Source organism: Capra hircus, chromosome 13 (genome assembly GCF_001704415.2).
Source record: "Capra hircus breed San Clemente chromosome 13, ASM170441v1, whole genome shotgun sequence".
In the NCBI taxonomy this organism is placed as follows: domain Eukaryota; kingdom Metazoa; phylum Chordata; class Mammalia; order Artiodactyla; family Bovidae; genus Capra; species Capra hircus.
In genome coordinates this window covers 59,089,659-59,219,141 of record NC_030820.1, presented here as the reverse complement: position 1 = coordinate 59,219,141, position 129,483 = coordinate 59,089,659, and the positions used below count along the sequence as shown (strand labels likewise).

The 129,483-nt window shown below is 44.4% G+C and overlaps 3 protein-coding genes and 1 long non-coding RNA gene across 10 annotated transcripts; 3 read left to right on the top strand and 1 right to left on the bottom strand.

The window, feature by feature from the left end:
* On the top strand, positions 5,791-14,995 carry LOC102173205. The gene is made up of 3 exons (XR_310488.3): positions 5,791-6,051; positions 12,291-12,572; positions 14,169-14,995. It is a non-coding gene; the product is annotated as an uncharacterized LOC102173205 (long non-coding RNA).
* Positions 17,877-53,471, top strand: RAD21L1 (RAD21 cohesin complex component like 1). Its single transcript, XM_005688329.2, has 13 exons — positions 17,877-18,384; positions 19,574-19,703; positions 21,257-21,350; positions 24,050-24,156; positions 31,151-31,321; positions 32,487-32,582; positions 33,538-33,648; positions 34,975-35,201; positions 35,434-35,533; positions 36,364-36,488; positions 41,197-41,292; positions 45,366-45,443; positions 53,238-53,471. Exons 1-13 carry the CDS (start codon positions 18,241-18,243, stop codon positions 53,424-53,426), a joined length of 1,668 nt encoding a protein of 555 aa, XP_005688386.1. The 5' UTR covers positions 17,877-18,240; the 3' UTR covers positions 53,427-53,471.
* On the top strand, positions 65,530-109,480 carry SNPH (syntaphilin). Of its 5 annotated transcripts, none has more exons than XM_018057646.1 (7): positions 65,530-65,651; positions 65,889-65,998; positions 97,341-97,411; positions 98,239-98,888; positions 99,557-99,664; positions 101,840-101,989; positions 105,082-109,480. In XM_018057646.1, the coding sequence occupies exons 4-7, from the start codon at positions 98,707-98,709 to the stop codon at positions 106,271-106,273; spliced, it is 1,632 nt and encodes a 543-aa protein (XP_017913135.1). In that variant the 5' UTR covers positions 65,530-65,651; positions 65,889-65,998; positions 97,341-97,411; positions 98,239-98,706; the 3' UTR covers positions 106,274-109,480. The 5 variants fall into 5 exon arrangements, with proteins under 5 accessions (XP_017913135.1, XP_017913136.1, XP_017913139.1 ...); XM_018057650.1 differs by having other exon boundaries at positions 65,531-65,651; positions 97,341-97,406; positions 98,792-98,888; XM_018057647.1 differs by lacking the exon at positions 97,341-97,411.
* SDCBP2 (syndecan binding protein 2) lies at positions 110,032-129,049 on the bottom strand. 3 transcript variants are annotated; one of them, XM_018057645.1, is made up of 10 exons: positions 128,947-129,013; positions 123,354-123,529; positions 119,181-119,253; positions 118,458-118,527; positions 117,732-117,832; positions 113,596-113,754; positions 112,638-112,813; positions 112,387-112,558; positions 110,755-110,846; positions 110,032-110,575 (listed from the first exon to the last, which is right to left on the bottom strand). In XM_018057645.1, exons 3-10 carry the CDS (start codon positions 119,232-119,234, stop codon positions 110,521-110,523), a joined length of 879 nt encoding a protein of 292 aa, XP_017913134.1. In that variant the 5' UTR covers positions 119,235-119,253; positions 123,354-123,529; positions 128,947-129,013; the 3' UTR covers positions 110,032-110,520. The 3 variants fall into 3 exon arrangements, with proteins under 3 accessions (XP_017913134.1, XP_017913132.1, XP_017913133.1); XM_018057643.1 differs by lacking the exon at positions 123,354-123,529 and having other exon boundaries at positions 128,947-129,049; XM_018057644.1 differs by lacking the exon at positions 123,354-123,529 and having other exon boundaries at positions 119,181-119,275; positions 128,947-129,045.

The following is a 129,483-nucleotide window of genomic DNA, read 5'->3' as shown; positions in this document are numbered from 1 at the left end:
TCAGGATAAATCAACTCATAGAACATGAAGCTAGAATAATAAGTAAGGGGGAAGCTATGCAGGACCCTGTAGTTGTCAGGAAGGTGTTTGGTTTTATTCTAAGAGCAACAGGAAGACTTAAAGAGCTTTAAAAGGGGAGACTGCTCTGGCTGCAGTGTGGGCAATGGGCTCAAAGGAGGCAAGTGACATGAGGGAGACTGCAGAGGAAGCTGTTACAGCTTCTCTAGTAGGGAAGTGGTAGAGAGGGTAGAGACAGTGAGGAATGAATAACATCCTATTTGAAGGTAAAGTGATGGGCTTGATTGCTGCTGCTGCTGCTAAGTCACTTCAGTCGTGTCCGACTCTGTGCGACCCCAGAGATGGCAGCCCACCAGGCTTCCCCATCCCTGGGATTCTCCAGGCAAGAACACTGGCATGGGTTGCCATTTCCTTCTCCAATGCATGAAAGTGAAAAGTGAAAGTGAAGTTGCTCAGTCATGTCCGAACTTAGCGACCCCAGAGATAGCAGCCCACCAGGCTCCTCCATCCATGGGATTTTCCAGGCAAGAGTAGTGGAGTGAGTTGCCATTGCCTTCTCCAGATGGGCTTGATTTTGGATTGATATTAAGAAGTTAGCCTCAAGGACATCTCCCAGAGGTCTACCTGAGTGGTCACTGTGACGCGGTTCCCTGAGGTGGGAAAAAGGGAGTGAAACCATTCCCAACTATGTGATCCTATACCCGTGGCTTCTCCTCTCCGGGCCACTTCCTCATCACAAAAGGAGGGGAATTATTAACTACCTTGTGATACCCTACATTCAAGAGCAAAGGAGATACCCCACGTTCAAGGGCAAAGGAGAAGCCCCAGCAAGATGGTAGGAGGGGCAAAATCACATTTAAAATCAAACTCCATACCCGCCAGAGACACTCAGAGGGCTCAAACATACCTTGTGCACACCAGGACCCAGAGACCCCACAGACTTTGAGACAGAACTGTGAGTGTTTCTTGAAGAGGTACGGGTCAGCAGTGGCCTGCTGCAGGGTTGGGGGCACTGAGTGTAGCAGTGCTTGCATGGGACCTTTAGAAGGAGGTCACTGATTATCTTCATTACCTCCACCATAGTTTGAGCTCAGGGCTCAGGTCAAATAACAGGGAGGGAACACAGCTCCACCCTTCAACAGATAATTGGATTAAAGATTTACCTAGCATGGCCTCGCCCATCAGAATAGGACCCAGTTTCCCCCTCAGTCAGTCTCTCCCATCAGGAAGCTTCCATAAGCCTCTTATCCTTCTCCATCAGAGGACAGACAGATGAAAACCACAAACACAGAAAACTAACCAATCTGATCACATGGACCACACCTTTGTCTAACTCAATGAAACTATGAGCCATGCTGTGTAGGGCCACTCAAGATGGACAGGTCATGGTGGAGAGTTCTGACAAAACTTGGTCTACTGGAGAAGGGAATGGCAAACCACTTCCAGTATTCTTGCCTTGAGAACCCCATGACTGTATGAAAAAGCAAAAAGATAAGTCACTGAAAGATGAACTCCCTAGGTCGGTAGGTGCCCAATATGCTACTGGAGAACAGTGGAGAAATAACTCAGGAAGAATGAAGAGATGAAGCCAAAGCAAAAATAAGACCCAGTTGTGGATGTGACTGGTGATGGAAGTAAAGTCCGATGCTGTAAAGAACAATATTGCATAGGAACCTGGAATGTTAGGCCCATGAATCAAGGCAAATAGGAAGTGGTCAAACAGGAGATGGCCAGAGTCAGCGAACTAAAATGGAATAGAATGAGTGAATTTAACTCAGATGACCATTATATCTACTACTGTGGGTAAGAATCCCTTAAAAGAAATGGAGTAGCCCTCATAGTCAACAAAAGAATCCGAAATGCAGTACTTGGGTGCAATCTCAAAAATGACGGAATGATCTCTCTTCGTTTTCAAGGCAAACCATTCAATATCACAGTAATCCAAATCTATGCCCCTACCAGTAATGCCAAATAAGCTGAAGTTGAACAGTTCTATGAAGATCTACAAGATCTTCTAGAACTAACACCCCCCAAAAATGTCCTTTTCATCATAGGAGACTGGAATGCAAAAGTAGGAAGTCAAAAAATACCTGGAGTAACAGGCGAATTTGGCCTTGTAGTACAAAATGAAGCAAGGCAAAGGCTAATAGACTTTTGCCAAGAGAATGCACTGTCATAGTTAACACCCTCTTCCAGCAACACAAGAGAAGACTCTACACATGGACATCACCAGATGGTCAACACTGAAATCAGATTGATTATATTCTTTGCAACCAAAGATGGAGAAGCTCTATACAGTCAGCAAAAACAAGACCAGGAGCTGACTGTGGCTCAGATCATGAACTCCTTATTGTCAAATTCAGACTGAAATGAAGAAAGTAGGGAAAACCACTAGACTATTCAGGTATGACCTAAATCAAATCCCTTACAATTATACAGTGGAAGTGACAAATAAATTCAAGGGATTAGATCTGATAGAGTGCCTGAAGAACTATGGATGGAGGTTCATGACATTATACAAGAGGCAGTGATCAAGACCATCCCCAAGAAAAAGAAATGCAAAAAGGCAAAATGGTTGTCTGAGGAAGACTTACAAATAGCTATGGAAAGAAGAGAAGGGAAAGGCAAAGGAGAAAAGGAAAGATATACCCATTTGAAGGCAGAGCTCCAAAGAATAGCAAGGAGAGATAAGAAAGCCTTCCTCAGTGATCAATGCAAAGAAATAGAGGAAAACAATAGAATGGGAAAGACTAGAGATCTCTTCCAGAAAGTTAGAGACACCAAGGGAAATTTTCATGCAAAGATGGGCACAATAAAGGACAGAAATGGTATGGACCTAACAGAAGCAGAAGATATTAAGAAGAGGTGGCAAGAATACACAGAAGAATTATACAAAAAAGATCTTCCTGACCCAGATAATCACGATGGTGTGATCACTCACCTAGAGCCAGACATCCTGGAATGTGAAGTCAACTAGGCCTTAGGAAGCATCACTATGAGCAAAGCTAGTGGAGGTGATGGAATTCCAATTGAGCTATTTCAAATCCTAAAAGATGATGCTATGAAAGTGCTGCACTCAGTATGCCAGCAAATTTGGAAAACTTACCAGTGGCCACAGGAATAGAGTCAGTTTTCATTCCAATACCACAGAAAGGCAATGCCAAAGAATGCTCAAACTACCGCACAATTGCACTCATCTCACATGCTAACTTGCCTTGTGGCTCAGCTGGTCGAGAATCTACCTGCAATGCGGGAGACCTGGGTTCGATCCCTGGGTTGAGAAGATACCTTACAGAAGGGAAAGGCTATCTACTCCAGTTATCTGGCCTGGAGAATTCCATGGACTATATAGTCCATGGGGTTGCGAAGAGTCGGACATGACTGAGCAACTTTCACTTTCACACGCTAGCAAAGTAATGCTCAAAATTCTCCAAGCAAGGCTTCAACAGTATGTGAACCGTGAACTTCCAGATGTTCAAGCTGGATTTAGAAAAGGCAGAGGAACCAGAGATCAAATTGCCAACATCTGTTGGATCATCGAAAAAGCAAGAGAGTTCCAGAAAAACATCTACTTCTGCTTTATTGACCATACCAAAACCTTTGACTGTGTGGATCCCAACAAACTGGAAAATTCTTCAAGAGATGGGAATACCAGACCACCTGACCTGCCTCCTGAGAAATCTGTATGCAGGTCAAGAAGCAACAGTTAGAACTGGACATGGGACAACAAACGGGTTTCAAATCAGGAAAGGAGTATGTCAAGGCTGTATATTGTCACTCTGCTTATTTAACTTATATGCAGAGTACATCATGAGAAATGCTGGACTGGATAAAGCACTAGCTGGAATCAAGATTGCCAGGAGAAATATCAATAACCTCAGATATGCAGATGACACTACCCTTATGGCAGAAAGCGAAGAAGAACTAAAGAGTCTTTTGATGAACGTGAAAGAGAAGAGTGAAAAAGTTGGCTCAAAACTTAACATTCAGAAAACGAAGATCATGGCATCTGGTCTCATCACTTTGTGGCAAATAGATGGGGAAACAATAGAAACAGTGACAGACTTTATTTTGGGGGCCTCCAACATCACTGCAGATGGTGATTACAGCCATGAAATTAAAAGACGCTTGCTCCTTGGAAGAAAAGTTATGACCAACCTAGATGGCACATTAAAAAGCAAAGACATTACTTTGCCGGCAAAGGTCCGTTTAGTAAAATCTATGGTTTTTCCAGTAGTCATGTATGGATGTGGGAGTTGGACTATAAAGAAAGCTGAGAGCCGAAGAATTGATGCTTCTGAACTGTTGTGTTGGAGAAGACTCTTGAGAGTCCCTTGGACTGCAAGGAGATCCAACCAGTCCATCCTAAAGGAAATCAGTTCTGAATGTTCATTGGAAGGACTGATGCTGAAGCTGAAACTCCAATACTTCGGCCACCTGATGTGAAGAGCTGACTCATTTGAAAAGACCCTGATGCTGGGGAAGATTGAAGGTGGGAGGAGAAGGGGACGACAGAAGATGAGATGGCATCACCGACTCAATGGCCAGGAGTTTGAGTAAACTCCGGGAGTTGGTGATGGACACGGAGGCCTGGCATGCTGCAGTCCATGGGGTCACAAAGAGTCAGACATGACTGAGCAACTGAACTGAACTGAGGTTGTTTGAAGAGTAAATGAGACAACCCATCAGCAAGGAACCTGGGACCTTAGATAACCTATATACTGAATGCTATTGTTATTCCAAGATTTATCAGTATTTCCTATGGAAATTCAAAGGAGGAAACCAGCCTTGGATCCTTACGCTCTTTTGTTTTTCTTACGTTGTAGCAGCTGGCTTTAGTTATTGAAAGCTGTAATATTCCAGGTAGGAAAATGTTTGCTGTCCCTAAAGCACAGGTCAGTGGGAATGATCTCTTTAGCAATAATAATGATGTCTAATATTCATGAGAAATGCTGGACTGGAAGAAGCATAAGCTGGAATCAAGATTGCCGGAAGAAATATCAATAACCTCAGATATGCAGATGACACCACCTTTATGGCAAAAAGCAAAGAAGAACTAAAGAACCTCTTGATGAAAGTGAAAGAAGAGAGTGAAAAAGCTGGCTTAAAACTCAACATTCAGAAAACTAAGATCATGACATATGGTCTCATCACTTCATGACAAATAGATGGGGAAACAGGGGAAATAGTGGCAGACTTTATTTTGGGGGGCTCCAAAATCACTGCAGATGGTGACTGCAGCCATGAAATTAAAAGACGCTTGCTTCTTGGAAGAAAAGTTATGACCAACCTAGACAGCATATTCAAAAGCAGAGACATTACTTTGCCAACAAAGGTCGGTGTAGTCAAAGCTATGGTTTTTCCAGTGGTCATGTGTGGATGTGAGAGTTGGACTATTGTAGGAGACAGGAAGAATAGAAGAAAAGCAGGCCCAGGCCAGGGCCACAGAAAGAATTTATAATTATTGATAAATTGGATGCTTTAAGCCATGGGACTCTTGGAACAAGTCCAGAGGGAACAGTTCATAATCTTGAAAACAAGATATGATCCTGGGGGTGGAAAACCAACCACAGACTGTTTCCCAAATGGCCTCTCAGAGTAACGTGTTTTTCCGGATCTGGAGGAAATCTATAAATAAGAATATTAGTCTTAGTTACTAATTTGTTATTGATTACTGTTTCTTGTTTACCCAAAGGTTAATGATCACTTTGTTCTTTGGCCCTGAAGGCCACATGAGTTACTGCTTAACCCCCTGCACCATTCCTTCCTTCACGGCTGAGAGTGTAACAAAGCTGGCAGGGATTCCTTTTCGGCACCTTCATCTTGGAACTGTGTTGGTCCCCTGATCCTCGCCTTTCACTGAACTCTTGTGTCTCGTTTCTGATTCTCCCGCCGCATCACGCTTTCAGAAACCCTGCTTGTCGAGCTGGACTGAACAGGGGCCTGAAAGTGGAACTAGCCTCGAGGCTAGGCTCCTAGCGGCGGAGAACGCAGGGAAATCCGGCCCGCTCTGGCGGAAGAGAAACAACCTTGGTAAGCACACCCCTCCGGATTTGTCAATCAGGGTAACAATGGGGCAAAATCCTTCTAAGCATAGTGACTGTATGCAAGTGTTAAAAACTTTGTTAAAAAGTTCGGAGGTTGAGATTAGCTCAATCCTCTTTTAAAGAATTGTTTTCTGCCACTGAAAAATATTGCTGTTGGCTAGCTTCAGACAGAGGGACTTTGAGGTAGGAGTGGCAAGAAGTTACGCGTTGCCTGCGCTGTGCCTTCCCACGCGGGGAAAAGATTCCTTTGTCTGCACGGCTTTAGGACCACTGCAGTCCGAAGACTCGGATTCAGGGGATTCTACAGAACAATTACAAGAACAAATGGAGGAAATGAATTTATATGATAATATTGGTGATGAGGAAGAGAAGCAGTCAATAAAACCGAAAAATAAGAGCCGAAAGAATGACAGAAGTCAAGAACAGTTCTTGCTCTCTAGTCCGACTGCACCTCTGGTTGAGCCTCCTCCGTTCAATCCTGAAACCCCTTGGGATGATGGATTTGCTTTTAAACCACAGATAACTGTGCCTAGTAAAATGACGCCTTTACAAAAGGGGTTCCTATGGCACAATTGCAGGGGTATGAAGACGCGTTAGTTCTCCCTGTGGCTGTAACTCAGATCCCACCAGATCCTCAGTTCCAACAAGGAGGAACGCATTATGATTACAGCGCCAAACCATTTAAGACTATGTGGGAGATAAAACAGGCATGTACCCAATATGGAACTAATTCTCCTTATACCATGGGACTAATTCAGGGACTTTCACAAGCTGACCGGTTAATTCCTTATGATTGGGAAATGATAGCCAGAACTTGCCTATCCACCTCAGAATTTTTATAATTTAGGACCGGGTGGCAAGATGAGGCAAATCAACAAGCTCACAGAAATGCAACAGCCAACCAGCCAGTTAATATAACGCTTGATCAATTAATGGGTACCAGAGGCTATGGTTTTTCCTGTGGTCATGTATGGATGTGAGAGTTGGACTGTGAAGAAAGCTGAGCGCCAAAGAATTGATGCTTTTGAACTGTGGTGTTGGAGAAGACTCTTGAGAGTCCCTTGGACTGCAAGGAGATTCAACCAGTCCATTCTGAAAGAGATCAGCCCTGGGATTTCTTTGGAAGGAATGATGCTAAAGCTGAAACTCCAGTACTTTGGCCACCTCATGAGAAGAGTTGACTCATTGGAAAAGACTCTGATGCTGGGAGGGATTGGGGGCAGGAGGAGAAGGGGATGACAGAGGATGAGACAGCTGGATGGCATCACTGACTTGATGGACGTGAGTCTGAGTGAACTCCGGGAGTTGTTGATGGACAAGGAGGCCTGGCGTGCTGTGATTCATGGGGTCGCAAAGAGTTGGACACGACTGAGTGACTGAACTGAACTGAACTAAGGAAATTTTGGCGATGGCACCCAACTCCAGTACTCTTGCCTGGAAAATCCCATGGACAGAGGAGCCTGGTGGGCTGCAGTCCATGGGGTCGCTAAGAGTCAGACACGACTGAAGGGACTTAGCAGCAGCAGCAGCAGCAGCAGCAGCAGAGGAAATTTTGGCACCCAAGCTCGGTTATAATTTGATGATCAATTACTTACTCAAGTGAGAATGATATGTTTCAAAGCCTGGGAGAGAATAAATCCACCCTGACAAGCCTTGGTTTCATTTACCCAAATTAAACAATCAAATGGGGAAACTTTTGTAGATTTTATCACCAGGCTACATCAAAATTTGAACAAAACAGTGTCACGGCCTGGTTTGAGAGATTTGCTGATGCAAGTTCTTGCTTATGACAATGCTAACTCAGAATGAAAAAAGGTGATTCAGCCTCACAAAGCACAGGGTGCCCCCCCTAGAAGAATATCTTAAAAGTTTGCCAGGATATTGGGTCAGAACCATATAAAATGCAACTTCTGGCTCAAGCGTTGTCTAAGGCTAATAAAAAGACAGATAAGAGATGTCACCAATGTGGAAAATTAGGACACATTAAAAAAGACTGTAAAGGAGGAAATTAAAAAAAGACGAAAAATGATATCAAGACTCCAGGATTATGCCAAAAATGCCATAAGGGAAATCACTGGGCAAATCAATGTAGGTCAAAATTTCATAAAGACGGGACTCCCTTGTCAGGAAACGGGAATCGGCGCCTGGCTCCGGGCCCCAAAAACAATGCAGGCACTTGGAACGCAGTTCCCTTTGCCTACCCAGCTCAACCTCAAGAAAACAATCAGTTCATGACTTACTCCCCGCAACATCAGGGAGTGCAGCATTAGACATACCAGGCTTAGAAAATTTAGTAGTAATGCCCTCTATGGGAATATATAAAATACCAACTGACATCTGGGGACCCCAACCTAAAAATACTGTAGGTTTAATAATAATAAGAAGCAATCTCACTTTAAAGGGGGTCGAAGTTCAAATAGGAATAATAGATGAAGATTTTGAAGGAGAAATACTTATAATGCTAATAAAACCCAATGTTCCCTATCAAATATCGAAGGGAGGTCAAATTGCTCAATTGTTATTATTACCTTGTATAAAATTAAATTCTCCTAAAAAGAGAATAGAGGAACTTGGAAGTACAGGAAAACAAGTATTTTGGCAAACTTTTGTTACAGACGAAAGACCAAAATTAGAAATAATAATTATGGGAAGGCAATTCCCTGGACTTGAGGACACAGGGGCAGATGTTTCTATCATTGCCTCTAAACACTGGCCTCGATCCTGGCAGTTACAACAAGTTCTTACAATTATTACTGGAATAAGAACAATGAGCAATATAGCTCAGAGTGCATGCCCTGTGTGTTGCCAGAGGCCCGATCAACAAACTGTTATGCTTTGACCATTGGTCGCTGATATTCCTATTAACTTATGGGCCGTGATTTACTTATGCAATGGGGAGCTTATGTTACAATACCTCCCATACTGTCTCAGACAAAACAAATTATGACTAATATGGGACTTCACCCTAGTACTCCTCAAAATTTAGCCTAGGGGCCACTGTTCCAAAGACTGCATTAAAAATAAAACAGCTTTCAGATAAACCTATATGGGTGGAACAGTGGCCTTTATCAAAAGAAAAAATCGAAGCCTTACAAACGCTAGTAGAAGAACAATTAAAATTAGGACATATAGTAGAAACGACTGGCCCTTGGAATTCACCGGTCTCTGATTAAAAAGAAATCAGGTAAATGGAGAATGCTTACAGATTTAAGAAAAATCAATGGCTGTTATGGAACCCATAAGAGTATCACAACTTGGACTCCCTTCTCCCACTATGATTCCAAAGTGATGGAAAATTATTATCACTGATTTAAAAGATTGTTTTTTCACTATTCCATTAAATCCTAATGATGCTCCAAAATTTTGCTTTTACTATTCCATATTAATAATAAAGGCCCTGGTCAGAGATATCACTGGACTGTTTTGCCACAAGGAATGATGAACAGCGCCACCTTGTGTCAACACTTTGTAAATCAGCCTTTATGTTTAATTAGAGAAAAATATCCACAAGCCTATATTATTCATTATATGAATGATATTTTATTAGCATATTTTGATAAGAAAATTCTTCAACAAATATTTTTAGAAACCCAAAAGATTTTATAATTGTATGGATTAATAATTACAGCAGATAAAGTTCAAATTGAAGCTCCTTATCAATATTTGGGTTATATATTAAATAGAAACACTATCTCCACAAAAAACACAGATTCGAATTGATCAATTAAAACCTTTAAATAATTTTAAAAAATTATTAAGTGATATTAACTGGCTTCATCCAACCTTAGGGATTCCTAATTATGCCTTTAAAAATCTATTTAATATATTACAAGGAAATAATGAATTAAAAAGTCCTCGGTCTCTAACCCATGAAGCCAAAATAGAAATACAACAAATTAATCAGGCAATTCAAAAGCAACAATTGACCAGGGTAGAATTAAATCAGCCTATAACAGCCTTAATTATGGCCACTCCATATTCTCCCACAGGAATAATCTGGCAAACAGAAGCTATAATTGAATGGGTCTTTTTGCATCATAAACAAACTAAGTTACTGACTACTTATGTTGATGTGGTTAACAAGTTAATATTGAACAGGAGAACTCGTATTCAACAATTGTTGGGTTACGATCCAAAGACTATAATACTACCATTTTCTAAAATACAAATCGAACATTTATATATTCAAAATATTGAATGGCAAATTGCTCTTTCTGATTTTATTGGTGACATTGATTGCCACTACCCTTCTAAGTTAATCAATTTTCTTAAAATACATGCTTTGATTCTCTCTAAAATAAAAAAAAAAATACAGCCTATTCACAATGCTGTCACCTATTTTATTGACGCAAATAAGGACCTCAAAACAGGTTCTTTTGGTCCTACTGAAGATTTGGCAATCTAACTATCCTTCTGTACAACAGGCTGAGTTAGAAGTTGTATTATTGTATATTAAAGAACCTGTTAACATTGTTTCTGATTCACAGTATGCTGTCAAGGTTACTTCTTTAACCGAGACTGTAACAATATCCAACTCTAATCTGCCTATTAAACTGTTTAATCAATTACAAAATGCTATTTTTTATAGAAACAATCCTTTTTATATTACTCATATTCGATCCCATTCACAACTTCCAGGAGCTTTAGCAGAGGGAAACAATACTACTGACACTAAACTCATTTCATTTCTTTCTCATCACAATTTCATGAACTAACACACTTAAAAGTTAAAGGACTATAACAAATTTCAATTGACTTGTCAACAAGCTAAAGATATTGTATCTCATTGTCCTTCCTGTCAACAAGTTAATTCTACTCCGACGTTGCCTGAAGGTGTTAACCCACAGGGATTATTTCCCAACGATATTTGGCAAACTGATGTAGCACACATTCCAACATTTGGCAATGCTGGACTAGTCCATGGGTCTATTGACACTTATTTTGGAATATTTGCATCACATCATACAGGAGAAACTGCAAATCAGTTGGTCTCTCACTTCAAACAAGCTTTGCTTACATGAGACTCCCTAAACATAAAAAAACCTGATAATGGACCAGCTTGTACAAGTGAAAGTGAAGTCGCTCAGTCATGTCTGACTCTTTGCGACACCATGGACTGTAGCCCACCAGGCTGTGGGGCCCTAAATGGGAAACCTTGAAAAAGAAAGGCTAGCTTTGCGGTTTAGAGCTAAGATGGCGCCTGGTGGAAGTGATGAAGGCACAGCCTATGTCATTTGTTAAAACTTTTGATTGGCTCTCTTGATTTCCCTGCATGTGGACAGCGCGTGATCACCATAGACTCTTGTTACAACGAAGCGCATGGCGACTTGACCTTTAATGTGATTGGTGCAACTATGGTATATTGAGATTTGACTTTTAACGTGATTGGTGCAACTATGGCATATTACAATTTGACCTTTAACGTGATTGGTCCAACCCTCGCAAAACCCCCTTGCTTGCCTATATAAACCAAGAGTTTGTGGCAATAAAGCGGAACTGCTTAGACGGAACCCCTGTTGCATCTGATTGTCTCTCGCTGGAGGAGGGGCTGGGTTGGTGGACAGCAGGCTCACCTCTCCTCGGGACCCCTTGGCTTTGCTGAGGGAAGTTCCACTGCCTCTGTCTTTCAGCGGAGCGCGCCCCCCGCCCCCCCCCCCCCCCCCCGGCCCCGCACCAGGCTACATGGGATTCTTCAGGCAAGAATACTGGAGTGGGTTGCCATTTTCCTTCTCCAGGGGATCTTCCCAACCCAGGGATCAAACCCAGATCTCCCACATTATGGGCAGATGCTTTAACCTCTGAGCCACCAGGGAAGCTCTAGCTTGTACAAGTCACACGTTAAAATTATTTTTTGAAGACCGGTCTATTAAACACATCACTGGAATTCCATATAAGCCACCAGGACAAGCTATAGTTGAATGAGTCCACTGAACATTAAAAAACACTTTACAAAAACTAAAAGGGAGAGAAAGGTATGGAATAGGACCTAATTCCTCAAAAGATAAATTAGCAATAGCTCTGTTTATTTTAAATTTTTTGGATATTAGAGGGGACAATACAGAACCAGCAGCTACAATATATTGGACAAATAATCAAACTGCTAATGATTTGCTTTCTAAAAAAGAAACCTTACAACAAACTCAACAAGTCTTATGGAAAAAAAATAAGAGTTGGAAAAGGGAATTTTACTTCAACAAGGACGAGGTTATGCTCTTATTTTAACAGAAGAAGTTGAACATCGGTGGATCCCAAAATGAAAAATCTGGCCCTGGAAGGAAAAGGACCTACTTCAATATAGACCCACTGTTTGAACCCCCGCTTGGAGCCATGTCACTGCTGATCCTTAATCCTGCACTATCTCTATCAAAAATAACCCAAGAAGCATCTTTGCCAACTTGGGGACAGATAGAGAAACTATCTCTGGAGGCAGAGAAGATGGTACACAGAAGACTGCCAGAAACACCAGACAACCTGTTCTTGGCTATGGTCACTTTGCTGACCATGGTGGTAAGTACACAAACTATAGATAGTCATCACTATTGGACTTACATACCTAATCCTCCCCTGATGAGACCTGTGACTCTGGAAGATTCGCCAGTCCCATTATTCGTAAATGATTCTGCCTGGCTCCCCGGACCATATGATCAAAATCTTCCTATTAAAAAGGAAGAAGAAGGTTGTCAGTTGGTAAATTATACTGTTGGCTCTGACACCACTCCTATTTGTATTGGTTTTGGAAGTATATACCTTAAAACAGGATATCAAAAATGGCTGTCAGTTGTCAAAAAATCAAATGATAATAAGACTTCCTTCTTTCTCTTAACTGCTCTTACTTTTTTAGAAAAGGAGGAAACTTCCAGCATGATGAATCCACCTGATTTTCCTGATTGTATTGCTGAAATTAGCCATGGTACTGAAAATTAGATACAATGCAAGGGATCAGAAGGTCACTTATTATTAAATGTTACAGAAGGCTCCATTATCAACTGGGGACCCCGAGGAACCTCTAAACTTAAAGAATCTAAAGTATCTTCCCCATGGGTATGTAAAAATAAGGCCCTTATTACTTATGGTAGTCAATCCCTCATATGGCATCGGGCAGGATTTGCCCCTCCATGCCTCGTTTACATCATTACCCTATTCATAATGAAATATGGAACATACCCATGGCTTAGAAAAAAACTAATCACTTGGAATGGAGGATATACTGAATATATTTTAAATGATCCAAAAGCTACCTTTTAACTTTACAAAAAAACTCTACCCACACTATTCAAACTTGTGTAAGAATTCCTTTTGTTTTTATGACTGGACCAGCAAAATATGATCCCAATTTGGGATTAATAATATGTCTTAATTGTTCATTTTATACATGTATAAATAACACCATTCTTTTTAATGAAAGTTGGCAAAGTATGTATATTCTTAAAACCAGAACTGGCATATGGGTTCCAGTTGATTTACAATGACCTTGGCACGAAAGCCCTACATTATATGCTATTGAAGGAATATTGTAAAATCTTAAACATATTAAACGTTTTCTGGGATTGCTAATTGCTGCCATCTTAGGCACTATAGATAGCTATTACCGCTTCGGCAGCCATAACCAGAGTGGCTCTTCATCAGTCTATAGAAACAGTTCATTTTATACAAGAATGGCGTAGAGATGCAGACATCCTTTGGACCGCTCAACAAAAAATTGATGGAGAGTTGGCCTCCCAAGTGGCCAACCTTCAACAATCTGTTATTTTATTAGGAGATCAACCGGTCAGTTTACAAAAACAGATGAGACTAAAATGTGATTGGAACTACACTTCCTTTTGTGTAACGGCTTACAAATATTATAAGACACAATTCAATTGGGGTAAAGTTAAACAACACCTATTGAACCATGGTAATATTTCTGTCGATATTCAAGACTTACAACAAGATATATTAAAATCTTTTAATAAGCATCTCGATGTAATTACTGGATCAGATTATCTTAATAAGTTGCTGATAATCTTTCTTCTCTTAATCCCTTAAAACAGATCAAAACATTTGGATATGAAATTGCTCTGGTTATGGGAATGCTATTAATTATATGTTTGTGTTTCTGCATAGTCTGGAGAAGAACAATCAAGAGACAATGAAACCAACAACAGCAACTAGTGTTTCTCACCATTTCTCATCTTGTAGAAAATCAAAAAGGGGGAGATGTAGGAGACAGGAAGAATAGAAGAAAAGCAGACCCCGGAGAGGGCCACAGAAGGAATTTATAATTATTGATAAACTGGATGCTTTAAGGCATGGGACTCTTGGAACAAGTCCAGACGAAACAGTTCATAATCTTGAAAACAAGATATGATCCTGGGGGCGGGAAACCAACCCCAGACTGTTTCCCAAATGGCCTCTCAGAGCAACGTGTTTTTCATATCTGGAGGAAATCTATAGATAAGAATATTATTCTTAGTTACTGATTTGTTATTGATTACTGTTTCTTGTTTACCCAAAGGTTAATGATCACTTGGGCCCTGAAGGCCACATGAATTATTGCTTAACTCCCTGCACCATTCCTTCCTTCATGGCTGAGAGTATAATAAAGCTGGCATGGATTCAGTTTCAGCACCTTCACCTTGGAGCGGTGTTGGTCCCCTGATCCTCACCTTTCACTGAACTGTTGTGTCGTTTCTCATTCTCCCGCCTGCATCACGCTTTCGGAAACCCTGCTTGTAGAGCCGGACTCAACAGAGTATAAAGAAAGCTGAGCACTGAAGACTTGATTCTTTTGAACTGTGGTGTTGGAGTAGACTCTTGAGAGTCCCTTGGACTGCAAGGAGATCCAACCAGTCCATCCTAAAAGAAATCAGTTCTGAATGTTCATTGGAAGGACTGATGCTGAAGTTTAAACTCCAATACTTTGGCCACCTGATGCAAAGAACTGACTCGTTGGAAAAGACCCTGATGCTGGGAAAGATTGAAGGCGGGAGGAGAAGGGGAGGACAGAGGATGAGATGGTTGGATGGCATCACCAACTCAATGGGTAGGAGTCCGAGTAAACTCCGAGAGTTGGTGATGGACACGGAGGCCTGGCGTGCTGCAGTCCATGGGTCGCAAAGAGTCGGACACGACTGAGCAACTGAACTGAATATTTACTGAGCATTTATGATTGCTAGGCTCTTTACATGCTTCATCTCACTCATCCCTTACAATATCCCATGGCACAGGTACTTCATTATCATTTCCAATTTACAGGTGAGAGAAACTGAAGTTAAAGAGATTAAATAACTTCTCCAGGGAGCTCCTCGCTCATAAGTGGAAAACTCCATTCTAGTGACATTCAGAGGCCAGGCAGAGGAGTTAGACATTACCACCTAACACAATTATTCTGTAGGGAACAGGTCCCTGAACAGTGAGCTCCACGAGCAAGCCCCAGGTGGAAAACTTCACGCCCGGCCGCTACCTCCCCACCCCGGTCCCGGGTTCCCTCCCTTACCCAGTCCTTTGCCGCATCCACTCCCTGCGGCCCGAGCATTAACCCCGCCCACAACTGCCGCCCCGCCCCCAGGTCTGCTCCTGCCCACTGCCCCGCCTGGTTCCCAGATGCCTCTCCCCACTCCCCGCCCCAGTTTGGGGCCTTGTCACTCAGTGGCCCCGCCCCTTTCCCCGCCCCAACCCGCTGCCCTGCCCCGCCCATCGCCTTGCCGCGCCCTCCCTGAAGCCTACCGGATCTGGGAGCTGAGCGTCTAGGACCCACCTCGTAGACCCGGCGACTCCTGCCTCAGGCCCTGCTTCGGCTCTTCTCGCCTGAGACCCGGCGCTGGAAGTAGGGCGCTGGGTGTGATCCGAGGACTGGAGGCTGGCTGGGTCACGGCCACCTTCATCCCCACAAGTGGCCTTGCCAGGCTCCTCACTGGCGCGAGTCCTGAGGGACCCTCTGAGGAGAGGAAACCGGCGCTTGCGGTCACCCTCAGCCTCAGTGTCTCCCTCTGAGCCTCGGGCCTTCAACTCTGAGGAATCGTGTGTGGAGGAAGCCCTAGACGTCCGTGTCCTTGATGCTCGTTGTCTTTTCCTCACACCCCTAATCCCCACCCAACCCCAGCGCCTTCCATTCCTCTCCCTTCCTTCCTTCTCTCTCCCACCCCCTCCCCCGTGGCTCTTCCCCCACCTCCCCCGAGCGTCCACTTTCTGCCCCTTCATCCTGCCCTAAAGCTCCCCTTCACCCACCGCCCTCACTCCTCACCAGGGACCCCTTCCCACGAATTAAGCCCACGCCCTGGCTTCTACTACCATGTTTTAATACTATCCTTCGCTTTACGTTGGGCTTTCCTGGTTGCTGAGACTGAACAATCTGCCTGCAATGCGGGAGACCCGGGTTCGATCCCTGCGTCGGGAAGATCCCCTGGAGAAGGAAATGACAACCCATGCCAGTGTTCTTGCCTGGAACATTCCTTGGGCAGAGGAGCCTGGCGGGCTACAGTCCATGGAGTCGTAGAGTCGGACACGACTGAGTGACTAACACTTTTCTTTCCTAGCTATAGGTTGCATGAACTCAATTCAACCTACAAATAACTCTCAGGACATTGGGACTTTTGTGAGGGATTTGGGCCGGGGCGAGGGAGGGGGGGGCAGGGGGGAGGGGGGGATTTTGTGGGGGATGGGGGATTGGAGGCTCGAGAAAATCAATATCTCAGGAATACTAAATGACAGGTTGATTTTTTTCTTAAAGTTTACAAATAATCATACATGTGGGAGCAATTGAAAAGGACAAACTGGAATTTGTTCCAAGATACCAAACACACAGATTAAAAAGGAAGACAGTGGAGCCAAGGCAGACAGAGGCCATACACATTAAAAGCTTTACCCCACCCATTGAGAAATGTGGTTTGGTAGATTGCATAATCACATTTATTTTGGTCCAGTGATTTGATTCGTGCGGTGAAAATGGCATTGTTCACCTAAGGTTTTGATTCTGGGGCTGATTTTGTTTTCGTATTTATTTTGGTTCAGTTTTCCCGTTTATTGGAACTTTAAGAAGCAAAAGGGTGCTTTTCTAGTGGCAGGTTAAGATTACTTATACGTAAGCAATAACTTGATTCTTCGTAAGTCATTCAAGGTGTCCTGACATTCCTTTGATAATAATGGAGCCTTATGATGTTACTGAGACTAGTACAGTGTGTAGAAATGTGCATAAATTTTTTACCTTTAAGTGAAGGTTTTCTTTTACCATTCTTCTTTCAAAACATTCAAATCCGATTCTTTTTTGTTCTTCTGATTCTTTTTCTATAGTCTCGTTTTCCTAATTTTTCTACTTTATGGTCCTTTGGATTTCCATTATTTTAACTTCATAAATTAATACATCATTGAGTAAACCATAGTATCTTAAAGAAAACAAAGGAATTCAATACCTGGATATAAATCAATGATCTGACACTTCCCAAACTCAAGTTTTAGAAAAGTGGTTACCTGTGTTTGCTTTTCTTAATTTTTTCCACCTTGTGTTATTCTGTTTTTTTCCCCCATTTCCATTTCCTGTTTTTTCCCCCCAGTCCTCCTTCTCTATTTATTTGACCACGTGTGTGTGTGCTAAGTTGCTTGTCCAACTCTTTGTGACCCCATGGACTATAGCCTGCCAGGCTCCTCTGTCTGTGGGATTCTCCAGGCAAGAATACTGGACTGGGTTGCCATGCTCTCCTCCAGGGTATCTTCCTGACCCAGGGATTGAACCTACATCTCTTATGCCTCCTGCATTGCAGGCGGGTTCTTTATCACTTGAGCCACCTCGGAAGCCTGTTATTTGATTATGCTGCTGCTGCTGCTAAGCTGCTTCAGTCCTGTTTGACTCTTTGCAACCCTATGGACTGTAGCCTGCCAAGCTCTTAGAATTCAAATCCTTTATATAGTATATGTAAAATGTAAGAAATGCTCAGTGATCAGAATACATTTAAACCAGGTGCTATACACAGTTTATTAATAGAGTTCTGTCATTAGTTTATAGTTTTGTATTTTAAAGCAGTTTCTTTTTACAAGAAAGTAATTTGAATTGAGTAATCTATTAGAAGTTAATATGTTATAGAATTAATGAGAAATGGTTTTGCTTACTGTAAAACAGCACTAAAAGTGTTTTATATTCAAATTTAAATATCTTTTCATATTCTCTCTAGTTCATTAAATATTACTAAGGAATACAGGCAACATGTTCTACACACATGTGCTTATGAGTAAGCGAGGGCCATTGGCCAAAATCTGGCTTGCAGCTCACTGGGAGAAGAAACTCACAAAGGCCCATGTATTTGAATGTAATCTAGAGATAACCATTGAAAAAATTCTTTCTCCTAAGGTATGTTATTGATTAAAATTATAGGATGTATTTACTTTGACTTGTGGAGAGGAAAGGAATTAAAAGACATTATACCATGCAATGTATTTCCTAGGAAGTTTTACTACTCAAATGGTCTTCTTTTTTTTTAATTCCTAAGCATTTATCATCTGAAAATAAACATATATTGATTTCTGTTGGTAATTAACTTTTTAATATGTTTATCATAAATAGATTGGATCCTGAAGGATAAAGGCCATGCTTTATAACTATTTGTGATTGTTTCTTATTCGCTAACAAAATATTGTATACATAGTAGGTACCAAGTGAATATTTCTTAGAAAAATACTGAGTGAATGAATAGGGAGAGTAGAAGGAAAGGAGGATTGAGTATAAATAAAAATATATGTGAAAACGTCATTAAACAAAGCACTATATTCATTATAAAACAGTTACAAGTTAGTAGAATTTGCATTAAAATATTATTTTAATATTTGTATTCATTAGGTATTTTTCTTCTTAAGAGGATGAATTATGGATTATATATTCAATATATCCAATATATAATATTCAATATATAATATACTCAATCATATATTGAAAACTTACCATGTGCCAGGCACTGGGCTAGACTTTAATTTTTTTTAGTTTGCTTAACCTCAGTGAATGTGGTATTTAAGAGCATGAACTTCTGAGTTGGTCAAATTTAATTCCTGCTCCATCGCTTAATAGTTTTGTTACTTAGGCATGCTGTTTATCACATCAGAGTCTCAGTTTTTTCTTCTGTAAATAGAGGTTGTTGTCAAATAAACTGATGTATGAAAAGCTCTTAGGATAATTCCTGGCACAAAACAAGTGTATAATAAATTGTAGTCATTATTAGTAAATTGAAGTTCAGGAAGGTTAAATGACTTAGCCTCAGCAATTGAGCCAAGGCTTGAACCCAAGTCTGCCTGACTGCAAAGTTTATGTTGTTTTCATAAAATCAACAATAGCATATTTCATTTAAATGCCGCATTAGATTATCTTCACTGAATAAAAATGTTAATCATTTTACAAGGTGAGGTAAAAGTTAAATGATTTACTTTAAATAAGAATACAAAATATCTGCTTTTTAAAGAGAAGGAATTCTTATGATTTTATAATTTTCAAAGAACAGAGTTTATAAATCTAATTTTTAATATTCTAATACTTTAAAAATTATTGAAAGGTGAAAATTGCACTGCGAACTTCAGGACACCTTCTTTTGGGAGTTGTTCGAATCTATAATAGGAAGGCAAAATATCTTTTGGCAGATTGCAGTGAAGCCTTGCTTAAAATGAAGATGACATTTCGCCCAGGTATAAGTGAGATATTGATTTGTCTCACTTGTTTTTTTTCCCTTTTGCATTTTTAGTTTGGGTGGGCTCTATTAATTGTTGATACTCTATAATTCCAGGGTGGGTATAATGAATGGAAAACTTCCTTTTGACTGAAACTTAGTTTCCATGGTTAAGAACAAATTATATTATTTTCCTTGCTCTTTTACTGTGTTTGCGGCAAGAGGTTATACTTTCAAAAACTTGAAATGTTCTTGCATATTTACATAAGAAATATATTTAAAGCTACCACAGTTGTATAAGAAATATATTAAAGCTACCACAGTTGTATAAGAAATATATTAAAGCTACCACAGTTGTATAAGAAACTCTGATATTCTGTTTTAATGGGTTTCTTTGTTTGCCATATGTGTTTTTGCCTTTATGAGATAAATTAGAAATACTGTATTGATAGAACCTAGGTATCAATAATTGTCATTGTTTTCAGAATTCTGAAGACTCTTAAATAGCACACTATCTATTAAATATTATAGACAATCTTTAGGCATTCCAAAGTGCTCGAGATTTATATGTGTCATACATAGAATGTCTTCAACTTTTAATTTAATTTTAATTTTATGACTTTCATCATTTTCCATCTTGTATTATGTTTATTTAAGTACAGAACTTGCCTCACCCCAGTCTGCAAGCTCCTTGAAGACAATATCTTTGTGATATTTATTTTCTGAATCACTTATAGTACTTGTCTCAGTCCCATGCAAATAGTGGTCCCTCAATTAGTATTAGTGAATCAAGATTGACAAGGTTTGTTTTTTTTCTTTATTTAAAATATTTGTAGAACCTCTAGATAGAGTTATAATCATATCAAACGTGGTTCACTTATATATTCCATAAATATTTATTGAGCTCATACTTTGTGTGAAACACTATGTTAGGTTCTGGTGTACAAAGACAAGACAGTGTCCCTTTTGGCATAGTGAGGAAATCAGATAATGAAAAACATTTTTTTAATTATTATAATAATTATAGATTGTGCTATGAAGGAATATAAAGAGTACTACCACAGAAAATAACAGACATGTATTTTAGTTAGGCAAGTTGGGAAAAGCATTTCTGAGTAGATAGAATTTAACCTTAGACTTGAAGAATGAGAAGTATCCAGCCATATAAGACATCCCTAAAGGAATAGCATTCTGGGCAGAGGGAACTGCAAGAACAAAGCTCTTGTAGTAAAGTGCTTGACTCATTCAGAGAGCAAAAAGACCAGTACGTTTGGAGTGGAGTAACGCAAAGTGTTATTAGATCATGCCTATAGGGGTGCAGGGCCCTGTTTAGAAATTTAAATTTTATTTAAGTGCACTAGGGAAGTCACTGAGTCATTTTGAGGGTGATCTGACCTAATTACATATTTAATATATCACTCTGGCCGTTTTGTAGAGAATGAACTGAAGAGGGGTAGGAGCAGATACAGGGAAATGAGTTAGGAGACTAAACAGTCCAGTGAGAGAAAGTAGAGATTTAGTTTATTGAATGTGGGGTTTTTTTGGTTTCATTTTTTTTTAAATCGTTTTCAGGATTGGTTGACCTTCCAAAGGAGAGTTTTGAAGCGGCATACAGTTCTATCACATTGCCCGAAGAATTTCATGATTTTGACACCCAGACTATGAAGTAAATTATTTTATTTCTTTTCCTTCAGTTTGATTTTCCTGGTTATTATTTACATTTTCAGATTTCACTAACACAAATGGAACATAGTTAATAGCTGAATTACTCATGTAGTTGACAAAGACTTAAATTTAGTGTGAAATTTCAAAGTAGAACACCAAAAATGTATCATGTTTGCTGAATATAGTTTGCAATATTAACAGTACAGTCATTCATTCAATATTTGTTAAGTGCCTTCCATATGCCAAGCACTGTTATAGGCACTGAGGAGGTAACAATGAATAAAACACTGTTCCTGGTTACATGAATCTCATGTTTTAGCTGGGGAGAGACAGATAATAAAACAAACAAGTAAATACACAATATACTAGGAGACGATCAACGTTATGGAGAAAAATAGAAAATAAAGTATCAGAAAGGTCAAGAAAGGCTTTACTGATAAGCTCTGAACAGAAAGCTGAAAGAAATGAAGGAACAAATTATTCAGTAATGTGGGGAAGAAAGTTCCACATGAATCAAATGAAAAAACTCTAAGGCGGAGCGTGTTGGATCTGTTCAAAGAACAGCAAGGAGGCAAGTGAGTCTGGAGTGGAGTAAATGAAAGGCCCAAGTGGTAGGATATGAGGTCAGAGAATTAGCTGGGGTGCAGATGACAGACGGTGTTGTAGGCTATAATAAGGACTTTTACTCAGATGGGGAGCACAGGAGGGTTTTGAACAGATTAAGTGACTGGATCTGACTTGACTTCAACATGCTTCCCTCTGGCTACTTACTATAAGGGGGAAAGGGAGGAAGCAGAGAGCGTGTGAAAAAATTATTGCAGTAAGAGATTAGATGAGAGATGGCAGTCTCTGTGATCAGCTTTTAGTCTTCATTTTACCCAGATGGTGTTTGCTAAAGATTGGATATGGCTTTAAGAGAAAGAGAGAAGTGAGGTTGACTATATGATTTCTGGCATAAGAATGGAGTTATCCGTTTAATAAAATTAGGATAACTAGAGAATGGCAAGCTTAAAGGGGCAAGGAAAAGGAAAGTAAATTAGGTTTTGGACATAAGTTTTGAGAGGACTGTTACACATCCAAGAGAGCAGGTAGGTAGTTGAATATGCAGGTCTGAAATTCAGGAAGGATGTTTGATGGGATATATAAATTTGATGGGATATATAAATTTGAGAGTTATGAGTATTGATAGCTTACAGTGAACAGTGTCAGATTTGTGATCTCCGAAGAAGAAGATTTAACTTCCGGGATCAGGGACCAGGCTTGATCACTCAAGAGCTTTTGTATAGCAGAGTTTTATTAAAGTGAAAAGGAACAGAGAAACTTTCTGACATAGACATCAGAAGGGGGCCGAGAATGCCCCACTCACTAGTCTTCAGCAAGGGAATTATATACTTTTTAATTAGTTATTACAGTAGATCCTAAGAATGTCTCAAGTTTGTGAAAATTTTACCAGACCCACTCCCACAATTTACACTTTAGGATAACGGGATTAGAATTTAACAATAGAAAGATCCTACTAGACCCACTTCCATAATTTACAATTTAAGATATCAGGATTAGTCAGAAGGTTTTCAGGAAGGAAAAACTGTCCTCAAGCAGGATGCATTGTTGTTATATAATCCCTGCTGCTGCTGCTAAGTCGCTTCAGTTGTGTCCAACTCTGTGCGACCCCATAGACGGCAGCCTGCCAGGCTCCCCTGTCCCTGGGATTCTCCAGGCAAGAACACTGGAGTGGGTTGCCATTTCCTTCTCCAATGCATGAAAGTGAAAAGTGAAAGGGAAATCGCTCAGTCATGTCCAACTCTTAGCGACCCCATGGACTGTAGCCTACCAGGCTCCTCCATCCATGGGATTTTCCAGGCGAGTGTACAGGAGTGGGGTGCCATTGCCTTCTCCGATATAATTCCTAGTACAGAGTTTAAACTGAGTTGATGTGTAATCATCAGTTCCCTGCTTAAAGAAAAAAACATTTTATGTGACTAAGACTAAGGAATGTAGAGAAAAAAAGTTTGTCCTTTCCTCCTCCTTGAGAGTTCCAAACCCCTATCTACTCCTTGAGAGCCTCAGACCCCTTCCTCCCCCTCCTCCTCCTCCTCCTCCTCCTCCTCCTCCTCCTCCAGGAACCCGGACTTCTTATCAACCTGCCTAGGATGACTCTCTCAATATGTGGATGGAACTTTAACCATAAGTCATAAGAGATCCCTAAAGGAATTAGGGTAGATTTTAAAGAGAGGGGAAGGAAGGAGAGAAAGTGGGGGGATGAGAGCGATTTGAAGACTGAACATTGAGTCATTCCTATTAGTTAATAGCCTGGGAGATGAGGAAGAACTAATAAAGGAAATGGAAAAGGAGCAACTAATGAGGCAGGAAGAAAATCAAGATACGCTAGTGTAGCAGAGGTCAGTAGTTATTGCAGAGGTCAAGAGGAGAACGTGTTCCATGAGGAAGGGAGTGAACATCTATTTCAAATGCTGTTGATTATGGTGAGCAAAATAAGGATTGAGAATTGCTGGTTGGATTTGACAACCTGAAGATGATATGCATGTATAATAAACTAATGTTTATAAGTAATACTATTGAGCAAATTCTCCTTTACTTTTGTAATAAAACCTGTTTTTTAATGGATTTTGTTTGTTTTTCAGTATATGCAGAATCACTGTGTTCTGTTCACGTTTCCCTCAATCTTGTATTTCTCCATAGTGCTATTGATGTTTCAGAATACTCTATTCAGAACCAAAGCAAACCAGAAGAAATCACACTTAGAGAAGATTATGGCAATGATCTACTTTTCCATGCTGGAAGCTTTGGTGAGAATATTTGAGAAATTAAAACTACAAGTCATAATCAGTTATATTTTCATCTTTGTTGTATACATAAAACACTGCCAAAGCTATTTCTATGCCAGTAGAACTATCTGTAGAATGAATTTTTTATATATAGATTTAATCCCTGCAATGAGTTTATCTTTGCCTTTTTCTACTATAGGTGTCAAATGCCAAGACTCAGACTCAACCTATATTTCCCTTCTCAGTGTACAACCATTTATTGAATATCTACTATATGTCAGATACTGTCACAGGCTGGGCAATACAGAGTTTAAAGAAATACTTCCTGCCTTCAAGGAACTTCAGGCTGGGAGAGAGACATACAAATAAACAGTTGTTACAGTTAACATGTACACAAGGCTTTACATGTGTGCTGCATACAGAGTCTTTTAAATATATTTCTTTTAAATATGATATCAATAACAAGGTTTTAAAATAGCTTGGGAATGAGGAGGAAATACACACTATACATTGATTGGGAAATAGAAACTATTTAATGTATTTCAAATTGAAGTTATATGGTGTAATTTAACTTTATAGTATTTGTTCTTTTTTGTGGCATTTACCACTCTCTGACTTATATCATGACATTTATTATATTGGTTTGTATTATTCTGAAAACTCCATGAGGGTAAGGTCTGTGTCATAGTCATCTTTGATTTTCTTAATGCACAAAGCAGTGAACATAGGAGAAGGAAGGCCTAAACCTGTCTTAGATGGAGGAGGGTGGTCAGGGTAGTAATGCTTGAGCTACATCATAACCTCCACTTTTCATCCTGACTCTTCTTCCATAACTCTTATGATCTATGGCTGTGTTTCTCAAATGAGCTACGGCAAAGGACCTTTATATTTTGTCAATTTCTGATCTGTCATGGAGTGATACTTTTTAAAAATATAATAAAATGAATTACTAGAAAAATTAAAAAAATTTTAAATCAACATATAAGCCTCACATTTTTGTTATTAGATCCAGCATATATAAAATTACTCTATGATGTTATATTAAAACTTTGTAAACATCTATCTCTAATTTATATATTTACTCTGTGGTGGCTCATCACTGTCCACAGACCCTACTTTGAGTAGCACACATCTCTTACTGGCTGTTACCCCAAACCTTGAAATCTAACACACTGGTGGAGTTAATCATAGTTCTTACTGCCTAAGACAGTCTATGTACATTTCCCTGTAAATGCTCTTCAGCCCTGAAACTTTAGGATCACTTTTAACTATGCTTTCTATAAGCTTCATTCCAGTGTCAATTTTTTTTTAGAAAGTTGAACATGTTTCTCAGTCTCTTCCCACATTTTATACATCTGTGCAAGAGCAATTGTCCTTAAATTCCACTTTTTTTTCACTTCACATTCCTCTTAAGTGCCTTGGGTCCCTATAACTAACTGATAGACACTTCTGCCTATCCTCAAGGCGCTCTACCAGTTTATCATCATCTTTATTCTATTAACTTTATTTTACCTTACTACAGACTTTTTGCTCCAGTCAAGCAAATGTCTTATCAGTCACCCAGTAAAATTTAATTGTTCTCAGTTCTGTCTTCCTATACAGTTCAAGAAGGTGGGAAGAGTATCTTCAGAGTAGACTGACAGACCTGGGTTTGAATCTGAGCTTCCTCTGTTGATTTGCTGTGTGATATTGGGCAGATCACCTAGCTCATCTGAGCCTTACTGCCCTATTCATAAAATTTGGATATTACTAGCAACATCATAGAGTTATTTCCCTTATTTTCTCCTTCAGTACTTTCTGCCAATAAGGAACTTTTCTCTCCTTCAAACACTAGCTCAAACCTAATGTCCTCTAAGAAATGGTTAATATTATTTCATCCTATTCTGAATTATAAAATAAGAGTGAAACCAAGATTGTTTCCTTAATTTTTTGGTGTAATCTCAGGTTCTCATGATGCTCAGTGCTCAGAATATAGTCCTGTTATTGTTGTATTGACCAAGACCAATTTTTCTTTTGGAGGCTATCAAGGTGTACCTGGAAGATGAGAACAATATTTTTAGTTTGGAGGCTATCAAGGTGTACCTGGAAGATGAGAACAATATTTTTAGTTTGGAGGCTATCAAGGTGTACCTGGAAGATGAGAACAATATTTTTAGTTCTTTGGAAAAGTTAATCTCTTTTATTGAGCAAATCTTTAGTTCAGTGCAGTGAAAGTTGCCTTTTTTAGCTCTTTCTTTCGAGAAGAGATGTAGGTCTTCCAGTGATATTTCATGATTTTCTTTATCAATTAGTTTTAACGTGGGTTGTTAGATGAAGGGAAGAGAGGACCAACCTCTAACCTCTAGGATTTCAGACTGCTAGACTCTCATCTCTGAGCTTCAGACTTCTGGACCAAGAGACTCAAACCCAAGAAAGGGAAAGTATATACATGTACTGATAGTCAATCTGGAAGCAGGTCTGTTTGAAGCAGGGAGTTCATTTTATCTGCTGCCGTCAGCGTCTTAGGAATTTTCTGTCATAAGTCTCCATTTTGGCAGAATTCTAACACTGATACGAAGACTATCTTTGCTGGGTTCAGATCCTGGCTCTATCACTTATTAGGATATGGCTGTGGGCAAGTTATAAAACCTTTCTGTGGATGTTTCCGTGTCTGTACAATGAGGACTGTAATAGTATCCTCTACTGCATAATATAATGCACATAATAAGCACTCAGTTTATGTTAGCTTACCAGGTGTTCTTTTTAAAGATTTAGTTACTTATTTGGGCTTCCCCAGTATTTCAGCGGTAAAGAATCCAGCTGCAATGCAGAAGACGCAGGAGAATCGGGTTTATTCCCTGGGTTGGGAAGATCCCCGGGAGGAGGGCATGGCAACCCCCTCCAGTATTCTTGTCATGAAAATCCCATGGACAAAGGAACCTGGAGGGCTGCAGATTCATGGGAGAGAGCTGGACGTGCACACATTTACTCATTTATTTATTTTTGGCTGCACTGGGTCTTTGTTGCCATGCACGCTTTCTCTAGTTATAGCAAGCGGGGGCTACTCTTCGTTGAGGTGAACAGGCTTCTCATTGTGATGGCTTCTCTTGTTGTGGAGCACGGGCTCTAAGGAGTGCAGGCTTCAGTAGTTGTGGTGCTTGGCTTAGTTGCTGCACAGCATGTGGGATCTTCCTGTACCAGGGACTGAACCCATGTCCCCAGCATTGGCAGGAAAATTCTTAACCACTGGACCACCAGGGAAGTCCCAGCTGACCATGTTTTGTCTTTCTTACGGCTGTATCTCCAACCCCTAGCATATTGCCTAATACCTAGTCGTTCAATAAATACTAAACAATATTGTAAGCCCATTCTTTAATGTTCTACCTACTTTTCCATTATACAGAAGGCAGACATACTCCTTATTTTCCAAACCCTCATTTTGGACTACAGAGAAGGCAATGGCACCCCACTCCAGTACTTTTGCCTGGAAAATCCTATGGATGGAGGAGCCTGGTGGGCTGCAGTCCCTGGGGTCGCACAGAGTCGGACACGACTAAAGTGACTTAGCAACAGCAGCAGCATTTTGGACTAACAAGCAACTGAAGCTCCAATGTCCTTGAAATAATATGAAATAATACTTGATCTAGCAGGATATGACCCCTCTAAAGTAGAATAAATAATTCTACTGCCAATAATAATTTTCTGGGAAGTTATTAAACTATACCACCACTAAAAACTCAATCCTAGTATTTTGGCAATTTTTCCTCATTGTATTGGGAAAAGCATTAGACTAGAAATCCGGTCTTTGCTGATTAGCAGAATGAAATTACTTGAATAATTCAAATAAGTTTTTCTTTTTTATTGAAGTATAGTTGATTTACAGTGTTGTGCCAATCTCTGCTGTGGAGCAAAGTGACTCAGTTTTCCACATACAGACTTTTGTTGTTTAATCGCTAAGTCGTGTCTGACTCTTTTGCCACCCCACATGGACTGTAGCCTGCCAGGCTCCTCTGTCTGTGGGATTTCTCAGGCAAGAATGCTGGAGTGGGTTGCCATTTCCTTCTCCAGGGGATCTTCCTGACCCATGGATCAAACCTACATCTCCTGCATTGCAGGTGGATTCTTTACCACTGAGCCACCTGGAAGCCCGCGTATATATACCTTCTTTTTTTTTTTTTTTAATTATTTTCCATTATGGTTTAACCCCAGGAGATTGGATGTAGTTCCCTGTGCTGTACAGTAGGACTTTGTTGTTTATCCATTCTAAATGTAATAGTTTGCATCTACCAACCCCAAATTCCCAGTCTGTCCCCCTCCTGCTCTCTTTCCTTGGCAACCACAAGTCTGATCTCTGTATCTGTGAGTCTATTTTTGTGTTGTAGGTAGGTTCATTTGAGCCATATTTTAGATTCCACATACAAATGATATCATATGGCGTATGTCTTTCTTTTTCTGATTTACTTCACTTAGTATGATAATCTCTAGTTTCATTCATGTTGCTGCAAATGGCATAATTTTGTTCTTTTTTAATGGCTAAGTATTAGGTTGGTGTGAAAGTAATTGCAGTTTTGTGTTGTTGAATTTTGCTTTTTGACATTGGCATACATTCTTAAATAAATGTGGTTATGTTATATATCATTTTAATGCTCATTTCTTGCTTTGTGTTTTTTTTTTTGCTAATGACTTATTACTTGATGTTTATTTTATATTTATTTTAGACTAGGGAAATGATGTTAGACAGAAAAAGCAAATTGGAGCAATTTTCTTATTTGAGTTCAAAATGGGTTGTAAATCGGTGGAGACAACTCACAACGTCAACAACATGTTTGGCCTATAAACTGCTAATGAATGTACAGTGCAGTGATGTTCAAGAAGTTTTGCAGAGGAGACGAGATGAGGTGAAGATGGGGAGCATAGAAGCTGGCCATTGGAAGTTGACAGTGACCAATTGAGAGGATGCTGAAGCTGAAGCTCCAATACTTTGGCCACTTGATGCAAAGAGCTGACTCATTGGAAAAGACCCTGATGCGGGGAAAGATTGAGGGAAGGAGAAGAAGGGGACAACAGAGGATGAGATGGTTGGATGGCTTCATTGACTCAATGGACATGAGTTTGAGCAAACTCTGGGAGATAGTGAAGGACAGGGGAGCCTGGCCGTGCTGCAGTCCATGGGGTCACAAAGAGTTGGACACAACTAAGCAACTTGAACAACAACAATTGAGAGAATCATTGAAGCCGATCCTCATACAGCTATGTGAAAAGTTGCCAAAGAACTCAACATTGACCGTTCTATGGTCACTCAGCATTTGGAGCAAATTGGAAAGGTGAAAACCTCAGTAAGTGGGTACCTCATGAACTTGGTACTTCATGAGCTGACTGAAAGTTAAAAAAAAATAATCATTTTGAAGTGTCATCTTCTCTTAGTCTGTGCAACAAGGAACCATTTCTCGATCAGATTGTGACATGTGATGAAAAGTGGATTTTATATGACAACCAACAATGACTAGCTCAGTGGTTGGACCAAGAAGAAGCTCCAAAGCACTTCCCAAAGTCAAACTTGCACCATAAAAAGGTCATGGTCACTGTTTGGTGGCCTGCTGCCACAGCTTTCTGTATCCTGGTGAAACCATTACATCTGAGAAGTATGCTCAGTAAAAAGACAAGATGTACCAAAAACTTCAACACATACAGCCGGCATTGGTCAACAGAAAGGACCCAGTTATTCTCCACAACAATGCCCGACCACATATCACACAACCAACACTTCAAAAGTTGAACAAAAACTTTATTAAGTTTTGCCTCATCCTCCATATTCACCTGAACTCTCACCAACCAACCACCACTTCTTCAAGCATCTTAACAACTTTTTGCAGAGAAAATGCATCCACAACCAGCAGGAGGCAGAAAATGCTTCCCAAGAGTTTGTCAAATCTCAAAGCACAGATTTTTATGCACAGTGAGGTTTAAGTGATTTTTCCCCAACATCATGGTGCTAGTAAGTGGCTGAACCAGGGTTCCAAGGAGCATTTTGTAAATATTTATTTGGCCCCTCTGGGTCTTAGTTGCAGCATGCAGTATTTAGTTCCCCAATTAGGGATGGCCCAACCAGGCCCCTTGCATTGTGTCCGTGGAGTTCTAGCTACTGGATCACCAGGGAAGTTCCAGGGAGCCTTTTGGAAGGGTGCTGACAGTGTGTGGGCACTGCCCTGAACCTCCACAATAGCTGTCTGCTTTCATCCCCACAGCACCTCTAGGAAGTTGATATGGTTGTTGAAGCACTTGTCCAAGGTAGGGCAGCTGGAAATGAAAATCTGATTATCTGAGCTCTGAGTCTCAGGCCACTAAACACCTGCTTACAGATGAGGACACCAGGGCTGCAAGGGGTGGTGGCGATGTGAAGTGAAGTGAAAGTTCCTCAGTCATGTCTGACTCTTTGTGACCCCATGGACTATAGAGTCCATGGAATTCTCCAGGCCAGAACACTAGAGTGGGTAGCCATTCCCCTCTCCAGAGGATCTTTCCGACCCAGGGATCGAACCCAGGTGTCCTGCATTGCAAGCAGAGTCTTTACCATCTGAGCCACCAGGGAAGTCCCCGTACAACAACACAAATCAGGCAAAATATACATATATCCCCTCCATCTTGAGCCTCCCTCCCCACCCTCATCCCACTCCTATAGGTCATCACAGAGTGCCAGGCTGGATTCCCTGTGTTATACAACACCTTCTCATTAACTATCCATTTTACAAATGAAAGTATTTGTTGACTTTTTAATGACAGCCATTCTGACAATGTGAGGTGGTACCTCATTGTAGTTTTGATTTGTATTTCTCTAATAATTAGTGATGTTGAGAATCTTTTTGTGTGCCTACTGGCCATCTATTTGTCTTTGAATAATTTAAGTAAATTTTTAGATCTGATTTTTCTCATCTATAAAATGAGAGCAGCTATACAAGATGATATCTAAATTCTAGCTTCTAACCCTAAAATTTTGTTTCTATGACTAACTCAGTATTAATGATATATATTTATTTAGGGGAGGAATCTGAAATTCTCAGAAGACATAGCTTATTTGATGACAGCATATTGCTGAGTTCCAGTGGTCTTTTACTTGAGCATAGTTCTGGGAGCCCCATTGGAGAAAAATCTCTGTTCTGTGGCAGTGGAGATGGATTTGGAGATGAAGGAGCTGCAGGAGAAATGATTGGTATGCTCTCTGGTCATAAAGAAACTGGATATTTGTTTCAGTCAAATTACTATAACAAACTAGAAGATTTATTCCAATAAAGAGAAATTTCAGATATGCTTCTGTGTCATATAGATTAAAATATTTTTTACCTAAGTTTTCAAAGTCTATAGTATATTTAAACATTTAGGCTAGATCTAAGTAAATAGCCATCTTTGACACATTTATTATATAGGTTGTAAAATACATTTATCATATAGATTCTTATTTTTCTTTTTACAAATTTCTAGTTTCTAGAGAGAAAGAAGTGAGGTTAGTGTACTCCTCACAAAATATACTAGATTATATACTAGAAACATTTTCTTTAGCAGAAATTGTGGGACAGCTATTCTAAAGGGTCTGTCTAGCATTTTATATTATTGTTTTATTATGATATTACTGTAAAGTAATCATAGAAATAGGATAGACAAAACTGGGAAGTCTAAATGTACCTAATTATAATGATATTGACCTTTATATATCAAATATTTTTTAAATTATCTAATCTACAATAAAAGGCTGGTTATGACAAACTTGAAATTTGAAATATGAAATTTGAAAACTATGAATAACAGTGGCTCTACCTTAGATCTCTACTAAAGGAGTTTGAAAACTTTTATTTCTTGATTTGAAGTCTAAACATGGCTTTGTAACAAGGTTACTATCTTGATAGTTTAGTAAATATTTTCTGATATTAAACACTTAAAAATACATTTTAATAAAGGAAAGGAAATTAAATATATAAAATTTTATGTCCTATTGCATGAAATGTTGTAGTCTGGTTGTTGTTTAGTCGCTCAGTCATGTCTGACTCTTTTGTGACCCCATGGACTATAGCCCACCAGGCTCCTCTGTCCATAGGATTTCCCGAGCAAGAATACTGGAGTTTGTTAACATTTCCTTCTCCAAGGGAGCTTCCCAATCCAGGGATCAAACCCACATCTCCTGTACTGGCAGGTGGATTCTTTACCATTTGAGCCATCAGGGAAGCCCCATGGTAATCCATATAACCAATCAAATATAATTAAGTAGGGTTCACTCTTTTTTATATTCCTTGACAACTCGTTGCATACTAAGTTATCAAGTGTTTAGTGAACAAATGACAGATTCAGCTCTGTATAAGAAAAGTGTTTATTTTGTTTTCAAGACAATCTACTGCAAGATGATCAGAATATCCTGTTAGAAGAAATGCATTTAAATACAGAAATTTCCCTGCTTCCTGACTCTCCTAATACTGTAGTGGGTATGTAGGAATTTTCTTTTGTGTAGAAAGTGAATAGATATTAATATTCAAATTAAGCCTCAAAACTTCTAGGTTTAAGGAGCAGTATAGTTTAGTGAAAGATATTAAAGAGAATTGTCCCTGAAACTCTTAGCATGACTTAGATAAAAGAGCATAGAAAATTAAGTTTTGAGAAAAGTACAATGATGATTGTTTAATCAGGATTGGGTTTATTTTTTATGAGAGCATATTTAAATACTCTGGCAAAATATCCTGCTTTTGAATCATTAAAATAATATGTTACATAGTAAAAGCATCATTAATGTTTGACATTAACATTATTATTAACATTAATACCACATTAATATTAACATGGCTTGATGATCTACATACAGTTTTATAGAATTCACAAATATGGGGATATTTTCTATTTGAAACTGATTGTGAAAGTACTTCAGATGATTTGAAGTCTTTGTAGTCTGATTTTTCTTAAGAAGTAAAAAATGATTAGCCCCATTTTGATTTTTCACTTTTGGATGTTGCATTTGCTTTCTAACACAGTAGTATAAGTTTAAAATATAAAAAGAGATGGGCAATAAAAATTTAGTTGTGTACAATTCTCTATGGGTCAACTAATCATTAACAGAATACAATTTTTAATAGACATATTGTTAAATTTATGTCAGTCCTTTATTTTGGTTCCTACCACTGTTTTTACTTCTGCCATGACTGTAGCCTAGCCTTAGATGTCACAGGAGCAAAAGTGGGTGATTAATATCACACTGTGGGTCCCAGACGATATAATCTCTGAACCTCTTCAACTCTATTAAATACATGATTCTAAAACTTCATTTGTGGCTCCAGTTAGCAATATAAATCTACAGTTAATCTTTCACTTTAATTCTCATATATTCTTCTAGTTTGCAATATAATCATTATTTTTTTTAATAAACCCTTTTATGGCAATGTTGATGAGTAGAACCAGATAATCCAGAGTGTGTATGTTCACCTGAAAATGAAAAAAAGGATGAAACTACAGTATCAAAAGAAGAGGAAGAATTTACCCTTGACCCAATTGATACTTCAGGTCAGAATCATTCATGTTTTTATTTTTAGCTTTGAGGCACACTATCTTATTTACCCTGAGATATTTTGATAATTCTTAAAATGTTGTAGGAGGTAGTCAATCTAGTAATAACATTTATAAATGCAATAAGGGAAGAATGTGAAGAAAGTTTGTGATGATACTTTTATTATATCCAGTCCCGGTCAAACCGTCTATCCAGTTTGGGAAACTGGAAAATTTTAAACTGAGTTCAGTTCCAGTAGTTATTGAGCCATTTATTCTGAGCACAGAAATGAAGACAACATAGTTCCTGCTTTTAAGAAGCTTAAAATCTGACTGGGAAGATAAACATGCAAATGAATTTAAAATAAGACAGAGTAAGAGGATCCAAATAGAGGCACTGGATATGAATCAAATATATCCCTAGATCTTTTAAGCATATCCTAGTTTTAAGTATTATCTTTGATATGAATTTCAGTTTATAAATTCAGGCATGCAAAGAATAGCATTTAACTTTTTCTTTACAGAATTCAATTCTAAGCCTCTATCCCTGTTGGTTTGGCAAGAAATTAAATCTGCATGGCTCCCCTATCTGCCCTGAACCATGTAGTATCAAGTTCTGGGGAGGGGCGCAGTAGGTGGAAGGGAACCTCTGGTCATCAGCCACTCCACCTTGTGATACCCAGTGTCCCAGCCTGCATAGTCTCTGTGGTCATCACACAGCCAGCCTCTTTGAAATCTTGTCATATTCCTAGGATTTTACTGAGACACATCAGCAAGCACGTTCCTTCTGGCTCCATCTGATCTCAGAATTCCACCCTTTCCAAGAAATCTAACCATCCCCCAATTGTTGCATCTTCACTAAGGAAAAGCTTGACTTCTGCTTTTTACCTGGCAAAATTAGTTAAAGGAGTAAATCCCATGACCCTAGCTATCTACTTGGAATTTACATATGAATTTCAGTGGGAGAGGATAAAATGCACTGGACAGATACAAATTAATGTTTCAAAAAGTTATCCTGAAAAATAAATAAATAAGTAAATATTTAATCTATCGGTAATTTTTTTAAAGTTAACCTGTTAGATATTTTAAGAAACTTCAAAACTGATTGACTTCCCTCTCAATGTGCTCCCTGCTCCACAGTTTTCAGTTGTCCACTTACACACTAGCTGTGCAAAAACCTTAAAAGGATAATTTTCAGTAGAAAGAATTTTCTACTGGGATTTTCTTACCAAGGCAACTCTGTAGGGTGTATTGTGTTAGACATTTCTTAGATATGCAGTGCCTAGAATATCATTTTACAGAGCTATATAACCTATCGCATTTGTACATATTTCTTATATTTAGATATTGCTGAAAAAAGAAAAGGCAAAAACAGGAAATTGCTCATAGATCCAGTCAAGGAGATCAGTAGCAAAATTATGCACAAACAGCTTACTTCCTTTACGGACACACTCATGGTTTTGGAACTTGCACCTCCTACCCAAAGATTGATGATGTGGAAGCAAAAGGGAGGAGCAGATATACTTCTGTCAACTGCTGCCCAGGATTTGACTCATGCTGAACTGAAAATGGTAACAGTTTCCATACTTCTACATGGGTGCAATGTTTGGTGATAAATAAATACATATTTATATTCATATATGCAACAATTTAAACCTGTGAAAAAAATGTCCCCTTACTTTTGAATTAATTTGCTTGATGTATGTACATGAATTATAGTTTTTACTTTTTAGGATATGTACTTGTATTTTGTTGAATTGCTTTACTTGTACAAAAAATGAGAAAAAGTGTATATTTTTACAGTTGTTTACAAAATGCTTTGTGTCCTCTGGCTTTAAACTTGGAAGAAAATTGATACAGAAGGAGTCAGTAAGGGAAGAAATGGGAAGTGAAAACATATTAGGTGAGACATCCTAATTCTGTTGGTGTTGAAGGGAATGTTGTAGAAACAAAAATGTGATTTTACATTTCAAAATAAAGATGGGACCTAATTCCATATTCCCAAATGTAAATGCTCTTAGAAGAATACTTGAACTTAAAAGAAATTGTTAAATCAGCATTGTATTTTTCTATGTGCAGATTAATTTTTGTCCAACAAACCACCTTAAAAAGATGAAGTATATATACTATGTGGGCTATTCTTAATCTCACTCTTTCCCACCTCCCCTACCCTCATAGGCAGTACTCACAAGCCTTTGATAAAGAAAATTTTTATATCTAGTAGGATAATATATCACTTTAAGACAATTAACCTGAGAAATCACTTGATAAGAATAGCATTTAAACAATACAGTTAACCTGAGACATAGACATTTCTATCCCCCAGAAAAGACATGAAATATTAATAATTATTGTTGTGACTATTATAAAGGAATAATAAAACCAACTTATTATTGTGGTGAGTGAACTTCTGCTTTCTGGAGGCATTAAAATCTGCTGAACAATATACCAAGATGGGCTTGAACTATCCATGTTGTCTTGCGAGTTGAATGCGTGGGAGCGAGCGTGGAGGAGATAGTTGGTGGAACATGGCAGTAGAGGTGATAAAGAGGCAAATGAGGGGAAAGGGAAAATAAATATGTGAGACTTGGGGTGCTACAAGAAAGCTTGTGCATCCTTAAATTCATGGATTCTAAGTTGTCTGTCAAAACTTTTGTTTTGTAAAAGCCGTATTCCTGTTTTAAGTTTGAAAGATACTTTGGTGAAATCTTTTTTACTTCCTTAACAATTCAGAGACCTCTGTGATGAAAGAGCCAAATTTCCTGCAAGAGTTGAGTCAACCTAGAACTTGGAAGGAAGTGACTGATGGATCAAAATGTAGTTCTCATGAGGATAGCATTAAAAACATTAACTCTGATGTAAGTTAATCAAAGAGAATCATAAAAATATTATCTTCCTGACTTATATAGTGAAAGAAAATTGAAACTCTGGTATATCTTCTTACATTTATAGTTTATATTTCATCTTATGTTATTCTCTATCTTCCTTAGTATGCAGCAGTACTACAGGGTAATATGTAATTTCCATCCAAAACAGTTTTTCTAGAAGTTTAAGATATTATAGTAAATCACAAGATAAGTAGTTTCATACTGAAATAGTATTTTGCATGGTACACTGAATAAATTATTATACCTGAACCTGGTCATATGCTGAGGCCTCACATTCAATATATCAAGGAATCCTTAAAAACTCTAGACAATACACCTATTACAAAGAAATATGCCCATGTTTTCCTTCTATTCATAAATTCACCCTCTTACCTCCTTGAATAATATGTGTTAGATCCACCAGTTACCATGGTCTTGAATCTGAAGTGAAAGTGAAAGTCACTCATTCATGTCCAACTCTTTGAGACCCCATTGACTATACAGTCCATGGAATTCTCCAGGTCAGAATACTAGAGTGGGTAGCCATTCTCTTCTCCAGGGGATCTTCCCAACCTAGGGATCAAACCCAGATCTCTCACATTGCAGGCAGCTTCTTTACCAGCTGAGCCATCAGGGAAGCCCAAGAAGACTGGAATGGGTAGTCTATCTCTTCTCCATGGGATCTTCCTGACCCAAGAATCGAACTGGGATCTCCTGCATTGCAGGTGGATTCTTAACCAGCTGAGCTACCAGGGAAGCCCAGTCTTGAATCTGAAAGAATATCTAAAGATCCATTACCAATAAAATTATTTAATTTCTATTTGAAAAACATAGTTATTAAAAATATAGTTTTAAAAAATTTGCTTTCCATTATTTTCCCAATGTCACTTTCAGTTCAGTTCAGTCATTCAGTCATGTCCAGCTCTTTGCCACCCCATGGACTGCAGCATGCCAGGCTTCCCTGTCCATCACCAACTCCCAGAGTTTGCTCAAACTCATGTCCATTGAGTTGGTGATGTCATCCAACCATCTCATCCTCTGTCGTCCCCTTCTCCTCCGGCCTTCAGTCTTTCCAAGCATCAGGGTCTTTTCCAACAAGTCAGTTCTTCACATCAGGTGGCCAAAGTAATGGAGTTTCAGCTTCAGCATCAGTCCTTCCAATGAATATTCAGGACTGATTTCCTTTAGGATTGACTGGTTGGATCTCCTTACAGTCCAAGGGACCCTCAAGAGTTTTTTCCCAACACCACAGTTAAAAAGCATCAATTCTTCAGTGCTCAGCTTTCTTTATAGTCCAACTCTCACATCTATACACGACTACTGGAAAAACCATAGCTTTAACAACAAAGACAGACCTTTGTTGGCAAAGTAATATCTCTGCTTGTTAATATGCTATCTAAGTTGGTCATAGCTTTTCTTCCAAGGAGCAAGCATCTTTTAATTTCATGGCTGCAGTCACCATCGGCAGTGATTTTGGAGCCCAAGAAAATAAAGTCTGTCACTGTTTCCATTGTTTCCCCATCTATTTGCCATGAAGTGATGGGACCAGATGTCATGATCTTCGTTTCTGAGTATTGAGTTTTAAGCGAGCTTTTTCACTCTCCTCTTTCATCAAGAGTCTCTTTAGGTCTTTGCTTTCTGCCATAAGGGTGGAGTCATCTGCATATCTGAGGTTATTGATACTTCTCCCAGCAATCTTGATATCAGCTTGTGCTTTATCCAGCCCAGCATTTCACATGATGCATAGAAGTTAAATAAGCAGAGTGACAATATACAGCCTTGATATACACTTTTCTGAGTTTGGAACCAGTCTGCTGTTCCATGTCCAGTTCTAACTGTTGCTTCTTGACCTGCGTACAGATTTTTCAGGAGGCAGGTAAGATGGTCTGGTATTCCCATCTCTTGAAGAATTTTCCACAGTTTGTTGTGATCTACACAATCAAAGGCTTTGGCATAGTCAATAAAGCAGAAGTAGATGTTTTTCTGATATTTTCCTGCTTTATCGATGATCCATCGGATGCTGGCAATTTGATATCTGGTTCCTCTGCCTCTTCTAAATCCAGCTTTACCACCTGGAAGTTCTCAGTTCACATACTGTTGAGGCCTGGCTTGGAGAATTTTGAGCATTACTTTGCTAGCATGTGAGATGAGTGCAATTGCATGGTAGATTGAATATTCTTTAGCATTGCCTTTCTTTGGGATTGGAATGAAAACTGACCTTTTTCCAGTCCTGTGGCCACTGCCGGGTTTTCCAAATTTGCTGGCCTATTGAGTACAACACTTTCACAGCATCTTCTTTTAGAATTTGAAATAGCTCAACTGGAATTCCATCACCTCCACTAGCTTTGTTCTTAGTGATGCTTCCTAAGACCCACTTGACTTTGCATTCCAGGGTGTCTGGCCCTAGGTGAGTGATCACACCATTGTGGTTATCTTGGTCATGAACATCTTTTTGGTATAGTTCTTCTGTGTATTCTTGCCACCTCTTCTTAATATCTTCTTCTGTTAGGTCCATACCATTTCTGTCCTTTATTGTGCCCATCTTTGCATGATACGTTCCCTTGGTGTCTCTAATTTTCTGGAAGAGACCTTTAGTCTTTCCCATTCTATTGTTTTCCTCTATTTCTTTGCATTGATCACTGAGGAAGGCTTTCTTATATCTCCTTGCTATTCTTTGGAACTCTGCATTTAGATGGGTGTATCTTTCCTTTTCTCCTTTGCCTTTCATTTCTCTTCTTTTCACAGCTATTTGTAAGGCCTCCTCAGACAACCATTTTGCCTTTTTGCATTTCTTTTTCTTGGGGATGGTCTTGATCCCTGACTCCTGTACAATGTCACAAACCTCTGTCCATAGTTCTTCAGGCAGTCTGTCTATCAGATCTAATCCCTTGAATCTCTTTGTCACTTCCACTGTATAATTGTAAGGGATTTGATTTATGTCATACCTGAATGGTCTAGTGGTTTTCCCTACTTTCTTCAATATAAGTCTGAATTTGACAGTAAGGAATTTTTTTTCCTTTTTACAAAATGTCACTTTACTGACTGTACAAATGTAAATATTATATCACACTAGATAAAAGTAAACCAGTACTTTTCTGGTTTGTTCCATCATCACTGTATTTTGATAACCACTCAGGGGATTCAGAGTCAATCCATGTTGAAACTGAATGCCCTTAGAAAGAAAGACAATTTCGCAGTGTATTAAAACAGAATATGTTTTACTAAATATTTGATCATATACTAGGTATTGAGATCCGGGGTTGTGAGTACTACTATTTTCCTTATTTGGGCTTGGACATTTCTTAGAATGCATGTACTGAAAATTATGATTAGGCAAGCTTGTTTAGTTTATTAATTTTTTAACAGATTAACAAAATTGGTTTTTCCCAATTTTGGTGCTTGGAGTGAAGGAAAGAGATTGTTGCACTAGTTCTTTTGAACCTTTTGCTCCTTTCAGTTCAGTTCAGTTCAGTTGCTAAGTCATGTCCGACTCTGCGGCCCCCCGGACTGCAGCATTCCAGGCTTCCCTGTCCATCACCAACTCCCAGAGATTGCTCAAACTCATGTCCATTGAGATTTCAAAATAATTTGAAAATTAATAAATAATTTGAAAATTCAGTTTGAATATTCTTTCTTCCTTTACCTGAATTTATGCTTTAACCTTCAATTCCATTCTTATTCTACTTTCAGAAATGGTGAACAGATAAGAAATAGAGTCAGGAATGGGATCACAGTTAATTTGAACACAGAAAACTGTTGATTCTGATTATTCATTTTCAAATCTTTCAAAAATTCAAACAATTTTTGTGTAAATTAACTGCATAATTGAAGCTGTCTAAAATGTGGAATATTCACAGAAATCAAAATGGAAAACATGATAGGGCTCCTCAAGCATGTATATTAAAGAATCAGATGCAACCCATTATACTCATGCAAATTTTTTAAAGCTAAAGTGAAACGTCAAGTAAGCTCTATTGTAAGAAGCTTCTAGCTTAGTCACAATCATAGATCCCGGTTGGGGAATGAAGCTTGGAGACAGGTTGAAGATGAAAAGGGGGCCAGCAGCTTCTATAGTGATGAGAAAAGAGAAATGGGAATGGAGAATTTCTCTTCTTCTTCCACTTCCCTTCCAGTGGACACAGTTTCTCTTTTCTCTTGCCGTTGGCAGCTCCAGCAGCAGTGACAAGAATCCTGTCATAGCCCTAGGAAGGGATATTAATATCACTTGTCCCATTCTCATTACCTCTGCTTACAGTTCTTCCTCTGCCACCTGGTTCTGGCATGAAAATAAAGGTAGGGGACTAGGGCAAAGACAGACTGCTTCAAAAGAAATGGTCTCAGATGCACAGCAGCAGAGATTTTTGATATGAGGTCTGTGGTAGTGACAGAAATAGGAGGGGAAAAGATATTGGAAAAATAAGAATGTAAAATATAATACAGAATATAGGAATAAGATATAGGAGGAAAAAAGCAATGAGGGCAGAACATGCAAGTTCTTCATGTGTGGGAGGCAAAAAGAAAACAGGAATATTTAAGTCTGGGATATTTCAGAAATGATATTTTGAGAATGCAGATAGTATTTTAAATTAGTTTTAGAAATGCGCATCCATGTGATTAAATCATTTAACAAAATGAGATTGTTTCTGTGATGACTGCTACTACTGTGATGACTTACCTATATTTCTCTAATTTGCTTTAGCAGGATATTGTTGAAATGGTATCTTCAGCTGCTGAGGAATCATCTTTAACGAATGCCATCTTGGTACAGGAAATTGAAAATTGTCCAATAGAATTGGTAAATAGATGTATAGTCTTGAGAATGTTCTTTAAAACTTTGTTCCTAAATAGTTAACACCTTATTTACCTTAAAATTATTTTTAGCTGTCATGTTACTTTCTAAAATTACAGTTTAAATTTGTGATCTTAACAAAGATGTGTATGATTAGCTTGACAGAGCATATGTAGAATTGCTTTGATCTTTTATTCTTTCTTTGATTTATTTTGAAATTTCAAGTAATGTTTTTAAAGATATGAGATTTTTATGCTTATCGAATGTAGTCCTGGTTAAAATGTTGACAGTCATTTTTTTAAGTTATTAAAACCTCTCTAAAGAAACAGAGGTATATCATGGGGTATGCCTTCAGACATTTGAAATTTTATTTTTCAAATGAAAAAATGTTCTGACTTCTAGACATCAGAAAAAAGGAATGGTCTTTACTGACCATTTCCCATTCCTGACTGTATTTCTTAACTGTTCATCATTTGTGGAAACAAAATAAGAATGAAATTGAAGGTTAAAGCATAAACTTTGGTTAAAGGAATACAAGGTTCAAGGGGAATGGTCTGCACAGAGGACCACAAGTCAATAGCAAAGCCTGAGCTAATATCTGACTCACCTGACTCCACAGAGATTGCTGTCACCTTTCTATAATCCCTGTCCCACAGTGCTGAAGGCATTTTTAAGATTGTAATAAATTTTGACAAAAAGTTTCTTAGTAAATAATATCGAAGCACCTAGCAATGCCTAATATTAGTTTGTTTTTAGATAAATTATCTGTATAATGAGTTCCAAGACTATTAAATTGGTTTTTTTCATATGACTGAATTCTCTGGATAATCTAGGACAGAATAAATACCTGAAAATTTTACCTGAAGCATCCAAACAGCTGAGCCAGAAGACAGCTGAGTCACTTTCACCTTTCTCTTTGCTTCTCAGTTCAGTTCAGGTCAGTCACTCAGTCATGTCCGACTCTTTGCAACCCCGTGAATCACAGCATGCCAGGCCTCCCTGTCCATCACCAACACCTGGAGTCTACCCAAACCCATGTACATCCAGTCAGTGATGCCATCCAGCCATCTCATTCTTTGTCATCCCCTTCTCCTCCTGCCCCTAATCCTTCCCAGCACTAGGGTCTTTTCTAATGAGTCAACTCTTCGCATGAGGCGGCCAAAGTACTGGAGTTTCAACTTCAACATCAGTCCTTCCAGTGAACACCCAGGACTGATCTCCTTTAGGATGGACTGGTTGGATCTTCTTGCAGTCCAAGGGACTCTCAAGAGTCTTCTCCAACAACACAGTTCAAAAGCATCAATTCTTCAGCACTCAGCTTTCTTCACTGTCCAACTCTCACATCAATACATGACTACTGGAAAAACCATGGCCTTGGCTAGACAGACCTTTGTTGGCAAAGTAATGTCTCTGCTTTTAAATATGCTGTCTAGGGTGGTCATCACTTTCCTTCCAAGGAGTAAGTGTCTTTTAATTTCATGGCTGCAGTCACCATTTGCAGTGATTTTGGAGCCCCAAAGAATAAAGTCTGACACTGTTTCCACTGTTTCCCCATCTATTTGCCATGAAGTGATGGGACCAGATGCCATGATCTTAGTTTTCTGAATGTTGAGCTTTAAGCCAACTTTTTCACTCTCCTCCTTCACTTTCATCAAGAGGCTTTTTAGTTCCTCTTCACTTTCTGCCATAAGGGTGTTGTCATCTGCATATCTGAGGTTATTGATATTTCTCCCAGAAATCTTGATTCCAGCTTGTGCTTCTTCCAGCCCAGAGTTTCTCATGATGTACTCTGCATATAAGTTAAATAAGCAGGGTGATAATATACAGCCTTGACGTACTCCTTTTCCTATTTGGAACCGGTCTGTTGTTCCATGTCCAGTTCTAACTGTTGCTTCCTGACCTGCATACAGGTTTCTCAAGAGACAGGTCAGATGGTCTGATATTCCCATCTCTTTCAGAATTTTCCAGTTTATTGTGATCCACACAGTCAAGGCTTTGGCATAGTCAATAAAGCAGAAATAGATGTTTTTCTGGAACTCTCTTGCTTTTTTGATGATCCAGCAAATGTTGGCAGTTTGATCTCTTGTTCCTCTGCCTTTTTTGAAACCAGCTTGAACATCTGGAAGTTCATGGTTCACGTATTGCTGAAGACTGGCTTGGAAAATTTTGAGCATTACTTTACTAGCATGTGAGATGAGCGCAATTGTGCAATAGTTTGAACATTCCTTGGCATTGCCTTTCTTTGGGATTGGAATGAAAACTGACCTTTTCCAGTCCTGTGGCCACTGCTGAGTTTTCCAAATTTGCTGGCATATTGACTGCAGCACTTTCACAGCATCATCTTTCAAGATCTGAAATAGCTCAACTGAAATTCCATCACCTCCACTAGCTTTGTTCATAGTGATGCTTTCTAAGGCCCACTTGACTTCACATTCCAGGATGTCTGGTTCTAGGTGAGTGATCACAGCATCGTGATTATCTGGGTCTGAAAGATCTTTTTTTGTACAGTTCTTCTTTTTTTTAAATTTGTTTGTTTGTTTGTTTTTGTACAGTTCTTCTTTGCTTCTAGACACAGGTTATTTTCACATATGGTCAAGAAAACCATAACACAGCACAGGTTCAACTGTTTTAATAATCAACTAGGCTTTCCACACAGTGGACTCAGCTGTAGGGTATCCAGACAGATCAAGTAGACAGGCTTCAGCAAAGTGCACAGACTGTTTTTCTGAGGCTTTTCCTGGTTAGTTGAGTTGTACAATATAGGTGAAGCTGCCTTCTCATGGATCTGTAACAAGGAGTTGGGCCATTACTTTTCACATTTGAAAAATAGCTTTTGTGTATTTAACAATAAAATAAAACATTGGTAATTGGGTGAGCTAATTTATCCCAGAATCAACTAGTAAGGAATAAACATAAATTTTACCTAGAAGAATTTAGAAAACTCTTCAGAATAATATTGACCATATTTTCAGATCAGTGTCTTTGGAATGTACGAAAGGATGCTGTATAGGCAGAGCCAGGAAGCCAGTGCAGCTGGCAGGAATGGGGACTTGGCAGTCCCTTTAGCCTTAGATGATTTAAAATATCATATAGAATATTCTGAAGCTTTCTGAAGTCATCTTGGAGTCGATGAAATTGAAAGCACTGTTAGGAAGTGTCTGGGCTCCAGAGGTATACGTGAAAGCTTGACAAACAGTGGAGGTGTGATAAGGGTAACACAGAAGCTGTTAGGTTGCATGATAACAAAGATAACATAGGAAAAATTATGAAGTATTAATAGGTCAGATCTGTGCCGCTCGCCCACCCCCACCCCAAACCCTTTGTAGACTTATCAGCACCTTTTTTTATTAGACTTTTTTTATTAGACTTATCAGCACCATTCCTATGCTCAGTTCTGTTCTCAGTTTATAAGTTGTTAGTTGGTAAGGAGACTTAGAGTGAGTTCCTGTGAAGGGATTTCAAGTTTACAAGTTTTAAATATTATGGTGTTTCTGCAAGTGACTTAAAACTGAAAAGAAGATTGAAAAGTTGGATCTATTCACATAACATGAAAGGCAGTGTGTTGATCTTTTTTTGGACAAGGCACCCTTGAAATTTGAAAGCTTCCTAACCCAATTGGATACAACTCACTAAACATCAGATATTGTTAGAACCTTTATATCACCAGATAAATTCAAATAAAGATCTTTATAATGCATTTCTTCTCTAGCTTTATGTTTACTCCTGTTATCTGAGTTCAGATTGACCAGAGCTGGGACAGTCCTAGCCAAAAGTGGCCATCTTTACCTTTAAAAGTAAGGGCACAATGCCTGGGATGCATCACCAATACAGATGCAGAATCTCCTACTCTAGAGCCCCTTGTCAGAACATAGCCTGGGAGCATAGATATCAGCCTATAAAAACTGAGCTGTATCCGTTTGTTGGTCTTATTCTCTCAACTGCAGATGATAACCTCCTTATTTGGCAGGACCCCATGTTACGGTTGTGTGTCTTGTGTTTCTTTCTACACTATGGCTGGCAGATAGTAAACAGTCCATAAATTTTGATTAAAGGAAATATTTTATCAATTATTCAAACAGGAGTTATGGGGGAATGAACAAAATATTGAGGCAGAAAGATGGAATTCAAGAATACTTCAGATGTTACATAGTTTGCAGGTAAGACTTGGTAGGGTTTATCAACACTGTTTTTAGTTTTAAAAATAAATAAAAAGTTGAGTTCAATCCTCTAGATATTAATAAAAATGAAACCATTTTCACTGCGATCTTGTTGAAGCCAAATTACTCTATAGTGAAATTTATTGTAAGCTGTATACCCAGGGCTAAGTATGAGTTTGTTTTTGGTGCCCATATGCTGTAATCAATTCTTACCCATATGCATGTCCTTAGACATCTATGCTATGTCTCATTCTTGTATTTAGCAGGCTGTCAACTAATTCTCAATATGTAATTAAATTTATAACAATTTAAGAACAAAACAGATAATTTCAAATTTTAACATATTTTTATCAAAATAATTCATGCTTAGTCACCCAGTCATGTCTGACTCTTTGCAACCCCATGGACTGTAGCCTGCCAGGCTCCTCTGTCCACAGGATTTTTTTCCAGGTAAGAATATTGGAGTAGGTTGCCATTTCCACCTCCAGGGAATCTTCTTGGTCCAGGAATCAAACCACTGCAGGCGAATTTTTTACCACTGAACCATTAGGGAAGCCCCATCCATGCATATAATTTTGAAAGTTCAGTAGTACTATGCTGTAAGGCTGAAAGGGAAGCACAGAAGTCTTTGTCCTATCCCTTCCTTATCCCTAAGTTCTGCTTTCCAGAGGAAACTGAACTATTTCTTTTAGATTTATATCTATACTTCTAATTACAAGTTCTTACTCCTCTTTCCTAATATTTCAGCTTTACATTTTATCTGTTGACTTCTTTCAACAGAAAATGAAAATTTAACTTAGTTATATCTCCCCAACCCCAGTCTATCTTCAGCACAGTATTCAGCCATTATAGTGTTATAATTGCAATCATCATGATGCAGGTTTGATTGTCGCAGAACCAAAGCAACGATGTTCACAAAGTTGTCAGCACCAGGTGCCCTTTATCTCATTTTCTTTGTTCTCAGGATCCCAAATGGCTAACTATCCACCATGTCTGCATTCTAGTCAGCAGCAAAGTTTCCTTTAAGGATATATCCCAGAAATTATATGCATCACATTTCACATTTAACTGACCAGCACTTAATAATTTCACTACATCTAGCTGGGAAATGTAGTCTTTATCTGGTAACCATGAGTGAGTGAGTGAAGTCACTCAGTCGTGTCCGACTCTTTGAGACCCGTGGACTGTAGCCCACTAAGCTCCTCTGTCCATGAGATTCTCCAGGCAAGAATACTGGAGTGGTTTGCCATTTCCTTCTCCAGGGGATCTTCCCAACCCAGGGATCGAACCCAGGTCTCCCACATTTCAGGCAGACACTTTAACCTCTGCACCACCAGGGAAGCCTTTTATCTGGTAACCATGGACCCAGCTAATAATTCTATTGCTATGGAAGAAGAAGAGAATAGATATTAAGGGACAACCATCAATTGCCACCACTATGTAAAAATTACTTTAAATTGAACCTTCATAGCATAATCACATTCCTTGTCAACTTTATAGGTTTTTCTTTTAGTTAATCATGACCTCATTTTCCCCATTTGCTTAGTGTTTATATACACATCCTTAATTCTTTTTCTAAACTCTCTGATAATAAAATAAAACAGCTTTTAGTATGATCAGCTACATCAGTTGGTTCATCAGCTCCTTTTTTTCTTTTGAAGATATCCTTCCCAGAGTTCATCCTACTCTTGTTCCAATTTGGACTAGTTACTCCACAGTTTTTGTCTTGGGACATTCTTTTACCATAACATGGGAATTCCTATGTCTCTTTCTTATGTTCCTCTGTTTCTTGGTGCTTTGATCTTTATCTTGATTTTTTTTTTGATGGTCAACATGCTGTCATAATTTCTTGAAATAAAGAGTGCATAGGTGATAGAGACCCTACATACAAGTCTGAAAATGTCTCTATTTTACCATAAACTTTATTGGATGTATCTGAACGTAGTTTAAAAATAATACCTCTCAGATATTGAAGGCTTTGTAACTTTTCTAGGCATCTGTGTTGTTAAGGAAAAGTCAGATGCTGCTTGGTTGGTGGTCCTTTGTAGGTGATCTTTATTTTCTCTCTGGAAGCTTTTAGATCTTTCCTTTATCCCTAGAACCTTGAAATTTCATTATGATGTGCTCTGGTATAGGTCGTTTTCATTTATTGTTCTAAGCATATAGTAGATTCTTTACTCTGAGAGTTCATGTCCTTGAATTGGATTATTATTTTTTTATTTCTTGAATTTTCGCCTTGTTGGACTGCCTATGGGTCAGATGTTGGATATTCTGAATTGCACTTTTACTTTTTAAAAAATCTTTTTCCCCCTATCTTGGTTTTGTCTTTTTATTCTTTTCAGTCAGTTTAGTCGCTCAGTTGTGTCCGACTGTTTGCGACCCCAAGGACTGCAGCACGCCAGGCTTCCCTGTCCATCACAAACTCCCAGAGTTTACTCAAACTCATGTCCGTTGACTTGGTGATGCTATTCAACCTTCTCATCCTCTGTTGTCTCCTTCTCCTGCCCTCAATCTTTCCCAACATCAGGGTCTTTTCCAATGAGTCAGTTCTTCGTATCAGGTGGCCAAAGTATTGGAGTTTCAGCTTCAACATCACTCTTTCCAATGAATATTCAGGACTGATTTCCTTTAGGATTGACTGGTTGAATCTCCTTGCAGTCCAAGGGACTCTCAAGAGTCTTCTCCAACAACACAGTTCAAAAGTATCAGTTCCTCAGTGCTCAGCTTTGTTTATAGTATAACTCTCACATCCATACATGACTACTGGAAAAACCATACATAGTTTTGACTAGACGGACCTTTATTGGCAAAGTAATGTCTCTGCTTTTTAATACGATGTCTAGGTTGGTCATAACTTTTCTTCCAAGGAGCAAGCGTCTTTTAATTTCATGGCTGCAGTCACCATGGCAGTGATTTTGGAGCCCAAGAAAATAAAGTCTTTCATTGTTTCCCTGTCTATTTGCCATGAAGTGATGGGACCAGGTGCCATGATCTTAGTTTTCTGAATGTTGAGCTTTAAGCCAACTTTTTGTCTCTCCGCTTTCACTTTCATCAAGAGGCTCTTGAGTTCTTTGCTTTCTGCCATAAGGGTAGTCACCTGCATATCTGAGGTTATTGATATTCCTCCCAGAAATCTTGATTCCAGCTGGTGCTTCACCCATGGTGCTTTCTCATGATGTACTCTGCATATAAATTAAATAAGCAGAGTGACAATATACAGCCTTGACATACTCCTTTCCTGATTTGGAACCAGTCTGTTGTTCCATGTTCAGTTCTAACTGTTGCTTCCTGACCTGCATACAGATTTCTCAGGAGGCAGGGCAGGTGGACTGGTATTCCCATCTCTTGAAGAATTTTTCAGTTTGTTGTGATCCACACAGTCAAGGGCTTTGGCATAGCCAATAAAGCAGAAGTAGAGGTTTTTCTGGAACTCTCTTGCTTTTTTGATGATCCAACGGATGCTGGCAATTTGATCTCTGGTTCCTCTGCCTTTTCTAAATCCAGCTTGAACATCTGGAAGTTCATGGTTCACATACTGTTGAAGCCTCACTTGGAGAATTTTGAGCATTACTTTGCTAGCGTGTGAGATGAGTGCAATTGTGCAGTAGTTTAAGCATTCTTTGGCATTGCCTTTCTTTGGGATTGGAATGAAAACTGACTTTTTCCAGTCCTTTGGCCACTGCTGAGTTTTCCAACTTTGCTGGCGTATTGAATGCAGCACTTTCACAGCATCATCTTTTAGGATTTGAAATAGCTCCACTGGAATTCCATCACCTCCACTAGCTTTGCTCATAGTGATGCTTCCTAAGGCCCTCTTGACTTTGCATTCCAGGATGTCTGGCTCTAGGTGAGTGATCATACCATCGTGATTATCTGGGTCGTGAAGATCTTTTTTGTACAGTTCTTCTGTGTATTCTTGCCACCTCTTCTTAATATCTTCTGCTTCTGTTAGATCCATACCATTTCTGTCCATTGTTGAGCCCATCTTTGCATGAAATGTTCCCTTGGTGTCTCTAATTTTCTTGAAGAGATCTCTAGTCTTTCCCATTCTATTGTTTTCCTCTATTTCCTCTATTGATTACTGAGGAAGCTTTCTTACCTCTCCTTGCTGTTCTTTGAAACTCTGCATTCAAATGGGTGTATACTTCCTTTTCTCCTTTGCCTTTCACTTCTCTTCTTTCACAGCTATTTGTAAGGCCTCCTCAGAAAACCATTTTGCCTTTTTGCATTTCTTTTTCTTGGGGATGGTCTTGATCCCTGACCCCTGTACAATGTCATGAATGTCTGTCCATAGCTCTTTATTGCTCTAGAAGATTTCTTCAGCTTTATCCTCATTTTTATTGATTTTTTTTTGTTTTCCAGGAGTTTTTTCTCATTATTAATTATTTTTTATTAATAATTTTATTATTAAATTATTTTATTTTATAGCATCTGAACAGCTACCCACTCTAGTATTCTAGCTTCGAGAATTCCATGGACTGTATAGTCCCTGAGGTCACAAAGAGTTGGATACTACTGAGTTTCACAATCTATTTATTTATATTTAAGTTTTATTGAAGTATGATTAACATAACAATAAACCATACCTATTTAAAAATATATAGTTAGATAAATTTTGATATATTTATGGAAACTCACCACAGTCAAGATAGTGAACATATCTATAATCTCCAGAAGTTTCCTTGTGTGTCTTGATAATCCCTTGTCTCATCTCCCCTACTGGTCCCCCTCCCCCAGCCCCCAGCAACCACTGATCTGTTTTCTCTCAATAGCATCCTAATCATTTTTTGTGGATGGTATCTTCTCTTAATTTTCAGAGATTATAGCTTTCTCCTACTGCCCTCATTGTCTGTTTCCTTAGTGATTCTCTTGGATATTAGAAATTTTATCCAAGTGTTTAATAGATCTTTGGTTTTTATTTAAGAATGAGACATCAAAAAGCTGATTGGAGGTTAGATATGCATGGGTGGGGCTTATAGACTTGTTATCTTCATAGCAAGATAATTTTGAGTGTCCCCACCCCCGCCAATACATAGGCACACAGATGTCATTATCTATAGAATTTTTTTCCTTGGAATGGTCTATTTTTGCATGGTCAGATCTACTGTCTAGAAGATATAAGCATGACGTCCATGGTTGAGGAACCAAAAGGGAGTGAGGGAGAAGCTGGCAGTCTCACTGTTTAGACATTAGAATTTCCCTTGACCCCCCCAGTTTGTAACACTTCTCTTCCACAGTGCCTCCTATACCTCATAGTTGGTATCTCCTGAAAGACAACTTTCTGCCTCCTGCTAGGGTTCAGGACTAAAGGTCTCCTGGTTCTGTGAGGTGGTGGAGCAAACCTGAGGATCTAATTGTTTCCAAGTAACCTTTTAAGGAATTCTCATGTTTTTAACTTCACACTTCATTTCCAGCTTATGACATACTGCTGCCTATAATCACTGATCTTTTCCTAGGTTTTCTTTCATTTAGGGGTTTTGTTGCTGTTTGGTTCAAATGTGTTTCTTGGGATGGTTTCCCACTCATCTTGATTTTGGATTCTTTGGTGCTACTTCTGTCTGAAGCAGCATCCTTCAGTAAGCCTTGCTTTTATTCCTGTAGGGTGGCAACAACAAGGAGCAGCCGACACACAAAACTACTAGTGTTTGTGCATGGCTAGAGCTGGTGGTGATTTTATAGTATCCTGGGCATTTCACATCCATAGAGTAGGAATTGGGCTCTGGACCACGTCCTTCTTCTCGTGTTTCCTCTTCTCCTCTTTTGGAGAAGGATCAAGGAGATCCTTTGCAAGAGGCATGTTCTCATAGGGAGGTTTTCACTGCTGGAAATGCTCCTTTTATCCACATTTTTCATGTTTTATTGTACTTACACTCAAATTTTACCATTAAATACTGAGCATAAGTATATGCTGGCCTTATGTCCAGATTTTTGAAATGCAAAGATAAATTGATGAATGGCTTTAACAATGTGATATAGTAGACACTGTAAAATACATTAAATAATTAGAGAACCTAGAAGGAAAGTAAAATTCTGTCTATATACATTTACCCATTTAGTGGCACAAATAAACTCTGTAGGGACAGGAAGACAGATATGAAGCTTTGGGTTGCAGTTGGAGGAAAAACCCATTTGGGACTGAACTGAGAGGTCCTTGGTTGCTGGCAGAATCTCCCCTGACTTCAGACTTTAAACAAACTAGAGTTGTTTAAAGTGAGTTTTTTGATTGGTATACAAAAACCACTGAATTGTGTAAAATCCCTATTAGTCATGAGAAATAGAAGGAACAAGATTGATTAAGGAATTGGCACATGCCAATTTGAGTCATAGGGTCTGGCCAGTCAAAAGTGAGCAGGGCTGGCTAGAGGCTAAAAATCCATTGGATGGTGCAGTTCACTAATCTCAGTCTAGAGGTTACTACATTCCTCAGAAATTCTTGTTCTCCTAATAAGTTCCTAAAATGCTTTCCATAAGCAGGGTCTAGGTTCTGTATCTCAAATTGTCTTGCCTTTTGCTGATTCTCCTCTCTGCTGGCATGTAGGTTTCAGCTTTCTCTAAGTCTGATAATTCTTCCACTTTGTATTTCTCTTCTTCCTTTATTTCTTTACCTTCGTTTTAGAGGAGCTCCTGGAGGAAACAGAATAATCCTCGCAGGGTGTTTTTCAAAAGGGTTCTTGAAATTTATGAGGCTGTCCCTGCTCTCTCCCTGGGGAAAACCACCCAAACCACATCTTGTCTCCTCAAGACAGGGAATAAATGAAGGCTTGGCATGCCATCTCAAAGGTTGCTGACACTGTGCTATGCTACTCCTTTGGTTGAGATTAAAGTGTGATAAAATATTTAACTTGTCAATTTGTTAAAAGTTAGTGTTGGTTGCTCAGTTGCGTCCGACTTTTTGTGACCCCATAGACTGTAGCCCACCAGGCTCATCTCTCCATTAAATTCTCCAGGCAAGAATACTGGAGTAGGTAGTCATTCCTTTCTCCAGGGGATCTTCCAGAGCCAGGGACTGAATCTTTGTCTCATGCATTACAGGCAGATTCTTTACCATCTGAGCCATCAGTCAAATGTTATGGACTGGCGAAAAAAAAAAAAAAGACCCTTGTATATGGTCTTTTTAAAAAATTGCTTCACAGCTACCAAATTAGTACAATATTCTCCGGGATACTGGCCAGTATTCACCATAGTATTTCTAACTAAAACACAATACTCATTCTCTAGAAATCTGATTCCAAGTGCAGTCTAATTAAATACTTTATTGTATGTCAGTTTTTCAAGTAGATTCACAGGTGTCCTATAGTGAACCAATGTCTTTTTAATCTGTGCAAAGAAACTGGAAGATATTTATTTAGTCATATTCCCCTGCCATTACATTTACCACTAGAGTTGTTTAGTTAACTCCACCCTGCGGTACCTATAAAACAAGCCTGACAGGCTGGTAATCATTGTTTTTGAAGATTCCCAAGGTCCTGTGGACTTTTTTCTGCCTGCAAGTCTCAATTAATTGCACTTTTCCCAGGAGCCATTTATGTTAACATCAATAGACCTAACATTTGTATAACGCACTGAAATTTGTATAACACTTTAGAGTTCTTTTGCGTGTATTTTCTCAATGAACCAAGCTGTGCTCAATGACCTTTTTTTTTTATGTTTCCTAATGAATCATTTGCATTTCTCCATTTAAGAATTTCAGTCACTTATCAAAAATGCCAATATTTATTGTTCATTATACATCCACAGCCTGCTTTGTTTCTAATGATCTTATTTCTCTTTCCTCTTTTATAATTGTTTTCCCAGGAATCCAACAAGATGGGAATGCAATACTTTAGTCTGATGAAGCTCTGCAGAAATAGTGACCGAAAACAAACTGCTGCCAAATTTTATAGCTTTCTTATCCTAAAAAAACATCAGGCTATTGAGCTGAGCCAGAGTGCTCCCTATGCAGATATTATAGCTACAGTGGGACCAATGTTCCATAAAATGTGAAGGAAATCCAGAACATGCAGATTTATGTCATCATTGGAACTTCTGTATAGATTGTTCAGTTTAATGCAGAAGCCGTCTGGAAGCAGCTGAAGGTCTGATCCATTTCATAGATAGGTTGAGCTCACATTCCATAGATAGATAGGTTGAGCCCATATTTCCTCTTTGTAAGTTCAGAATAATCATAGGCATAATTAGAAACCTATATGCTTCCAGAAATAATTGTAGCTAAGTAATATTTTTAACTTGGTTGACTTGAATGCATATCATTTACCATTTCCTTGATTTGAATGTTGCATTTAGGATACATTTTAAAAATACTTTGTGTATTCAAGGATTTTTATAAAGTGGATTATTTACTTAAATTTTATAACTTAATAATTATTAATTATTAATAAATAGTAGTAATTAATAATTAACACTTTCTTATTTCTCCACAACAATAATGTATTTGATTATAATGCATATCGCTCTTGGTTTGATATAATGCCTTGGCTTTTAATCTAATATCTTAATCGAAGAGTTATAAAATTTTTCTTAGTCTCAAATTATTTGAGTCTAATATAATATGGCTTTAGTCTAATTATAGTCCATGCAACCTGTTTATTTACTATTAACGATTATTATGGCTATCATTTATGTATCAGCAAAACTAACATTAGAAAAAATTAACGGGTGCTTATTCAACATGTTGTTTTCAGCTATAATTCAAGTAAAGATAACTAAAATAAATGTTCTTTATATGGTGTATACTGAGCATTTTTGACATTAAAACCAAAGCTTTTCTTTCTTAGTTGAAGTTTGAGTTAAGAGATTTTCATGTAATGCTCTGTGAGCTCCATACTATTGTATCTGGAATTATGCTACAGACTAAATTCTAAATGGCCCCTGTGAATGTATTAACTGTAAGTTTTAGATGTCAAAATTGCCTTTTAAAAAATTTCCTTTAATTTTTAATTAACACACGAAAGATCGACTTTTTTATTTTAGTGCACAGTTAATGAATTTTACAGGTATAGATTCCTGTGAGTACCATCAGAACCAGGGTACCAAAAAAATCCCTTGTACTAACCCTTCGTAGTCACACCCTTCCCCCATTCTAACTCCTGGTAACTACTCTTCTACATGACTATAGTTTTACTTTTTAAGAATGTCATACAAATGGAATTATATAATAAGTAACCTTTTTTCAGACTGACTTCTTGCATTCTGTCTTTGAGATTAGTACAAATTATAGCATGTATCAGGGGTTCAATCCTACGTATTGTTAAGTAGTAGTCTGTTGTCAGGATATACCACAGTTTATGTATCCATTTACCCACTGAAGGACACTTATATTGTTTAACAATTAAAAATAGAGCTGCTGCATATACCTGTGTACAGTTTTTGTGTGAATATAAGTTTCTAATTTTCTAAGGTAAATATCTAGGCCTGGGTCGTATGGCCAGTGCATGTTTAACTTTATAAGAAACTAACAAATTATTTTCCAGATGTACCTTTTTGCATTCCTATTAGCAATGTATGTGAGTTCCAGTTGACTTTTTGTTTACTTTTTTATTTTGAGATAACTATAGGTTCACATGAACTTGTGAAAAACAATACGGATCCTGTATACCCTTCATCTAGTTTCCCCAATGATAACATCTTACATATTTATAGTACAGTATCAGGGAAACTGACATTGATACAGTCTACTCACCTTATTCATATCTCACCAGTTTTACGTGCACTCGTTTGTGTGTGTTTAGAATGAATGTGTTCGTTCAGTCGTGTCCGACTCTTTGCGACCCCGTGGACTCCTGGTGGACTCCCCACCAGACTTCTCAGTCCATGGAATTTTCCAGGCAAGAGTACTGGAGTGGGTTGCCATTTCCTTCTCTAGGGGATCTTCCCAACCCAGGGATCAAACCCGGGTCTCCCACACTGCAGGCAGACGCTTTAGCATCTGAGCCCCCTGTGTGTATTTAGTTCTATGCAACTGTATTACATAGGTGGCTTCATGTGACCACCACCACAGTCAAGAAATAGAACAGTTCTTTCACAGGAATCACCTGTGTTACTTTTTTGTAGCTACTGCCACTTCCTTCCATACTTTCCTCCCTAGCCCCTGAAGACATTTAGCCTGTTCTCCATCTTTATAATTTTGTCATTAATATAGTTGACTTTTGCAGGTTAATTTTATACCCTGTTACAGTTACAGTTCAGTCACTCAGTCATGTCCGACTCTTTGTGACCCCATGAACCACAGCACGCCAGGCCTCCCTGTCCATCACCAACTCCCGGAGTTCACTCAAACTCATGTCCATTGAGTCAGTAATGCTATCCAACCATCTCATCCTCTGTCGTCCCCTTCTCCTCATGCCCTCAATCTTTCCCAATATTAGGGTCTTTTCAAATGAGTCAGCTTGTTGCATTAGGTGGCCAAAATATTGGAGTTTCAGCTTCAAACATCAGTCCTTCCAATGAATACCCAGGACTGATCTCTTTTAGGATGGACTGGCTGGATCTCCTTGCAGTCCAAGGGACTCTCAAGAGTCTTTTCCAACACCACAGTTCGAAAGCATCAATTCTTCAGCACTCAGCTTTCTTTATAGTACAACTCTCACATCCATACCTGACCACTGGAAAAACCATAGCCTTGACTAGACGGATCTTTGTTGACAAGGTAATGTCTCTGCTTTTTAATATGCTGTCTAGGTTGGTCATAATTTTCCTTCCAAGGAGTAAGCGTCTTTTAATTTCATGGCTGCAATCACCATCTGCAGTGATTTTGGAGCCCCCCAAAATTAAGTCAGCCACTGTTTCCACTGTTTCCCCATCTATTTGCCATGAAGTGATGGGACCGGATGCCATGATCTTAGTTTTCTGAATGTTGAGCTTTAAGGCAACTTTTTCAGTCTCCTCTTTCACTTTCATCAAGAGGCTCTTTAGTTCTTTGCTTTCTGCCATAAGGGTGATGTCATTTGCATATCTGAGGTTATTGATATTTCTCCCAGAAATCTTGATTCCAGCTTGTACTTCTTCTAGCCCAGCGTTTCTCATGATGATCAGTGTGACAATATACAGCCTTGACATACTCCTTTTCCTGTTTGAAACCGGTCTGTTGTTCCATGTCCAGTTCTAACTGTTGCTTCCTGACCTGCATACAGGTTTCTCAAGAGGCAGGTCAGGTGGTCTAGTATTCCCATCTCTTGAAGAATTTTCCACAGTTAATTGTGATCTACACAGTCAAAGGCTTTGGCACAGTCAATAAAGCAGAAATAGATGCTTTTCTGGAACTCTCTTGCTTTTTCAATGATCCAGCGAATGTTGGCAATTTGGTCTCTGGTTCCTCTGCCTTTTCTAAAACCAGCTTGAACATCTGGAAGTTCACGGTTCACATATTGCTGAAGGCTGGCTTGAAGAATTTTGAGCATTACTTTACTAGCGTGTGAGATGAGCGCAATTGTGTAGTAGTTTGAGCATTCTTTGGCATTGCCTTTCTTGGGGATTGAAATGAAAACTGACCTTTTCCAGTCCTGTGGCCACTGCTGAGTTTTCCAGATTTGCTAACATATTGAGTGCATCACTTTCACAGCATCATCTTTTAGGATTTGAAATAGCTCAACTGGAATTCCATTACCTCCACTAGTTTTGTTTGCAGTGATACTTCCCAAGGCCCACTTGACTTCACATTCTATGATGTCTGGCTTTAGGTGAGTGATCACACCATCATGATTATCTGGGTCGTGAAAATCTTTTTTGTACAGTTCTTCTGTGTATTCTTGCCATCTTGTGACCTTGCTAAACTCACAAACTACTTTTAGAACTTTGTTTTTTGTAGATTCCTTGGGATTTTTTACAGACTATCATGACTGCAAATAGGGACAGTTTCATCTCCTTCTTTCTAATCTATTCCCAGTGCAAGAAGGAACTCATTCCTTCTTGCACATTCACCATTAAATATGATGTTAGGTATAGTTTGTTTTGTATGTTGTGTGGGTAAGGGTGGGGTAGTGGTGGGTTTGGGCATGTGTCAGTAATTTTTTCAGGTTGAGGATATTCCTTTTTATTCCTAATTTGCTGAGAGGTGTTTGTTTGTTTTTATCATAAGTAGGTATTGAATTTTTGTATATTCACAGTATTATGGAACCAATACCATTATCTAATTTTAGAACAGTTTCATCATCCAAAAAGCAATCCTGTACTCATTATAAGCAATGACTCCTCATCCCTCCTACCCCTCAACTCTTGGCAACAACGAATCCACTTTTTGTTAGTCATATAATATATGGCCTTTTTCACTTAGCATAATGTTTATCTATGTTGTAGAATATATCTGTACTTCATTCCTTTTAATGGCTAAATTAATATTCCATTATATGGATATGCATTTTGTTTATCCATTCATCAGTTGGTAGACGTGGCTTGTTTCCATTTTGTTGTTGTTGTTTCCATTTTTTACTACTATGAGTAATGTTGCTCTGAACAAGAGTTTGTAAGTTATAATTTTTTTTGTATACATGTTTTCTCTTTCTTGGATATATACGTAGGAGTAGAATTTCCAGGTCAAATGATAATTTTATGCTTAACTATTAAAGGAATTTGGAGAAGGAATTGGCAACCCACTCCAATATTCTTGCCTAGAGAATCCCGTGGACAGAGGAGCCTGGTGGGCCGCTGTCCATAGGGACGCACAGAGTCAGACACGACTGGAGCGACTTAGCATGCATGCATGCATTGGAGAAGGAAATGGCAACCCACTCCAGTATTCTTGCCTGGAGAATCTCAGGGACAGAGGAGCCTGGTGGGCTGCCGTCTATGGGGTCTCACAGAGTCAGACACAACTGAAGCAACTTAGCAGCAGCAGCAGTGTTAAAGGAATTATCAAACTGTTTTACGAAATATCTGTGCCTTTTTACATTTCTACCAACAATGTATGAGTTCCAATTTCTCTATATTTTCACCAGTACTTGTTATTGCCCCCCTTTTTTTTATTACAGCTCTCCTAGTGAGTTTTAAGTAATATCTCATGGTTTTGATTTCCATTTTCCTAATAACTAATGATGTTGAGCATCTTTCCATATGGGTTTGCTAGCATTTTGTTTAGGATGTTTGCATCTGTGTTCATGAGGGATATTTGTCTGTATTTGTCTTTTCTTGTAGTGTCTTTTTCTGATCTTGGGATCAGTATGGTACTGACCTCATAAAAATTACTTGGAAATTGTTTCTTCCTATTTTATTTTTCTGTGAAAAGACTATGTAGAATTTTTACTATTTCCTCTTTAAGTGTTTGGTAGAATTAACCCATGAAACCATCTGGATCTGGAGATTTATATTTTAGAAGGTTTTAAACTATGAGTTCAATTTTTTAAATAATTGTAAGGCTATGCAGTTGTCTATTTCATTTTGGGTGAGTTTTCCTGGTTTGTGGTTTCCAAAGAATTGTTCCATTTCATCTAAATTGTGTACAGTTTTTTGGAGTGTTCCCTGATTATCCTTTTAATATCTGCAGGGTCCATAGTAATAACCCCTCTTTCATTCTAGATACTGTTAATTTCTGTCTTCTTTTTTCTTTTCAGTCATATTAGGGACATATTAATTTTATTGGTCTTTTCAAAGCTTTTGCTTTCGTTAACTTTCTCCTTTGCTTTTCTTTTTTCAATTTCATTGATTTCTACTGTGATATTTATTATTTCCTTCCTGAAGCTTGGTTTGAGTTTATTTTTCTCTTGTTTTTTAGTTTTATTAAGGTAGAAGCTTAATTGATTTGGGACCTTCCTTCTTTAAACATTTAATGCTATTTGTTTCCATCCAAGCACTGCTTTAAGTTGCATTGCACTAATTTTGATAAGTTCCTTTTTTTTCAGTTTTATTCAGTTCAAAATATATTCTAATTTTCCTTGAAACTTCCCCTTTAACCTGTGGATTATTTAGAAGTATGTTGTTTAATTTTCAAGGGAGAATTTCCTGTTACCTTTATGTGATTATTCTATTCATTATGGTCTGAGAACATGCTTTAAATGATTTTGATTCTTTTAAATTTATCTATGTTTGTTTTATGGTCTAGTATGGGGTCTGTCTTGAAAACAATATGTTCTGTAGTTGATAGGTGGAGTGTTCTATAAATGTCAGTTGAACCTAGTTGTAATAGTACTTTTCAGTTCTTCCGTATCCTAGCTTATTTTCTGTCTACTAGTTCTACTGAGTACAGAAAAAGGAGTGTTTGTGTCTGCAGCTATGATTGTGAATCTGTTTCTCCATGCAGTTCTTTTTTTCTTTTTTTTTTCTTTTTACTTTATTTTGCTTTACAATACTGTATTAGTTTTTCCATACATTGACATGAATCAGTCATGGGTGTACATGAGTTCCCAATCCTGAACCCCCCTCCCGCCTCCCACCCCATATCATCTCTCTGGATCTTCCCCGTGCACCAGCCCCAAGCATCCTGTATCCTGTATCGAACATAGACTGGCAATTCGTTTCTTCCATGATAGCATACATGTTTCAATGCCATTCTCCCAAATCATCCCACCCTCTCCCTCTCCCACAGAGTCCAAAAGTCCATTCTATACGTCTGTGTCTCTTTTGCTGTCTCACATACAGGGTATCATTACCATCTTTCTAAATTCCATATATATGTGTTAGTATATTATATTGGTGTTTTTCTTTCTGGCTTACTTCACTCTGTATAATAGGCTCCAGTTTCATCCACCTCATTAGAACTGATTCAAATGTATTCTTTTTAATGGCTGAGTAATACTCCATTGTGTACATGTACCACAGCTTTTTTATCCATTCATCTGCTGATGGACATCTAGGTTGTTTCCATGTCCTGGCTACTATAAACAGTGCTGCGATGAACACTGGGGTACTTGTGTCTCTTTCAATTCTGGTATCCTTGGTGTGTATGCCCAACAGTGGGATTCCTGGCTCATAAGGCAGTTCTATTTGCAATTTTTTAAGGAATCTCCACACTGTTCTCCATAGTGGCTGTACTAGTTTGCATTCCCACCAACACTGTAAGAGGGTTCCCTTTTCTCCACACCCTCTCCAGCATTTATTGCTTGTAGACTTTTGGATTGCAGCCATTCTGACTGGTGTGAAATGGTACCTCATTGTGGTTTTGATTTGCATTTCTCTGATAATGAGTGATGTTGAGCATCTTTTCATGTGTTTGTTAGCCATCCGTATGCAGTTCTGACAGGTTTTGCTTCATATATTTTGAAGCTCTTCTACAATTATTTACAATTATTATATCTTCCTGGTGAAGTAACCCTTTTATTTTTGTATAATGAGTCCTTTGTCTCTGGTAATTTTATTTTCTTTGAAGTCTACAGTTTCTTATATTAAGCCATTCCAGCTCTCCTTTGATTTAGTATTACAGTGTATCTTTCCCCATATTTTACTTTTAGCCTACCTATATCATTCTTTAAAGTGAGTTTCTTGTGGAAAGCATCTAATTAAGTCACTTTTCAAGTCCATCCTGATAATCTCTGTTTAGTTACATTTAATGTAACTATTGACATGTTTGGATTTAGATCTACCATCATATTATTTGTTTACTATTTGTTTCTTCTATTTCTCACTTCTGTTTCCTCCTTTCTTGCCTTCTTTTGGAATATCTGAACTTTGTTTTAGAATTCCATTATAATTTATCTGTTGTTTTTTTTTTACTATATCTTTTGTTGTAGATATTTTTAAATGGTAACTCTAAGGATTCAAAATTAAATTCTTAAATTTTCACACTACTTAGAATCAATGTTTTACCACCTTGAGTGAAGTATAGAAACTTTGTATCATTTAAGTTCCTTTAGACTTCCTACTTTATATTGTAATCATAATTGTTTTATATATTACATCTATCTACATTGAAAACCCACTAGACAGTGTTATGATTTTTGCTTTCAACTGTCAAACATATTTTAAAGAATTCAAGAGGAGAATAGTCTATTAAATTTACCCAAATATTTATCATTCTTATTGTCCTTTTCTTCCTGATGTTCTAACTTTCCTTCTAATATAATTTCCCTTCTGTTTGAAGAATTTTCTTTCACAGTTCTTTTAGAGCAGGTCTGCTGAAGACAAATTTTTTATCTTACCTTTATCTTAGAATGTTTTTTACTTTTATTCCTGATGGATATTTTTGCTGTGTGTAGAATCCTGGTTGACTGCTCTTTTCTCTCAGCAATATAAAATTCTTGTTCCATTTTTCTCCTGCTCTTCATGGTTTCAGTTGAGAAATTCACAGTTATTCAAATCATTATTCCTGTGTAAATAACACATCATTTTTCTCTGATTGCTTGCAAGATTTTTATTTATTCTTAGTTTTCAGTAGTAACCAGAATTATCATTTTTTTAATTATTATCCTTATAATGATTTAGTTCATCCTCTTTGGGGTTCACCAGAAGGCTGGAGACTGTAGCTTTATTTACTCCGCTCTGTTTTCCTGCCTTCTTCCCACAGCTGCACCTGCATCTGGACCCAAACGGTGGGAGGAGCAGAAAGAGACACAACACAAATACCAGCAGAGGCTCACACTCTCAGGCCCACAGCTACTCTGACTGGAGAAGTTCTTCCTCCCTCAGGGTTTTAGAGACCTATGGGTCCCAGATGTCACAGCCGCCACTGCAGGATTCTCTAGGACTGGGTCATGAGATTATGAAGAAAAGATTATAAAATAAAAGTAAAATTATTCCCCTCACTCACCTTGAGCACTAGGGGTCTCTTTTCCTAACCCTCAAGCCAGAACTAGGCATTTTCCCTGTGTTGATTCCCCAATTCCAGATTTGGGGCTACCTTGAGACCAGGCTGGAAGAAGCACAAGCTGGAATCAAGATTACTGGGAGAAATACCAATAACCTCAGATATGCAGATGACACCACCCTTATGGGAGAAAGTGAAGAGGAACTAAAAAGCCTCTTGATGAAAGTGAAAGAGGAGAGTGAAAAAGTTGTCTTAAAGCTCAACATTCAGAAAACGAAGATCATGGCATCCGGTCCCATCACTTTGTGGGAAATAGATGGGGAAACAGTGGAAACAGTGTCAGACTTTATTTTGGGGGGCTCCAAAATCACTGCAGATGGTGATTGCAGAGATGAAATTAAAGACAGTTACTCCTTGGAAGGAAAGTTATGACCAACCTAGATAGCATATTCAAAAGCAGAGAGATAACTTTGCCAACAAAGGTCCGTTTAGTCAAGGCCATGGTTTTTCCAGTGGTCATGTATGGATGTGAGAGTTGGACTGTGAAGAAGGCTGAGCGCCGAAGAATTGATGCTTTTGAACTGTGGTGTTGGAGAAGACTCTTGACAGTCCCTTGGACTGCAATGAGATCCAACCAGTCCATTCTAAAGGAGATCAGTCCTGGGTGTTCTTTGGAAGGAATGATGCTAAAGCTGAAACTCCAGTACTTTGGCCACCTCATGCGAAGAGTTGACTCATTGGAAAAGACTCTGATGCTGGGAGGGATTGGGGGCGGGAGAAAAAGGGGATGACAGAGGATGAGATGGCTAGATGGCATCACCGACTCGATGGGCATGAGTTTGAGTGAACTCTGGGAGTTGGTGGTGGACAGGAAGGCCTGGCGTGCTGTGATTCGTGAGGTCACAAAGAGTCGGACACGACTGAGCAACTGGACTGAACTGAACTGAGACCAGGCTAGGGGATACCGGAGGAAGCAAAATTGGTAAACTAGTCAGTGGTGTGTCAAATTCTATCCTTCTACCCCATTTTGCCTGCTAGTATTTTCAGAGTCCTCGAAAATGCTGCTACATGCATTTTCTTCAGGTTTATTGTGGCATTCAGTGGGAGGAATGTGCTTACCAAGAACTGGAACCAGAAATGCTTTTGAAAGTAAACAAATTTGAGTATTTCTCAATTTGTACAAAACAAAAAGCAAAACTACTAGTTTCTTTTGAATAATTCATTTTGTGTTTAAAATCCTCATTGCTTACAATTTCTATTGTAACTAAACATTGGCTATCTTCTTCTCAATCACATGCTTTATGTTGCTGAGGAGTCTTTGCTAGCTAACACCATCCCAGAGAACAGTAACGTGCATAGAGATCCTCTCCCTTTTGGGGGGTGAAGTTCCTTGTGAATATTTCTGGAAAATGTAGTCTTCTAAGTATCAAGGAAGACAGACAAAAAATATTTTTAAATGAGGATTTCAGAAATTATCTCCTGATAAACAAACAGTAATTACATGGCTTCCTTTGGTTTTGCTTTAAGTGTAAGTAAGTCACTTATATTATTTAGGTGGGCTTTAGAGCAGATAAAATGTTTCATCAGTTAACTTGCTAATTTAGCATTAGGTTTTTGTTTTTTAGACAGCAGGCCTTAATTCACATGGCTTTTTCGACTATAATTTCCTATTCTTACTACAATTGCTCTGTCATATTTTTCCACGAAGCATAATATAATACGGCCATCTGATAGAAGAATTCAGTTTAAATGAATGAGAGGAAAATATAACCAATGCCAAAAAATTTATAGGTATTTTTGCAAAATTATATGTATTGTTACAGAATAATGGATTTACCACAAATCAGAGCTACAAAAAAAGATTTAACTGAAAAGTAACAGTTCACTTAAAATAATTATTTCTTATTATATATAGTATATTGTAAATATTAACTATTTCTTACCAGGCCAGTATTGCAGAGTCATGATATGAAGTCAGAGAATTCACTTTACAAATACTTCTCTGGAAAAGTCAGCTTAGGGTGAAGCGTACCAAGTTAAGCCTTGCCAAGAGTAGACAGAGACTTAAGGACTTAGGAATTTTAGAGACTAGGATAACATCTGACTTCATGTTCTATAGAAACTAGGGCTTGGCACAATGCGTGCCTACTCTTTCATTTACCTAGTCAATATTTATTGAGCATGTGATATGTGTCAGGCATCATCTAAGCAATGGGAATATGGCAAGAGATAAAACAAAGTCCCCAGCTTCATGGAGTGTACATTCTGGTGGGGGTAATAATGAAAGACTACAAATAGTAAAAATTTAATATGGTGGTGAAATACAGCAAAACTAGGGCAGAGGAAGTAAAGGAGGAGGGAGTCACTATTTTATTTAGGGTGGTCAAGAAAGGCCCTGCTTTCCTGGTGGCTCACTGGTAAAGAATCCACCTGCCAGTGTAGGAGACAGGTCTGGGTCAGGAAGATCCCCTGAAGAAGGAAATGGCAACCTGCACCAGTATTCTTGCCAGGAAAATCCCATGGACAGAGGATCCTGGCAGTCTATAGTCCATGGGATCGCAAAAGAGTTGGACACGATTTAGCAACTAAACAACTGGAAGAACTGAGGGATGGTTTGAGTAAAGGAGTTACTGATCAGATAGTTAGGGCTGGTTCTGAAGGAGGGAGCACCTACCCACTGCACCCAGCTTCCCACACATAGAGCAGATAAGAATCCAGGCCCAGAGAGTGAGTAACTTTATCTAAAGTTACAGGACTAGAAGTGGAAGGGCTAGGCAGAGTCCCGTTTTCTAGACTTTTCCCACTTGTTTTTTCTCTTCTTCCCTATGACAGTAGATGGAAGACAGACACAGAGGGGAAAGGTGTATAATGAACACTTATTTTAGGTTGTGATTGTTTTTATCTTTCCATCTTTCTGATGATTCACCATCTTAATACCTCAAAGAAAAACATTTTATGTTTTCAGATATTTGAGATTCTTACTATCATTTTCCTAAGTAGTCTGAGTACTGTTTGCATTAAATACTCAGGGGTACTTGAGTGAAAATATTCTTCAACGAATTAGGATCAAATGACTATTTAAGACAACCATGTGACAAGAAGTGAGTTTGGTATCAACATCCCATGTCACAGATGAGAAAACTGAGCCCCAGAGAGGTGACAGGACTCGTCCAGGGTCACACGACCTGTCAGTGAGCCAACATGCTCTGGCCAGGTGCCACCACCGGCTCCAAGTACAGGCCGGTGTGGAAGTGGGAGAGGCCACCCCTATTCGGCGCATGCTGGCATCGCCGCTCCCGAAATCTCTTGGAGCAAGATGCTAACTATCTCTTTAAGAAGGAAAGTGAAGACTGGGCGCTTACGCAGCTGCCGGCGAGCCGCCGACTGGCTGGTCCCCTGCATCCACCTCACCCTCCCTGTCCCTCCCTCCCTCCCAGCAGCCCCAGCCCCGGCGAACACCCAGCTAGCCGCCTCCAGCAGGGGCTCCGGAGAGCAGTTCGGCGGCCTGGGCAGGGCAGCCGAAGCCATGGAAGCCTCCGCAGGTGATGACAGGGACCTCCGGGGACCACCGCCCCAACGCTGCCGCCGCGCCCAAAGTGCCAAGTGAGGGTGGGGGAAGGGGAGGCGCGGGGGAGCGGCCAGAGTGCCCAGCGGTCAGCCAGCCCTCCCGGCTTTTCGGGCTGCGGCGGCCCAGCTGTCAGCGGCGGGGGGACTCGACCGCCCCAGGTCCCCGCCCACGCTCACCCGCCCCTGTCTGTCTGTTTTCCCCACCGCCGCAGGTTGCTGATTTGGGCCAGGCAGCTGCAGCAGCGACTGCAGAGGCGCTGCGCCAAGCCGGGCCGGAGCGGTGAGAGCCGCCGGCGGGGCTGCGGAAGGCGAGTGGACTCAGGTGAGGAGGCCTCGGCGGAGCCAGGAGGGGGGCCGCGTGTGCTGCACCGCTGCGGGCTGCGGGCGGGGGCCGCTCGCTGCGGTAGAATCCCTCAGAGGGCACCAGCCGCGGAGGGGTTAACAGTGACTCATTCTTACCCTCCCTTCATTTCCCTACACCCTTCTAAGCGCCCCACCACCGCCACCACCTTGAAATTCACCAGTTAGAGGATGCTGGTAGCAGCAGAAAAGATGCCTGAAGTGGACGATTTTAGGGGATTTTAGGGACCACCCCGTTTCTATTTGTCTTCCTGTTCCAGCATTTGGCAAACATTTAAGCCTTTTTCCTTTTTGGAGGAGGAAGGAGCAAGGGTACCTGAGGGTGGGGGGAGGATGGAACCTCAAACCCAGCCCAAGGTCAAGTGCCAATGACTGCTTCCTTTCCTTATTCCCCCCCTGAGAAGAATCAAGGCCCTGCGGTAGATTTGGGAAAAATGCCCCTGACCCCTAGAGTAGGAGCTCTGAGCCTCAGTCTCCCTGGAGCTTCCTTGAGATGTGATAATTTCTCCTTTTGCTCCTCAGCCCGGAGCTGGGCTGTTGGAACACCAACTAGCCAGGGGAGTCCCACATTCCCTCCCTCACCCCTGCAGTCTGATTAAGAGGCCTGTTTCCTCCACCCTCTCTGTCCATCTGGAGGTGGGATAGGCTAGAGTTGTTTCCCCAAGGAAGGTGATCTCTGCAGGCAGGGAAAGGGAGGGAAGGTGCCAGAGATTGGGGTTCTTGATGTCCCTTAGCCTGCTCAGAGGCCCCAAGTAGCCATCTTAAAATCCTTTAGGCGTGGGTGTCTGTCTGCTTGTCTGTTAAATGCAGGAGTTGGATTAGATGGTCTGTACGATTTTAATATGCCATTCAAGCAGCTCTTACATGTCAGGGGGACATCTCTATTCAAAGCAATCTAGAATTTAAACTTGGGTCTATGAAATAATTGGGGTTTCCTCAGTTGATCTCTTTAAACTCAGGACTTCTCTAGGAAAGCATTGACTGTTGGGCCTTGTAGAACTGGAGGCGTCAGACAGTCCTGTATTGTCATCTTCATGCCATCACTGGAATGACCTTTGTCAAGCTACTTCCCTCTACCAAGCTTCAGTTTTTTCATCTGTAAATCTGGGAAGAATTTCTCAGAGGGTTGATGTGAAGACTGAATGAGACCTATATGAAAGAACTGAAAATACTGCCTGTACCTGGCACATAGTAGGTTCTCAGGGATGTGGAACTTGGGAGGTAGACTGGAGGAAGAGGGGAGGGGTGGCTCCTCTTAGCTCTGTGCTTTCTCACCTCCCCTCCAGTCTCTTCCACATCCTTATAGATGGTTCCCTGCCAGGGGATAATGTGTGCTGGAGTGGGCTGGGCTGCCAGGCTGAGGGGCCTAGGAAACAAGCAGGAGGTACAAACATTTCCGCTGCAAGGATGCTGACATCATTCCAGCAAACGGTGGTCCCAAGGAGGCACATGTAGCCCAGCCCTGGGTTTGGAAAATGTTGGCATCAAAGAGCAGAGTCCCTTAGGGAACAGAAGCATCAAAATCTTATGTGCTGACAGGGAGGCAGAGACCAAACCTTCCTGTTTTCACCTGGATCCCACTCCTGCTCCCCTGTGCTCCAAGAGTCTCTCACTAGAATCTCCATTAGATAAGGAGGTCAAGACTTTGGTGTCTGTATTTCCTATTCTTTACCGTCCCTCCTGCTGTCCTGTTCAGCCTTACATTCACCCTTTCTTATTGCAGTTTATTCCACAGATACTGTCTGCCTCTTGACAGCATGATGAAGAAGGCTCCCCATAAGGGTAGTGCAGGGCATTTTGCTGCTGCGCCATTTGGGCCATAAGAAATTATTTCCCCAACTCCACTACGTCCCCATTAGTTTGTGAGCTCCTCCCGGCAGAGGCCTGGACTTTTTTCTCTCTCTGTCTTCAACCTCTAGCCCATGGCTAGGCATAAAGGAGGTCCTCAGTAAGTGTTGGGTCAAATAACACTTTGAGGAAATTATGTCCCTAAACCAACTAGGTCAGAGAAAAACTGTGGGAGTGTGTTGACAGTGTAGGGAAAAGCATTGTTAAGTATAGTACTGTGCCAATTGTTGGTTGTCATTATTATTGCTCTTACTATTGCTATTGCCAGTGGCCAACAGTTGTTTCACCTTCTCCCTGAGTCAGGCTTGCAGGAACTAGATGTGCCTTGGGGAGTGATGATGTTGACAAACAGGTGGTTCTGGCTGGTGAAAGATGAGCATAAAGAGAAAAAAAAATGGGAGGAGAGTGATTCCAGCCTCTTCTTGTATTTTGGGGAAGGAGCAGATAAGGAGAATCAAACAAGTCAAAATGGACAAGTAGCAAAAAATCAGGAGACCCAGGTCCCAGGTCTTGTTCTACTACCACTGCACTGAGTGGCCTTGGGCCAATGATAGCTCCTCTCAGGACCTCTAGTTCCCCAGGTATAACATGAGAAGACATGATCCTGAAGCTTGCTTCTGCTTATGACATTTTGTCAAGTGGATTTTGTTAAATAAAATTTAGACAACTGGTATTACTCTGAATATTATTTATGGAATAGCAGACCATTACCTATTTCAGGTAATCCTTGTAACAGATTATATTGATGTGAAAGTAGAAGAGTCTGAGGCTTAGAGAGAGTGACTTTCCTAAGGCTACAGAGCTCGAAGTGGCAGAACTGTTATCCGACACCTGGTCTATCTGAGTCGAAAGGGTGAGCTCTTGCAAAGGTTTTGCTACCTCCGCTTCTAGTCACTGTCAGATGTGTGTACACTTGTAACTGTGCCTAGGGCTTTGGAGAAGGGAAAGTTGTGAAGGATTCGTGACAAAATATCAAGCATTTCCCCAAAGGGACTGTTGCGGGGGAACTTGCTGGGTTGACGAGTGTGTAAGTTAGTGCTGTAAAGTCATCCTTGCAGTGCAAGCTCGGCTTTGCTGATGAGCGGCCAGTGCCCGTTTAGCAAGGAGAATGGCTGGGAGTGAATGACAGTCATGACAGGCACACGTTTTGAGCTCCTCCTAGGTCCTGTGCTCTGTTTTACGCAGGTTCACTTACTCTTCAAATAATCCTCTTATTTAGGCTTAGACTTTAATCTTACCCATTTTACAAGTGAGGAAGCCAGGGCAGTGAGACAAAGGATCTTGCCCAGAGTTAGTTACACAGCTAAGTTGTGGTAGAACCAGAAACAGTTTATCTGAGAGTTGAAAGAACTGCTTTTAGTCGGAGCCTTCTCACTGACAGCGTGACTTCGGGTTAGCCAGTTTCTCTCTGCATGTCCTAAGTGCACTGGATGCCTCTATGACTCTAAAGGGCCTAAATGCTGCCTTGTCCCAGAACAAGAGTGGAGGGGTTTCCTTATCTGGCTAAACATGGATCAGCCTTTGCTTATTATTTATTTATCAGGCCCTAGACCAAGCACATAGGATACAGAAAAGAGTAAGAGGCGATCCCTAATTTCAAGAAGCTCACAGTTAATAGAGGGAGACAAATATCTAAGCCTGTGGGTATGGTTGGACCATCTAGGAGCTGTGATAACACTGATGTGAATGTAATGGGACAGGGAGAAAAGCATGGCCTCTTCCTCTTCTCAAGAAGACTTTAGAGAAATGATGCCATTTTCTGCATTAAATTTGTGTGTAATAGTAATAATAATAAATGTTCTACCCAGATTAGGATGTTTCCAAGGAGTTTTTGACTCTTGACTGCAGCAACCCAAAAAGTGGCCACAATCTGAGGGACCATCCCAACTCACTCTGTGGCTCAGTTCCAAAGGAACCATCCATTTGTCTCAGGAAGCCTGGAACCCTCCCTGTCAGCAGAGGCCTCTAGAAGCAGGACTCTGAGGCGCCTCTTGGAAAGCCTGTCTAGTGCCTATAACCATCCAGTAGGCTCGGGGACTTCTTCCTCACGTCATTATTCCACCTGTTCAGAGCACCTGACACCTGGAGAGGTGAAGGCATTTACCCAAGATTACTCAGCAAGGCTGGGGTCAGGACTCTGGCCTTATGGGGACTGCATTTCTGAGCCATAAGGGTATCTTTCTACATCTAGGTCACTAGGGACCTAAGGGGCCGTTTCTTCATTTGATGAGCAGCTCGCACCGAGTAGAGGTTTGATGCAGATGATGTGAAGCAAAGGGCCCTTAGAGAGAGGAGGCCTGTGTTCCCAGGCTGCTTTGTACTGCTTGATGAACAGGTATTTATGAAGTGTTTGTCATATGCTAGCACCTCTGAACTGAGGTGCTGAGCCAACCAAAAGGGAACATCTGGGAAACAGCCTGGTACAGTGGAAAGAGCAAGCGCCGAGGGGCCAGGGGACTGACCTCAGCTCTGCTAGGACTCCCTGGGTGGCCTGAGGCAAGGCTCTTTGTTTTTCCACACCTGCAAAATGATAGGCAGAGGTGATCTCTTCAAGCACTGACTGGTTAACAATTCCGCAACACTTTCTTCTGTTCTAGAACCACTTTAAGGGGTACAAGAGTGGATAGAATACAGATAACTGTAAACTGAGGAAGTATGAGATAAATATAACTAGAGGTATGAACACATGCTCTGTGGATTTGCTGGAGGGAAAGAGTTTGGGAAAGGCTCAGTTCAAAAGCTACCTCTTCACAGATAGGATGAGATGTGGATCAAAGTGGGGGGTTTTTGAACCATGAGAAGTAACAGAAACATGCTTTCATTCTGGACAGGAAGGCTGTATAGCAGAGCAATGGTCCTCAGACAGATTTCAAAGATCAGTACATTTGAGAATCTATCCTAGGTTGGCCAACTTTTTACTCTGCCGAATAAGGACAAATAACACTCGCTCTATTTATTATTACAGTCATATAGAGAGAAAAAGAACATTTTAATACCTTTATTCCCAAAGTAAGAAGGCTATATAAAATCATTAAGAAAAAATGATTCCTTCAAATCAAATTCATTTTGCTTTATTTAAAAACTCACTGCAGGGATTTCCCTAGTGGTCCAGTGATGAAGACTCCAAACTCCCAATGCAAGGGGCCTGGGTTCAATCCCTGGTCAGGGAATAGGATCTCACATGCCACAACTAAGACCCAGTACAGCCAAATAAATAAATATAAATATTTTTTTAAAAAGTCTCATTGCATTGTCCATATTTTGCAGTGACCAAGGAGCTTCCCAGGTGGTGCTAGTAGTGAAGAACCCGCCTGCCAGTGCAGGAGAGATAAGAGACACAGGTCCAATCCCTGTGTCAGTAAGATTCCCTGGAGGAGGAGGATCCACTCTAGTGTTCTTGCCTGGAGAATCCCATGAACAGAGGAGCATGGCAGGCTACAATCCATAGGGTCACACAGAGTCGGACACAACTGAAGTGACTTGGCACACACTCACTGTCCTTGAGTTTGGCTCTGAAGTCAGTCTGCTTGGGCTCAAATCCTGGCCAATTTTTTCTCTAGAGCCTCTGCTTCCTCATCTGTAAAATGGGGACATGATGCTATCTATCTACCTCCTAAGGTCACTAGAGGAGGGCCATATGCTATAATAAAACATGTAAAGGAAGGAGCCTCAAACTCTGTTGTCCAAGTTGGGCTTTGGAGGATGATAGCAAATTGGAGAGTATTTGCTTGAAAGAGGTAGCTGCTAGCCTGCCTGCCACTCCTGCCACGCAAGAATGTGGGTCCCATGTTGCCGGATCTTCTGATTTATGAGAAAGAAACCCAGGTATTTCCCTGGCTGTCCCATGATTAGGACTCCATGCTTCCACAGCAGGGGGCATGGATTCGACCCCTGGTCGGGGAACTAAGATTCCACAAACTGCATGGCCAAAAAATAAATAATTACAATAATAAAAAATAAGACAGAAATCTGAATGTTTGTGACATCTTTTGATTTTTTTTTTAATGTGGCCAACTAGGCAGCCTTTTAAAATACGCCCATTAAAGTGTGTCTGTGTCAGGCCATCAGTCTGTGCTCCCTAATGTACAGTGTTAGATGCCAGACACGTAGCACTCATAGCTGTTGGCTGAGGATGAGGACAGAGAAATGAAGCTGAGAGTGCAGACCTGGACCAGGGATGCCTTTCCTCTCTGCAAGACAGGGGAGCACATTGGTTTGGCCACTTGGATCTTCTGCTTCTGGGCCGCCTGCTTCAAAGGCCCAATTTGTGCCCCTTCGCTTCTGGCAGCACTATCAGGAAGGAGTCTCTAGAGACTGAGGCTTCCAAACCCCTCTGAGCCCCCTGGCACCTGCCAGTCTCCCTTCCACAGGGTCTCTGGAAGCTTGGTCAGCAGCCTCAGAAAGGGGAATTTGACTGATGGCCAGTAAAGCTGGCAGAAAAGCCATCCTTGAGAAACAGGTGTGAGGAGAGGTGCTGGTATCTCCTCAGCAGGAGGGGTATTTCTTGTTCTCTGGAAGCCACGCTAGTTCTACCACCTCTGCCTGGGTTATGATGAGGTCTGGACAGTAAATGGTCTCTTTTTGACAGCTCTGCCACATAGCCACCCCCAAGGAAAAGCTGGGATCTGATTGTGAAGGAAGCCTGGAGTGTTCTCAGAGAGGACCTCCTGATTAGCTGGAGGAACCCCACTGACATGCTTTCAAGGCATTCTGGGATTCAGACTAAAGCCACTGAGGACAGTTCACATTTTTGTGGCTCCACTTAATCAAATATTCATCAAGCACCTACCGTGGTCAGGCTTTACCCGGGCCACTGTGGGGGAATGCAAAGAAATATTTCCATTCATTAATTCAGCCAGTGTGTACAGCGTCCGGTCTATAAGCAGATACTGATGTTCAGTCCCTCCCACTTAGGGAGATTTTGAGGCTGATAAAGATATATGGATGATACATGGAGCCTGGCTCATAGAAATATCAATAACAGCTGCCATTGGATTGCGTGCCTTCCGAGTGTTAGATGCTAAATTGTAGTACCTGCTTTAGAGAGTGGGTATGGGGATTGAATGGAGTCTTCATCTGAAACACTTACTGTGCCTGCCGCATACTGGAGGCTCAGTAAAAGGGTAGCTGCTTTATAGTAACCTTGCAAAACTGGGCAGATCCAGAAGAAAGGCGAAGACACTTGTTAGAAAAAACAATACGCAAAACAACTCAGTCCCACTTAGCATATATTGTCCTCATTTTATAGATGAGGACACTGGGGCTCAGAGAGGGGAAGTAATTTTGTTCAGAGCTACTGTGTAGCAGAGCCTACACTGAATGCTGGTCCGTTTGGCATCAAAGCTATGTTCTTTCTTCTAAGTCATATTGCTTCAAAAAACGTGGTTAATGAATAAAGCAATAAAGCTACCACATTCAACAGGTGAGGCAGCACCACCTGGTGAGGTGGGGCATTTTTATAATTGAGGAAGCTGAGACCAGTGGAAAGAAGGAACTGGCCATACTCCTGTAACCAGAAAGTGGTGGGGTTGGAACCCCAACCCAGGCATGGCTTCCCACACTGCTGGGATGGAATAGTGGTCATCGGGTATGAAGATAGTTGTATGCAGAAACTCAAATTTCAGTCACATGAGAGATCTTGGGCTTCCACATGCCCTGGGGGGCAGTCCCCAGATCAGCACTTACAGGTGCCAGCTAGGGAGAACAATTTAGGCTCAGTTCAAGGAAAATCATGCTAAATTGATAAAACCACCTAGCAATGAAGCAGTATGTTTTGAGAGCTAGTTCCTCATCTCTAGGCTGCTCACATAGGTCTTGATGTTCTAGAAGGAATTCTTGCAATGTGATGGGATTTGAAATGACGATGCTCAATAGTCTTGTAATCTAGAGGATCGGGAATTCTAGCATAGGACTGGTCACAGGTGATGCGAGCAGTGAGTGCTACTGGCATCCCCAAGAGAAAGGGTAACCGTAGGCTGGGGCAATCTGGGAAGGCTTCCTAGTGGGAGGAACTAGAGCAGGATCTGAAGGGTTGGGAAAAGGGAGAGGAGTAGGACTAGGTAAGCTGAGCAAGTCCTAGGGTGGTGAGCCCACCAGTCAGGCTGGGCTGTAGGGTTAGTACCTCTTGGCGAGGCCACTCCCCTGTTCTCCAGAGCTTTTTTAAATGGTAGAAATGGCACAGGGAATCCTGGGTCTTTCCCAAAGCCTCATTAGGAGGCTAGTTTGGCACCACGTCGTCCTCTTCCCTCCCAGCCACTGCTCCTCTCTTCATTGTACCACTCACCTCCTTCCATCCTCCCTTTCGGAGGTGGCAGACTTCAGACATTGAGCTCTCCTGGGGGAGATAGGTGTGCCAAATGTGGCCTCTGCAGTGAGGTGAAGCCTAAGGCACTGACTAAGGTCACCCTCCTCTCATTTGGGCCACAGAGCTGAAGCTGACCTGGGCCTCCTAGGGGCTACTTGCTGCTCAGGGTGAGCTCTGGCTTCAGAGTCAGGCCTGGCTCATCTCCAGTTCTGCTGCTTGTCAGCCTGGGACCGCAGACAAATTGTCTTAGCCCCTACCCCTGGGCCATGTTCTCATTTACCAAAGAGGGATCGATCATTCGTGCCTGAGAGGAGAGGATGATCTGCCAAAAGGGCCTGGCGCATGGCAGATGGCCCCACAAATGCGCCTCCTCTCTATGGCCTCAATTGCTTCTCTCCCCGCTGGGTCCCAGCCCTTGTCCCGGTGAATGATAAGAGGCACAGGGATGTGTGACATGGCCCATCCTCCTACCGCTCTTCGAGGAAAGTATTATTATAAAAGAGGAAGTTGAGTCACAGGGAATTGAAGCAACTTGTCTTTTGTATATGGCTGAGCTACCAAATAACTGACTCCTGAGCCCAGCTTCTCCCCATTCCTTTTTCTCCCTTTGCTTTTTCATTCTCTTTCTCTCCCTGTTTCTGCTCCTTTGGGCCTGTGCATATCCATTCCTCCCCCCTCAGCCCTTAGCTGGGCTCTTCCGAACAAGATTACCAGCCCTGGGGCTGATTGGAATGAGCCAGCCTAAGAGCTAAAGAAGGGTATTTTGCTGCTTCAGAATGTCCGTAAGGGGCCCTTGGTCAAATTCTATCCCAGTCAGCAGTATTCCCTCCACGGGCCCCTTTCTACCTCCTTTACTTTAATTCATCCTGAAATTTCCTTCCCATCACCACTGCTCTCTCCCCATGTTCCCATCTGTCTCAAGGCCCAGTTCATGCGCTATCTTTCAGGAGTCCCTATTCGTCAGCTCCTTCCCAGAGCCCAGGCTCCTAGTCACTAGGCCTAGCTCTGTGCGCTCAGAGGACGGAGAGCACCTGACCCTCCACGCCCTCCCATTTCCTGCGCTACAGAGAGCAGCCCCCAGTACCCAGGGCCTGGCCTAGAGCTGTAGGACTACTTGAGCCAACTCCTTGGCTTGTGGCTTCCTTCTAAAAACGGGGCGGGTAGGCTTCATGCCTGGGAAAGGATGGGCCTCAGAGTTGTTAGGACTAGCAGGAGATGGCTATTGTGAGGAATCTGAGGTCAGCCTTCCAGGGGAGGAGCCCAGGATCCAAGCCTGGACAGCATCAGATCCCTCGTCCTGTGCTCTGAGTGGTCAGCTGAGAGCATGGACTTTGGAGCTGGACAAGCTTGGACTGCCACCTTGGTCTTGAACATGGACTTACTTTGTGACTGTGGGCAAGTCACTTGATTTCTCTGACCCTTTTGTTTCCTCAGTAGTAAAAATGGGCTTCATAGTCATGATTCCAGCCTCATAGGAGCAAAGCTGGATAGAGAATTAAACTAGATCAGAAACCCTATGTGTGTAAAGCCTGCAGCACAGGGTTTAGCACACAGTAGGTGCTTAATAAATGCTAGTACCCTTCCACCCAGTTAGAAGGAAAGAACTTTGTAACTTCTCTAGTTTTCCAAAGATCTGATACATCTTCAGTTGGTAGTGAGCTCCCCTCTCACTGGAGCTATTCAAACTGAGTCTAGGTGACTGTAGAACAGGAATGTTATTCAGAGAAATGGTGCTTCAATCAGCATCAGTGGACGTTGGGCTTTGGAAATCTTCACATTCTTTCCTGTCCTTAAGTTCTGTGATTCTGTGACGACTTTGACTCAGATCTCCTTAGTCAATTATGAGAAACAGTTGGGGTTTGGCTTGGATGTCTGCTTAGCACAGATAAAGGACAAAAATCTGCTGGAGTTATGAGCTAATTGAAGGCTTTCTCCCAAGAGATGACGAGGCTAGAAACAAAATCAGGTCTAAGAAGAAGAGTTCTCACACATCCTATAAAGGGAACCCAGCTGGGATGTTTAGGGTATGAGGCTAAATGTGTAGGCTGAAGTTTTGGAAGGCTACACCATGGTCAGTAGCGTGAACTGCCCAGAACAAGGCCTATGTTTGATTTGTCTCTGAATCCCCAGTGCCCAGTGCAAGCCAGGCATACAGGAAGTACTCTGGACAAGTAATGAGCAAATGGCAAACAGCCTTGATGTTTTTTGCAGATGGAATCTCTTGAGTTGAGAGACTCTTAGAACTTCCCTAGAGGCCATGTGGTGGTTTCATACTCGGTGCATGTACGTCCGTGCATCTGTGTCCATGTCTGCGTATATGCCAGGCTTCCAAGAAAGACCCCTCCTGCTTGCTGCTGCCCTGCCTTCTTCTATTTCCCGGGCCCCTTCCCCTCCTTCCAGCTCTTGATGTATACATCAAGCTGCACCTACTTAGAAGTGTAACTTTTGCCATGGTATGCGACCTATGAAACCGTCACCACCATTAAGTTAATTAACACATCCATCAACACATCCTCTCATAATTCCCTCTCCATTCCCCTCCCCAGGCAACCACTGATCTGCTTTCTGTCACTATCACTTACTTGGCATTTTCTATAATTTTATATCAATGGAACCATATAGCATATAATTTTTTTGGTTGGGGGAGAGGATCTGGCTTCTTTCAACTGGCATGATTATTTAGAGATTCAAGTTGTTGTGTTTATCAATAGTGTATTCCTTCTTACTTCTGAGTAGTACTCCTCTGTGTGTAAGGGTAAACCATGATTTGCTTTTTTCCCTTTATTTGTTGACGGACATTTTGCTTTTTTTCTAGTTTCTTGCTATTACAAATAAAGCTGCTGGGAACATTTGTGTATAAGTCTTTGTGTGGATATACCTTCTTATTCTCTGGGGTAAACTAGGAGTGAAGTGGAATGGCTAGGTCCTTTAGTAAATACATATTTCAGTTAAAACTGTCCAAGTGTTTCCAAAGTGGTTGTGCCATTTTACATTCCCAGCAGCATGTATGAGAGTTCTGGTTTCTCCACATCCTCAAAGCACTGAGTATGATCAGTCTTTTTATCATTAATCATCCAATAAGTGTATAGCGCTCTCTCCTTATGGGTTTAATTTGCATTCTCCTAATGACTAATGATATTGATCATCTTTTTATGTTCTTATTTGCCATCCATATATCTTCTTTGGTGAATTATTTGTTCAAAAATTTTTCCAACTTTTAAATATTTAACCGTTTGGCTGTCTTACTATTATTGAGTTGTAAGAGTTCTTTATGCATTCTTGATACAAGTTCCTCGTCAAATATATATTTTGCAACTATTTTCTCCCAACCTCTGTCTTGCCCCAGAGGGCCCTGTGGGAGCTTCAGACTCAATGCGTGTGTGTACGTGTGTGTGTAAGAGAGAGAAACTAGCTTCCTGGGAGACTCTAGCCTCTGAATTCAATCCTTCTCTACTAGCAGGTGGAATCACAGGACAGACCTAGACGTACTTCAGGTTCACACACCTCAACAACTTCATTTTGCAAACAGGGGGCCTGAGTCCCTGAGACCATGGGGTGTGGTGTCAGAGCCCACACAGTCCTCTGATCTCTAGAAGAAGAGGGCCCAGGCTGGAGGTCTTGATGTCTTTGATTCCTGTGACCCCAGAGAGGCAGGTCTCCTCTCTGCACCTCCCTCCCCTTGTCTGCTCTATGGGCACAACTGTGCCTTCCTGTGGGTGAGAGGCTGGTGCAGAGCTCTCTCCCTGACCATCCCAACTCCAAGGACAAGGAGTGTGTCAGCACCACCTGTTGCCGCAAAAGGCTTTCAGGAGACAGAGGAGGAGGCGCCATGAATTCATTAAGGAAGGCCGGGTTTGAGATGCACGGACTAGAACAGTGCAGGGCAAATTTCTCTGCTTTGCTCTGGGCATGTGGAGCCTGGATCAGGACGTCATTATCTCTTCTGCCAGTGCCCTTTTGCAGCTCTCCAGCAGATACATGCTGCATGTGTTTGTGTGTGTGTGTGTGTGTGTGTGTGTGTGTGTGTGTATGTGTGTGTGTATCTAGGCTTAGAAACCCTCAAAAGATGGAAGATAGTGATCCATAGCTGATGTGTATAAACAGCCCGTGTCTTATTGGTATAACAAGTGCTCCAAAAGTCCGAGGTACAGTTCAGCCACCATGGCTAAGCTGTGAACTCTGTCTTCTGTAGAGCCACACACAGGTATCTATGCTTGAATTCAACTTGGAAGATAAACAGGTGGAAGAAGCTTGGAAGGGCGCTCTAGGTGGAGGGCACTGCACATATCAGAGCATGGTGAATCCACAGGATAAATCAGTGAGAGTGAAGATGCTTGGGAAAGTGTGATGGGAGGTGAGGCTGACAAGGAAGGCAGAGGCCAGGTGGTCACACAGCTCCATGAGGTTGGGGTGTTTCCTCCATTTATAGATGGGGACACTGAGGTACCAGCTCAAGAGAGGGGTACCCTTGGGTCTGTGAGTCAGTGGCAGAGCTGAGCATCCAGGTTCCCAGTGCCATGCTCTCTCTCCTGTGCTGGGCTGTGTCCCAGGACAGATGGATGATGACACTCACTCAGGGCCCATTCCCAGGTGCCTGCATTGACTATGTGGGGTTCTTAGGCCCTGATCACCTGGTTGGCTGCCTCACTTCCTTCAGCTGGTGTCTGCTAGGCCTTGATTCTGAACGCAGGCCTGTTCCTGGCACCTGGAAGATTCTGAGCCACCGAAGACATGATGCCCACTTCTCGTTTGGCCCTCACAGGCTAAACAACAGCTAGCCTGACTCTAGCCGGGATGTTACTGCTCACGGTGCACAGGCCAGAACTGCCACTGCCACTCTGGACACTTGTATGTTTTAAACTGGGTGTATAGCTCCCCCTGAACAAAAATAGGGTTCTGTTATTAAGGGAAGAGGGGAGAGGAACATTGGATGGGCAGTGATGAGTGCCCATCACCCTCACCTATCGAGAGGCCTGGGCATCATCACGGTTCTTCCCTCTCTTTGGTTTGCCCATCTCATCCGAGCCCTCTCTTCCCCATAAATTTCTCTCAAAGCCATCTTTGCTTCTCTCACTTCCTCTCCTTTTCTCCCATCTTCCGTCTCCCGGTGCCTCTCCTCATCTCTTCCAGCCCACTCTCAGCAGGGATGGTACAGGGCTGCCTTCCATGCTCTAAACCTGAGCTTGTCCTTTCTCTGCTCATAACTTCTTACTGTAGCCTCAAAAGGTGCTCCCACAGCACCCAGTCTCCCCTGTGCTCCCTCTGGGCCCTACACTGTCTGACTGGTGTGCCCAGCCCCTTGTCTCTGCTGTCCTCCCGCAGGCCTCTGGAGTGTTGACTCCCACCTCCTGTGCTCAACCTGGAATGATCCCCACAGACAGCTCTGCGTCAATCTGCAGAAACCTGCTCCTGAGTTCTGCAGAGACTTTCCATCCTCTGCCCAGCCCCTCCCTGACACACACTCTGATTACTGGGACCACTGGGGTGAACCCAGTGCACATAGACACTTGGTAAACATTGGCCAACATGGCCTTGCCAGAGTCGCCACACAGATAAGAAGGGCTGTGAGTAGGAGAGGGAAAAAGCTTGAGGGAGCATGGAGGTAAGCCACTTTTGAGCTCAGGCTCTCCAGGAGGCCTCAATTTCCCTCTTTGCCACATGGGTGTGAGAACACTTATCACTAGCCAAAGAGATGCAGAAAGACTGTCTTGGGTAATTCTTGTGTTTGAACTGGAACTCCTTGCCTTTTAGGAGGCAAAACTAAGTGCCTGTGGTTTTATCAAGGGGAAATACAGCTGCTGTGCATATGTTATGGGGGGAGAATCAACTGGCAACTCAACCCTTTAGCAAAGCAGTTGTCAGCGTATTCATACTCTTTAACCCTACAAATCTCTCCTGGGGATTCATCCTGAGGATATAATTCTAAATACCGAAAAACATTTATGCATGAAGATGCCTACTGTGGCATCCTTTTTGAGAGTGAAAAAGTCTAAATGTTCAACAAAAGGGGATGTTAAGGATAACCATGATGGAGCCATGAAATGGACTATTATACAGCCCATAAAATACTTTTTGTAAAGAAAATGCCATATCATGGGCAATTCATAAACTGTGTTAAATTTTTGAAAGATACAAAGTTGCCGCTCTATCACGGCTGGGGCTGCTGCTGCTGCTGCTAAGTTGCTTCAGTCATGTCTGACTCTGTGCGACCCCATAGACGGCAGCCTACCAGGCTCCCCCGTCCCTGGGATTCTCCAGGCAAGAACACTGGAGTGGGTTGCCATTTCCTTCTCCAATGCATGAAAGTGAAAAGTGAAAAGTGAAAGTGAAGTCGCTCAGTTGTGTCCAACTCTTCGTGACCCCATGGACTGCAGCCTACCAGGCTCCTCTGCCCATGGGATTTTCCAGGCAAGAGTACTGGAGTGGGGTGCCATTGCCTTTTCTGCTATCATGGCTATAACTGTGTAAAACTAACAACCCCCGCCCCAACCAATACAGTTTTTCTTTTATGCTTAGAAAAAACTAGGAGGAGCAACAATAAAATTAATCAGTGGTTTATCTTTGAGTAGCAAAACTGGAGGGTTTTTTTTTTTTTTTTTTAAGGTGCATGCTACTTTTATAGTTGGAATGTGTTAGTTCCTCAGTCATCTCCAGCTCTTTGCAACTTCATGAACTGTAGCTGACCAGGCTCCTCTGTCCATGGAATTCTCCAGGCAAGAATACTGGAGTGGGTTGCCATGCCTTTCTCCAGGGAATCTTCCTGACCCAGGGATCAAACCAGGGTGTCTCGCATTGCAGGCAGATTCTTTACCATCTTAGCCACCAGCAAAGCCCTATAGTTGTAGTAACAATATTCATAAATAGAGCTATATTTAACATTTAAAAATTATCCAGTTGTAGCTAATTTGTGACCTTCTTGGGATGAGTTATGTCTCTGGGCCTTGGTTTATAAAATAAGGAAATGGAATTATTGCTCATTGGGTAGTGTGTGCCAGGACTCTTCACAAGCATTATCTGATTAAAATTCCCAATGGAAACTCCATGTTGCAGATGAGGAAGCTAAAGCCCATGGTCAGTCCTCTGCTGAGAATTAAGTTTCCCAGATGGATTCTGCCCTAGGAAAAGCCCCTGCTCTGCACGCCTCCTCAAGGGCCCCTGTGATTACGAAGATGTTTGTGTGCTCCGGAGAAAAGTCAGGAAGAGGGACATCTGAGAGCCTTGTGTCAACACAGCCAAGAAGAGTTTAGCTTATATAGTCAGGAGGCGGTGTTTGCCAGCAGGTGGGGAGGAGAGAACTTTGTGCTAACTGCAGCCAGAGCTGTTGGTCTCTGCTTTACCTTTCTGCCCCAGCAGACTTCTCCTAAGCAGAATTTGCCCTTCAGCCCAAGTCCCTCATTCCGTGTTCCCAACTTCCCTGTATGTCCAGTGCCCTGGGTTCAGAACTGCAAGGGTTCGAGTCTCAACTCCACCTGTTCATTCTGGGGCTTTGGGCAAGGGCCACCCCTTCCCCCAACCTCACATCCTCTACCTATAAAATGGGATCCGACTAGACTAGAGATTCCAAACTCCAACACCAGACAGCTAACCAAAAAAAAAAAAAAAAAAAAAAAAAAACCTAGGTAAAGAGCAAGAGTGCAGATGAGAATTGACCAAATGGAGCCACTTTTCAGCCTCAGTCCATCACTGCCCTGCAGGAATGCAGGCACAGAGCCACAGGATCTTTGGGGTTAAGACAGGCTAGAAATCTCCAGGCTTTTTAAGTATGAAATCTTTCAAGTTATAAATGTTGACTGAAAATAAAATACACATGCAGGCCAAAGCAAACTGGTCTATTTGCATGGTATAGCCTGTGAGCTGCCAGTTTGGGACCTCTGGACTTTCCTGCCTCTGACCACCCTCTGGCTTTGACCCTGTCAGCTTAGAAAGTGTTCACAACCTAAAAGTTGAGAGTTATGTTTCATCTGGTGGGGATTTTTAGGACTTCAAGCCCAAGAGACAGCATCTCTAGTTACCCCGAGACAACGGTTCTGAGGAGGCAAGGGAAGGAGCCAGATTATACAGAAGTTTTGCAACAAAGGACAGGCAGTCTGAACATCAAAAGATTGTTGTTAATTAAAAAAGCTGAATTTCCCAAGTTAAGGAATTTAGTGCTTTTCTATTTTGGGGAAGATGCAAGAGTCTGGGCTCACTGAAATCGTTCATATATATATATATATTTTTTCTATATATTTGGCTGTGCTGAAGTCATCATTCTTTTGATTTGCACTTCAGCTATCTGGGGCCAATATTCTGTTTTCACACCTTGAGTTCCTCAGGGCTCATGGTAGAGAGTGGCTGCAGTCTGATGGCTGCTAGGTGGCAGGTATCCTCCACCTTCCTGAGTTTCCTTAGGGCTCAGTGGCTTGGAAGGCTACCTACCATCGCTGATGACTGTGACACCCTTGTTTACTGATATAACATGAAATATTCCATTTCTCAAGCCTCTGGATCCTGGACTCCTAGCCTCAGGTGTTCCTAGAAGTAACACTGGGCAGAGTGAAGCCCAGGTCTGTGATAGCAAGGAGGCCAGTGTGCTACGGAGGAGGCCCTAAGTTTGATTCCTGGGCCCCCACACATGCCCTGTATAGATTGTTATTGTTGCCATTCAGTCACTAAGTCATGTCCAACTCTTTGGGACTCCATGGACTGTAGCATGCCAGGCTCCCCTGTCCTTCACCATCTCCTGGAGTTTGCTTAAATTCATGTCCACTGAGTTGGTGATGCTATCTAACCATCTCATCCTCTGCCACCCTTTTGTCCTTTTGCCTTCAACCTTTCCCAGCATCGGGGTGTTTTCCAATGAGTCAGCTCTTCACATTAGGTGGCCAAAAAGTATCAGAGCTTCAGCTTCAGCATCAGTTCTTCCAATGAATATTCAGGGTTGATTTCCTTTAGGATTGACTGGTTTGATCTCCTTGCTGGCCAAGCGACTCTCAAGAGTCTTCTCCAGCATCACAGTTTGAAAGCATCAATTCTTCAGCACTCAGCCTTCTTTATGGACCAGCCGTCACATCTGTACATGACTACTGGAAAAGATAACAAGGGCCTTAAAAGGCCCTGTCCTGTTGCTTGCTCCAAACCCTCTCCTCTCTGTGGCTTGTGGTGTGCTCGGCCTTGTGCTTGGCACCTTAACGTGCACAGGCCCACTTCACCATGTGAGTGATTAACCTCATGTGCACGTAAGGAAACTGCCCCTGATTGTGACTGGCCTGCAGGCACACAGCTCCCCTCTGAGCTAGGATTTGAATCCATGGGCATCTGGCTCTACCCTCTGAGCTCCTGCCTTTATTCCTCAGCCCCTCGGAACGCTTGGCTTGTGCTGGTGCTGATGGCAGTGTTGAGTACATGGACTGCACACACACACAAATGAGCATAGTTATATGTGTGTACTAGTGTGCACATGAATACAACTTGACCTGTTTTGTGCAAATCTGTGTCCTTGGCACCTATGCTTAGAACAGTCAATTCTTATTTGCAATAGTCATGTTCTATCACTATAAACCAACTGGGAACCCTGAATTAGTGTGAAACCACTGCTCCTGAGGGAAAACAGAGTTAGGTTCCTGGAGGTCTCTTGTTACGTTTTCATCAACTGATCCATAAAACCTTGTTTTATTTATTTGTGTTTCTGTTTCAAGACAGTGCCTTTAATATACATTGTTGATACATTCACATTGAATTTGTGCCAGCAACCCTGTAACTCACACCTCAGTGAAGCTTATCTGACACTTATCTTCTCTGTAAGGCCCCTGACAGCCTTCCTGAGCTTAGGAACAGTGGACAGCACTTCAGCTCTGTACCTGCAGGCCATTTTAAATAGCAAAGTCACCCTGCAAAAAAAAAAGCACAAAACTGTTAAAACATGGCTCTAAATAGCCACAAAAAGACATTTGTTTTTAAGAAATGAAGCAAGCCAAGTGAAGTATGTATATTTTATAACTGGGTACTTCTGGTGACTCCAGTTTGAAACACTAATTTTTTATCAGATTTTATTTTGAAAGAAAGAAAGAAAAGAAATAAGAAGTTTGCCTTGTTCCACCTGAGCTGGGAATGCGGGCATCAGGCAACTGACAGGGCTTGTAAATAAATGCTTAGCAACTATGGACTCCCCAAACAATGAGGATCCACTGTAATGTATCTTTCACTTTTCTCTGAGGGATGCTATTAGGATTTGGGATTGTTGACACAGCGAATTGGATTTTCTGAGTGGGGAGATGTATTAGGTTGGCCGAAAAGGTCGTTCGGGTTTTTACAGCAGATGTTCTGGAAAGACCTGAATGAACTTTTTGGCCAGCCCGATAATTTGGAGGGGCAGCTGGAACGGTTTGAGTTCTACTGTCAGCATTACCACCTACTTGCCATCTGCCCTCATGCAAGTTCGCTGATTTCTGGAGCCTGAGCTTCCTCGGTGGTACAACAGAGAGAATACCCTGTAGTACAAGGATGAATTGACAGAATAAATGTGGCGCATGCAGGACAGTGCCGCCAAGAGACTGGTTAAACGGCAGCTTGCACACTGTGCTGCTTTCATGCCTTCCTGTAAGGTACAGGTTTTAAGAGTTTCATACTCAAGGCGCTGCTAGATACTACAGATATGAAGATAGATGAAACCCTGGCTCACAAAGCAATTGTTTTTCAATTAAAAAATAAATAAAAATTTTTAAAAACACCCAGGCTTAAAAATCTAGCAGGAGAGACAAGCCCACCTAAATAGGACACCATGTGTGAAAAGGACTAAAGAAACAGACTAAGTACAGCTCAACTTTTTTTGCCCCATTTTGACTTGCTCAGAAGCCTGCTTTTACCTGGGTAGTGCCATCAATCCAAGTGAATGCAGAACCACTAATTCACTCAGAAAATATTTGAGGGCATGCGGGGAGCCAGGCACTAATTTAGGTGCTGGGAACTATATTAAGAACAAAGTGGGCAAATAGTCTTACCTTCCTGGATCTTGTGTTCTAGAGACAATAAACGAAATATGTAAATATATGAGCCGTGGCTAAGGACTACGGAGGAAACAAAGCAAGGGGAGAAACAGAGGGCCCCCTGAAACGCAAACCGTGATGATATTTCAGAGGAAGTTTTTAAGGCGGGATAAAAATGTAACACACATGAATAACATTAAGAATAAGACTTCTTAAGATTTATTCATTGTATTTTTTGGCTGTGGCAGATCTTTGTTGCTGCACCTGGGCTTTCTCTAGTTGCCAAGAGTGGGGGCTACTCTTTGTCGTGGTGCGTGGACTTCCCACTGCACTGGTTTCTCTTGTTCAGGACACAGGCTTTAGTGTCACTCATGGGCTCAGTAGTTGCAGCTCGTGGGGTTCAGAGCACCGGCTCAGTAGTTGCGGCACACAGGCTTAGTTGCTCCCCGGCCTGTGGGATCTTCCTGGATCAGGGGTTGAACATGTGTCCCCTGCATTGCAAAGCAGATTTTTAACCACTGGACCACCAGGGAAGCCCCAGAATAAGACTGTTTAGATGAATAAATAAATATTGCGTATGAAGTGCTTTCTTCGCTAGGCATTTCACATATATAATAGCTAATTACACACATATAATTGCTAATCGTGACTGTACTCGTGCACAACAACTGTAATTAGCTCCATTTTACAGATAAGGAGACTGAGGTTTAGAGAAATAAAGTGGGATTCTCACTGTCATGAAGATAGTGGATGGTTCAGTTTGGAATTTAGATCCAGACTTATTATCTGAGCCCAGAGTCGTGTCTTTCTGTTAAATTAGTCTCTTAGCAAAGGGGAAAAGCTCATTCTGAGACAAAGGGATTTTAATATAGATGTAGATATTTGCAGAATCTCCCCTTTAAAACATTTTTAAATGCTCACTTTAGCTAAATTAAGGGGTAGAGCAGCTTCTCTGGGGCTTCCCTGGTGGCTCAGACAGTAGAGAATCTGCCTGCAATGCCAGAGACCTAGAACTGTGTTCCAATTCGAGTCAAAAGATACTGGCTGCCTGGAAGCCAGTACTCATTGAAGAATCCCAAGGGTTCATCAATTTGGAAAAAAGAATTCTAGGTGGCTCAGATGGTAAAGAGTCCACCTGACAATACAGTAGACGTAAGAGATGTGCCTTCCATCCCTGGGGAAGGAAATGGCAACCTACTCCAGTATTCTTGCCTGGAGAATTCCAAGGACGGAAGAGCCTGGCGAGCTACAGTCCCTGGGATCGCAAAAGAGTCGGACACTACTGAGCAACTAACACACACACACACACACATACACAGCTTCTCCAGAGTAGGAAGTTTTTCAGGAACAGGGGTTTATAATTACCCACCCTCTTTCAGAAAGTGTGAGCTATGTTGGGCACTGTCAAAAGCCTTGGATCTTGGTAAAGGCAAGAGAATTCAGCTTGAGAATGGACGTGCCATTGGAAATCAGCTGGGTAGGAGTCAGCTGCCAAGGATGGCAGGGAAGCTGGCAGCTGGAGAAAGAAAGAGGGCCTGGGAGGAGAGGGGAAGGATGCTGATGTAGGATTGGCATGGCCCCCGGGCCAAGAAACGGTTGGGTGAACCGGGCCTGTGTCTCCAAGCCCCCAAGAGCCTCCGGAAGATAGATGAGACTTGGCTTCCAACAGAAGCAACATGCCCAGAGTGGTTGGTGCGATTGGAACCAGCTGGCCCACCTTCAGTCTCCTGTCCCCTGGCCCTGCACCTCACATCCTGGCCTCTGGCAAGTCGTTGGTTTTATGTTTTAGAAAATATGGCCGTTGGACAGGTTGTCATGAAATGCCAGGAGAGAGGGTGGGAGAAAAAACGCAAGACACAGTGTGAGCTTCTGTGGTTCCCTGGTTTGGATACACAGAAAGACAGAAGCCCTCTCATCTCAGGTTGGGTGGGGCTATCTCCATGGAAAGGGGCTGTGGTCCCGGGCAGATCAGATCAGATCTGTACATCCTTTTAGCCTTTGGTCTTTGTGTTCCATGGGTCTTTCAATCTCATGTCAGCAGAGCGTAGAACACACAGGGCAACTTGGGTGAGCTCTGAGAGAACCGTCTTTCCTTTACCTCGGGACCTTCGTTCACCTAGGTTCACAATGGGGAGTCCTCTATCCCCACAGCAAATCCCATGCAATAATGTTTCTTTTAGCAATCATTTTAGGGAGATCTTCATTTATGCTGAAGAATTAGTCTGCTTCCCACTCTCCCCTAACTATAAGAACAAGAAAACTGGGCATAATTTCTCTTTTTGCTTTGGTGGGCAGAAAGCTCAGAGTGGACCCTGAACCTCATTATTGCCGACATGTTTGTATGTGTGGTCAGGCTGGGGTATCCCCTTCTTCCACAGGCCTCAGTTTCAGTGTATATTTTACTGTGTCATTTGTGAGCTGCCTTAAAGTTGGTGAGATTTCTGTCTCACCCTCGGCTTTCCTTCCATGACTTCTTTACTCAAAAAGCTAGCTTTTGTTCTTATTTTATCAAACTTCTCAGTTCAGCCACTCAGTCATGTCTAACTCTTTGCAACCCCATGGACTGCAGCATGCCAGGCCTCCCTGTCCATCACCAACTCCTGGAGCTTGCTCAAACTCATGTCCATTGAGTCGGTGATGCCCTCCAACCATCTCCTCTGTCGTCCTCTTTCCTCCTGCCTTCAATTTTTCCAAGCATCAGGGTCTTTTCCAATGAGTCACTTCTTTGCATCAGGTGGCCAAAGTATTGGAGTTTCAGCTTCAGCATCAGTCCTTCCAATGAATATTCAGGACTGATTTTCTTTAGGATTAACTAGTTTGATCTCCTTGCAGTCCAAGAGTCTCTCAAAAATCTTCTCGAACACCACAGTTTAAAAGCATCAGGTCTTCGGTGCTCAGCTTTCTTTATACTCTCATATCCATATATGACTACTAGAAAAACCATAACTTTGACTAGACGGACCTTTGTTGGCAAAGTAATATCTCTGCTTTTTAATATGCTATCTAGGCTGGTCGTAGCTTTTCTTCCAAGGAGCAAGTGTCCTTTAATTTCATGGCTGCAATCACCATCCTCAGAATTGTGGAGCCCAAGAAAATAAAGTCTGTCACTGTTTCCATTGTTTCCCCATCTATTTGCCATGAAGTGCTGGGACCAGATGCCATGATCTTAGTTTTCTGAATGTTGAGTTTTAAACCAACTTTTTCACCCTCCTCTTTCACTTTCATCAAGAGGCTCTATAGTTCTTCTTCGCTTTCTGCCATAAAGGTAGTGTCATCTGCATATCTGAGGTTATTGATATTTCTCCTGGCAATCTTGATTCCAGCTTGTGTTTCATCTAGCCCAGCATTTCACATGATGTACTCTGCATATAAGTTAAATAAGCAGGGTGACAATATACAGACAATATACAGCCTTTCCCAATTTGGAACCAAACTGTTGTTCCATGTCCAGTTCTAACTGTTGCTTCTTGACCTGCATACAGATTTCTCAGGAGGAAAATAAGGTGCTCTGGTATTCCCATCTCTTGAAGAATGTTCCACAGTTTGTTGTGATCCACAGTCAAAGGCTTTGGCATAGTCAATAAAGCAGAAATAGATGTTTTTCTGGAACTCTCTTGCTTTTTCGATGATCCAGCAGATGTTGGCAATTTGATCTCTGATTCCTTGGCCTTTTCTAAATCCAGCTTGAACATCTGGAAGTTCACGGTTCATGTACTGTTGAAGGCTGGCTTGGAGAATTTTGAGCATTACTTTTGCTAGCGTGTGAGACGAGTTCAATTGTGCAATAGTTTGAGCATTATTTGGCACTGCCTTTCTTGGGGTTTGGAATGAAAACTGACCTTTTCCAGTCCTGTGGCCACTGCTGAGTTTTCCAAATTTGCTGGCATATTGAGTGCAGCATTTTAACATCATCTTTTAGGATGCTTCTGCCTGGATTCAAATGTGGGTGTGGGATTCTGCTTGGATTCAAACTTCTGCCTGGATTTAAATGGGGGTGGGGGTGGAGGCCACAGTGCAGAAGCTTTGTCACTGGAGCCAGGAGATGAACTCCCAGCCCAGACTCTATCCTCTATTTGCTGGGTAACTTTAAACAAATTGCATGCTCTTCCTGGGTTTCAGTGTCTCTCTGTAAAACGATGGGTTGTGACAAAGTCTACCCAGGATTCTAGAATTCTGTGAGGATGTTAGCCCCTGGAGGTACTTGGGGTAAACTTAGGAGAGGTGTGGACACTGACTCAAGGATCCTGAGAACCAAGGCAGAGATCTGAAAAGAAAAAGAGAGAATCCATAGAGTCAGAGGTCCCATCCTGTGAGGCTTTAGAGCTGGAACCTCAGGCAGAGGAGTCAGCGGGGAAAGGAGCCAGGCGATGGCTTGACAGCTCTATCAGCCAGGAAGCCCAGGGAAGCATATGCTGTGTCCAAGGTCACTGGAGGGCCTCCATCTGCCAGGAGCCACTTGCCAGGCATCTGCCCAGCTGGGGCTTGCACCAGGGCCCCTCTGTCCCTCAGGCCTCCCCATGGCTGTCTGCAGAGGGGCAGCCTTGGCACGCTGGATGGTGGAGGGATAGAAACCAGTGTTGCCCCCTGCTGCCCCTCCCCATATAGGAGACCTGGCAGGCATTACCCTGGAGAGCCAGCCCAGGGCAGTTGGCCTGGCAGAGGGTGCCAGCAATTTCAAGAGTCACCCCCTGTGCCTGTGGGACTTGACATAAAGCAAAGAATAATACCTCTGAAAAAGGAGAGAAGATCTCTTCAAGGTAGTGATATTCATAGTAATGGCAAGAAATATTCTGTCTTCTGTTTGTCTAAGCACCTCCTCCATTGCTGCATTCGTTGCCTTGGTTGGATCCTAAAGAGACAGGCAAGGTCAGGAGGGTGGCTCCCACTGAACCTGTGTGGCAGCTGAGATTCAGACATGTCAAGGGCCCAAGGTCACAAACAGTGACCCTGTGATATGGCTTAGGGAACTGAGGGTCTCAGTGCTGGGCTCACATAGCACTTGGTCTAGAGAGCAGGGTGCAGCCAACAGCTGTTGGAAGAGTTGAACATAATGGTCCTCGCAATGAGGGCTTCTTTGCCCACACGGCTAATTCTTGGAGGGACGTGGAAAGACTTATGCTGGTTAGGGAGAAGACATATGAAGAATTTCTTTTTGAATAATCATTCTTGCTCTGCTAACCTCCTGTTTCTGTGATGTCCCACTTTTTTGTCTCAGGAAGTGTATTATTTTATCATCTTTTTATTAAAATAGAGTTGATTTATACTACTGTGTTAGTTTCAGGTGTACAGCTTAAAGATTCAGTATTTTTTCAAATTATATTCCATTCTAGGTTATTACAGGATAATGGGTATAATTCCCTGTGCTTGACAGCAGGGGTTCCCAGCCTCTAGGATCTAATGCCTCAGATCTAATCTGAGGCAGAGCTGATTTAATAATAATAGAAACAAAGTACACAGTAAATGTAATGAGCTTGAATCATCCTGAAAACCATCTCCCCACACTGGTCCATGGAAAAATTGTCTTCCATGAAACTGGTCTCTGGTGATGAAAAGGTTGGGGATCACTGCTTTTCAGTATATCCTTGTTACTTATTTATTTTATATACAGTAGTTTGTGTCTGTTAACCCCATCCTCCAATCTGTCACTTCCCTTTATCTCTGCCCTTCAGTAACTCCAAATCTGTTTTCTATATCTGTGAGTATATTTCTGTTTTGTATATAGATTCATTTGTATTATTATTTAGATTGCAGACATCAGTGATATCGCATATTTGTCCTTCTATGTCTGACATTCACTAAGCATAATATTCTCTAGGTCCATCCACACTGTTGCAAATGGCAATATTCATTCTTTTTACAGCCGAGTAATATTCGTTTTATGTGTGTGCGTATATATGCACATACACCTTCTTAATCTAATTTTCTGCTGATGGGCACTTGCCTTGTTTTCATGTCTTGGCTATTGTAAATGGTGCTGCTATTGAACATTAGGGTACATACGTTTTTTCAAGTTACTGGTTTTTCTGGATATATACCCAGGAATGGAATTGCTAGATCATATGGTAGTTCTATTTTCAGTTTTTTAAGGAACTTCCACACTGTTTCCTCAGAGGCTGCCTCATTTTACACTGTCACCAAGAGTGTATGAGGCTTCCCTATTCTCCACCTGCAATGTCCTCTTTTTATGGAAGCATGAGGAGCACAGGATTTGGGGATGTAACCCCACATCTCCACCACGGTATTTTAGGATCTCTCAGGAAAGTAGAATTTTGCTTTTTCGTGCAGCATAACAATACATGTCCCAGATCTCTTGCGCTATGAGACCTTCATGATGCAGTATAAATGCAGGTGCTTGAGACCTAGACGTCCAAGTGTGACCTTGAATGATCTCAAAAGCTCTACAGCTTCAGATTTCCCAGGTGTCCATGGATCAGTCTCCACCTGGCCTCCCTCCACAGGAAATTTGTGAGAATCAGATGGAGTTGGGGATATTCCAAACCTTCAAAAGGTCAGCCTCAGTCGCCTGTCTCCTCCAGGCTTTCAGGGGCACCAGGGCAGCGGCCGCCCTGGGCCCAGCGGCCTGAAGTCAGGTGGAACAGGAGGTCTGCTTCTGGTCCCTTCCCCTTCTTGGACCATGCCTGTCATTTTATACCAGTTCATTTGAAATAAATATTATATAAATTATATTTATTTTTTATTGATATATGGCTGCTGCTGCTGTGTCTCATCAGTCGTGTCCAACTCTGTGCAACCCCATATATGGCAGCCCAACAGTCTCCTCTGTCCCTGGGATTCTCCAGGCAAGAACACTGGAGTGGGTTGCCATTTCCTTCTCCAATGCATGAAAGTGAAGTCGCTCAGTCGTGTCCAGTTCTTAGCGACCCTGTGGACTGTAGCCAACCAGGCTCCTCCATCCATGGGATTCTCCAGGCAAGAGTACTGGAGTGGGGTGCCATTGCCTTCTCCGTGATATATAGCTTACATGCCATAAAATTCACACTTTTAAATGTATGATACAAAGGATTTAGCATAGTCATGAAGTTGTATATCTGTCACCACTTTCTAATTCTAAAACATTTTCATCAGTTCCATGACCACTAGCAGTCATTCCCTATTCCTCCTTCCCCCAGCCCTTGGCAACCACTAATCTGCTCTCTATCTCTATGGATTTGCCTGTTCTGGACACTTCATACAAATGGAATCACAGTATGTGGCTTTTGGTGACTGGCTTCTTTCATTTAGCATAATACTGTCAAGGTTCATCCATGTTGTTGCATATATTAATACTTCACTCCTTCTTGTGATTAAATGATATCCCACTAAATGTATAAAGCATACTTTTTGTCCATTGATTTGGGTCATTTCCTCCTTCTGGCTGTTGTGAACAGTGCTGCTATGGACACTCCTGTGTAAGTTTTTGTTTGAACATCTATCTTCTACTCTTTGGGGTAAATACCCACCAGTGGAATTGCTAGGTCATTTGGTAATTCAATGTTTTACTTCTTGAAGAACTGCCAGCCTGTTTTCCACAGCAGCTATACCATACTGTTTTACATTCCCACCAGCAACACCCAAGGGTTCCAATTTCTCTGCATCCTCACCCCGTTTATTATTATCTGTGTTTTTTATTAGAGCCATCCTAGTGGATATGAAGGAGTATCTCATCATGGAAAATATACACTGCATAGATGTTTAACCTGCAACACCCAAAAATGTTGTCTTACTTTGGACCTTCCATAGGTAGAACAGATACAAGAGGAGCCTCTCCAGGTGAAATGGGGAAAGAGGCCTGAGCCCACAGCCCCTTGCAGTCCCAGGGGCAAGTTCTCTGGGTGATTTGAAGACCACTGGGCTCCATGCCCTCCAAGCTCTGGGATCTCGGTGTAACCACCAGAGACTACCAGCATAGCAGACGCCTCCGCCCTCACTCCCATCCTGGTTGCCTTGAGAGCCTTTGCAGCGTGTGGCCAGATTGTGGGTCTGCCCTGCGCTGTGCTGGGGTCGCCACAGTGAGAAGGAGTCCAGTGGCTGCATCTGTGGCTCCAGCTCTGCGGGCAGCCTGTGTAGGAAACAAGGAGCAAGCAGGAGACGTGCTGCCACCGCCTCCCTTTCTGTGTCCAGGAGGAAAGGTCCTGGCTTTTGCTGACAGTGTGGAAAAGCATAGTGGGTGATGAGATTTTGGAGCCAGGGGACGTTTACCAAACCCCTCAGCCATAAGCAGCTCTCAGAGCACTAACCTGGAGATCCAGAGAGGGCGGCTGGAACACTCCCAGGCCCATCTTCCACCTGCCGCTTCTCTCTGCATTAGCGTTCTAGGAGCACCAGGCGCTCTGCAGCTTGACAGGTGGAATGTTCTGCCTTCTGGTGTAGTCTTGGCAGAGAGAGGATTTTGCCCAAGTTCTGGTCTGTAGGTTGCATTGCTTTGCTTTCCACAGCTGTGAGAGGCTTGAGTCATCAGACACAGATTGTTCTGTTCCCTTGGATTTTTGGATAGCTTTCTTCTTTTATTGATGGCTAATTCTTTGGAGGCGGGGAGGATAATTTATGGTACATACAGGGACTTTCACTTACCTAGCATATTAGATTAACCCAAGTGCCTGGTTTCTCCCCCGTGACTCACTGATTGAGTAAAATGCCATCATGTCTCGCTTTGAAGAATGCAGCTTCCTAATTTTACAGATGGAGAAACTGAAACCCAGGGGTTCTAGTCATTGAAAGGGAAGAAAGCGTCAATTAGGACTCTATCATTTCATTCACAGCCCTAGAATCAGAGAATGTTGGATCCAGAACTGTCTTGGAGACCATCTAATCCAACCACTTGGTCTATCATATATGCCTGTTTAACCCATTGTGTTACTAACAGTTGTGTGTTGATTGTGTTTATTTTTATGAAGTTCCCCGGAGGGTGGTGTTCCCTGAGTTTCAACCTAAGCCATGGCATGCTAAGTGGTCAAAAGAGTAAGTGACCAGTGGAGTCCCAGGAGGAAAGGCCTGCAGGGCAGACCCTAACACAAAGTGCAGTGTATGCATGAGGACAAAGCAAATGGCTGGGCAAACAGCCTTTGCAAAGACATGGGAGCAACAAACAGGGTTTTCCTCGGGGGTCAGCAAGCAGCTGAGAGCTGGCTGGACAGGGTAGAGCCGAGAGGGCCTTGAATGCCATGGTCAAGAGTTTTGCCCTAGGCTGTTCTCTCCTTCTGAGATGGCCTACACTCTGTCTATGGAGTGTGTTTCTCTCTAAATAAATCCAATTCTTACCTAAAAAGAAAAAAAAATGAGTTATTCCCTAAGTTTTACTTAACTGGGGGCCTCTGATGAATTTCCAGGAGACCCCATGCCCTTTTCTCCATTGTTCCTGGGCTGCCCTGCTTTCATTCACACTAAATTGTGTCCGACTCTTTGCGACCCTATGGACTATAACCCACCAGGATCCTCTGTCCATTGGATTCTCCAGGCAAGAATACTGGAGTGGGTTGCCTTGCCCTCCTCCAGGGGTCTTCCCAACTCAAAAACTGAACCCACATCTCTTGTCTCCTGCATTGATAGGCAGGTTCTTTACCGCTAGCGCCACCTGGGAAGCCCATGCCCTGAACCAGGCCCTTCTAATTTTTTGATAACCTCCTAACCGGTCTCTCTGCCTCAATTCTTCTTCCTTTCCAGCTATGGTCCACAAAGGTCCCCTATGCAGGACTTTCTAAAATGCAGATCTGATCATGTCCATCCCCATTTTAAGGCCCTTCCATGGCTCCCTGTTGCCCATAGGACAAGATTCTGGCTTTCGTGGCGCTGTGTGGTCTGGCCCCACCTCCTTCTGCAGCCTCACTCCCACTGTGCCCCTCCCTGCCTCCACTAGGCCCCCTAGTTTCCCCAAGCAGCCACGCTATTCTGTTGAACTACTCACTGCCTTTGCCCAGGCTTCTCCATCCCTCCCATGCACTTTCTTTGCCTGGTGAACCCGTTAACCCCTTAAGGCCCAGTGTAAATTTCCTTTGGAAGACTTTCCCTGACCTTCCTGAAGCCACTATTATGCCTTGAATGTTTCTCTTTCAAAGCTCACATTGCACTGCAGTTACCTACTACCCAAATCTTGGCATTTCCCATTTTTGTGTGTTCACTGTATGGCGGGCACTGGGCTAAGCCCCCATGCATGAATTATCCCATCTCATCCTCACAGTAACCATATGAGGAGCTTTCTGTTATACCTACAGATGATGAAGCTGAGGCTCAGAGAAGTGGCATGACTTGCCCAAGGCAGGCAGCTAGAGGATAACAGAGCTGGGATTTGAGCCCAAATCTCTTAGACTATTTCCGACTCTTTCCATCTCCCAAGCTCCCATTGTTGGGTGTGTGAGGGACTGATGAAAGGGGTTGCCAAGGTGTGGGCAGGATGGGAAAATGGGGCTGGGCTTACCTTGAGGTCGAGGTGATGGGCGACTGTCAGCCCAGTTCCCCACATTTAGGGGTTTCCTTTCCACCTTCCATTCCAGTGGCCACCTGGGGATAGGCCTGCAGGACTCCAGGCCAAGCAGTTGGCATGGCAACAAACGCCTTGGCAACTTACCTCCTCTCTGGGGCTCAGAGGGGAGGGAGGACCTGAGAGAGCACAGGGTGCTCACCAACACTTCTGGGCTAGATCCTGGGAAGGTGACTCCCTTTGGGCCTGGGTATCTTCTGCCCTCCCAGAGGGACTCCAGCCTGCAAGGTCTCATCCCAGCAGGGGAAATGCCACTTCCACCTCTGTCCCGGATGAATGGCTGTCTTTGGCCTCCCAGGAGACTGTCGGCTCCATCCAGGTACAAATGCCTTCCCCTTCCCCCCTCCTTCCCCAGGCCAGAGAGGAAGGAAGAGGGAGCAAGAGAAGAGGGAGGTGTGGGATTGGTTGCCAAGCAAGGTAGGAATGGAGACAAAGCCCTCATTGTACAAGGCCACACGTAGCTCCAAGGCAAAGCAGGCCTGGTGCCTGCCTCCCAGGACTGGAGCCTAGAGCTCCACCCAGGCTTTGTGAGCTCCTTAGCAACGCTCATCAGAGTTAGCTTGGAAGAGTGAGGCCTGGCCTCAGCTCTGAGTCCTGCCTCTGCTGAAGGTCCTCCTGAAGGCACAGCATCCTCCCAAAAGCCAGAAGTGATGATGGGAGAATGGCTGGTGAAGCCAGGCTGACTGGGGCTAGAGGCCAGGGTCTATTGGACATGCAGCTGTGTGACCTTGGACCCAAATGTGATAACAGATCCTGCCTCGAACGATTTTTATTTGGAATAATGGGCCAAGGCACGTAATAGCACTCAGCATGGTCACCCGGTAGCAGACAGAAGAGTTCTGTCAATGACAGATGATCAAGGGGGAGATGAACTGGAGCATAGCATTGACGTACATACATTCCCATAAGATAGATAGCTAGTGGGAAGCTGCTGTATAGCACAAGGAGCTCAGCTCCGTGCTCTGTGACAATCTAGAGGGGTAGAATGAGGGGTGGGGGGTGGAAGGGAAGCTCAAAAGGGAGGTGATATATGTGTGCATATAGCTGAGTCACTTCGCTATATGGCAAAAACCAACCCAATATTGTAAAGCCATTATCCTCCAATTAAAAAAAAAAAAGACAGGATCCTTGAAGCCCTTGTCCACCCATGAGTAAGGACAATCAGCCCCTCCCCCATGCTCCTGGTTGAGGCCCTCCTGTGCCTAGGAGATGTTAAGACATTGTTGGCCTTCCTGGCAAGTATGGAGGAGCACCCTTGTCCCCCCAGCCCCTGTCCCACGGTTCCTCCTCTGAGGGCCAGCCCTGCAGTTCCAGGAGGCCCTGCCTGGGTGGCTGAGGCATGGTGGGTGGGATGCATTGCCAAGCCAGGTCGAGCAGCTCAGATAACAGGTAGGGTGCCGGTGGCTCCTGTACCTGGCACCTGACACCTCTGGGCAGACAATGCTGGCTGTGTCCAGGCCTCCAGGGAACAGACCGTGTCTGTGTCCCAGCCAGGAAACAGGCCACCTCAGCAGCACCTTTGTCTGCTCAGGAGGCAGCCTCGCCACTGGCTGGGGCGGCCGGGATCCTCAGAGGCCCTGATGTGGGAAGGGGTGGTGCCTGGGCAGGGCATCTGGGCTTCGTGATCCAGCCCCTCAGCATCTGGTGTTGGCCTGGCTCAGGTGTTGGCCCTGCCACACTGGGGCAGGGACTCAGGCAGTCCCTTCCCTCTCAGATTCCTCATCTGCAAAGGGACTAATCACAGCACTTCCTCATAGGATTGTTGGGAGGAGTCGATGGGGTAATGTACGTAACGTGGTTAGCACGGGGGCTTGGCGTGGAGCAGGGCTTGGCAACTGCTTCTCTCCCAGCATGGAGGAAGGTCCAGTGCACGGTGTCCTTGGCCGAGTCCTGTAACCCAGGCGACTGCCCTTAGTCCCTGCTCTGAGTGTGGAAGGAGGGGACTAGGGTATCTGGAGCTGGCACAGAACTAGCATGTTGGCTGCAAAGAGTCCAGGCCCATTCCCTGCCCCGGCCTTCAGGAGCTCTGGGCTGAAGCCCAGCGCAGGCCTCCTCCCACAACAGCCAACACCAGCCCAGCATGGGGCCTCTCCCTCCCTTAAACCTCTGTAGAGCTGCCCTCGGAACGCAAGCCCCTACCCAGGAAAGGGCCCTAGGGATCCTCGGGCAGGAGCCCAGATCTGAATCTCCCTACCCACTTGTCAAGAGGGCCGAGGATGGATCTCCACAGGCATGGTCCCTTCCTACTGGGTCCAGCCTACAGTGATGCTCTGAACAGGTGTCGGGCGGGGCGGGGGGTGGGTATCTTCTCCCATCTGTCTCCTTCCTCATTTGCTTTGAGCCTGTGCCCTGAGTTCCTCGTGCATCCCAAAATGAGCATGCGCATTTGCATGGATGGGCACAGGCATACCTGTGTAGCATGTGGGCAGTGGAGGTCGGGCGGGCAAGGGCTGCATGTTCTGCACTGTGGACAGGCCCCCTAAGCATGCTCACTGAGTCCTGTGCGGCACGCCTTGGAATGGCAGGGATGCGGTACCTCTTCACGTTCATGTGTATCCATATGTCTTTCTACATGTGTGCTGGTGTGTTGGTCTGTCTTGTCTCCCCTATAGACGGGAAGCCCCAAGCCTCGCACCAACAGGCACCCTGGGAAGGACGTCAAGACTAGCCCAGCCTAATCTGGGCTTCCTGGTGATGCTCCAGGAGTCCTCCAGCCTGCAGTCCCCTCCAAGGAGGAGGGTGGATTGACCAGCACAGGGGTGGGGGTCTGAGAGTCAGGGGTCCAGGGACCCTGGCTCACAGCCAGACTCAGTGCTGGGCTGAGCCAACCAGGAGGCCCTGCCCCAGTGTCAGTGTGACCTGGGGGGAGGCCTTCACTCTTCTGGGGCACCATCCACTCATCTGAGGACATGGGGCTGGACTGATGATTTCTGGCCATCCTGAGGCTCTGATGATCGTGATTTTAAGTTGGGTGGTGGGAGCCTGCTAAATTCACTGGTGGAGGCAGTCGTGGGCAGAGCCTGGGCCGCCAGCCCCCCACCTGGTCCCGGGTGTCCTGCTGAAGGGTGAGAGGAGAAGCCATGCCGGGCAGCGGCCCCAGCGAGAGGATGACGTGGCCGGGCCCGGCCCTCCCCACGGCCCCCCCAACCCGCCCTCTCTCCTCAGCCCCGGGGACACCGCCCATCCCGCCCCTCACCCGGACCCGCAGCCTCATGGCCATGTCCCTGCCAGGCAGTAGACGGGCCTCTGGTGGATCCCGCAGGTGAGTCTCCCCCTTGCCTGGAGCCTTGGCCTCTGAAAGTTGGGGGAGGGGGTCTCTGCCTCCAGTCCACCACCTACTTGTCTTGGAGCAAGTCATTGCCCCCATTTTTCCCATCTTTAAAATGGGCTTGCTGACCCTTGCCTCAGGAACTATTTAAGGGCTCAGATGACACCATGGATAGAAAGGTTCTCTGAAGACTTAAACCACTGGATCCTTCCCATCATTAATATTGTTCCATCCTCACAAAGACAGCATGTAGCCTTCCACCTGGGCTCACCCAGACTCCACATATGCCCCTCCTCCTGCCCCTGCGCCTGCCTGCCCGTTGGTCTCCACCTCCATCTCAATTCACGCAGGGCCCTTTCCCTCTGGGCTTGGGGGACCCGGGACGTTGAGGACCCTCGCTAGGGGTAGCTGGGCCCCACCCTTGGCCCACAGCCCTGCGCAGCCTCCGCCTCTGTCCTGGGGAGCCAGGAGGACCTGCATCCTGGTTTTCCATCTTCATTTGCACTGTCTGTTCTGTCCCCCCACCCTCCCCTCTGCTTCTCTCCCCGGCGGTGACCCCAAAGTGGGGGCCCTCTGGGCCGCAGCGGCCTGGCGGTGTTTGCCCAGTGTCCGCAGCTGCCCACCAGCCAGAACGAGCACCTGCCTCTTCTCCCTGCCTCCAGGCGCACCTCTCCACCCGTGAGTGTGCGGGATGCCTACGGCACCTCTTCTCTCAGTAGCAGCAGCAACTCAGGCTCCTGCAAGGGCAGTGACAGCAGCCCCACACCCAGGTAACCAGCCCCTCCCTCCTGCCTCCCAGCCTGCGGGGAACCTGAATGCCTTGGGGCCTGGGGGGTGTGGGTGTTCTAACCATACCCAACTCCAACACAGTCCCTGGCGTGTGACCTTGAGCAGGTCCCTTCTCTCTGAGCTTCAGTTCCCCATCTGTAAGATAATATGATCATACTTAGCTGCATGTAACCAAAGACAATGGCTGAGACAAACTAGGGGTGATGCTTTCAGAACAAGGGGCCAGAGGTGGGCGACCCCCTAAAGTGTCGAGGACCACACCTCCACCATCCTTGGTGTACAGCTGGCTCTGACACCTTCAGGCATCAGGTCCACGGCCAGGGAAGAAGACGGCAAAAGGTCAACCCTCCCTCCCCTCTATGCCAGGCTCATGTTTTCTGAGACAGGACACGTTCCCCAGTAAATTCTGTCTACACTGTGCTGGCGGGTGCCAGGTGTGACTGACTGGCTTCAGGGAGGGTTAGTGGTTCTGAGTGGGGAGCAAAATGGGAGTTCTGTTGGGGAGAAGGCAGGAATCTGTGAGTTGAGGAGGCTAGGCCGTGGTCTGCTGGTGGGATTGGGGTGCTCCCCACCCCTGGATGAAAACCTTGGCCCTCCCGCCTCCTCTGGGTGGGAATTCCTCCTCCTTGGCACTGGTGGGACCTGGGTGTGCTCACCACACATGCACGTCTGCACCACCCCATGCAGGGGAGTGTGGCTGCTGGGAGTGGTGCATGTTCAGCCTGCCTCCACCTCAGGGTACAGCTATGAACAGTCGATGTTACAAACAGTCGATGCACATCTGGGCTCCCATGTGCCTCTAGAACGTGAGTGGGCATGTGCAGATGGGAAGGATCCACCTGCATTTGTGTGAACGTGTTCATGAGCTGGTGTCCTAGAATAGTTGACCCTGGTCCAGGAAGAGGGTTGGGGCGCTGACCCCTTGTACAGTTGAAAATCCACATATAACATTTGGCTGCCTCAAAACATCACTGCCTACTGTTGAGCAGAAGCCTTTATAACATAATCAGTTGATTGGCACATATTCGGTGTGTTATATGTACTATCAACAATATGCTTACAATACAGTAAACTAGAGAAAACAAAATTTAAGAAAATTATAAGCACAAGAAAATATGTTTAGAGCACTGTATTTAAGATCATGTGAAAAAGAAATTCATATTTACTTAAGGTATAATAATGCATGTATTGATAATAATACACATTGATAACAAAGAAGCAGCAATAAGATTGCTTCACGGTAGCCTAGCCTATCTAACGAATGAATCGTTATAAAAATTTTATGGCATACAGTATTACAGTCATATTCGTAATATGGTATGAGAAACATTGTTACATTTTTCTAAAAACCACTTACAGTGATGACAGGCTGATATGCAGTTTCTCCAATTACAAGAGAAAGGCATACTTACTTGTAGGGTAATGGGATCCTCTGAAAGCACAGTTGTAGAACAGTAAGAAAACTTACACACTATTAATTTTATATTAACTATCACCCACCTTGTGCCAGGGAGACAGGCTACCACTTCGGTACCTGCCTTACACAGAATGAACGTTTAGGCGATGGTGATGATGACGACACAGAGCCAGCTCATATGGTTCTTGCGGTACAGTGATTAGATTTCCACACCAAGTCACTCACATATACAACAGATAAGTCCTTGCCCACCAGGCAGGCCCCGGGATAATTACATGGAGAGGGAGGCTTCTCCCTGCCTCAGCTTTATTTTGTGGGATGGGAGACTGAACCATGGGCTGCAGCGCTGGGATGGGGTTGACAGAGATGGCATTGCCCTGGGTGGTACCAAGCTTGCCACATGCTCTGTGACGTATCTCCTCACCCCGAGCTAGAGAAGCCCTGACCTCCCCACCTCGACGCCATGCTCTTCCCTCAGAAGAACCTTAAGAAACCCACCTTCCAGAAGGGCCGGGTGTTCTCGTGCCCACAGGGGCACAGGGGGAGCCCTGGCCTATAAGGCGCTGGAGGCGGGAAGGGGGAGCCGGGCACCGGTGGCAGCTGGGCACCAGGATGGGTGGGCGGGGCTCCAGGGTGAGTGGGCGGGGCACAGGGATGGGTGGGCGGGGCTCCCTCTCTCCTGGCACAGCGCATCGCCAGGCCCCTTCCTCGCTCCTCGCTGACGAGCGCCCCCTGGCAGGCGCTCCATGAAGTACACGCTGTGCAGTGACAACCATGGAATCAAGCCCCCAACCCCGGAGCAGTACTTGACGCCCCTGCAGCAGAAGGAGGTGTGCATCCGGCACCTAAAGGCCCGGCTGAAGGACACGCAGGACCGGCTCCAGGACCGGTGAGTGGGAGGCCAGGGCCCGCGGCATCTCTGGGAGGAAGGAGTGGCTGGGGGCTCCTCTCTCCCGCAAAACCCCACCCGTCCCTTCCCTCCCTCAGCTGCTCCTTGAAGCTTCAGGTGGCTGCTTAGAGCCAGGCCGAAAGCAGTTTCCCTGGCCTCCCCGCCCCCCCTCTTACTCCAAGGCAGTGCTCTCTCGGTCGGAGCCTGGCAGCCCCTTTTGGCAACTTCTCGTGCCCTGGCTTCTTTCTACCTGGGAAGTAGGAGCCCAGGGCATTCTTCCCAGCTGACCTGCCCATCGCGGAGGGGGGCACGGGGGAGAGCAGGGTGGGAGGAGAAACAACCTGTTAACCCTCCTTGGCCTCCTCCCAGGGGGTCACCAGGGGCTCCTGACCCACCGTTCAGGCCCAGGTGCCTTCTTCCTCATCCATTGTGAGGAACCTTTCTCTGAGCGCCCACCCAGCCCAGGGGTCTCCCAGAGACCCTGTGAGCCTGTCTGAGCTCATTCTCCAGACCTGAGGGCCAGTCCTGACCCTCCCAGCCTTCACCTTTCCAGGCTGGCAGCTTCATCTTTATGATGGAAACCTCAGGGCTGCCCTCTGACCTTTGCATCACCTACCCATCTTCTCCAAACTGTATGGATACAGATACACAGCTAACTGTGAGCTGGACAAGGTGCCGTGCAGGGCACTGGGGGATCAGGGCACCATGACGACTCCTTCCTTCATCTTTTCTTTTTTTAATATGACAATTTTATTGAGATATAATTCACATACTATACAATTCACTTATCTAAAGTAAACAATTCAGTGGTTTTTTAGTACATTCACAGAATGGTGCAACCATCAAGAGTATCTAATTCTAGAATGTTTTCATCACTCCAGAAAGAAACCCTGTTCCCAGTAGCAATCATGCCCCAATTTCTCCCCCAAGAACCCCATCCTTGGCAGCTGCTAATCTTTCTCCCTCTGTGAATGTGTCTATTATACACACACACACACACACACACACACACACACACACACACACATACACACATATATATAAAATAAGTAAGTAAGACCACATCTTTCTTGACCAGAGCTCTGCCAAGTAGCCCATTCAGTCTGTATTTGTTGTGGTTTGGAACTCGAGGAGGTCACAGGTGGCATTCTGTGGGCCTCCTTGTCTGCAGAGCCAGGATTTCTATTTCCCATTTTCTTCTCAGAGATGCCCTGGGTCTGCTTGGCCCTTTGCTCTGATGTCCTCAGGGAGCAGACAGATCATTTCCCTGCTGCCTTTCCAGGACTGCCCTGCGGCTCAGAGCAGGCCACCTGCCCTGTGTGGTTTGGGCAGGATGCCCTGCTTTGGACGTGCCTGCACCTCAGCTCCCCAGCCTCTCCACCCACGACTCATGCAGCAACTTGGCCATTCTCTGCTTACTGTATTGTCGCCCTCCACACACGCTGCGAACAGGGATGCTCTCATTCCCGCAGTAGCCTGCCTGCTCCTCAAAGATGGATTTACATGCTGTGCTTTCAAACCCTGTATCCCCACTTCCAAGACCCCCGTTCCCCCCATCTCACTTCCTCGGCAAATTTATCCTTCAAGACCCAGTTTATATATAACATCCCACAGCCCACCTGAGACCGAGACAGGGCTGGGAAGCCACAGCTTTGGGGTCCTGCCAGCTCCAAGGAGGAGTGGGCCCAGCCCAGCTGATCACACCCAGTCCCTTCTTCCAAACTCACCCTTCCTCCCAGGACTCAGCGTCAGTGAGCAGGATTACCCTAGGGTGAGCCCTCCACCCCAAGGCAGGAGGAGTGGACAGTCTTATCCGCACCTGTGGGGGCTCTGAGCCCCTGCAGGTCCCCACTGTCACCCCACCTCCATCGCCAAGCTGTGCCCTGCTGGGCAGCCCTTCCTTCCCTTCTGTCCCCTTCCAGCTGATGCCATTGCTGATCTTGTGGCCCCTGCAGCCCCCCAGGCCCAGGCCTTTCAGTGTTTTGTGGAGTGAGATTCCCGGGCACATTTCCTGAATTTCTAATCTGCCTTTGAAAAGAACACGATGCTGGATCTGGGTTGGTCACTCTGCTGGCCTTATAAACCCCAAAGTGACGGACAAGCCATTTGGATTTTATTTCTGTGAATGGAGGGTTTGGGATGAGTTGGCTGCATGCAGGTTGAGTTCAGTTCCATGAAAGATTTTCCTCCTTTCTTACTGCTTTTAGCTCATCCTGATGAGTTTCACCCCGGCTTTTCCTCTGGACTAGACGGCATCATTTCCTACTTCACCTCCCTCCCCTGCACTGCCCCCCAGATTCATCTAAGCCTCAGGGATTCTAAAAGCCTGAGAGTTTCTGGCCGAGACTCTTCTGACAGTCTGTTGCCTGCTCTTGCCGCTCCTCTTGGGAGTAGCTCTGTGCCCTTTTCAGCAATCTTCTGGGCCTCTCCTCTCGACAGTACTTACAAGAAGGGCACATCTGGCACAGATAAGACAGCCACTCTGTTCTCATCACGCTCCTCGGACTCATCCACCACTTCTCACCCTCCCCTAGAGGGAAGATGTAACATTATCAGCTACGTTCACGGCAGTAATTTCTCTCATAAAAACGGAGTGGTTTGTCGCCCTCTCCCCGCAGTCTCTGGCCAAATAACCCTCCACTGAAAATTTCCACCACCGGCTTTTGTAGGAGGCCACATCGCTCTGGGCAGAGCAGAGATTTTAGGTTTCATTTTTGTTGTTTTATGTTAAAGAGTTTTAAATGGATGTATTAAGTTTTTATAGCAATTGCATTTTTAAACTGAGGTCTTCATCATCGACTCTCTTCTTTGGGTAGTGGATGTCAAAGTGGACAGTCGTCGGCATTTCGGCTCTAGGGGGTGGGAATGCGATGGTGGCTTCTTGTCCCCCAAGGAGGAGGCTCCTCTGTCCTGACCCCTTACCCCCTCCCACTCCCACTGCTTCCCTGGTGGAATAAAGAGGATGAGGAAGAAGGCATCGACTCGGTCCTTTGTTTTTAGTGCTTTTTGTCCTTGGGGACACCCCCCTCCTTGCCTGTCCTTAGTGGAGCGCCCGGCCAGGTGATGAGCGCGGGTGTCTCATCCGCTCGCAGGGACACAGAGATTGATGACCTGAAGACGCAGCTGTCGCGCATGCAGGAAGACTGGATTGAGGAGGAGTGCCACCGCGTGGAGGCCCAGCTGGCCCTGAAGGAGGCCCGCAAGGAGATCAAGCAGCTCAAGCAGGTCATCGACACTGTCAAGAACAACCTGATCGACAAGGACAAGGGGCTGCAGAAGTACTTCGTAGACATCAACATCCAGAACAAGAAGCTGGAGACGCTGCTGCACAGCATGGAAGTGGCCCAGAACGGCTTGGCCAAGGAGGACGGTGCGGCCGAGTCGGCTGGTGGCTCCCCAGCCCGCTCTCTCACCCGCAGCTCCACCTACACCAAGCTGAGCGACCCCGCTGTCTGCGGTGACCGTCCGCCCGGGGACCACCCTGGCACCTCGGCCGAGGATGGGGTCGACAGCGGCTTCACGGCCAACGATGACACCGTGAGCCGGACGGAGGCATTGGAGGCCAGCAGCCTGCTGTCGTCAGGGGTGGACTGCGGCCCCGAGGAACCCTCGTCTCTACACAGTTCCTTCAGCCTGGGGCCCCGCTTCCCCGCCAGCAACACCTATGAGAAGCTGCTGTGTGGCACGGAGGCTGGCGTGCAGGCCAGCTGCATGCAGGAGCGCGCCATCCAGACGGACTTCGTGCCATCCCAGCCTGACCTGGACACCATCCTGGAGAAAGTGACCCAGGCCCAGGTCTGTGGGATGGTCCCCGAGTCAGGGGACAGGCACCCGGAGCCACATCCCCACCCCCCGGGGCCCAGAGACCCCAACTCTGCAGTGGTGGTGACGGTGGGGGACGAGCTGGAGGCCCCGGAGCCCATCACCTGGGGGCCCACCCCACACCACCCTGGTGCCCACCCAAACCCCAGCCCGTCGGTGAGCGTGGCATGCCCCATGGAAGAGGAGGAGGAGGCAGCCACGGCCGAGAAGGAGCCCAAGAGCTACTGGAGCCGCCACTATATCGTGGATCTGCTGGCTGTGGTGGTGCCCGCCGTGCCCACGGTGGCCTGGCTCTGCCGCTCCCAGAGGCGCCAGGGCCAGCCCATTTACAACATCAGCTCCCTGCTGCGGGGCTGCTGCACCGTGGCCTTGCACTCCATCCGCAGGATCAGCTGCCGCTCGCTGAGCCATCAGGGCCCGAGCGCCGCTGGCACGACCGCTGGAGGCAGCTCCCAGCTCTGAGGAGGGCCGGCCCGGGCAGAGGCTCCCACGGCCCAACTACCGATTGTAGGGGTGCCACCCTCCCTCTCACACCTTCCCCTGGGGCATCATCTTATTTCTTTAGTTTGGGGTTTGGAGGTGGCTTTTTCAGGATGATTACCGTATCAGAGGCTGGGAGTGAAGGTTGGGGGAAGGTGTCCGAAAACTGCGACAGGAGAGAAGGGAAGAGAGACCGAGAGCCAGGAGGCCCGCTGATCAGACACACTGCAGAGAGAGACAGTGGCGAGGCCCCCACCCCAGCCCCCCGCCCCCCAGGCCCCCACACAGGGCAGCCGCTGCTCAGGAAGTCTCCCGTGTGATGATCCGGGGAGGCCAGCCTTGACTTGTCAGCCCAGCCTCCCCATCCCCCGCCCCCAGGTCCTGTCTGTTTCCCTGTGTACCCCAGGCCTTGTCTCCCAAGCCACCCCTTGCCCTCAGCCCAGGCTTCTGGGCCAGTATTATCTCCTCAGATGGAGGCAGCTGTGACCCAAAGTACAGGCAGGGGACTGGGGCTCAGAGAAGGTCTGGAACCACTTGGCATGCGCTGAGCTCCAGCCTCTTCAGACTTCTTTCTCCCCACTTGGGATCTGGGAGCACAATCAGGCCACGGGCTGGAGGAAAGATAGTGATGGGCAACAGGTGGCAGAAGACAGTATGGGTCCCCTGTCTGTCTGTTCATCTCAGACCTTCCCCATCTCACTTTTTCCTCTTGGAGTTTCTGAGGGTGTCAGGTCATTCTTCTGTGAGAGCCAGACTGGCCTGAGCCCCAGCTCCCATCTGGAGACTCTGCCAGCACCAGAGAAGGAGATGGGGCTGGCAGCTCAAGGGGGCTTCTCCAGCCTCTGAGATGAGGCCCTGCAGCCTGGGAGGCAGGGCTGGACTCAGCAACCCCAGCTGGTTTCACTCCAGCCCCTGGAGCTTACCCAAGTTTCTCCAGGGACCTTAGGACCAACTTCTGCTTTGCACTATGTTCATTTTGGGGCTTGGTTCTCATGCATCCCAGGATCTCCCGTGAGGTGGCTGCTTGCTTTCTAGGATGAAGTTTCCTAAATCTTACACCTATCTGCCTCTGGAGGAATATTCAGCAGGATGAATGGCAAAATGAGGTGCTGAAGCCGTAATGTCTGTCCAGGCCAAAGCAGGGTGCTCTGGGATGTTTCCTAGGTGGGAGTGGAGTAGGGCTTCCAGCCCAAGCCCAGTCAACCTGGAAAGGTTCACTGGGCCCCCCTCCTTCCCTGGGACCACGTCTGGGTCCCCCAGCAAAACTGCTGACACTTTATTAGCATTCTTATTTTACAGAGTAAACCCAGTCCTCTTCCCCTTCAGGGCGTATACCTGTCTACTCGCCCCACCCACTCCTCAGAGTTACGCCCTACATTGGAGCAGGGGTGGGGAGCATTGGTGGGACCCTGTATCTTACTCAGCCCTCTGGCCTAGGGGGCCACTCTGGTTCTGCCCAAGTGGCTTGCCCACCCCTGCTGTTTCAGCAGCCGTCACCTGGACTCTGCCCTTCCTCTCTGTACCTCCGCTGGTGCGGGGGACACCTGCATGCCCTGGGGATGGGCAGCCAGCCTAGCCACCAGCTGGGGGAGAGCCCCCCAGCCACGTGCTTTGCGTCTCTGAAGCGCCCCTGTCCTCACTCCAGGCCTCAGACCTGCCATCCTTTGTGGAGCTCCCCCTGATCCCAGCCGAACCAAACCTGAACTCTGGGGGCAGGGTTGGGCTGCCCCACGGGACCCTGGGGTCATGACATGGAGGGGCAGTGGACAGCCCCCATCCAAACCCAAGCTAAGACTGGCCATGGACCCCGCCTTGTGCCGTGTACTCACGGAGCTGCGCAGTGTCTCCTTAGAAATAGTCAAAAGCTTTGCCAAGAAAATAAAGGTATGACTATATTTGACAACATAAAATCTATATATTTTTCATCTCTGGAATCTAGTCGAGCTGCGTAGCCCCTCTGCTCCTATCTGCGTCTTGCTGTCTGTGGCCTTCCTACTGTGTCTTGTGTTTTGGTGGACGTGTTCAGGGCCGAGGCCGTGGTCCACTCTGTCCCTAATTCTGAACAAGCCCTTCGGGAAGAGTGTGGACTCAGGTGTGTGGACAAAGTGAGAGGAACCGGTGCCACCCTCTACTCTTGCTCTGGCCTGAGACCTGCCTGCCTGGTCAGAGGCCCCCCAGCCCACTCCGGGTCCTCTCTTTTGTGGGGCTGGTGGGACCTGCAACAGGCTTTGTCTCTTGTCAATGGAGGAGGCGACTCTTCGGCCCAAGCCCGGGACAGGTGCTGGGACCGTGTCGGCCAGGCTCCAGCTTGTGCCTGTGTGCGTGTGTGTGTGCGGGATCCCGCATCTATGCAAAAGGGGCAGAGCTGCCTGGGCAGCTCCGGCGGTAAGAGGCAGTGGCCCGCCGGCTCAGGCTCCAAGCCCAGACTGCAGGGCCCAGAATGTGGGGCTGGAGGCAAGGCCAGGGCCCCGGAGCCTCCCGCTGAGTGCTCATCCTCCAAGGCTCCCCTTTTCCTCCCTGCTTAATACCTCCTCCTGTTGGGCTGTGACCTTCTCTCCTGCCCTCCGCTTCTAGAGCAGAAATCTCTGGGGCTTCCTCCTCTCCCCAGCCTCTGGCTGGAGCTGATTAGATCCTGAGCAACACTGTTCTCAGGAATCACCTTTTGGAACTGCTGGTCCCTTGGAGCGCTGCTGCCAGAATTGGCTTCCCCTCAGTTGTGGGGTCCAGGCCGGGGACGGCCCTGCTACTCCCCTGGTGCAGGCTCAAGCAGGAATCAGAGTCAGGGGCAGTACTCTGCTCAGAGAGCTGGCCTCAAGTGAAGTTTACTCCACATATCTCCCAAGGGGATAACTTAGCTCTACAATGAACACCGTTCCCAGTCACCAGTAGCACCAGGGTACCTGGCAGCACCTTGTGGGGGCGGCGCAGGGGGCAAGTGACAAAGGTCTGGGGTGGAGGCCTACGGAGGGGCCTCTGCCCAGTGAACTCATGACCCCTCTGTGACCTAGGGGTCAGTATAAACAAGTCATAGTGCACTGTTATATTCAGCCATGCCCTTGACAGAGAATTCAGGGGATACAGGAAGGGGGTAGGAGGTGGGGAGGGGTCTTCACTTTGTCTCCTTTGTCCTTTTGATCTGACAGAGTTGTACCTACAGCAGAACAGCTCTGGATTAAAGCATGAAAACACAACCAGATCCATTGCCTGTTTTCTTTATATTGTGTCTTTTGGGGCAGTGAGGGGGATGAAGGGGGCTCACGCTGTCCCCGCCCACATGGGAGTCAAAACTCACACCCTGGAAAGAGCTAAGTGGGCAGATATCTTTCCTGAGGTAGAGAGAACCTGAGAGCTGCAAGCTGGCTCAGCTCTACCATACGTCACTTGGGGGTCACTTGGCACCCCCTCGGTGTCAGCCCCATTGGGCCCTGAGAGTGCACCCATTCCATCCTCTCCAGCACCCCTGAGGTGATTTTCACACCTACAGATGCAGAAGCCAGCTGGAGTCACTGAGCAGGGGGCGTTCTAAGGCTGGTGCCCCCTTCCAGAGCCCACACTGTCCCCCACCACCACCCAGTCATCCCAGCCTCACACCAACAGGCAGCATGTGACTCTGGCCAGGCCAAGCCAAGCCATTCTGTCAGAGGCAATGCATAGAAAAGGCCTCGGTCTCACCACTGCTTAAAAGACAACCAACACTGGTGCGTAATGGGACTGAGGATTCTGGAATATCAATTACTTCTGAGGAAGGGATTTTATTTAAAATCAAATCTTTATTTAAAAGCCCGTGAAGGGTTAAAACTATACAGTTCGTGACGAAGAACAAGTAAAGGAAAAAGAAACAATTCTTACAAAAAAAAAAAAAAGTATTTCTGTTCTCAAAACACGGAACTGTTTTACTGGTAGAGGCAAAAATTTGAAAGGGACCCAGCTGCAACTTTAGAAAGTGTTTAGCTGGCCGGCCGACGTGACGAGCATTTAAATCAGCACAGAGAATGGCTGCCTGTGGGCCCTGTTCCGGCCTTAGCCCAGTTGAGTGGCTGAGACTCCAACAAGGCCAGTGTATGTAAATAACAGGCGCACAGGATGCCATGTCGCCCCGCCCGGAACACGCCCCCTTGAGAAGACCCCGCCCCCTGAGACGGCCCCGCCCCCAGGCAGCAGGTCTCCGCAGGCACGGACATTCCCTTTCTGGCAGGAGGGTGTCAGGGTTGAGCTGCTGTCCCGCGGCCTCAGACGTCAGGGATGGAGTGGTCCATGGTATGGTGGAGCAGGGTCGGGGACAACCTAGATACAGCAACAAGGATAGTCGCCAAAACTGGCAGCACCTTCTCCCCTTTCCCCCTAAAACCTGTGCCTCCCTTGCCTCACCCCAAGTTACCAGAAGCCGGCAGCCAGAAGGTGGGGAGGGGAGGGGGTAGGGAGGAGGGGAGGGGGTAGGGAGGAGGGGAGGGGGGCAGCCTTACTTTTTGACCATGTGCTCATAGATGACGGTGGGGATGATGGTCAGGGTGATGACGTTCCCGGCGGTGGCCAGAATCTCTGTGACTTCTTTGTCCTGGAGAAGAGGTGAGTAACGGTCACCTTGGGGGCCAGGGGCAACTCTGAGGCACCTCTGTGAAGTGGTCAGCGTGGCCCTGCTGGAGTCCACCACTGACAATGACAGTAGGGAATAGGTTGCCCCTTGAGTGAGGGTGGCAGGCCCCCAGCTCAAGCAAGAATGTGGGCCTCCCATTTGAGGCTCTCTCAGTAAAACAGACTGACCTCTCCTACCCTCACCTCGAGGGCCTATGTGGGCCTGACACCAAAAGGCCTCACGGACATGACTTCCCCCAAAGAGCCCCGGGAATCCCACCAACCACATGTGTATGCCGTCTCCTGGGCCCCAGTCACACCAGGATTCTGACCTCAAAGCAGAAAGAGAACCACACTGCAGTGGGGGACAAGGGGGGACAGTAGGCACACCTACCCACCCTCTTCTCTGGGCTCCTGTCAGCCTGAGCCGAGGCCGTGGGGTACCTCTTCCTCTTAATCTTGTTGACCAGCAAAAAGAAAGGCCTGCAGAAGCCGTTCAAATTGTGGGGAGAACAAGACACAAGAAGCACCTACAGAGAGTGTGCCGAACAGCCCAAAGCTGAATGCTAACGCACAAGCGGAGCCTCTGGCCCTTACCTGGAGACCGTGACCTTGACTTTACATAGACCCCCGACTTGGCTGTGTGTTTTCCTAGCTGTGCCAGGATCAGTGGGAGAAGATGTGCCAGATGGGACCAGACCGTCAGGCACAGGGGAGAAGATGTGTGACAAGAGTGACCTGGGGATGGCCCTTATGAGGGAGGGGGAGTGGCTCACAAGACTGTGTCATCTGTGGGATGAGATGGCAAGACTCCCCAGGCCACCTCCACCTGCCTGCGAGCCCCAAAGCCCTGGATGCTGGAGTGGGGGGACCCTCACTCTAAATCACAACTGGAATTAAGAACCGCTTTCAGTCCTGGTGGCATCAACCAGAATAAACTGCTCTCATTTGTCCAGGGACCAGAAGCCATGTGACTCATCCTCTTCTGGGGTCCATTCCCCGAAGGCACCCACCCTGTCCCCTAGCCTACATCACAGCACTGGCCCCAGACCATTTGCTCCTTCTTGTGTTTAAAGATAAAACTCACCACACACACACACTGTTGGGGAGAGGAAAGAGGTAGGCAATGGGCTTCTGAAGAGCCATTTCCTAAAATATTCCTATTAGTGAACATGATCCAGGATACAAACAGAAATATCACACAGAGTAGTCCGTGCAGCCAGGAGCCCCTCACCCCTGCCCCGGACACCTGTTTCCTTATACACGTCATCACCGCCACCACCACTTGCTGTCACACCTCTGGCCTTCATGAGTAACAACAGCGAGCATTTACTGAGCACTCAGTGTCTGCACTGTGCTCGGAGCACTTGTACCTTTGTCTCATTGAATCCCTGCAGCAGCCTTAGAATGAGGATCTGAAGCTGGGTGGGGGCGGCAGCCCACCCAGACACGAACCTTCCCACCACCTCTCAATCACCCAGTCCCTGAGGTCCTGGGATGGAGCCATGCTCCGCCTTGCTTACCTTCAGCCCGATGACGTTTTGCCCATTCACCTCACACACATAGTGGTTGGTGAGGAGCCCATTGCGGGCCGCGGAACTCCCTTTGACCAAAGAGATGATCTTCCCCTTCTTGATGACGAAGCCGACGTGGCCTGTGCTGTCCTTGTGCATGGTGATGGTCCGCTGGAACGGCCTGGCAGGGAGGAATGGTGAGCTGGGCCTGGGGCATAACCAAGGGCAGACAGACAGGCTCCTGGGACCCGGGTGCTCACCTGTCCCGAACGACTATGACAATCTTCTCAGCCGATGCCTTCTTCACCACCTGGTGGGCTTTGTCCGTGCTCCACCCAGCACAGTCACGTCCATCAATCTGCAGAATCTGGTCCCCAAAGCGCAGCCCCACCAAGGATGCAGGGGTGTTGGCCTGGACCAGCTGCACGAAGAGCCCCTGAAGGAGGCAAGCCCCGCAGTCAGTTCCCCCAGCCCAACCTGAGCCCAGGTGCCTCCTCCTGGGCTGCTGTTTGCCTCCTGATCTTCTCAGAGCCTACTGGGCCCTGGGACTGCAGCTCTGTACAGCAACATACAGGGTACCCCATTTTCCTAGTGAGGAAGTGGGCCACACAGCTAGGGAGCAACGGAGTCAGGAATTCAGGAGTTTTCCCAGTATCTCAGATGATAAAGCATCTGCCTGCAATGCAGGAGGCTCGGTCAATCCCTGGGTTGGGAAGATCTTCTGGAGAAGGGCATGGCTACCCACTCCAGTATTCTTGCCTAGAGAATTCCACAGACAGAGGAGCCTGGCAGGCTACAGTACATGAGGTCACAAAGAGTTGGACATGGCTGAGCAACTAACACTTTCAGGAATTCCAACTAGTGGTTGCATCCCCAGTCACCAGACTACAAGGCCTCTCATGCTGGCATCCGAACCAACACCCCCACACCCTTCGCCTTACACTGTCTTCAGAAAGCCTCCCAGAAGCCAGATCCCTGTGAGTGGGGAGCAAGGAGGCATGAAGTCCCAGGAGGGGCAAGTGGAGGGTCCCTAGCACAACCCAGAGCAAGCCCAGAGCAAGCGCCTTATGGGAGGCGATGGAAAGGACGAGCCTGTCTAGGGCTCAGGTCAACCTTGGCTCCCGCGGGCAGCTCGGGCCGCAGGCAGGCGCAGTCCAGCACGCGATCTCTCTCTGCGTTCCGCGGGGCCCCTCCCCTCCCGCCCGACCCCAGCCCCACCTTGTCGATGGCCTGCAGCCGCAGCCCGGTCTTGCCACGCTCGTCCTTGCATAGGTGGATCTCGCGCACCCCGGGCTTGATCTCCGCACGCAGTGCGCCCAGGCTGTTCCCGGACACCGGCGCCACCACCTGGCCCGGCGAGGGGCCCGAGACCGCTGCCTGCAGACCACAGGGGAGAAGAGGTCAGCCAGCGCCGTGGGGCCTCGTGCCTCAAGGGTCCAAGCGTGGGAACAGGGATTGGGAAAAGAGAACGGGGTGGACCCTGAGCTCCAGCCCACCGCAGACCACACACACACACCTCCTGCGAGCAAGAGGACACATGGCGCCATGAAGCCGCTAGGGGGCGTCAAAGTCCACACCCCTAAAAAACAGCCAGGAAAACAGAGCCTGGAGGACAGGTGCGTGTTATAGAAAAAGGGCCTTCATTTTCCAAGACAACTTGGTGTCAGAAATCCACTTAAAATAAAAAGATTCACAGAAAATAGTGAACAATGAGGGGGTAAAGGAGCTCAAGTTGATTTCTGCCTTGAAAAAAATTTTGTCAAAAGTATCAAGATGAGTGAATACTATTCCCCCCATCAAAAGATCTGGAACAAGGCAAAGATGTCCACTCCCACCATTACTGTTAAATACAGTAATGGAAGAACTAGCCAGATCAATAAGGCAAGGACAGGAAATAAAAGACATATAGATTGGAAAAGAAAACATAAAATGGTCCCTATTTTCAGATGAGACGATGCTTTACTAGAAAATTCCAAAGAGTCTACAGATCAACTCCTAGAACTCATAAGTGAGTTCAACAAGGTCACAGGACACAAGACCAATGCATACCAAAAAATCAATTGTACTTCTATATATACTAACAATGAATACGTGGAAACTGAAATTAAAAATACAATACCACGTACAATCGCTAAAAAAAAAAAAGAAATACTTAGGTGTGGAGCTAATAAAACATATACAGGAATTGTATGCTGGAAATGACAAAACACTGATAAAAGAGATCAAAGAAGTGAAGTGAACTGAAATGAAAGTCGTTCAGTCATGTCTGACTCTTTGCAACCCCATGGAATGTACAATCCATGGAATTCTCATCACATCATCAGATGATATTTCTACCTTTAGATAAAAACTGAAATAACCTCAGTAGGATAGATATTAGTAGAAAATAGTTATTAAAAAGATAAATTTTGAGTACTCATTACTGTTGTTTTTAATATAATGTATTGTGAGTTTGATAGTGAAAGTCACTTAGCTATGTCCAACTCCTTTCACCCCATGGATGAATTCTCCAGGCCAGAATACTGGAGTGAGTAGCCTTTCCCTTCTCCAGGAGATCTTCCCAACCCAGGGATTGAACCCAGGTCTCCTGCATTGCAGGCAGATTCCTTATCAGCTGAGCCACAAGGGAAGCCCACAAATACTGGAGTGGGTAGCCTTTCCCTTCTCCAGCGGATCTTCCTGACCCAGGAATCAACCCGGGGTCTCCTGCAGGCGGATTGCAGGCGGATTCTTTACCAACTGAGCTATTGGGGAAGCCTGATCAAAGGTCTAAATAAATAAAGAAATATTTTGTATTGATGGATCAGAAAAACTAGACGAAGCTGTCAACTGTCCACAAATTGATATACATATTTAATGCATTTCCTATCACAGTCTGTATGTTTTGTAGATAGAGGCAAGGTTAATCTAAACTTTACATGAAAACACAAAGGAACTAGAATAGCTAAAACTAGTCTGACAAAAAAGAAAAAAAACAGGAGAAATCACTCTACCAGATTTCCAGACTTTCTGTATAGCTACAGTCATCAAGATAGTGTGGTACTGGGGAGAGACAGACCTTTGGAGCAGAAGAGAGAATATCCAGAAATAGCCTCACACAAGTAGGGGCAACTGCTTCTTAACAGAGGTGTGAGAACGATTTAGTGAAGACAGAAGAGCCTTTTCAACAAATGGCATGGGAGCAACTGAACAGCCACAGGCAAAATATGAATCGTGACCTCATGCCTTATGCAAGGATTAACTCAAGTTCAATCATAAATTTAAACAAAAAACTATAAGAGTTTCAGAAGTAAAAGGGAAAATTTTTCAGAACCTAGAGCTCAGTCAAGTTTCTTAGGACACCAAGGCATGATCCACAAAGAGAAAAATCAATAAGTTGAACCTCATCAAAATTGAAAACATTTTGTTCTCCAAAAAAATCTTTTAATACAATGAAAGGAGGTGTTACACAGTGGGAGAAAAATATTTACAAATCAAATGACAAAGGACTTTAGAATAAGGTCTTGAAAGTTGACTTTAAAAAATAATCCATTTAGAAAATAAGCAAAATATATGAAGAAACATTTTACCAAAAAGAATATACAGCTGGCAAATAAGCACATGAAAAGATGTTCAACATCACTAGCCATTAGGAAAGTGCAAATAAAATCCATGATAAGGCATCACCACACACCTACCATGAGTAAAATTTAAAATAGTGATAATATCAAATGCTGGCAAAGATGTGTCAACAAAACACTCATGCATTGTTGGCAGGAAAATAAAATAATACAGCCACTCTGAAAATCGTTTGGCAGTTTCTTTATAAAAAAAACATTAGCCATACATGTATTACACTACCTAGGAATTGCACTCCTGGGCGTCTATCCCAGAGAAATGAAAACTTATGTCTGTACAAAAATCTGTATACAAACATCTGTAATATCTTAGTTTATAATAGACAAAAACTGGAAACAACCAAAATGTCCCTCAAGAGGTTAAACAAACTGAGCTATAGCCACGCAATCCTGCAATAAAAAAGAATGAACTGTTGCAGCAGGCGACAGCCTGGAAGGATCTCCAGGGCACAATGCTGAGTGGAAAGAGCCCATCGGAAAAGGTCACACACCATGTGATTTCACTTACATAACCTTCTGAAATGATAAAATTATAGGGACAAAAGCATGCTAGTGACTGCCAAGGGGCTGAGGATACTGAAGGGGAGGCTGGGCATGATCACAAAGGGGCGGCACGAGGGAGACTTTTGTGGTGATGTAGTTCTGTATCTCGATTGTGCTGGCGGCTGCAGGTGACAAAAAGACGCAGAACCTTAGACACACTGCACCAATGGAAAATGCCTGGCTTTGACATTACAGTACAGTTACATAAAATGGAACCATTGGGAAAACTGGCTGAAGGGTACAGAGGACTTCTCTGTCTTGGCAACTTCCTGACTGAATCTCCGATTATTTAAAAAGAAAAACTAAAAATAATTAAAATTTTTAATTACGAAAGTGCATTATCTGTCTTTTTTTTCATCAAATTTAGGTTGTCTGGGGTATTGACCAAAGAGAGATCAATCAGTGGATTAAAACTGGACAATGTGACCTACTTTGCTTCCTGTGTGTGCTTGCCTACATGACTGTCAAGGGCGTCATTTCGGAAAACCACTCCAGGGTGTCACCAACTTTGCTCAGGATCCTACATGCCCTCATCCTTGCTGATTTCTCCTGTGAAATCATTTGTCAGTGTGGCAGCTCTCATCGTCACTTCTGTCAATTTCATGAAATCCCACAGCCTTACCAAGATTTGTATTTGCACTTTGCAATCGATTTGCACTGGACCAGCACAATGGACCAACCAGGAATGTTGAAGCTGATGGGAAGACAGTTTCAGGACTGAGTCTATAAGTGAATACATTTTCAGGAGTGAATATTTCTATGTTATGATTTTTTTTTTTTTTTTTTTTTGCTCCCTGAAGTCATAGAGAACAAGGGTTAAGCATTATTATTTCATTTGGGGACTGGGGGCTGACAAGCTCCTCCTCACAGGCTCTGTCTAACCGTGCAGCTGCTCCCAAGTCACAGGCAGCCCCTCATTAGAAGCACCCAGGCTCAGGCCAGGTTTGACGTCCTCCCTTCTCATCCAGCAAGCTCAGGCCAGCAGGTCAGAGGTCAAAGGGCAGGCAGTGGCCCTCTAGCCCCAAGGCCTGCAGGAAACCATGAAACCCCACAGCACTTCTCATGAAGGTTCAAAGGGAAACATATCATCAAGAAACAGAACCTCAGGGATGCTATAGAGAGAGGAGATACAAATCTGTTTAAATGCAAGACCAAGGAAGGAGGGCCCGCATCAGGAAGGAGACAAATACCTACACTGGCACCTTCTGGAGTCTGAGGCAGGCTCTGCTGGACTTCTTGGCTGGAGAGGGAAAGACCCATATAGTTTTCCAATTCTGCCAGGTTAGGGTACAAAACTGATGGGAAGGGAAGGGAAGGGGGAGAAGAGAAAGATGTTATTCTGGCCATGAGCTTGGCCACACCTGCCTGGCTCCCAAGTGGTCACTCATCTTTGTTAAGAAACAAAAGGGCCCGAGAGGGTGTTTACTCCCAGGAATGCAGTGTATTATTGAGACGGCTCTGCAGCCCTGGGAACACTCGCTGGCAATGTGGGTCCTCCCCTCGGGTGGTCTGCTTCCCCCGGGAGCAGCCTCAGACACAGAGTCCCTCACGGATCACTTTGGTGTTTTGCTCAGTTACCTTTATTTGGCACCAGCCAACTCAAAGGCAGCTCTGGGAAACTGCACGGTAAGGAGAGGAGCTGGGCCTGAGCTCAAGTTTGCTACCACAGGACCAGTCAAGATAGCCAGACCAGCCCCAGGGCCACCGCATACATCCTGGTCTCTTCACGCAGCCTTCCTTGGTGGCCCTAAGTCAGGGCCATCGGGGCCCTCACAAGGTCACAGCTTTTCAGTGTCCCCCTCAAAGTAGGGGGACAACTGTACACAGTGCCTGTGGCTCTGTGGCAGGCGAGAGGCAGGTGCTCGGAAATGGCCAGCAGAAGTCACTCTCGGCTCAAAGCACCCCATCCCCATCACTCACCTGGAGGCTGGGAGTCCCCTTTCCCCCGTACTGGCAGGGCAGGCATCCTGGGTACGGCTCTGGCCTGGGCCTGGGGATGGAAGGGGAGTGCCGCTCAGCTGTGGTCAGAACCCCAGAGCCCTTGGAGCTTGGGGCTCCCTGAGGCTGGGGGTCAGGGCAATAGGTATGCTCGTGGCCTGAGCGGGTATCCAACCTTTCAATAAATGTGGCTTCCCACACCTCCATGCCTCAGGAGGGAGGTTCTCCCAAGGGCCTGCAACCCACCGAATGCCACAGCTCATTTACTACCTGCGGTGACCAAGGTAATTGTCAGTCAAAAAGCCCCCAGTTCTCAAAGCCCCCTAGGACCTCATGTAGGATGGAAGGAGGAAAGGGCTTCTGGGGGCTGAGTAGGCCAAACACCACGGCCACAGGGTTTACCCTGGAAGCTTGCCCTAGAGCATGGGGTCTGCACGAACCCCAGTGGAGGAAGCACTGAGACTAAGCAGGCACCAGACACAGGCCTGTCTGCAGCTGCTCGTCTTCACCTGCTGTGATCCCACTGCCTTGGCCTCTGAACACCTGCTCTGCCAGCAGCCCCTGCACTGGGGACCCGCATGCCTTGGGGCCAATAAGGAACTCCCAAGGGCCTCCAACCTTGACCCAAGACAAGCCTCCCTTAGCTACCCTGGGGTAATCCCAAAGCCCCATCAGGGCACCCAGGCTAAAAGCCTGGCAGGTTACCTGCATGGCCTGGTCCACCTTCAGGTCCTCCAGAGATGGGTACAGGGTGGCCATGGCTGCTCCTTGGAACACCCTGCAGGGCACAGAGCAGGATGCTGAGGGGTGAGAGGAGACACAGACATGTGCCACCCAGTACTCTCAGGATGAGAAAGACGTCAGGAAGGGTAGTATTATTATTACACTAGTATTACATGATTATATATAATACATATTTTATATTAATCATATATAATAGATTGTTATATATTATATTATTATATATGTATATATTATATAATAATATATAATACATATTATACCAGTTATATAATAGGTATTATTATCCCCATTTTAGAAATGGAGGAGCTGGGATTGAGCCAGAGTCTGTTTGGTTCCCAAGCCCATGTTCTCCGCTCCTGAAAAATCCCACCCCACCATGTTCAGCTGACTCTGGGCTTTAGAACCTCGACCCACGGGTCACCCAGGACATGCTAACCAGGCAAAGAAGGACTGGGGAGCCATGTCCTTCCCTGCCATGTTTCAAAGGTCAGACAGCCTTACAAGATCTTATTGCTCAAGACCTAAACCTGGTCCAGTTGGTGCACAGTGAGCACCTACTGTATACCTGGCCAGCATTAGGGGTTTGTGCAGCATCCTCCCGCAACTACTCGGGGCTCAGTCCAGTGTCAAGCGGTTGGGGACTTCATATTACAACAGAAAGGCAGCAGGCACTTTAGAATTCCTCCCCTGCCCCCACCCACCCCTCTGCATCTCTGGGCATTTGAGCCCCTACTGCCATTTCCGGCTTCACTGGTGAGTCTTGATCTTGATCATGATGAAGGCCAATGGAAACTCTTAAAAACATGCACACAAACTGTAACAGAGTTTATATGCTCAGCAGAGTATTGTTCAGAGGGAACAAGAAATGATGGGGGACCATAAACATTTACTAAAAACCTTCCTACCTGTCAGGGGAGAACCAGCAGGACCTTGGAGCAAGGTACCCAAAGAAATTCAAAGAAATTACCCGCCGAAAAGCTTTATTTCCTCCCTAGATTAAATGTGAGCAAGGAGCAGTTTGTCTTTCTGGATTCTTCTCCATTTATCCACTAACACACTGGCTCCATCACATCTACAGGCCTTTGCTGGGCCAGTCCTCGCGAGCTGGAAGCCCCTACCCCACCCTCCCACCCTGGCTCCTCAGACACTGCTGCTCCCACCCAGGGCCCTGCCCTCAGCAGAGACTTCGGACCAACCTCTGGTCCTGGGCTCTTCAGTTGTCCTCAGTGTGTCTTCCCACCTGAACTGCAGTTCCTGGCGATCCAGGGGGTCCTATTCACTGCACTGGGCCCACATTCCTGGGCCAGGTCCAGAATCTCTGGGCATCTCCCCTGAGTGATCCCCAGGGGTCAAGGTCATCTTCCTCCATCACTCTTCCTTGTCCTTCCTCAGCACCTGCTGCCTTGACATGTATCAACTTTAAGCCTCCCCAACGACCCCGTGCACACGCCGTCCCTTCTAGTCTGCCATCACACCCTATCACCCCCACATCCCATCACTAATCCTCACGCTGTCCTCCTCCATCTCCCCGCCCATTCCCACATCATCCTCCTCCATCTCCTCGCTCTTCTGCAGGAACCACAACATCTCCAATGAGTCAACTCAACTGCTGTTCTCCAGCCAACAGGTCCTTTCTGTGTGAGCCTGGAACACCATGCCCCTGATTAAAGCCCACCCCCCATCACCCAGTGGCTCCCCCACTTTCAGAATCCGGTCCACACGCCCTTTATGATTCCTCCAGAGACTGGAACCAGTGGCTCACAGGCCAGATGCAAACAGATGTTGTTTAACCTTGCCAAGAACTTTATACATTCAAAGTTAAAAGCTTAAATGCAGAACTCGACACACCGCACTCAATAATCTAGCTTCACGCTGCTCCTGAAAAAACAGGACACTCTAGCAACCCTGGACCACCGCTGAGTGGCTACATCTGAGTCGCAGCAGACTCCCGGACGCCCCAGACCCCCTCAGCCTCTGTTTTCTCTTACATCAAGACTGATGTACTCATTGGCCCTGAGTCCCAATAGACATTTGCTTGCACCCGCTGCCTAATTCTCCCGCTTTCTTTCTTTCCACACGTCTTTCTCCCAACCCCCACCCTCAGCTTCAGCCACAATGAGCTACTTTTAGATCCTTGAATTAATTGAACTTCCTCGTGTCCCCAGGACTTTGCATGTATTATTATGCCCTCTGTCTGGCATACATTTCTACCCCCTCTGCTCCCCGACTGGCTAACTTCCAATTATTTTCAAGTTCCGTATCAGAGGGCTCTTCAGAAAACTTGCCTTGATTTGTGCTCCCCCTGCCCACAGACTGGCCTCCTCTCCCAGCTCAGTTCTTAGTCTGTTGATCATTCACTGCTCCGAAGTTGCCTCTTGATCTGCCTATTGGGAGTTCCAAATGGGCAGAAACTAGACCTTCTAATTTATTGTGGAACCCCTAGCCCGTAGCGTGGACATCAACTCAGTATTTCTAGAAGCAATACATTCTGCCTGGGCTTCCACGTTTCTCCTTGTAAAGTAAAGCGCTAATGGCCTATGAACGTGCACCTTTCTAGGAATGGAAACCAGGATGTGAGGTCCCAAACAGGTTTTGTTTACTTTTCACTGGCTTGTTTTTTCTGTTTTCATTTGAATTAGTGTCAACATTTTAAAATCTGGAAATATAAAATTCTCCTCGTCTATCTTGTACAGGAAAAACACACACACACACACACAAAATACTTGGCAATGCAAGAGCAGGAATCATACACATCAACACTCAGCCAGGCCGGAGTCACAGCCTGCCCTTAGATGAGGTTGCACATACCTCTTGTTTCCCAAAGTACCCATCCAGCTGGCTCACACTGCCCACTTGGTTCCTGGGGGCAGGCAGTTCCAGACCTTTGCCCTCACCTGGTCTTTGGGGCAGAAATGACCATCTTAAGGAGACAGGGATGGTCCAATGGGGAGAGGGAGACAGGCTCTGACCTGCTTTAAACCATCTGGGGGGAGAGGCCCCTCTGCCTGTGGTCTTCCCTTCTGTGCACACACTCCAGGAGATTTGGATCTTGGGACAGTCCTCAGAAGGTACCATCCATCAAAGGTACCGCCCTGGATCACACATGAGCTACAGATGTGAAAATAAGAGGCATCCCTGCCCTGCCTTTTCAAACACTGAAGTAGCAGAGCTTTTATATCTGTAGCAGCTACCATCTGGGTGAGCAGAATCTGAGATCCACTTCCTGGAGATCCCTTCCAGGCTGGGAGCACACAACCCGTCCTCCGGCTCTGAGACACTTTCACCACTGCCACCTTCTCTGGGTCTCAACCAAGGTTAGGGATCTGGGTGGAATCAAGAGGCAGGTGTTTGCCTGTCTTTTAGCAATTCACAATATAGTGGGGAAGGGCTCCTGCCAGGAAATATGCATATCTCATTCAATTATCCATCTACTCATTCACACTATTTGAGCGTCCATTATGTGCCAGCGACCTTGGACCTGTTTGATATGGAGGTCCCTCTGCTTGGCATACCACCCTTCTCTGCATAGCCTCTCAAGCCTTTCAAGACTCAGCTCAAATGCAAGTTCTCTGCTTGGCATACCATCCTTCTCTGCATAGCCTTTCAAGCCTTTCAAGACTCAGCTCAAATGCAAGTTCTCTGCTTGGCTTTTTCAGGCCGTGGGACCCCTGGCTAGTTGGCTAGGTCTTTTTGTGTCCCCAAACTGACTCGTACTGCGCCTACTGTCAAGTTATTTATCATATTATACGATTACTATCTGGGTATCCCCTCATTCTGAACTCCAGCTCAGAATGCCAGGGACTGTGTCCTGTTCATCACCCTAAGCCTCCCCACTGAAACAGCACCCAGCACACAGATGCCGACAAAAATTCCTATTTGACTGAATAGATAAGTGGTTTTCCAAGAAACAGACTGGAAATTTGTGTAGGCATTCTTGGATGTCACAAGACTGAGGGGACACTAGCGTTTAGGAAGCAGGGAGTAGTGACCAGGACCTTTTGTAATGCACAGAACAGCTCATCACAACAAACTGTCCCACACAAGTTTCCAATATCCCACCAAACCTTCATGGAAGCAATAAAAAAAAAAAAACCTATGTATAACATTCTATATACAAATACAATGAAACTTTACCTGGTTTTAATATATAATATACCATCCAGAAACGTATGCACCAGCTTATCTGAGGAAGTTATTCTCGGTTTTGTTCACCATTTTGAAAAATAATTGTCAATTCTCCACAACACAGGGAGGTCACCAGAACACACTCGTGTGTGTCTGCAGTTGTCGCTGTCACAGTCCCTCCACACCTGTATACAAATACATTCAAGCTTTGACTCAAGATGCCAAATATAAACTTTGGCAAAATTCAGCTGAATACTATCTATTAAATCCAAGGTGGCCCTAGTGGCAAGGAATCCGCCGGCCAGTGCAGGAGACTGCCTACAAGCAAACGATCCTGGTTGGATCCCTGGGTTGGGAAGATCTCCTGGAGAAGGGAATGTCAACCCGCTCCAGTATTCTTGCTGGGGGAAACCCATGGACAGAGGAGCCTGGCGGGCTACACCATGGGGTCCCAGAGAGTAGGACATAACTGAGCATCTGAGCACACAGATCCAAACTTCCTCAATTTAAGTGCAAGTGTGACCCGGTGTAACCCAGTCTGAGCTTTTACATAGTGAAGTGCATATTCTTTTATTATAAACTACTTTCATTGCCCTCATTTCTCCTTTACAGTGCAGACAGGGCAACATGCTGTTTTGGGGGGGGGGGTTTTCAACTTGTTGCTGTTCAGTCACTCGGTCACGTCTGACTCTTTGCAACTCCATGGACTGTAGTGTAGGGCTTCCCAGGTGGCGCTAGTGGTAAAGAACCTGCTTGCCAATGCCGGAGGCATGAGAGACACAGGTTCAATCCTTGGGTCAGGAAGACCCACTGAAGAAGGAAACGGCAACCCACTCCAGTATTCTTGCCTGGGAAATCCCATGAACAGAGGAGCCTGGCAGAATACAGTCCATAGGGTCACAAAGAGTTGGACATGATTGAAGTGACTTAGCACAGACTGCAGCATGCCAGGCTTCCCTGTCCTTCACTATCTCCCAGAGTTTGCTCAAATGCATGTCCATTGAGTCGATGATGCCATTCAACCATCTCATCCTCTGCCGACCGCTTCTCCTCTTGCCCTCAGTCTTTCCCAGTATCAGGGTCTTTTCCAATGAGTAGCTCTTCGCATCAGGTGGCCAAAGTAGTCAGCTTCAGCATCAGTCCTTCCAATGAATATTCAGGGTTGATTTCCTTTAGGGTTGACAGGTTTGATCGCTGCTATCCAAGGGACTCTCAAGAGTCTTCTCTAGCACCACAGTTCAAAAGCGTCAATTTTTCAGTGCTCAGACTTCTTTATGGTCCAACTCTCACATCTGTACATGACTACTGGAAAAACCATAGCTTTGACTAGACGGACCTTTGTCAGCAAAGTGATGTCCCTGCTTTTTAATTCCTCTGCCTTTTCTTAATCCAGCTGGTACATCTGGAAATTCTCAGTTCACATACCGTTGAAGGATTTTGAGCTTACTGTGCTAGCATATGAAATGAGTGCAACTGTGCAGTGGTTTGAACATTCTTTGATATTGCCCTTCTTTGGGATTGCAATGAAAACTGAACTTTTCCAGTCCTGTGGTCATTGTTGAGTTTTTCCACATTTGCTGGCATATCAGTGCGGCACTTTAACAGCATCACCTTTTAGGATTTGAAATAGTTCAGCTGGAATTCCATCACCTACACTAGCTTTGTTCACAGCAATGCCTCCTAAGGAGGTGGGGGTGAAAAACCGCTCTGAACAAACCTATCCCCTCCCTCAGCCTCAATTCCCTGCTTTTTGGAAGCAGCCAGGCACACAACTCCGTGAACAGGGGGACCGGAGAAAGCACCACAGGTCCCTAGGGCCTCTTTCCTAATCTGTCCAACGATCGCTGATCAAAGATCTCCAAAAGACTTCCATTCTGACCCTCCTGTAGCTCTGAACTCTGCTGGGAATAAGAGAGGCGACCTCCCCTGGTTGCTATGAGTTACAGCAAAGACTCCGCCAGGCTGCTAGGGCGCTCTGAGGCGGCTAGAGCGCATGCGTCTCATCAAGGGCTGCGCGTAGCTACACGCCGGTCCCGGGGTGCTCCGCGGTTGTGGGTGGAAAATGGCAGCCTCCTCTGTGGGTTGTTGGTTGGGTGGGATCCTAGCGTACCCCCGGCCTCTTGCTTTTTTCAGGCGCTCGTGGCTGGCACCCACATCCACACACACACACAAAATCAGGTAGAGCAGCAGAATAAGGGATGGAAAGGCTCGATCGGGCTCCGCATCGCCTCTTACCGGTGTGGAAGCTACGCGGATCAAATTGCGCTTTTAATTCTAATGTTTCCCTACACCTCCTCACGCCCCTTGAGCCTTAGTCCATTAACGGCTTCTCGAAGGAGAGCGGGTGCGGCTGAACCCTCCCCTGACTGATAGGATTCCGTTCTGAGGCAGCTGTGGGAGGGAGGAGGGCAAAGTTGACACGCCTGCGCTCCGGGCCGCCTGTTGCTCTTTAGGAAGAGGAAGCTCCAGCGCTCCCGTGGGTTTCGGAAGCACATTGGATCCCCGAGTATTTCCCACCCATTGAGACGTCACCTTCCCAAGTTTCTTGTCCCGCCCTGACTTCCCGTCCTGGTGCTCCGCCCCAGGAAGATTCACCCTGGGATCCCACCCGAGAATGACTGAGGGCCTGCCGCTCGGGGTGAGGGTCTTGGGCTTGGCCTGGCAGATCACTTCCCACAGCAAAACGACGCACTTGCTCGTTGTTAGAGATTCGGGCAGTTGGGTCTGTGGGGTGCAGGATAAAAGCCTGGGGCAAGGGGGAAGGCCTCCTGGAGGAAGCCAGGGAGCACAAACTGGACTGTGAAGAGGAGGAGCGTGGAGTATGTTACTCCAGGGATGGGAGGCCCAGACCCGAGTCCAGCTGCCTTCCAGATCTTTACTACCTCCCGCTGGTTGAAACTCATTTTTCCCAGCTTTGCTTCCTCTCTACAGTGACCCCACCAAATGCACCCCATGGTCGGAGCCGGAAACCTGGGAGTTAGCCTTGGCTCCTGCCCTCAGAGTAAAATCTCCGACTTCAACTTGATGTTCACATCTCCCTGACCTGACTCCGGGTACCTTCTCCACTGACTCCTGATAACCTCACTCTTGTGCACGTACCCTGCATTTCATTCATTCCAGACTCCTGTTGATCGTAACTCACCCTGCTAGTTCATGCCTCTGTGCTTTTACAGGTGCTGTTCCCGCTTGAAAGCCATTCACGTCTCCCCGCCCCCACCACTTTGTTCATCTGGTGAATTCATTTTACCCCCAAATTCCCCAAACCAAACACAAATAAGCAAGTCTCCCTTTTCTAAACCATAGAATCTCATACTCATTCCACTACTAATCTCATCATTCATTCCACTAGTGTTTTTTAAGCTCCTGCTGTGAGCAAGGTCTGCATTTCCTGAGTTGGATTTCCACTACTCTGTATTTGTCTGCCTGTCTCCCTCTCTGGTGAGAAATGTTGCTCATTTCTGAAGCTCTAGTGTTGTGCCCACTCCCTGGCACACAGCATGGGTCCAATAACTGTTTCTTGAAACGGAAAGCAGACCCAAGGGGAAGACAAAAATTCCAAAAAGACCTTTGAAGAAAAACCCTGGGCCTAGAAAGGGTGATAAAACAGTGCCCTGTGAGGTAGATGGAAAGGCTGTCTCCTGCAATGACAGTGGAAGAGTTTGCTCAATATGATGCTGGTGATTTCCTACAATTAATTGGCTCCTGGGAAAGGAAAGAACCCATCTAACCTAGCTCAATGTTCTCCCATTGCATTTTCCACGATTTCCATCCCTGAGCTTCTGTACTTTGTGGTATTCTGAGTGGTAGCAACTCCCACAACTGAGCAGCAATCAGGTTTTCAGAGACTAGCAGGGCTGAAAAGGGGTCACCAGCCCCCATCTTTGGGCTTTGAGATGAGAACACTTTGTTCCAAAGAGCTGACACTATGGGACGCCCACTTGTTCCTGTGGACAACTCATCCATCCTTTAGAAGACAGTGTGCAGGAGGGAAGCGTGGGTTAGAGTGTCAGAGGAATAGCTCCTGGAAGGCCAAATTAGCCCAGGGATGGTGAGTTGCAAAAGAAGAGGCTGTTGCTAGGCCACCAGCTTATACCCCTCTCCCTCCCTCAGGCTGTACTGCCTGCTGAAGAAAAACTGTGAACTTCTTTCAAGGAGTGCGAATGCTTCTGAACCCAGGCACAGGAGAGGCAGAACAAGAGCAAGGACCTCGGAGGCAGGCAGGATGCGTTCAGACTGACATGCTCTGGCTGGAGAGCAAGCACAGACAAGTCCCTCCTGCATGTCATTTCTTCCTTTGTAATATGAATAACAATACTTGCATCACAGAGTTGTTGTGGAGGTTAGATTCTTGAGATGTGTACAGAAAGTACTACCACAATAAAGGGCATGCAGTAATCCTTAGCTGTTGTTCACTCAGTACATTCCCTTAGCACCTAAGTCCCAGTACTGTTGTGAGTACCGGTAATAGGGCAGGGAACAAAAGAAAAACTCGCCTTTGAAAGTCACCTAGCTGGATAAATAAGTGTGTCTGCAGTGTTGGATAGCTAGGTGATTAGGGAAGTGATAGGGAGTGGAGGATACAGCCTGGAAATCCAGAAGAGGCTCACTGCTGAGGGTGGGGGCCACAAGTGGCCTAAATGGGAAAGGAAAAGCAGTGAGCTTAGGGTACAGCCACTGCAGTGGCCCTAAGGGGAGAGTGCCTGTTCTGTTTAGGGAATGTCTGACCAATGAGACTGAAGTCAGTTGTTCAGAGGGGAGGTAGTAGGACAGAGGCTTGGAGAGGTGGTGAGAGAGACTAGATCCTTTATGGCCTGAGGGTCATGCTGAGGGCTTGGCATAGACTCTGGTGAGATGGGAGCCAGCCACTGGAGAATTTTGAGCAGCAGAATGACATGGTCGGACTTTCATTTGGAAGATAGAAGAGGGAGCGTGAGTGAACAGAGAGCCCAGGCTAGAGGTGATGGTGACAGTTGTTAGTAGTCTGGACCACCGTATGTACAACAGCCCGTGCGGTGCCTGCCCAGCACATAGCAGCCCCGCCTGAAGCCCCATTTTCTGAGGCTAGCTGTGTGAGGCCTGCTCCTTATATCCATGACCTCATTCAGTTTCCCCAGCTGTGTGGGAGTCCCCACAGGAGGAAACCGGTTCTTGGGTCAGGCCACTGGCCCAGGCCCCCAGCAGGTTCTCCTTCCTTGGTAGGGAGCTTGTTGATGGAAACAGCTTCAGGCAGAGAAGTGAGTAACAGAAACTGAAGCCTGCATTCAGTTCCTTGCAGAGATTGCTCTTTGGTTTTCCAGGGGCCCATTGCAAGGAACAAAGTATGGGTCCTGTCCCTGTGATCACTGTCCCAGGCAGTCAGAAGGAGGCTGGATGGAGCCCTAGTGATGTCTGGATAAAGATCACCTGCCCTTGAACCTGGCGCAGAGCTGGGCTCAGAAGAGGAAACCCCAGTTTACATTTCACTGCCAGAGAGAAGCACCTTGAGAGGAAAAGGCCTGGAAGTCCCAGAAGGGTCGAAACAGGGAAAGAAGACAGGTGAGAGCAGGTGTCCACTTCGCCCCCTCCCACCCCCCTGCCAAGGGGCCCTGCACCCTGCTCTTACCTGTAGTCAGGTGCTGCTGCTTGTCCTTCTCCAGCCACTGCTGGCGGACTCTGGTCCCTCCCTGGAAGGTGGTGGCCCTTGTCCCAGCTGGGTTCCTGCTCCCTGGTCAGCTGACTCACCTGGGCCTGGGATGGGCCCAAGTACGTCCCTGCGGCTGGGGTCAACCTGCCTGAGGTCACCAGGTTCAGAGGAGGGCTTTGGCCTTAGTCTGGATGTAGAAATGGGGCTAGGGGCTCACAGCTCCTGTGGGGAGGGGTATGAACCAGACTTCTTGGCCTTGAGGAAATCAGACTTGGATAGGACACCTGTTCCTCTAAACATGAAGGCAGTTTGATGGGTCTTTAAAAATGGCCATACCTCGTAACCTAGCAATTCCTCTTCTAGGGATTTGTCATAAGAAAATAAGTAGGGTGGGGTCTCAGGGCCCATCACTGTGTTTCTTATAATAGGGAAATCTAGAAGATCAGAAAGCCATCAACGTCATGTAAAGAAGCAATGAGGCATCCTGTATTACATCCAGTAATACAGAGTGTTTTC

Excerpts from the sequence above, each read along its gene's own strand:
- SDCBP2 (XM_018057643.1), bottom strand. The coding sequence starts at position 119,234 with ATGGCCACCCTGTACCCATCTCTGGAGGACCTGAAGGTGGACCAGGCC. Across the intron at positions 118,528-119,180 it reads AGGTGGACCAGGCCATGCAG|GCCCAGGCCAGAGCCGTACC; the intron begins GTAACCTGCCAG and ends TTCCATCCCCAG. Across the intron at positions 110,847-112,386 it reads AAAACGTCATCGGGCTGAAG|GACAAAGAAGTCACAGAGAT; the intron begins GTAAGCAAGGCG and ends CCTCTTCTCCAG.
- SNPH (XM_018057647.1), top strand. The coding sequence starts at position 98,707 with ATGCCGGGCAGCGGCCCCAGCGAGAGGATGACGTGGCCGGGCCCGGCC. Across the intron at positions 99,665-101,839 it reads GACAGCAGCCCCACACCCAG|GCGCTCCATGAAGTACACGC; the intron begins GTAACCAGCCCC and ends GCCCCCTGGCAG. Across the intron at positions 101,990-105,081 it reads CAGGACCGGCTCCAGGACCG|GGACACAGAGATTGATGACC; the intron begins GTGAGTGGGAGG and ends ATCCGCTCGCAG.
- RAD21L1 (XM_005688329.2), top strand. The coding sequence starts at position 18,241 with ATGTTCTACACACATGTGCTTATGAGTAAGCGAGGGCCATTGGCCAAA. Across the intron at positions 19,704-21,256 it reads GAAGATGACATTTCGCCCAG|GATTGGTTGACCTTCCAAAG; the intron begins GTATAAGTGAGA and ends AATCGTTTTCAG. Across the intron at positions 33,649-34,974 it reads TGACCCAATTGATACTTCAG|ATATTGCTGAAAAAAGAAAA; the intron begins GTCAGAATCATT and ends TCTTATATTTAG.